The following is a 139,350-nucleotide window of genomic DNA, read 5'->3' as shown; positions in this document are numbered from 1 at the left end:
TTCCCCCTTCCTTACTGCCCCCAAAGACAAACACATGTTATTTTTAAAGCTTTTAGTATTTTACTGCTACTGATTTACCAATTTACTGCTAGTCACCATGGAAACAGACATGGAAAATATAAAGAACACAATTGAGGGAGCCACACATAGTCAAGAATCTTTCAGGTGACAAAGGTTTGGTCCCAGGGCCTGGCTCCTGACACCTTTCTAATATGATTATTGGAAACCCTCACTAGATGCTCCCTCCCTTTTCCCTCTTTCAGTCTCTCTCTTAAAGAGTCCCCCCCCCCCCGCCCCTTTTTTTTTTCTCTCTCTCTCCTTGGGTGGCCAACTATTCATCAGACAAGACCTGTCCTGAGTTGTCATCAGCTTTCCCTTAGGGAAGGGCCCTTTCATGGCAGAGTGGTTCTGTTCTCCCTTACATCCCTTTCATGGGGTTTGTCTCTGGGTAGCACACCAGCAGATAGGCCAGACAGGTATGCTGTGGGTCTCCAAGCCAAGGATTAGCTAAAGCCCAGTAAATCCTGGTTGGCCCCAACAGCCTTTGTCTTCAGTCAACTCCAGCCCCTTATGAATTCTCTACCCAGAGATGCCAGTCAGAGTCCCCCCAACACCTGATCCCCACCTCCCAAACACCCAGTCTCCTCAGGCCAGCTGGCCACCTTTGTCTTGCTCCAGGGGGTTAGCCTTCATTCCTAGACTGTAAAGAAACATGAGCAACTTCCACCCTGGAAAGGTTAGCTTTTGCCATCTCACTTTAAACACTGTTTTTTGAAAACTCTCTGTGCTCAGTATCCTTAATTGATCACATATGAATTTTACATTTATCTAGCTTCCCTGAACATTTACATAAAGTACTGAACCTCACAGAAAATGGCCAGAAGGCCAGTTTACATAGGAAACTAGGGAGGTCATTTCAATTCCAGGAGTTCAGAGAAAAACAGTATTTAGAATCTTTTTTTTTTTTTTTTTAGTTGGGTGGGGTTTTTCTATGTTGACCAGGCTGGCCTCAAACTCCTCAGTTTCCCAAGTAGCTAGGTGTAAGGAGCATCAGCCACAGGCATGCTTAGCAATGTCTACAAACAGAACAATGCTTGAGCATGATAAAACACCACCCAAGGACATAACCAATGAACACCAACTTGGAACTATATTTAAACCGCTTGTCCTGCCACATCAGAGAGCTTCACTCCGAGGATATCAGTGAGACTGGCCACCTTACTGTCTGTCCCTAGATCAACTCCACTGTTCCCTGAAGTCCAACTATTGGCTGGAGAGAATCACTGGACAATGACAACGTTTGCTCTTTGTTTTTTTTTTTTTGTTTTGTTTTGTTTTTTAAATTTTTAATATTTATTTTTTAGTTCTTGGCGGACACAACATCTTTGTTGGTATGTGGTGCTGAGGATCGAACCCGGGCTGCACGCATGCCAGGCGAGCGCGCTACCGCTTGCGCCACATCCCCAGCCCCAACGTTTGCTCTTTGGCTAAGAGAAGTCACATAGTATCAGAGGTACTTTGGGACTTACGGTTGCCCAGGGATTGTGTGATGTGCTTGCTGTGTTTAATTATCGTGAATTGAGTTAACTTTTAATTTTAATTAGTTTTGAGATAAATATTTGTATTTGATTTAACTGTTTGTATTTGATGATTGGTGTGGTTGAATATTCGCTGCATTCAAAGACAATCTGCCTCCGAGTAATTATTAAAGCATCACTCATGACACTAGAACTACAGGTGCATACACCAGGCTCAGAGTTTGGAATTTTAATTGTCAGATGAATACCTGCTGAGCCTGTCTGGATAAGAGGGACAGATAGAGGGTGACCAGAAGTCAGAGGTAGTAGCAGAAGAGCACAGAGACTGCTGTGAATCAAAAGCAAGCATTCAGACTGGTCTTGTAGGAAGGATTTCATCCCTGCATTTGGCAGCAATATCTCAGTAGCCTAAAACAGAGGTGAGAGCACACAGCCTCACCACTGGAGTGATACTCTAGGACCAGGCCTAACTGCCCACAGCCTTTATGTTTTCTTTTTGTTTGTTCGTTTGTTATGTTTTGTTTTTACCAGGGATTGTACTCAGGGGCACATAACCACTGAGCCACATCCCCAGTCCTATTTTGTATTTTAAGAGAGAGAGAGAGAGAGAGAGAGAGAGAGAGAGAGAGAGAGAGAGAGAGAGAGAGAGAGGAGAGAATTTTTAATATTTATTTTTTAGTTCTCAGCGGATACAACATCTTTGTTGGTATGTGGTGCTGAGGATCAAACCCGGGCCGCACGTATGCCAGGCGAGCGCGCTACCGCTTGAGCCACATCCCCAGCCCCCCTATTTTGTATTTTATTTAGAGACAGGGTCTCACTGAGTTGCTTAGTGCCTTACCATTGCTGAGGTGATAGCTTTGAACTTGCTATCCTCCTGTCTCTGCCTCCTCAGCTGCTGGGATTACAGGGGTGCACCACTGCTTCTGGCTTGCCTTTACATTCTGTCCTGATTTTATTCATGCCTGTTTTCCTGATTAAAAATAACTTCCACCCATTGTAAACATGTCAAAAAAGTTACAAAAATATGCAAAGTGGGAATTAAAATCCTCTCCCACTTTTAAGTTGAGGTTTATTTATGCAGACTGCTTTTTCTGCAGATGTGAACATTTAATATATATGTACATGTATAAAAAGTTTTACAGGGAGTGGGATTGTGGCTCAGCAGTAGAGTGCTCGCCTAGCACAGGCAGGACCCAGGTTCGATCCTCAGTACACATAAAAATAAAGGCATTGTGTTGTGTCCATCTAAACCTAAAAATAAATATTAAAAAAAAGTTTTACAAAATTAGTATCATAAAATCATGGTCACTTAGAACTTAAGCACCTTAAACTTTAAAATAGGTACTACTCCCTCTCCCCTTACTAATGTATAGTTTAAAACAGAAATACTAAGCAATAAAACAAAAAGTTGAAATTTTGATTCTTCCTTTAATAATTATTTCAGTGTTACATACACACACACACACACACACACACACACACATTTCTTTTTTCTTTTTTTCCCCCAGCAATGCGGAAATTGAACACAGAGCCTTGGACGTGGTAACCAAGTGCTTGATTCGCTGAGCTACATTCCAGTCTAATATATATATATATATATATATATATATATATATATATATATATATATATATATATGTTCTTTCAAAAATTTTTTTTCTTTTTTCTTTCTTGATGCCACAAGCATATGCCTGGTTTGCAAATTAGATAATCTAACAATGAATGCAATGCACAATGTCTTGAAACTTGGGGTTCCCCCCCCCAACCACATAACATAACTTAGGCATCTGTCCATGTCAATATCTAAGCATTATTGTAACTGACAGGTGTGGGCTCCTCTCCAGAGGAAAACAGGGTTCTTCAAATGCCAGTGCCTGTAGCCAAGGGTTAGGATCTTGGAGGAATTTTCATGGCTTTAATAAATTAGCATTACAACCACTTGGCAAGGAGGATTTTTCCATATTCAGAACTGAGTTCACAAGCAACTGAACTGCTTCAAATCTTTATGGAAAGAGGTGAGATACGAATTAACTCATTCATTTATTCACAGGTACTTCAAACCAGGAGTAGTGAATGTTCTTTCTCACAATTAGTAAAGGTAAAAGAAAATTCATGAAGTTTTTTTCTTTGTTATGTCTGTTAAATAATTTAGAATTGGATTGTGTCTTAAGTTGGTTATTTAACTATTACTTTAATGTAGTACATTTGCCACTGTTGTTAATTTTATTCCACTGTTGACAGAGAACATTGTCTGTATGCTATTGGTTTTTGGCATTGTGTTGACTCCTGCTATGGCTTAGAATACGGTCATTCCTTGTAAATGTTTTGCATGAGCATGAAAAGATTGTAAATTAATATGGCAATTCTGTCCATCATGTTCAGCAAAAAAAGAAGTCAGTAGATTAATGTCCATATCCTTATTTAAAACTAACACTCAGAGACAAGCTTTCAAGTGTAGGGCTTCTCTTGGAATTCATGGGGAATTAGCTCAAAGACCCCCTTGAATGCCAAAATTTGAAGATGCTCAAGTCTACACACATTCTCCTTATACTTTAAATCATCTTTAGATTGCTTATAATGCTAATGCTAATATAATACAAATGCTGTGTAAATAGTTTTATTGTTTAGAGAATGACACACAAAAAAAATCTGTACATACGCAGTTTTTTTACCAAATATTTTCAATCCACAGTTGGTTGAATTCACTGATATAGATGGCTGACTGTATTGTAAATCCTGAAATTCACCTTCCAGAAATCCTGAAAAGCTTTTACAAAATAATAATAATAATTTTTAAAACTACAAGCAGGGAGGCTGGGGTTGTGGCTTAGCGGTAGAGCACTCGCCTAGCATATGCAGGGCCCTGGGTTCAATCCTCAGCACCACATAAGAATAATAAAATAAAGATATTGTGTCCAACTACAACTAAAAAAATAAATATTAAAAAAAACTACAAGTAGATTCTAAGACTTTCAAATCAAATAAAATATTAAAAATATGGGGGCTGGAGTTTTGGCTCAGTGGTATAGCATTTGCCTAGCATGTGTGAGGCACTGAGTACAATTCTCAGCACTGCATATAAGTAAATTAATAAAATGAAAGTCCATCAACATCTAAAAAATATATTTTAAAAAAGTTGAAAGTATCCAGGTGCAGAGGTGCACACCTGTAATCTCAGCAACTTGGGAGGCTGAGGGAGAAAGAAACATCATAAATTCAAACCAAGCCTCAGCAACTTAGCTAGGCCCTAGACCCTGTCTCAATAAAAAATTTAAAAAGGGCTAGAGATGGGGCTCAGTGGTTAAGCGACCCCTGAGTTCAATCAAAAAAAATTGAAAGTAATAATTTCCTGATACCCACCTCACTCCTAATCCTGGAGGGCTGGGTTGAATAAAGTTCTGTTAACAGTTTTTGTGTGCAAATCGTCCCTGACTTATGATGGTTCTACCTAACAATTTTTTACTTTATGATAGTTTGAAAACAATAGAAATTCAATAGAATATTACTTTTAATTTTGTTGTCCTGGACTAGCAGCAATGTGAGTGAGCCATAGTTCCCAATCAGCCATGAGGGAGACAACTGAGAATCTCCAGTGTACTGTGTTGCTGAACATCTGCAGGTTTTTTTAAAAAATATATTTACTTTTTAGTTTGTTTTTTTAGGTGGACACAATATCTTCATTTTTTATTTTTATGTGGTGTTGAGGATCGAACCCAGCCAGTGCCCTGCGCATGCCAGGTGAACACGCTACCACTTGAGCCACATCCCCAGCTCCTTGAATGCAGGTTTCACATACAATGTTTTCAATTTACAATGAGTTTATCAGGATATAAACCCATATTAAGTCAAGGAGCATTTGTATTTCCTTCAAGACATTATGTACGTGCAAGACTATGTAAGTAAATATTATGAGAAACTCCATATATGAATGGGTTTTTCAAACTTTTGTGCACTTTGCTTTTTTCATTTAATATTATCTCAGGTATCTTTTCAATATCAGCTCATTATATCTCCAATCCTTTTATGGTTATGTGGTATTCCATGGAAAAACTGTTCTGTAATTTTTTTAACCATCCCCTTTTGATGGACACATAGGTTGTTTCCAGTTTGGTTATTACAGAAAATGCTGCTATGAGCAAGCTTCATGCAAAGTTTGTGTTAACCTTTGCTGCTATTGCTTAATCCTTTGTGAGGACCAACTGCTATCTCCCACTGTGTACCTCATCCAAAGCTCTCCTATTCTTTTTTTCCTGTAAATGAAGGTACTCTACCTGCTTCATCTCGTTTGAAGTTTGTCATTCATCCTTGGGGTCCTCTGCCTGTAAGCCTAGCTAAGGAGCGTCCTGTGGCTCCTAAGCTCTCTGCTTTATTAATGCTCCTGACAATCAGCACTTGGGACATTTTGATTTTAAGAGCTCTTTGCCATCACTCCATGATGCAAACAGGGAACAGCAATAAGAACAATGTGATATGGTACAAAACTTACAGTTGGTTTGTTTGTTTGTTTTTAAAGAGAGAGAGAATTTTTTTTTAAATTTAATATCCAATAATTCCACTTGGGGAATGGAATTACTTTTTTTTTTAAGAGAGAGTGAGAGAGAGAGAGAGAGAGAGAGTTTTAATATTTATTTTTTAGTTTTCGGCGGACACAACATCTTTGTTTGTATGTGGTGCTGAGGATCGAACCCAGGCCGCACGCATGCCAGGCGAGCGTGCTACTGCTTGAGCCACATCCCCAGCCCCGAGAGAGAGAATTTTTAATATTTATTTTTTAGTTTTCAGCGGACACAACATCTTTATTTGTATATGGTGTTTAGGATTGAACCTGGGCCGAACGCATGCCAGGCTAACACGCTATAGCTTGAGCCACATCCCTAGCCCCTGTTAGTTTGTTTTTACTTTCATTGTACCTGGCTCGGTTTTCTGTCAGGCTTATTGAATTGTAAATGAAATGCCTACTTTCCAAAATTCACAAGTCCCATTTCTAATTCAATGTTAGGGAAAGTCAGATGGATTCTTTCTTCCTTAAAATATCTTCTTCCCTAAGCTGAAAGTGTTTTCTTATTTTAAGAGAGCACTTTATGACTCTCAGGACCCTAGACTGGAATCCTCATTCAACCACTGGTCCAGTCAGTCTGGTTTAAGGATTTGCTTAAACCAACACAAACTTTTAATTATTATGCAAGTAGGTAGGCCACAACAGTCTTTGACTAACAAACAACTTGCAAATGTCAGAACTTCCCGTCTTAAAGCCAGCTAATCCTGGGTGAGTCACATTTAACCTCCTGCTACCTGTAACAAAAGGCCAACGGAATGCATAATTTTCTGAGCCCTGCAGAGAGTGGGTGGTGGGGGCCACACAAAGAGAGGGGGCAAATTTCATGAGAGAATTCAATCCTGAAGCAAGCTTTGGGTATGAGTGCCTCATGGGTCGGTACATCTGTGGACACCTGTTGTTTTGCCATTTGTTCTGCTGAATTGGAGACACCCAGAATCCCTGAGGCTGATCTTTCACACCTGTCCACATCTGAATTTTTCATTTGTGATCTAAGCCAGCAGCACTCTAAGTGTCTCTAGAAAAGCAGGCATGGCATTTCTAGGCTATGCACTACAAAACAAAAACAAAGCACTTTTTTTTTTTTTTTTTTGCCCCTGACTACCCAGGAAAGGCTGGTTCCTGTTCTGGTCCTAAGAACACAAAGTGAGAATTTTGTGCTTGGAAGAGTTCAGAAAGAGAACATATAGTAAGGTGCATGTGAGGCCCCAACATAGGAAACTGTGGATTCTGGGCAAATCTTTACATGGATAGCTTGGGTTTACCACATGTTGAGACCTCAGACTGAAACCTCAAGATTGAAGAGAAGAGAGAAAAGGCAGATTTTTGGGTGTGTGTGTGTTGTGTGTGTGTGTGTGTGTGTGTGTGTGTGTGTGTGTGGTGCTAGGGATTGAACCCAGGGACTTCCTTGTGCATGTGAGCAATCACTGTACCAACTGAGCTATATCTCCACCCTGAAAAGGCAGATTTGGTGAGTGACCTGGAAAGGACTGGGGTGAAGATATCCAAAGTGGCTGGCCAGAACCTTTAAAATGCAAAGAATGTTCTCAGGTTTATTTGATGTGATTAATTTTTCTATGCCTTCAGTTGTTTTTGGTAAGGACTCTAAGTGCTTGGGATGGAGGAGCTGGGGAAAGAAGGAAGGAAGAAAAAGGACACTTACTGACCAAGATCCAACCTGGGAGTAAGTGATCAGTGGGGTAACTCCTGAAACTTTAGCTGGGGGTGCACCCAGGCAGTGTGATGGCTTCAGAGTCCATATTCCTAACCACTCTGCTTGAGTCAAGCTAGTGCTGCTTCTGCACCATGTATATCCTCTTGGCCTAGGGATCAGTGTAGGTGTGTGGGGGGTGGGGGGTGCTGGGGCATGCTAGGCAAGCGCTTTATTATTGAGTTATGCCCCCATCCCATAGGAATCTCCATTTGAGGAATGCTCCTTATGTCAAGAAATCAGAAGAAGTCAGCTTGGGCAGCAGACAGGCTGGGGATATTAACTCAGCTATAGGAGTTGGCCCTTATGAAGATGTACCACTCCAAGGATAGTGGACAGATATTTCAACAACCTTAGATGTTTCCTAATTCTGCAAATAACCATAAGACATCCAGGGCAAGTAAACTAGGTATTTGTACAAATATGCCAAGTGCCTATTATGACATGAATAAATGACAGTTATTATTAACAGGTTAAAAAATAGGGATCATCAGAATAAACTGTTTTTGAGCATTTTGATGCTAGACACAATAATAAGCACTTATGTATATATTAACTGATTTAATATAAACCAGTGAAATTAGTACAATTATTATCTTCATTTTATAAATGAGGAATCTGAGGCACAGAGTGATTAACTTCCTGAAGAGTAACAAAGCTAAAATTCTAATCCAGGCAGTGAAGAATATGGACTTCAGAGTCCATATTCTTAATCACTCTGCTTGAGATAAGCAATCAGAGCCCTATCCATCTGAAGTTTTTAATTCTAGAAAAAAAACATATATATATATATATATATATATATATATATATATATACAATAAATCAATTCAACATAAGGCCATACGTATTATAGTGGACTCATGGTGTATGTAGGGTTGAGCAAGGAACAACCAGGTCTCCTTAATGATGTCAGGGAAATTTTTACTAGGACAAGTAACCCTACAAATGGCTTGTATAAAGGCCCAGAAGCATGAATGAGGCTGATGTGTTCAAAGAATGACTATTGTTCTGAGTGGTTTCATATAAGGTACACAAGGAGGAAGTGTGTGGCCACACAGCACAGGCAGAGAAGAATCAGATCATGGTTCACCTAGTAAGACAAATTTTAAAATGTGTTTGATGCTTTTTGTGATTTTTTTTCTTGATATTTTTGTTTTATTCCATTTCCCTGTGGTTGATGAGTCTGGGAACAGCATGCTGAGATTTGCTTATTAGAAAGATAGTTCAAGCTATGATTTAGAAGATGGAATGAAGAGCAATGAAGGTTAGGAGACCAGTTTGGAAACTCTAGCAAAAAACTTTGCAAGGACTGTAGAGAACGTATATCAGGGTGCAGCCAAGGGTTGGAAAGAATTTGTGAGTATTCAAAACATGTATTGTTCAAAATTCTATAAACCAATAAGAAAATATAAACAAGTTAGAAGAAAATGGGTGAAATATAGAAATAGACAATTCACAAAAGAATCCAAATAGGCCCCCCAAAATATATAAACAGATATTCATCTTTTTTTTTCTTCTTTTTTTTCCAGGGCTGAGGCCTGTAGATATTCATCTTAATAGTTAAGGGAATACAAAACATTACAAGCATATGTCTGTAATCTCAGTGACTCCAGAGGCTGAAGCAGGAGGGTGGCAAGTTCAAGGACAGCCTTAGCAACTTAGTGAGATAGTATCTCAAAAATGAGAGCTGGGGATGTGGCTCAGTGTTGGAGTGTTTACCTGCCATGTGTTAGGTCCTAGGTTTGATCCTCAGCACAGGAAGGAAAAAAAAAAGTGTACAAAAAAATAAAAGGGCTGGGAATGCAGTTCAGAGGTACAGCACCCTAGTATCAAATAAATAAAATAAAACAACGGGAACCCATTTTTACCCTACAGATTAGCAAAAAAAAACCCAACCAAACAGGGGCTGGGGATGTGGCTCAAGCGGTAGCACGCTCGCCTGGCATGCGTGCGGCCCGGGTTCGATCCTCAGCACCATATACAAACAAAGATGTTGTGTCCGCGAGAATTAAAAGATAAATATTAAAAAAAAAACAACCAAACAAACAAAAACGTCAAATATTGGAAAGGACATGAGGAAAACAATACTTTCTCCATACATTGCTAGTGGAACTGTAAATTAATTCAGCCATTTATGGAAAGCAATTTGGGACTATACAATAAACTTGATAATGCAAATACCTATGACCCAGTAATTTCCCTTCTGATTATATAACTCATAGAAGCTCTTGCACATGGGTACAAAGAAACATGTACAGAGATGTCCATGACAGCATTGTTTGTAATGGGAAAATAAAATCTGGCATATTAACTACATGCATAAATAAAATGCACATGTATGCATGTTTTAAAAAACATACAAAACAATCCTTCTCTATCTCTCTCTTTTTCTCTCTCTCTCTCTCAGCACTGGGGATTGAACCCAGGAGGGATCTACCTCTGAGTTAAAGATCCAGCTCTTTTTTTGAGACAAAATCTCACTAAATTGCCAAGCTTGGCTCTAAACTTGCTTCCTTTTTTTTAAAGAGAGAGTGATAGAGGGAGAGAGAGAGAATTTTTTAATATTTATTTTTTAGTTATTGGCAGACACAACATCTTTGTTTGTATGTGGTGCTGAGGATCGAACCCAGGCCGCACGCATGCAAGACAAGCACGCTACCGCTTGAGCCACATCCCCAGCCCCTAAACTTGCTTCTTGCCTCTGTCTCCTGAGTAGTGGGGATGACAGGCATGTACCACCATGCCTGGTGAAATCCTATATATTCTTGTATAAAAGAATTTTAGAGGACTTGAAAACCACAATAATGAGAAAGAGGGAAATTAAACTGGTGCTGGCAATTAAAAAAAAATCAGTAATGTTATACCATAAAAACAAAAAGACCACAAAAGAAAATAAAAAGGTTAAAGATAAAAGGTTGGGCTGGGGTTGTGGCTCAGTGGTAGAGTGCTTGCCTAGCATGTACAAGGCACCGGGTTCAATCTTAAGCACTACATAAAAATAAAGATATTGTGTCCACCTAAAGCTTAAGAATAAATATTTTAAAAAGAAAAGAAAAAAGGTTAACAGTTGTGAGTTCAAAATGGCGAATATGTGTTTATAATATTATTCTTATAATAACTGTTACATTTTAAAAATATATTTATCTTTTAGTGGGCTAGGGTTATGGTCCAGCAGTAGAGCACTCAACCTAGCATGTGTGAGGCCCTGAGTTCGATCCTCAGCACCACATAAACATAAAATAAAGGTATTGTGTCCAATTACAACTAAAATAAAAAATATATATGTAAAAAAGAAATACAGGTGCTGAAGGTATACCTCAGTGGAAGAGCACTTGCCCAGCATGTACAAGGCCCTGCATTCAATCCCCTGCAATGCAAAAACTATGTCTATAAAATGTGCATTTCCTTTGACTCAGCAATTTTCTTCCTAATGTATTTTAGAAGGAAATACATGTATTTTTATGTTTACAAAAATGTGCAGCAGAAAAGCATTCATTGCAGCTTTATCAGAGGCAAAAACTAAAAAGGAAGTGATTAAATAAACGATAGCACATCCACAACTGTGGAACACTAGGCTGTAGTGAAGAAATCACTAGGAAGACTGCATCCTTCCAGACATAGTCTTGGCATATGCATGCATATAACTCCTTTGGTCTATATGAACAATATAATAGCAGCATACATTGTTCTGACTTAATTTTTTCACTTAATATGTATTAGAGATTACATAATGATAACTAAACCTCATGCTAACTACGTGGCAGGCACTGTTCCTAGTGCTTTATTGTATTAACTCACTTAAAACTCACAACAATTTATGGGGTAGGTACTATCATCATTCCTTTTTACATCTGAGCATAGTAGGGCAGAGGTAAGGCCACAGATCTGCTTAGTGGCAGGGCTGGGATTTGAACCCAGGAAGTAATACACATTTAACTATAATATATCCTGTATATTTAACTCAGAAGTCAGAAATCCTAACTGCCTGGTTTGCTACTATGCAGATGAACCATTATTGATTTAGTACATTCCCTTTTACTGCACTATTTAGGTACAAAGTTCCCTTTCCATTTTTTTTACAACTGCTAATGCTGCAATGAATATTTCTGTGATCATCTTTGTGAACATAAAAGTTTATCTCTAAGATACATTAGAATGGAAATTGCTGGATCAAAGGACATATTTTTATAGGTATTGGGCCACTGGTTCTTTTAAATGCTTATAGGTATTTATCATAGGTAATATATGGCAATTTCTTTAATTAATAAGTGAGAAGCTTGCCTACTCCCTGTAATGTTCTTCTGGGCCCCCAAAGTACTATTTCTTCCTTATTGGGCTCTAAGAGACAATTGCTTTAAGAGAGCATGATCTCATAGTATGATAAAAAAATAAACAAATGTTAGGGTATAGGTCAAAACACTGCATGGCTGCATGTTTTTCCTGTAGGTCTGTCAAGTCTCATTCTACCACTCCCCAGGGTAAATTTTTAGTCATGGAGCAACATTTTAAAATCAAGGGATTTCAGCTGCAGGTCTGTCAAGTCTCATTCTACCACTCCTCAGGGTTTGACATTGAGAGGAGGGGAGACAGACCTGCATTCCCACATGGAAATTATGGTCTGGAGGGACTGCCCCCATTTAGTAAGGAATGTGCCCTCCAATTCTCACTGTCCCACCTCCCTCCACACTGAGGCTGAGTATCAGGTACCATTTATCACTGGACAAAGTCCACCATTTTCTGATTTGTAGGAATGTGGTGATTAAATGGGCCAGTATTCATAAGAACAGTGCCTGACCTATAATAAGATTCAATAATATTTGTCATGAACATCACTGGTGGTGTTGAGAAATGTTCTCTGATTCCAAGTTTCTGTAAGAGGTAGGAAAATTGCTCTGATTCACTTACTTATATTACCTATCTAGCCTCTCTATATAGCTCCAATGTGAGACCAGTTTGCACCACTTGAAGTCAGAAATGTAGAAATTTATGCAGAATCCACACTGATTTTTTAATCATTTATTTATTCAGTTATTTATTGGTATGGGGGATCGAACCCAGGAGTGCTTTACCACTGAGCCACATCCCCAGCCCATTTTATTTTTTGAGACGGGGTCTCATGAAGTTACTTAGGGCCTCAATGAACTGCTGAAAAAGGTCTTGAACTTGCCATCCTCCCGCCTCAGTTTTCCGAGCCATGGGATTACAGATGTGCACCACTGCACTTGGCTGAAATCCCTTGATTTTAAAATGTTGCTCCATGACTCTAAAAATTCACCAGGTGTGGTGGCACACACCTGTAATCCCAGCAGCTCGGGAGGCTGAGGCAGGAAGATTGCAAGTTCAAAGCCAGCCTCAGCAACTTAGCAAGGCCCTAATCAACTCAGCTAGACCCTGTCGCTAAGTAAAATATTTTTAAAAATGGCTGAGGATGTGGCTCCATGGTTGAGAACTCTTGAGTTCAATCACTGGTACCAAAAAAAAAAAAATTATTTGGGGCTGGGCACAGTGGTATACCACTGAAATCCCAACTTCAATTCAGGAGACTGAGGCAGGAGGATTGCAAGCTCAATCGTAGTGAGACTTGTTTCAAAAAAATTTAAAAGGCTAGGGATGTAGCTCAGTGGTAAAGTGCCATTGGATTAAAGCCTCAATACCACCAAAAAATAAAAATAAAAATAAAAAACCTCTTTGGAGGCTAAAGACACACACATCTTCAGGAGACCATCTTATCATGATTGACATAAAGATTCAGAATTTTGGTGCTGTTGAGAGCTCAAAACTTGAGAGTAGAGATAATAGGGAATGACCCTTAAAAGGCCACTCAATGCCTAATAAAGACAGGCCTTTTGGTTGAGGGTGTAGTTCACTGGTTCAGTGCTTGTGTCACATGTACGAGACTCTGAGTTCCATCCCAAGCAACACACACACACACACACACACACACACACACACACAAAGACCATCACGCCTGGCACAGTGGCGCACGTCTGTAATACCAGTAGCTCACGGGGCTGAGACAGAATTGCGAGTTCAAAGCCAAACTCAGCAACGATGAGATGCTAAGCAACTTAGTAGACGTCTCTTAAATAAAATACGAAATAGGGCTGGGGATGTGGCTCAGTGGTTGAGTGTCCCGAGGTTCAATCCCCAGTACCAAAAATAAAAGAAAAAAAAAAGAAAGATAGAAAAAAAAAGATATATCACTATAGGTGTGTTGAATTCTGGGAATATCATGGTGAAGGTATGAGATCAAATGTATTATTCCCCAAAAGATTCTCTCCAGTTCCAGGTAGCAGAGTTTTCTGTGAGGGGCAGGTTGAACAGGAAATATAAAGTCTTTCTTTCAGGCTATTTTGCATCATTGTCCCCTCTATCCCATTTCTCTCCCACTGTGCCTAGATTACTGAGGACAGGGTGAGATATGAGAGGGTCTCAATCACTTCTCTCCACCTAAAAGTTATTACAGCATGAGAAGCAAAAAGGCAAGTTAGTAGAGAAAAACAAACTATACTCTCCTACTTTACACTCACAACACAGATTGCAAATGTGTGGGGATTTCTTCCCACCAGTAAGCAAGAAATTGATTCTGCATCAGACACTGATTCTACAGTGGACACTAGTTGGGTCCCCATATTAAAATCAATTCTGACATTAAAGTGTCAGATCCCACAGGCTCAAGATTGTCCCCCACTTCAGAAGCCAGTCACCAGTCCCACCCTCCAGAACCTCTGACTAATCAGCTACAAATCAAGGTTCCTATGATCTCTTCCTTAAATTAATTTGCTAAAACAGTTCCCAGAACACAGGGAAACAAGTTTACTAGTTTGCTTCTTTATTTATTTATTGCAGTACTGGGTATTGAACTCAGGAATGCTCTACCACTGAGCTATATCCTCAACCCTTTTATTGTTTGAGATAAGTTTCACTAAATTTCCGAAGCTGTAACTTGCAATCCTCCTGCCTCAGACTCCCAAATTGCTGGGATTACAGGTGTGCACCACTATGCCCAGCTCTATGGGATATTTCAAGGGACACAAATAAGCCAGATGACTAGATAATTTGGGTGAGGTCTGGAAGAAAATAGAGTACAGGAGCTTTTATCTCTGTGAAGTTGACTCCCAATATCCAAGGGAGATTGGTTCCAGGACCCCCACAGATACGCAAATCCACAGATTCACAAATTCCTTATATAAGAGGCTGAGACAGGAGGATCATAAGTTGCTATTCTCAGCAACTTACCAAGAAACTTAGTGAGACTCTTTCTCAAAGTTAAAAATAAAAAGGGCTGGAGGTGTGGCTTGGAAGTTAAGCACCCTTGGGTTCAATCCCCTGTAAAAATAAATAATAATAATAATAAATTAATAAAATTTCTTAAATAAAATGGCATTGTCTTTGCATATAATCAACACATACCAACCATTCTATTTTAAATCACATCTAGATTACTTATAATACCTAATACAAGATAGATGCTATGTAAATAAGCCATTCTGTATTGTTTCGGGAACAATGACATGAAAAAAGTCTATATCTGTTTGGTATAGATACAGCTGTCACAGGACTAACTACCTCATGTATGAAAGAGATGAGAGGCAAACAATGATCAATGATTGCCCAGGGAGAATCTGTAACATGGAGAGAAGCCATAGGGTATGGCACACTTTACTTCATTTACACAAATTCAGTATAGTGCTTGCTATGTTTTTTGGAACTTTGTGGAATTTTTATTTTTAATCCATGGTTGGTAGATGTGGGTTCAAAGTAGATAAGGAGATATGGATTAACTATATAGTATAATATCATAGCAAGCTTCCTTGGAAAGTCAGTTTGAGTTTTCAGAATACTCCCTCAAGTCACCCCATTCCTGGAGGGTGTGGCCATAGAGAAGAAAAGCCCAAGTGATGTCCCCCATTGCCCTGCCAGCTGCAGTGAGTAAAGGAAGACCAGTAGTCTTCCCAAACAACTTCTGCTGTTCAGTGTCAACCATACCAGAAGTATAAAACATCAATACAAATTACAGCAATGACTTTCAAACACTTTTTTTTTTGTATGTATGTGTGTTGCTAGGAATCAAATGAAGGGCTTTATGCTCTACCTTTGAGTATTTCTCCAGCCCTAACTTTCAAACATTTTGACCACAACCTATAGCAGAAGAGACAGAAATATCTTCTAAATCAGTGTTGGAAAACTGAAGAAATAAAAATTTTGCAAAACATGAGCCCATATACTATGTGTAGTATACCAATATATTCCATTGTTTTTGTTGTTATTTTGATGTGGTTGGTGACCCATTATATCAATTTCAAAATCCTCTAATGGCTTGCTGATGTGAGAGAAACATCTAAGTCTGTAGAATTCCTAAAAACAACATTTCCCAAAGAATTTCTTTAGTATGTGTATGTAGTACTGGGGATTGAATCCAGGGCGCTCAACCCTGAGTCACATCCCCAGCCCTTTTTATTTTTCATTTTGGGACAGGATCTTGCTTAGTTGCCCAGGCCAGCCTTTAATTTATAATCCTGCCTTAGCCTCCTAAAACCTGGGATTACAGTCATGCACCACCACACCTGGCTCCCAAAGAATTTCTTATATTTTAAATATACAAGTAATATCTATGTCTACTACCACTGCTAAACAAGATGGCTCTAGAAGAAACCTGTATATCTATATCTATCTCTAATGAAAGAGAATATTTTTGCTAGACATAATTTATTATTTATTTTTTTACAGTCATCTTCAATTTTAGGATTTATATTCATTTTCCATTATGAAAATGCCTTAAAGATTTTTACACATATATTTTAAATTTAAAAAGTGACTTAAAGAAAATTTCCAGATATGTCAAAAATCACAAATGTTTCTCATGTGTGTAAGTGTGGGAAACTGTCTTATTTCATTTCAAAATGAAATAACAAGGAACTGCCTTTCCTTAACATCAGACCTGCTTTTGCAGAGTTTTACTAATTATTCTCAGGAAGTTTGGGTTACATGTCACTACATTAAATTACATTTGGCATTTCCCCTGCTGCCCTGAAACCAAGCCAGTGCTTTTTCTAAGCATTTGTCCTGCAATTTTGAGTTCAGCATCTGTTAGCAGTTTTCTGTGTGGACCTTGAGCCACTGTGAGCTCACCTTCCCTTCTTGAAACCCTCATGTAGTCTTTCATTCTCTGTCAGGCTTTCAAGTTAATTATTTCCTGTGTTCTCTGAGTCTGTTCCTTATCCCCCTTCAGACCACCCTCTACTTTCTTTCACCTCTGCACACACTCTTGGGCTACCCCCACCCCCAACCTGCAGGTCCACAGCAAATGAGTCTTTGTCTCTTGGCCTGCATCTTCCAACCTTGGAGTTAATTCCTGTGGTGTAGCAATTTCAGAGCAAAAATTTGCCACATCTGTAGAATCAGAAGTTACTTTCCAAGTTCCCAACTTTTTAGAAACATTCTTTGTAACTTACTGACCTTTTGTTCTCTCAGTTCCTGTAGGCTAAGGTACTATGTGAGCCAGTCCACCCAAGATGTTTTCCCTCTGATTGCCAAGGATCTCTGGTATCAGTTATGCTGTCCCTCCTCTCAGGACTCCCACCTTGAGCTTGACTCTTCTCAGCAAACTTGATCTGTTGTTCATGTAACTTTGTTTCAATGGTTGTCCCATCCCTTCCCATCAAGGCCAGAGCCTCTATCCTCTATCTTTCAAAACTCAAGGGTGCTAAACTGAGTTGAGTTATATCCTATAAAAGCTTCATGTACAGAAGCCACTTTGGTCCTGTGGTATTTGCTTCCTTATCCCCATGCTCAGAAACCTACCCAAACTAGCCATTTCTGGTTTTCCAGTCTTAATCTCTCTATTATTTTTCCAGTCCTGGTTGAGGTTTGTTTTAGGTCTATAACTCAGTCTTGCTTCCATTATTCATCATCCTTTCCCCCCCAACTTCAGATTTTCTCTCCCCTCATCTCCACGTGAACACATGAGTTCTTTCACATTCCTTACTTAGTGTACAGTTTCCAGGCCATCTATTTCCAGTCTACCACAAAAAATTTTTTTTAAAAAGAGAGAGAGAGAGAGAGAGAGAGAGAGAGAATTTTTATATTTTAGTTTTCGGCGGACACAACATCTTTGTATGTGGTGTTGAGGATCGAACCCGGGCCGCACACATGCCAGGCAAGCGCGCTACCACTTGAGCCACATCCCCAGCCCAGTCTACCACAAATTAAAGCATAAAAAGTACTTACAGGACTGGGATGAGACTCAATGGTAAAGCACTTGCCTAGCATGCAGAGGCCCCGGTTTCAAGCCCTCATGCCGGAAAATAAAAAGCTCTAATAATTAGTTCATGTGTGTGTTTGAGTGTGGTGTATATGTACACATTTAAAGTGGAAAAAGGAATATAAGTAGAAAATAGAGGTCCAACCTTGTTGGGGGGAGCAGGGAGAAGAGCATTAGAAACTCCCAGCTATTCTTGTTAATATGTTGAAAGTATCTCACCCTGTAAACCATATCTGCCTCATTTTCCGACACAGCTTAAACAAAGAAGAGCCTTGATGTTTATTGAGGATTTAGATAACTACTTCCCTGTTAAGAAGAGATTTTTAAAATTGTGTTTTCATTATGACTCCATCTCCATTTATTGATCAAGGGATTTCTTGCCTCACTTAACTCTATAATCTGTTGCTCAGATTAAGAAAATGTGAAAACTATTGTTTGGTAGCATGAGTAGATTTTAAAGTAATACTTGGAGTCTGGATGATTCAAATAATATAATGCAAGAAAAGCAACAAATTGATCATGCAGAACATGTTTTTATGTTTTATCCTTTTCATAGACTGAACATCCAGTGAAATAATTCAGATTAAATGTTTTGTAGATGTGCTCTGTTTTAAAAGAAGGGACTTCCTAGTGCAGTCACATCCAACAGAAAGCACTAAATCAAGAGATAGGAAACCATATATGTAAAAAGCCCTTAATAAACAAATGTATAAGCCATTGTTCATTTCAACACATTTTCAGCACCTATTATGTTCATTTTTTAATGTTAGAACAATGCTTATATCAAAACAGGATAATAAGTTCTCAGTTATTTGGAGCAGAAAAGTGCCTTTATTTTGGTTTTTCCTTTCTTACAACTACCACTACCTCATATAGAGCTCTGCACATAAATTTTTTGGATGAAAGACCTGTATGTTCACTGTTTATCTTCTACTCTCTACTTTGCAGCCTGTTGGCCACTTGATTCCTTGTTAATTCTTTCTCCTGAGAATTACTAGGGAAGAGAAAGAAGGTGAACCTCAGGTCAGTCAGGCATGCTTAGCCATAGAAGCAGTTCAATCTCAGTACAATAAACTTGAAAGACCTGTTCAAATTCTTTTGTTATTTCCGTTCTATCCAATTGGTTGAACAGCCCTGTCGATTAAAGCATGGCCATCCTCAAGGATGATATTTTGGTTCTTAATAGTAACCGAAACATAATTGCCCTGTCTCTAGATTTTATGGGAAATTAAATTCACTGCAAGAATCTAACTGGAGGACAAAGAGAACCATAACTTACTCAATTTTTGATTACATGAAAGAATCTGAACTGTGCACTTTACATTGCTTATTTCTTATGATTTATAGCTGCGCAGAAAAAAACATACCCACTGTATAGATGTTGAAACTGAGGCTTAGGTATTCTGATCAGTCTCTCAATTTGTAAGGAAAACCCTAGCTAACAGCCTCCAAAGCACAAAACCTATCACAAAGTAGGATTTGGAGACTGTTGGCAGTTTTTACTATTCTATGCTGTCCATAACTACTGGGAGTAATTTGAAAGCCGACCCCATGTTCCTTTCAAAAATCTTTTAAGAAGTTTGCTGCAGGATAATTCGAGAAACAAAATTTTTTGTGTGTGGAATAAAAACTGTATTTCAATTTTTTTTTCTTTGCTTAACAAGAACCCTGATAGAACGGACATGTCTTCAGATTGGCCTATGCAGACTACTGAGGAAATCGTGACAACATTATAACATTTTGGCCTAAGATGTTTAAGATGTAATAAGCAACTCAGGATTTGTGAGGCACAATGTGTGACACTGAAGTCCAACTGCTGGCCATTTTAACTTAAGGGCAGCTAAGGGCTCCCCGCTTTGCTTCTGCAAACCTCACCCCTCGCCCTCCACCAGGCGGGCGTCACCAGCTGCAGACGCCCGCACTCCCGGTGCGAGGCAGCCCGCGCCTTTCCGCCCCCGCTCTGGGGGCCAAGGCCGACGCAGCCCCGACGCCTGGGCGCGCGCCCTAGGCACACGTGACGGTGTGGGGAGGGCAGTTTTCTTCCTCCCCTCCCCCTTCTGAAGTCCCGCCTCCTCCTGAGAGGTTACAGCTTTTTATTGCGCCACCAACAGAATGAACCCCGTCCAAGCCAATCAGAAATCCAGTCCTCAAGTAAGACCCGCCCCCAATTGGTCCTCAGGTTCCTTCCCGCTCACACCGGAGTCACTTCCGAAGAGAGAGAACCGCCATGAAGAGAGAAGGGGGTGCCGCCCACCTCTGTTCCGACAGCCTCCCCGAGTCCCAGCAACAAGACGGCAACCACACACCCAACTTCTCCAGCCACAGCTCATGCCGCCGTCGCCAGCGGCGCCGACATGACAAGGCGCTGCATGCCCGCTAGGCCAGGTTTCCCCTCATCCCCAGCCCCGGGGTCGTCGCCCCCGCGCTGCCATCTGAGACCCGGTAGTACCGCCCCTGCTGCAGCGGGAAAGAGAACAGAGAGTCCTGGGGACAGGTACCGTGCAGAGGGCTTGAGAAGGGGCCGGGTCGCGGGGGCAAGGGTATGAGGGTAGGACTACAGACGGCCGCTCTTCAGTTCCCGCCATCCTCCGCGAGCTCCGGCCTTAGAGTTCCGGGGCCTGGCAAACCCTCGCCCCGCCTCCGCGCGGGGGCTTCTGGGAGTTGGAGTTTTCTTTTCTGTGGTTGGGGAGCTGCTCTTGGTCTAGTGACCACCAGCCTGGATGGCTACGGAGAGCCCGCCTTTGGTAGAACGCTAGTTTTGTCCTTTCGGAGAGCTTGGCTGGGGCCCTAACACCTTGATGCATATTTAGGTCGTTTTCTGTACGTTCGCAGTTCTGTTCCTGTTGGTTTAGTATGAACCTTTTTCTATATTGTGGGTGAAATTATGTAAGATGTGACGAAAAAAACCCACGAATTACTTTATAGTCCAGTGTATACGACAATTCATACTTTTAAAAAAGAGCATGCAGATTTGGAATGTGATTGTTTTCTCTTTCAGTTACTTTGAGCCTCTCCAAGAGGCCAATTTTGTAAAGATTGTGTGGGAGCTATGTAATGAGATGGGGAGTTTTTATCAAATGACATCCTCTGACAATAAAACATACTTAAATTCTCTTCGAACTTGGTACTGTCTTTTATTTTAAGTTTAAAAGCTTGTAACGATTTTAACAGTAAATTCATGGTCTGATATTGTGGAACAGATCCACAATCCCTTGTCTTAATCTGAAAGCCAGCAAGTTAAGAAAATGAAACGTTTTCGTTAAGTTTTGACACCACAACTTATTTGGCAATCAACCTTACCAAACTAATGTAAGGTTATTTATGGACTTTATTCCATTAAGTGTGAATATTAATAAGTTTTGCTGGAGAAATATTAATGTGCTTGATTACAGGTTGCAGCACTGGAAGCCACTGGGGACTTTGTATAATACATCAAATTATGTCCTTTCTAAAATGCAATAAAACACCCATTTGGCTCCAAAAGTTTCAGATAAGGGTTTGTGAAGCTGTTTAAAAAATTTTTTTAACCAGTTATAAATAAGTAGTGGACACTTATGTGCGGATGAGCTAAGGGTACTATTATCTCTTGAAAGTTATATTCATGGCATTTTTACAGGTTATTCATATTTTATCCAAAGTCACTTTTGTCTTATGTATTCATTGAAAAGGAGCCTGAGATCTAATACTTTAGGGGAAAGATACAATGTTATGTTTAGTAATTAAGATAAAACATTTAATATATCTTGTTTTGAATTAGCTGCTTCTGCGTTTTTTTGCATCTCTCCTCCACCAGTAACAAGGAATCATGTTTCTCCCCTTTTAGACCCTCTATCTTTTCTTTCTTTATTCTGTGGTAAAATTTACCTAATACATTTTATTTTCTGTAAATAAATGCATATATTCCTCCTTAACCTGTCACTCATATTCATCTCATAACCACTTAGGTTTTCCACCAGTACCTCAAAATAAATATGGTGGACCTTCTCAGTAAACCAGCAAAGGTGTACTTTTTGTTCTAACGTGACCAATAAAGTGTACAAGGTTAACCTGGGGTTTGAATTGTTCAGGTTTTCACAGAGTAGTCCATCTTCATAATGTATAAGTGTTTAGAGAAACTGGTAGTCTGTGCTTATTTTCTTTCAGCAAAATGAATACATTTTAGCAAAATTTGCCAGAAGTTTTTGTTGTTCTGGTATGGGGAATTGAAACCTGGAGTGCTTCATTATGAGCTGCATATCCAAACTTTTTAAACCAGAGGCACTCTACCACTGAGCTACTTCCCCAGACCTTTTCCTTTTTTGAGACAGCGTCTCTCTAAGTTGCCTAGGCTGATTTGAACTTGTGATCCTCCTGCTTTAGCTTTCTGAGTATCTAAAATTACAGGCATGTGCCACCATACCTGACCAGAAACTTAATTTTTTTGCTCTGCATATACCATCTCCCTGCCCACCACCCCCCCTCCCGTTTTTTGGGTTTTTTTTTTTGTGGTGCTGGGGATTGAACTTGTGCATGCTGGGCAAGCACTCTACCAAATGAGCCACATCCCCAGTCCCAACATCCTCCTTTTTGTATCTCTAAATATGTGAATAAATCAGAACACAAATTCTGGCAATATAGTCCTATTTCATTTTGTGCCTAATTTAAGATACAGAAGTTACTGAAAATTAGGCAATTTGTTTTTATTATTTTTTTACCTATTAACTTTCATTTATTCTTGTTTTGTTTTTTTCTTGGTGTTATTTTTGAGAATATCCTAAGGATTCTTAGATGATAAAATAAAAAAATTTGAAACACTAGTTGTAAAGTCTACAATTTTTGCTATTGACGCCTTACTGTAGTGTATAAAGAGAGTAGTATGAGCTTAGTACTTGATTCTTTCTGCCTTTGCCTAGCACATTCCTCTTCAATTCTAAATACCAAAAAAGTTGAAATAAACAACTGCCTCCCCAGATCAACCAGATCACTCATACTACCATCCTACCATTTGCTTTCTTCTCTCATTGTGAGATTCTGTTTAGGTTTTAGTTCATTTTTACAATCTACATTTTTCATTTGGATTTTTGAGTGCTATTTTGTATGAATCACTAGAGAATACCAATAAACAGAATAAGATGCCTATCCCTATGATCTTCCATTGATATTGAGTATCAATCAGTACTAAGAAGCACTCTACACCAATTCTCTGGACTTACACTCCAATCTTACTACTTTAATAATACCATAGATTATATAGATCTTAGTTTTAAGCTCATGTAGAGTCATGAATTTTCAATAATTTTTCAGCTTAGCAAAGCTTGATTGCCATATTTAAACCAGATAGTGAAATCTAGCTAATATTCTGTAAATCTAACATTTTTCATTTAATCTGAATTTTTGAGATTTTAATATTTGCTTATGTGATACAATATTAGTTATGCTTTTATTTTCAGGAAGCAGTCAATTATAGATTTCTTCAAACAAGCTTCAAAACAAGGTATGTATACTGTTAATACTTTTGGGGGGGCTATTTTGGAGGTTAAGAGAGAGATGGGTTCAATTTTAAACCTACTCTAAACTTTGATTAAACATAGTGTTCAAAATTGAAAATAATAATGTTTTAATGAGATAGTTTTTTTTAAACAAAGATAAACAAGTTCTAAACAGTCTTTTTGCTTTTATACGTTCTTGCATTATACCATAAAATGTGTATTTTTACCCATATATTATTTGTTTGATAATTTTATGATAACTAATGCATTTAAGTATTTTTAACTTTGATAATTAAGATAAATATAAAGCATCAGTTGTGTTATTTTTAATGTGTTTTAATTGGCTATTCAGATAGACATATGTTGGATTCTCCACAAAAATCAAACATCAAATATGGAGGAAGTGGATTGTCCATCACTGGGACAGAGCAATTTGAAAGGAAACCATCCTCACCAAAAAAATCTAAACCCAAAAGGGTGTCATCAGAGAAAAGTCCTATTTTAGAAGCTCTCATGAAAGGTGTTAATAAAGAGCATCATAAAGATCGTGATGTACATGAGTCACGTCGACCTTGTGTGTCACTAGGCTCCAAATATTTATCCAAAGGAACAAATATCTATGTTCCTTCTTCATATCGCTTGTCAAAAGAGATGAAGTCACTAAAGAAAAAACATCGGTCTCCAGAGAGAAGGAAATCACTGTTCACTCATGAAAATAGCAGGGAGAAGAATGATAGAGATCGAGGCAAGGCGAATTCAGACTCTAAAAAGCAGGCCATGGTGAGAGAAGCCGAAATCTTCAAGAATGGCTCCAGAAGTCTTAGTAGCCGGAGCAGCCTATCCAGACACCACCCAGGAGAAAGCCCATTAGGAGCTAAGTTCCAGTTGTCACTAGCTTCTTACTGCAGAGAACGGGAGCTGAAGAGGTTGAGAAAGGAGCAAATGGAGCAAAAAATCAACTCAGAAAATTCTTTCTCTGAAGCAAGCAGTCTTTCCTTAAAATCTTCTAGCATGGGAAGAAAATGTACACCGAGGCAGGAACAAAGTAAACATAATGATGTCATACCTGGAAAGAGTAATCTTTCAAATCTGGTATGTGCTATAATTACTGAACTAGTTTTCCCACTACTGTATCAAAGTATTTAATAATTGTGATGTGTTAATTTTTTTTCTTTAAATATTTGTTTTTAGTTACAGGTGGATACAATATCTTTACGTGGTGCTGAGGATCAAACCCAGTGTGCCTCACGCATGCTAGGCAATCGCTCTACCTTTAAGCCACAATCCTAGCCCTATATATGTTGATATTTTTAAGGAGATACTGATACACAGTTTGTGTAGAAGCTGTTTTCATTAGGTTTCTTCCAACGGTCCTTCATTAAATTCTTCCCTTAATTTTTTCAGACCAGGAACAAAGATCTTTTTAAGGAAAGTAGCATTTTTTGAACTTTTAGGCAAGTAAAACTGTTTTTTAAGTTAGGATATGCTGAAGGGAGTTATTCAAGGAATGGCAAATCAAAGACAACAGAAAATGGTTTAGAGCACTGATTCTCAGAATGTCCCCTGGAGCAGGTCAGGTGCAGCATTACCTAGGAACTTGTAGGAATGCAGTCTCGGATCCTACCCCAGGCCCACTAAAATCAAAAACTGTGGAGATAAAAGCCCAGCAGTCTTCAATTAATGAGCCTTCCAGATGCACCTTAAAGTTTAAGAAGCAGTGGTTTAGATTATATATTGTGTATGGGTCTTGGAAAACGGATGATGAGGATGATTTGAAAATTGTCCACATTCATCTTATCTCAGATTTTTCTTTTCTACATAGAGTGAATTAAGATTAGCATAAAAGCTATACCTTTCTCCAGAAAAAGTCAAGTTGTTAATTTCAGAGTGCTTCTCACAGAGCAAATAAAGAAAAGTCAGATGTCAAAATGGAATATTGATAAGTTGAACTTTTAAAACCAGACAGGCCACAAGTAAACTATGACATTCCAGGAATAAATAGAGATTGGTGCTTTGTGCATTACTGTTTGCAAGAAGTTTGTTGTCTTTATCAGTGAGATTTGTTAATGGTCAACAAAAGTAAGATTTGGGCCATTTTTAAAGATTTCAGTGTTTGGTGGTACTTTAGACCTTAAACAGAAGTATTAAAGAGTATATTATATTTTTGTAATATAAATGCCCTACTTTTTATTTACTTAACTCTCAGTTGTAGAGCTCTTGCCTGCTATGCTGAAACCCTAGGTAAAGCAAAAGCTCTACCTTGAGCTACATCCCCAACATATACCTTCATTTTAAATCTTAAGATCTTTAAACATTTTATTTAGAACTTAGGTGTTACCTCCAAATACAGATATTTCCTTTATTTAGACTAGAAATCTATGTTTTAAATGTTAGAAAGAAAAGTTCATATTTATCTCCCAATTTCCTAATTATTTTTTCTTCATTTTCCAAATAGGAAAATGGACATCTCTCAAGAAAAAGATCCTCTTCTGATTCATGGGAACCTAATTCAGGTAGAATCAAATTTAAATTTGCAAATTATTAGATAAATTTGCAGCTTAGTGGTACTGATTTTTAAACAAATCTGCCTAAATATTCAGTTCCCTTCCTAGAAATCAACTAAGTGTTTCCGGTTAATTAAGATTTTGGTAAAATTATATTTGAAAAAAGAATAGTCCTTGAATTTAGCATGCATGTCCTCTTGACAGTTCTGTCTCTCCACAGTCAGTTCTAACAATGTGTATCTCATTAGTATTCAGTGTTCTATTTCTGAATCCCTGGATACATCAAGAAGCTTAATCCTATATTCTTGGAATTGTGTGTGGGGGGGGTCTTGGTGTTACGTTGAAGATACTTTATATAGGGTTGAAACTACTAATCATGATTCAAAATAGTGTTTCTTAATTTTTCAAATACGAACATGCCTTTTAAACATCAATTTTCAAGGACATTTTTAAGATAAGTGTTCTGTATCTAAAAGTACTAAAAGTATCTACTGACTGAGAAAACACATGGTTACTGTTAATTCAGTAATTTTTAAAGTATCTTTTTTTGACTAGAAAATAGAACATTAGAATTCAAACCTGCAGAAATATATGACACAGAAAATGAAAGTCTACCAGAAATAATAACTGATAATAAAACTTGGTATATCAAGTTTTTTCCCTACTGTAAGTGCAAACTTTGAAAACTGAACTTTAGATTCTATTCAGTAAAATACAATGGATATGATGATAATAGTTAACATTTATTGAGCACTGACTATGTGCCAGACCTTATTCTTTGTGAAATTAAAAATACAAATGTACTGGTGGCGTTGGAGGCTAAAGTAGGAGGATCATGAGTTCAAAGCCAGCCTTGCAAAAGCGAGGCTAAGCAACTCAGTGAGCCCCTTTCTCTAAATAAAATACAAAATAGGGCTGGGGGTGTGGCTCAATGGCTTAGTGCCCCTGAGTTTAATCCCCCATACCCCAAAAAAATTTCAAATGGAGCCTGGCATGTTGGCACACACCTGTAAATTACAGTGGCTCAAGAGGCTCAGGCAGGAAGATTGCAAGTCAGTCTGAGCAATTTAGTGAGACCATGTCTCAAAATGAAAAATAAAAAGGTCTGGGTATGTGGCTCAGTGGGTAAGCACCCCTGGGCTCAATCCCCTGGTACCAAACACCCCCACCCAAAAAACAAACAAAAAAACCAAACAAATGGTATGTCTTGTCTATCTTACTGGTATTCCATTTATCATATGTGATGACATACAAAATCACATGATTATTATACTCACACAAGTATAAGAATTTTAGAAATGTTGGTAGAGTAGGCATTTAGCTTTTTGGTTCTCCAGGGCCTTGTCCTTTGGTTGCATTCTTGAGGTCAAATTTAATCCATCCCTAGTATCTTTGATAATTTATTAATAACCAATCTCCTATTAGTGAACATTGAATATTTTATGAACTCAATCCCAAATCCCTTATTAAAGTGAATTGGAACCAGGTCCAGCGATTTGGGAAGCTGAGGCAGGAGGATCACAAGTTCAAGGCCAGCCATAGCAACTTAGTGAGACCCTGTCTCCAAAAGGGCTGGAAATGTAGCTCAGTGGCAGAACACTCTTGGATTTGATTCAATACTACAGAGAAAAGAAAAAAAATTGGCTTTTTCCTTTTCTTAAAAACTCAATCTCTCTTTGAATATTTTATATATTACTGGACACTGAAAAAAGTGTAAAACAGTCTATAGCACTACAAGGAGTGTCAAAAAAAAATGGAAATTTTGCAATTAATCTGCCCTTGAAATCTTACAAAAGGGGAGCCTACCTGTAGTACCAGTTTATTTCCATCTAATTCTAGATTTTTTAAAAAAACTGACTTGCCCTAAACATTTTCTTAAAATATTTTTTTGATCGTCAGTGGATATTTATTTATATGTGCTGAGGATCAAACCCAGGGCCTCACACATGCCAAGCAAGCGCTGTACCACTGAGCCACAATTCCAGCCCCTAAGTATTTTCCATAAACAGTTTGCATATCCTCTTGGATAAGTCCTCATTTTAATTCATTTTTGCCTGTAAAGATCATATTTTCAAGATCACATTCTGTGGTGCTGGGCATCAGATAATATGTTATTTTGTGGGGACACAATGCAACCTATAACATGGCTGAAGACTAAAGGGATATATGGGGAAGAATAAATACTAATTAACTTCTGAGGGGGAACATGGGTAAATTTATTTTTAAATGAGAAATTTAAATCTATAAGTGTGCCTTGGTGGATAGTGTCACATACCTTTAATCCAATGGCTCAGGAGGCTGAGGCAGGAAGATTGCAATTTCAAGGCCAGCCTCAGCAATCTAGTGAGGTTGTAAGCAACTTAGCAAGACCCCGTAAATAAAACAATATATTATTTTTATTTTAAAAATAAAAAGCACTGGGAATGTGGCCCAAGGGTTAAGCATCCTAGGTTCAATCCCTGGTACCAAAAATTAATAACAACATAATAATCTATCTGCAACTACTTATCCTTTATGTGTCTGAAGGTACTATACTTTTATTTTATTAATTTATTTTTGTAGTATTGGGGATTGCAAGTGCTCTACCACTGAGCCACATTCCCAGGCTGGTGCAATACTTTTAAATATAGAAGTGTTATTCTGTAACAAGGTAGTCTTGTAATTGAAAGAATATCCAAAGTGCTTTTAAAACCCTTTCATGGGTATAAATATGGGTTTTTTATGTTTTAGGGAGTGGTGACTTTAATTCTACTAAGTTAGTGAATGTTTAATAGCCTTGGAATGAAAGTGAATGTTTGTTATGAGCTCTAAATTTCTTGGATACCAGTATCTATCAATTGACAAATAAATGGCTCTTTGCTCATTCCATATATGATGAATAATCTCAGCCTATGGTATTAAAACTTAAACATTTTTTCAATATATTCTAGATACTTAGTGAATAAGCTGAACTCAGGACAGTATACTTTTCACTAATCTGAAAAAAAAATTACTTTTAGCAGGTTCTAAGAATAAATTCCCTGACAAGAGAAAAAGGAACTCTGTGGACTCAGATCTGAAAAGCACAAGAGAATCTGTAATACCGAAAGCAAAAGAGTCCGTCCTTGAGAAGCGTCCTGATGGACCACATCAGAAAGAAAAATTTATAAGACATATTGCACTGAAGACACCTGGTGGTGTGCTGCGCTTGGAAGATATATCCAAGGAACCAAATGATGAAACTGATCACTCCTCCACAAGCTTAGCACCTTCAAATTCTGGCTACCATTCTTCCAGGAATAGTGACCAAATCCGTGTGGCAAGTACCAAAGAGACTAAGATACAGAAACCCCACTTATCTTTACCTCAGGAAAAATCTACAATTAAAAAGGCTAGCAACCTTCAGAAAAATAAAACTGCTAGCTCTGTGACATCAAAAGAGACAAAACTTCTACCTTTGCTCTCCCATGTTCCAAGTGCTGGTTCTTCTCGGGTACCATTAAATGCTAAAAATTGCACTCTTCCAGTTCCTAAAAAAGATAAAGAGCGTTCCTCATCTAAAGAATGTTCTGGGCATTCTACAGAATCCTCCAAACACAAGGAACACAAAGCAAAGACTAATAAGGCTGATTCTAATGTATCTTCAGGGAAAATTACTGGGGGATCTTTACGTTCAGAATGTGGCACTTCTACAAAGTCTCCCCCAGCTGTTTTGGAAGTTGTGCCATGTATCCCAAGCCCTACAGAACCTTCAGATAAAGCCCCTTCAGATAAAGAGAGTTCAGGAAATTCCAATGCAGGTAGCAGTGCACTGAAAAGAAAATTAAGGGGTGATTTTGATAGTGATGAAGAAAGTTTAGGTTATAACCTAGACAGTGATGAGGAAGAGGAAACCTTAAAATCACTGGAAGAAATAATGGCTTTGAACTTCAGTCAGACTCCTGCAACTTCAGGAAAGCCTCCTGCTCTTTCTAAGGGGCTTAGATCTCAGTCATCAGACTATACAGTAAGTAGTTCTGTAACATTTATATTTACTTGAAAAGATGGATTAGTGAAGGAAGATAGGTTGTTAAAACTTACTTTAAAATTCACTATTTATTATAACTCCTAGTTAGACCAAAACTAGTATAATTCTTATTTAGTAATTGAGTTTCCCATATCTTTAGTTTTATTACTGTTAATCAGTGGTCTCCAAGCTTCTTTGATCACACTTTTTTAGTAAAAAAAATTTTAAGCATGTACCCCAACATATATATGTATACTGATAGATTATATACATGTACCACTATAATAATATTGTATACTTTCTAAAGCATATGCAAAAACAGAAAGAAAAAAAAAGTATTTTCCTATTAAAGTTATATAGAAGTTACTATAGAGTAAGTTCTATTGGAGTTTCTATAGAAGTTCCATATAAATAGAAGTTCTATTATTTTCTTCCTGCACCCCAATGGATCACCTTGCACACCCCCTGCTTTGGAGACCACTGCTGTAAATGAAGGTAGAGTGTAGAAATGTTGTTAATTGTGGTGTGCAATTTTATTTATAAATTGCTTCATTCTATCTTGGGAGTAAGCTGAATTCTAATTGTCTGTAAAATTTGGTGGGGAAGGTGTTTATATTCCATGGTAACACCTAAAGATTAGTTTGGTTTCACTAAAATAAAACTTAGAAGTAAAGATAGGGTAACTATAGAGCCTTTGGATGTTTACAATCAGATCCTAAGGCTATCAGGGTTTTATAAGCCATGCCTTTCCTACTAGATGATAAAAGCAAATTGCCTGCAGTATAAAATACTAGATTTAAAGCATGAAAATTCTCCTTTAAGAAAGGTCTCACCCTGGCCTTTGTTATTGAAATAGAAAGTAATCTTTAGTACTCAGAATAGCTTAAAACACCTCAGATCTTCTATGAAAATATGTTGTAAAGGATTTCTGAATTTTCTTCTTGTTTTAGGAGTATGTTCATAGTGGAACTTATACAAATACTTTAGACCGTCTAGTGAAAGAGATGGAAGACACACAAAGGTTAGTTAGCATCATGATTAATTTACTAAATGTAACATACTATTGTTTGTGCGACCACCTTTTAATTTTTGCCTTTTAAGAAAAAATAGCATACATGCTGTGTTAGTACCTTTATAACAACAGTTCTATGTGAGCTGTGTTAGAAATAAGATGGGTTCTCTTTTTCATAGGCTGGATCAAAAGTTCCAGGTTTTGCAGGGCTGGGGATGTAACTCAGTGGTAGAGCATGTGCCTAGCATGCCCTGGCCCTGCATTCGATCCCCAGCACCACCAAAAAAAAATCCAGATTTTTATAGTTTATTGTATATTACATTAACTAATAGATCCCATTCAGCTTATCAGTAGTATCTGATAATGGAAATCCTTAATCAAAAGAATGGATAGAATTTATTTTGAAGTGTACAGTAGTTAAGTTCATTTAAGTACATTGACATTGTTTTGCAAACATTGGCGCCATCCAGCTCCAAACTTTTTCATCTTCCCAAACTGAAACTATACCCAGGAAACTAATTGTCCATACTTCCCTCTGCCCTTGGCAACTACCATCCTATTTTCTATTTTTATGAAATGGACTGTCTAGCTAGGTATTTCATAAAAGGAGGATCATACAGTGTTTGTCCTTTTATGACTGATTTATTTCACTTGGTGTAATACCTTCATTGTTCATTGATGGTGAAGAATGTGTCCAAATTTCCTTCTTTTTAAGGTCAGTTATTCTGTTGTATTATGTATAGATCATATTTTGTTTGTTTATCTATTCATTTGTCAATGGCCACATGTTATATCCACTTTTTGGCTATTGTGAGTAATGTTGCTGTGAACATGAATGTACATATATCTTATGTTCCTGCTTTTAGTTCTTTCATGTATATATCCTAAGTTGACTTGCTGAATCATAAGGTAATTGTTTCATTAGGGGGGAACTGCCACACTGCTTTCCACCTGCAATGCATAAAGCTTTCCTATTTCCACATAGTCTAATTATTTTTTCATTTTGGATAACAGCCATACTAATGGGTATGAAATGGTTGTAACCCCTTATGATTTTGGTTTGTGCTTCTCTGATGACTAAAGATGTTAAATACCTTTTCATGTGCTATTGAGCCTTTGCATAGTTTCTTTGGAGAAATACCTGTTCAGATCCTTTGCCTATTTTTAATTAGATTATTTCATGTTTTTGTGATTCACACAGGAAAAATGAACATTAGTATGTTCACCAACTCCAAGCTTTGAGGTTAATAACCAAACATGGTATTTCTACATCAAAGTTACTCTTGAATAGCTGCAGCATTATGATGAACATCCCTCCTCTCCACTGCCTACCTCCCACAAAGCAGAAAGTTGAGGATCATAATTTTTTCTAATGAAGTTTATGTGACTAGATAGAGACCTGATGTTGCTAATGAGAGGGGGGAAATACATTCCTTATTAATTTCAAGGAATATCCGTGAATCCAGAGCACTTCACTTAAAAGTTCAGCTGACTTGCCAGACATGGTGGGGCATATCTAAAATCCCAATTTCTCAAGAAGCTGGGGCAGCTGAGGCAAGAGGATCACAAGTTCAAAGCCAGCCTTAGCAACTTAGTGATGCCCTGTCTCAAAATAAAAAGGGCTGGGGATATGGCTCAGTGGTTAAATGCCCCTGGGTTCAGTCCCCAGTACCAAAAATAAATAAATAAGCAAGCTGACTTGATAACATAGAAGTTGGTATATATGTATCTCAAATTTGATAACCAAATAGCTAATTAAAGGAATTACAAATAATTAGCAGGTCAAAAGTTTTTCTCTCTCTGAATTTAACTAGAGAAATTGTCTCTTATAAAGTTCTTTAAATGTTTTGTGAACTCATAGGATGAATCTAAAGTTGTTTGGTTGGGTTTTGGTGTCAGGGGTTGAACCCAGGGTACTTAATCACTGAGTGACATTCCCAGCCCTTATTATTTTTTATTTTGAGTCAGGATCTCACTAAGGGGATGGCTTAGGAAGGCTAAGTTGCTGAAGCTGTCTTTGAATTTGCAATCCTTCTGCTTCAGTCTCCCAAGTGCTGGTTTATCATCACAACACCTAACCCTTACTAAACACTTAGTACATTACGGTAGTAAGATGTATTAAAACTTTCTTTCTTTCTTTTTTTTTTTTGTTTTTTGTTTTTGGTACTAGGGATTGAAGCCAGGATGTTTTACTATGGCGCTACATCCCTACTCCTTTTTATATTTTGTGACAATTTTTTGTTAAATAGCTGAAGCTGGCCTTGAACTTGCAATCATCCTGCCCCAGATTACAGGCATGTACACCAATAACTGGCTGAAGTCACTTATTAAAACTTGAGCATTGCTCATAAGAGAGGTAGATATAGTCAATCTGATTTGACTTTTAAGTGGTTGGGATTTTTTTTCTCTAAAATGGATAATAAGAAAACTACTATATGGGGTTGTTGTGAGGATTAAGGGTTAATACAGCTGGGCATGGTGGCACACACCTATAATTCCAGCAATTTAGGCATTTGGGGCAGGATGATTGCAAGTTCAAGGCCAGCTTCAGCTATTTAACAAGAATTTGTCTTGAAATGTAAAAGGAGTAGGGATGTAGCTCCATGGTAAAACACTCCTGGCTTCAATCCCGTACCCAAAAAAAAGAAAGTAAGTTTTCATATATCTTACTAATCGTAATGTAGTAAGTGCTTATTAAGGATTAGGTATTGTGATGACAACAAAAACGGCCCTCAAAAAATTATTAACATTATCTGGGGTTACTCAGGTTTGTAATTCCAGCTACTCAGGGTCCTGAGATAGGATTGCAAGTGCTAGGCTAGCTTGGGCAATTTAGCAAGATCTTGTTTCAAAATTTAAAAAAGTAGGGCTGGGGATGTGGCTCAAGCGGTAGCGCGCTCGCCTGGCATGCGTGCGGCCCGGGTTCGATCCTCAGCACCACATACAAACAAAGATGTTGTGTCCGCTGAGAACTAAGAAAAAATAAATAAATATTAAAATTCTCTCTCTCTCTCCCTGTCCCCCTCTCTCTCTTACTCTCTCTTTAAAAAAAAAAAAAAATTTAAAAAAGTAAAATTGGCTGAGTGTGTAGCTTAGTGTTAGAGCATATCGGGTTTAAATCCCTAATGCCACACAAACAGTTGTCTACTGGGCATCAAATGAGTATTAAAAGATTAGAGAAGATAACCAAATTAACAATGTTCATTCTTTGCCATTTTTTAAAATTTTTTAGTTTTAGGTGGACACACCATCTTTATTTTATTTTTATGTGGTGCTGAGGATCGAACCCAGCGCCCTGCACATGCCAGGCAAGCATGCTACTGCTTGAGCCACATCCCCAGCCCTCCTTGCCATTTTTCTTTTCCCAATCTCCAAAATAATTTGGACAGGTCATTCTTAAAAGTCCTTTGCTATAAAGAAATATTGAAGTCTTTTTTGTAGTGACTGGGGTTGTAGCTTGCCTAGCACGCGTGAGGCACTGGATTCTATCCTCAGCACCACATAAAAATAAAATAGTTTTTTAAAAAATCTTTTTTGTAATGGAACACTGTTCTGATAATTTTGCCAATTGTTGCATAAAAGCTTAATACCTAAGTAGACTTTCTTTGTCTTAGGAAAAATGGTGTACTGTTTTAAATATCATAATATATTTGGGAGACATGATTTAATCTATAGTATAACAGGATAAGGTAATAGGGTACTTAATAACATTTGTCCTTGATACTACTTTTAGATTGATATCAGGTAAAGTTTTCAGGGGCTTTTTGTTTTTTTTAGAGTAATCTATTTATCAGAGCATTGTTTTAATTATCAGGCTAGATGAACTGCAGAAGCAACTACAAGAAGACATAAGGCAGGGCCGAGGCATTAAATCACCAATCAGAATCGGAGATCAAGACAGTACAGATGATGAGGATGGCCTCTTGGAAGAGCACAGGTACATTTCTCATTATATGTGCCCTATTAAGTTTTTAGATTTTTTTTTTAATTTAATTTTTTTGGTATCAGGGATTAAACCTAGGGGTGCTTAACCACTGAGCCACATCCCCACCACTCTTTTATTTTTTTATTTTGAAACAGTCTCACTAAAAGTTGCTTAGAGTCTCACTAAGTTGCTGAGGCTGGCTTTGTACTTGAGATCTTCCTGCCTCAGCCTCCAAGCCAGTGGGATTACACACCATGCCAAGCCTTACATTTTTTAATTTTGTTTTTGTTAAAAACATATAGAATAAAGTATGTTGGATTTCAAATTCATCTCTGATGATGCTGAAAGGCAAATGTTAGAGCCCAGGCACCTTTTGTTTTTTCTTTGGGTTATGGTTCCTTTTCATACAGATTTATTCAATGACTTTTGAGTAGTATGGACAGTGAGGGGGAGGAGCAAAACAACTTTTCCTTATGCTAGTGTTCTAATCTGGGATTAACATTGATTCTAACAATGTTTTAAGTACCAAACCATATGCAGTATAACTATTTGGTATTCAATGACTTTTTTTATTTCAGGGAATTTCTTAAGAAATTTTCAGTTACAATTGATGCTATTCCTGATCATCATCCAGGTGAAGAAATATTTAATTTTCTCAACTCTGGGAAAATTTTCAATCAGTATACCTTGGATTTAAGAGACTCTGGTTTTATTGGACAAAGTGCTGTAGAAAAGCTTATTCTCAAGTAAGTAGAAAGTAGGCTTGCTTTTGGGAGACTGGGCAGGGGGCAAAAATTATCCTAAAAGACTTGACCAATGTAATTTTCTAAAAGGTTAATTTCTATTATGATCTATCTAGTTTCCTAATCTTTTTATTGTTCTTTGTGTTTTTCTTAATAGTTTTTTGGCATATCACGTGCTCTTGTTAGTTGGGCTTATGATCAGTGCATAATATTAGACTGTTAAAATAGCAGGGACTTAATAAACATACTACTTTCTTATGTGAAAGAAGTAAAGAAACAGGTTAGCCAGATGTGGTGGTGCTGGCCTGTAATCCCAACATCACTGGAGGCTGAAGCGAGGATTACAAGATCAAGGCCAACTTCAGCAACTTAGTGAAACTCTGTTCAAAATAAAAAGGGCTGGGCTGGGGCTGTAGCTCAGTGGTAAATAGCCCCTGGGTTAAGTTCCCAGTACCAAAAAAATAGTAGTACAGAAATAGGAAGTTCAGGGCTGGTATGTTGTTTTCACTATATTTGTTCTTCACCATTCTTTGCACCTCATTGCTTCAGGTATTATTGGAGCTCAGCTTTTATGTTCTAATTTCCCAAAATCCCATACAACATTAGAATTATTTTGTCCATCAGATAATTATAGAGTTAGGCCAACAGATTGAATCAGCTTTACGCCATGAATTGATTTTTTTTTTTTCTTGAGTAACCAATCAATATTGGTGTATAGTCCACTTCCGTAGACTAGGGATAATTTTCTCATTTTCCTGATTTTATCAGATGTGGTGATGGTGGAAGTGTTTTGCCATGAAAACACTCACATTTGTTTTACTTTATTTTTTCAGATCGGGAAAAACAGATCAGATTTTTTTGACAACACAAGGTTTCCTCACCTCTGCTTACCATTATGTTCAGTGTCCTATACCTGTATTAAAGTGGCTGTTTCGGGTAAGAAATGTTTGGTAGTTCTCTTCCTCAGCCAAAAATAAACTATTTAAATATAATTTTTTTGTATGCTTCTAGAAAAAAATATTAGCTCATCAAACCTTGGTTTCAATGACCTAGAATGAGGGAGGAAAGGTCAGTGTGATGAGCTGGATACAGTAGTGCATGCCTATAATCCCAGAGACTCAGGAGGCTGAGGCAGGAGGATCCCAGGCCAATCACAGCAACATAGTGAGGCCCTGTGTCAAAATCTAAAAAAAAATGTCAAATCAGTATAAAGAAATTCTAAAGAAAATTATAATGAGCTGGGCATAGTGGCACACACATATAATTCCACTAACTCAGGAGGCTAAGGCAGGAGGATTGCCAAGCTCAAGGCCAGCCTAGGCAATTTACCAAGATCCTATCTCAAAATTAAAAAAAGGTCTTGGGATGTACCTCAGTGGTACAGCACCCTTCGGTTCAATCCCTAGTACTGCAAAATAAATGGAAGAATATGATAATGAGCTGGGTACAATGGCACATGCCTGTAATACCAGAAACTCAGGTGGCTGAGGCAAGAGCATTACAAGTTTGAGGCCTGCCTGGGCTTCAAACCTTGACTCAAAATTTTAAAAAATTTAAAGGGTTAGAGTCATACAGTGGTAGCAGTACCCCCCTGCCTCACCGCCCCCCCCCACACTCATGTACACATACATAAAATGATAATGTAGATCATGTTCAGGTCAGGATAAAAATAATGTTTCACACAATTAGATGCTTTTGTCACACTGGTATACTGGAAAAATCAGTATTGCAGGCACATAGACTTAGGAAGGTCCTTTAATTTCTTTTGAACTTTTTTCATGTTTATGGTAAATATTCTTTATTCATGTGTATATTTTAATGCAAATACAACTTTTCTTTTCTCCATGCATATGTAATACTTAAATTCACATAAATACTTATTTTTATTGTATATAAATTATAATTTTATAATGGTATTATTGATTTTATATATAGAAACCTGTTGTTACTATAATTTGGACTTTCAGATCGAAAACTTCAAATTAGAATTTACTATTCTTGACATTTCTATCATCCAGAAAATACCTATTCAGGAGTAAAATATGTTTGTTGGCAGAGCTGAGAGGCTGTGTAAGGGCTTTTTACACTACACTAGGTTCTATATTGACAAGTAATATAGTTATGCCCAGGTGGGTTGCAATTGTCATTCTTTTAGAAACTAAAACTATGAACGATACAAATATTTTTATCAGGTTGCTGGGATGTTCCATTTTAATAAAATCCTGAATATGTGTTAGAGTTAACAAGTATGTGTTAGGGTAAAATAACAGTATGTAAAAGTTGCGTATCAGAGAACCATAATTATGCGCAAACTGAGAAGTGGAAAAAACATGAAGTTTCTACATTGGGCTTTAATACAGCATTTCAAGTTATATTTGGCAAGAACTAGAGACTACATTGTATGGATTTTGATTCTTTTTTTTTTTTTCAGTTTTGAGTGTCACCTGTGCCAGGCACTGGAGAAAACAGCAGTGAAAAAAAAATCAGGCTCTCTGATCTCAAGAAGCTCACATTCTAGTATTGAGAATACAGACAATAAACAAATGTGTGCTTGAACCATTTATAAATATGTTAGATGTTAAGTATTAGGAAGAAAATTAGTAGGTTAAGTTTTCCCAGTGGGAGATAGTCTTGCAGTTATTTTTAATAGTTATCACTACCCTCATCCTTCCCCACTCTAAATATTCTCTCATCCCTTTACTATCTTGATCATCTTTCTGAGTGATCTTTACCTTGTCAATGTTACTCCTAAGTTGTTCCACCTCCCACCACAAATGATATGTTCCAGATAAAGTCTTGTCTTCCAGCAGTTTCCAGTGACACACTTCCATCTATCTCAACCATGTATTTCAAAACTTCATTTGCTATCATGCCAGGGCTTCTTTATCTCCAATTATATATATCTTTTCTTAAACTTACAAGTATGACTTTGTATTTATCTATGCTAATTTTCATCTTGTTGATGTGGGTCTATTAATGTAGACTTTATTTATTTTTTTTAATATTTATTTTTTTTAAGTTGTAGTTGGACTCAATATCTTTATTTATTTTTATGTGGTGCTGAGGAACGAACCCAGGGCCTCGCACGTGCTAGGCGTGCGCTCTACTGCTGAGCCACAACCTCATCCCCTCAGTGTAGACTTTAAAGTTGCTATTATGACATAACAAGCATATCTTCTTGTTATTTTTTTATACTCATTTCATTCTTTGAAAACCAAATTAATAATCAGTCACTAAGTATTTTCTCTATATATGACACATTGTCTCCTTTTTCCTTTTCTATTGTAAATCCATTTCATGGTAGAAAGGCTTTACCAACTTATGATTATTTTTTAGAAAATATGTCCAAATTCGGGCTGGGGATGTGGCTCAAGTGGTAGTGCACTCGCCTGGCATGCGTGCGGCCTGGGTTCGATCCTCAGCACCACATACAAAGATGTTATGTCCACCGAGAACTAAAAAATAAATAAATAAATATTAAAAATTCTCTCTCTCTCTCTCTGTCTTTAAAAAAAAAAAAGAAAAAGAAAATATGTCCAAATTCATCTTACTATTTTGTAACAACTATTTTGTAAATTTGTTTAAAATCTAATAAAAATATTCACATTTTTGTGACTTTTTTTATCATGTGTGTTTAAATGTAGTAGACCAGACCATAAAGTTTACTACTTAAAAAAAATTTTTTTAGCCATTTTCAAAAGAAAATAATTTTATTGTGAAAAATTCAAGTGAAATGGAGAGAGAAAAAAAATTTTTTTTTTAAAGCTGTCTGAATGTATGTCAAATCTTAATTTTCAGGATCTGTTAACATTTTGGTCAATGTTTTCTAGGTTGCTCTCTACGTACAAAAATTACTGGATATCTAGGCACAAATGATGTATGCCTATAATCCCAGTGGAGGCAGGAGGATCACAAGTTTGAGGCCAGCCTCAGCAACTTAATAAGATGCTCTCTTAAAATAAAAAATGGGGGAAAAGAGGCCTGGGGATGTGGCTCAGTGTAAAGGGCCCCTGGATTCAATCCCCACTACAAAAACAACAACAACAAAATTTACTGTGTAAATAAGTATAAACAATACATGAATATGTTTTATAACTTGTTTATTTCAGATAACAAACTATGATCGTAGTGTAAAACATTTTTCTTTTTATCGTTTTTAATGACCTTATAGTATTCCTTTGTCAGGCTGCTTAACATTTATTTAAACCAGTCTTAATTTGATAGACATTAGATTTGTTGTATAGCATATTACACGTTTATATAATTTTCTGAAATTATTGTATTGCTCATCCTAGAATTCCTCACCCATCATTAAAAGATTGTTATCCAAGCCAGGCATGGTGGCACATGCCTGTAATCCCAGTGGCTTGGGAGGCTGAGGCAGGAGGATCACAAGTTCAAAGCTAGTCTCAGCAATTTAGTGAGGCCCTAAGAAAGTCAGGGAGATTCTGTCTCTAAATAAAACACAAAAAAGGGTTGGGGACATGGCTCAGTGGTTAAGCATCTCTGGGTTCAATCCCTAGTACAAAAAACAAAAGCAAAAAACTGTTATCCGAACTTTGTCCTTTGTGCAGCATGTCTTTTTTAGTAAGTTCCTGGTAGCAGAACTTAACAGCACAAACAAGATAAAGACATTTTTTTTCACATAGATTGTTTTTGAAATCTTATAGTCATACACCTAATTGAGATCAGAATTTGGGTTTTTCCCCCTTACATTTTAAATTTACTATAAACTTAATCTTTGACAAAAGAAAAAGATAATAATTAAGTCAGGCATACGTGCCTGTAATTCCAGCAGCTTGGGAGGCTGAGGCAGGAGGATCATGAGTTCAAAGCCAGCCTTAGCAGAAGCAAGACACTAAGTAACTCAGACCCTGTCTCTAAATAAAATACAAGATAGGGCTAGGAATGTGGCTCAGTGGTTGAGTGTCCCTGAGTTCAATCCATGGTACCCAAAAAGAAAAAAAAAGTTGGCAAGCTCAGCAAGCACTCTACACTGAGCTACATGCCCCGCCTAACAGCTTTTAAACATGAGGTTTTGGTGGTCTTCTGAGAGTTATTTCTCTGCATCTAAATTCCTATATGTAAAAAGACTGACTAGATCAAAGTGCAAATACAATGATTTGACTTAAGTATTACTAAATTACTTAAAAATTTTTACAGAATTGCACTCAACAGTAGGCATAGACTTCTTATCTCTTTTCTGGTACTCTTGTGAACACAGTATTATCAACATTCTGATCTTTGCTAAATTTGAGGTCAAATAATAATATCTTGTCATTGTTTTCCATTGCATCTCTTTGTTTGCTAGTAACATTGAGCATCTTTTAAAAAGTGCATTGGTAAGCCAGCACAGTGGTACATCCCTGAAGTCCCAACTCTTTAGGAAGCTGTACCAGGAGAATTGCTTAAGCCCAGAAATATGAGCCTGGGCAACATAATAAGACCTCATATCAAAATAAATAAATAATTTAAAAAACAAAAGTATATTAGTAGGGCTGGGATTGTGGCTTAGTGGTAGAGCACTTGCCTAGCGTGTGTGAGGCACTGGGTTCAAGTCTCAGCACCCCATATAAATAAATAAAGATCCATCAACAGGGGGCTGGGTTTGTGGCTCAGCAGTAGAACACTCACCTAGCATGTGTGAGGCACTTGTTGGATACTTGGCACCACATAAAAATAAATAAAGTTATGGTGTCTTACTACTACTAAAAAAAGTATTTAAAAAAAAGATCCATCAACAACTATAAGAAGAATTTTTTTTAAAAGTATATTAGTATATTAGGTTGTATATTTGTGTCTTTTCAAATATTTTACTAGTTTGTGGTTTGATTTTTGCCTATTATGTAATGTTAAACCTGGCAGACTTATGTGGGTCTTGGTTTCATGTCATCATGTATCCAGGAGAGGCATTTTTTGATGGTTTCAAATGTTATAGTTGTCTAATTATAAATGAAAGTTGTTTTAAAAAAAAAAGGGTAACAGAATAGAAAGAGCCCTGACTTTGGAATGAGACCTGAATTTAAATTCCACGTCTTCCATGTATCACATGTGTTACATTGGGCAAGGTATTTAATCTATATTTTCTCATACATGTAATGAGGACTACCTCACAACATTACTATAAGTATTAACTATAAACATCTTTATATGTGCCTGGGAAGTATAAATGCTCATGTTTTAATACTCTTGCCATTTATTTTGAACAGATGATGTCAGTTCATACAGACTGTATTGTGTCCGTGCAAATTTTAAGTACGTTGATGGAAATAACAATTAGAAATGGTAAGTATATAAATTTTGCTGTGATTTATAGCATGTATATTGGTTATTTCTCGATCTTTCATATTCTAAATGTTAGTGTATTTGGAGATGTTGAATTAAAAAATTGTTTTGTAACCAAATATCTTTAATGATGAAATGAACTCCAATAAAAAGTGAGTATATGTGTGGGGTATGGTGGGGCATGCTTATAATCCTAGCTACTTCAGTTCCTTAGTATTGCAAGTTGAGGCCAGCCTGGGCAATTTAGCAAGACCCTGTCTCAAAATAAAAAAGGCCAGCGATATAGCTCAATGGTAGAGCATTACTGGGTTCAATCCAGTCTGCTACTGCAAAAAAAATGTACTGGTATCTATATTTTTTTAGTTGCATTCATAAAAGGCAGTGTAAGATTTTGCAAGTGGCAACCTTTTCTTAATATTTAGCAAATCATGGCCTATTTTGGAGCAATAAATGGAAATAATTAAGATTTATTTTAAAAATTAATTAAAAATTTTTTTTAATTGTAGATGGATACAATACCTTTATTTTATTTATTTTTTTTATGTGGTGCTGAGGCTCAAACCCAGTGCCTCACACATGCTAGGCAAGTGCTCTACCACTGAGCCACAGTCCCAGCCCCTCAACCAATTAACTTTAATTGGCTTTTTGGTGAGCAACAATATTGTATTGATATTGCACTAATGCATATTGAAAGCATCTATTGCAAAAGTGTGATAGTTGCTTTTTCACCTTTGAGAACCCTTATATTAAATAAAAGAAGCATTATGGTTTACTTGATTACTAGTTTGGGAGAGTTAAGACTTATAAACATAATAGAATCTTCCTATGTGGATGGTGGTTGGGATTTTACCATTGTTATATCCGTTCATTTCAAAATATATTACTTCAAGCTGGATATGACTGAGGCTGGAGAGAGGCAGCAGGATCACTTGAGCTAACCAGTTCAAGGCCAGCCTAGGCAACATAGTGAGACCCTGTATCCAAAAAACAACAACAGCAACAACAAAACAAAATGATTACTTCCTTCTGAGTTACACTCATCTATCACTCTCAGGTAGTTTCTTCATTAAAGTCATTTCCTTCATACTTGTTTGAAAATCTATAATTCCTTTGATCATTCTGTAACTTAAACTATATTATTAACATTATTAGCAGATGATATTTTATAAAATCATTTTAATAATCTATGTTTTACAAGCAGGCTATCATTTTGCAAATATGGGGTTTGTAGACCAATGATTTGGAATAAAATATTTTCTTCTGTTAACCAGATACTTTCAGTGACTCACCAATTTGGCCTTGGATCCCATCATTGTCTGATATAGCAGCTGTGTTTTTCAATATGGGGATTGATTTTAGATCTTTGTTTCCTCTGGAGAATCTTCAACCAGACTTTAATGAAGACAATCTAGTGTAAGTTTCCTTTTCTTAATTAACTCCCCAAACAACATTTTAAAATAAGTTACATAAAATAACAGTTGATATTGGTTTAATGAGTTCAGTATTGTTCTTTATTATTTTAAAGGAATCTCTTGGAGTTGAGATCAATCTTAAAATAGATACATTTTTAACATCTGTCTTAATCTAAAAGCCATTATCATGTTTAACAGGGAAATGATAGAAACATCTCCATAAAATGTTGTGGTTTTTCTGTTTTTTGTTTTGTTTTGTTTTTGTTTTTTGATACTAGGAATTGAACCCAGGGGTGCTTAACCACTGAGCCACATTCTCAGCTCTTCCTATTTTTTTGTTTTGAAACAGGGTCTCACTGAGTTGCTGAGGCTGGCTTCAAACTTGTAATCTTCTTGCCTCAGCCTCCCAAGTCACTGGGATTACAGGTGCATGCCACCACACTCGGCTCCCATAAAAAGGTTTTTTAAATCCAGGTGTGGTGTGGTGGCACGTATCTATAATCCCAGTGACTGGGTATGCTGAGGTAAAAGGATCACTAGTTCAAGGCCAGCCTTGGGAACTTAGTGAGACCCTGACTCAAAATAAAATGAAAAGGTCTGGGGATATAGTTCAGTGATAAAGAACCCCTGTGTTCAACCCCCAGCAGCCCCACCCCCCCAAAAAGTAAGATTACTCATTGTTTTGTAGATATTGACCAAAGTCATTGGCAAGAGGAAAGAAATAGCATATAAAAATCAGAAAGAAGTTGATGATAAATCATTTATTTGATAAGTGATTTAATCCATACGTAGAATTGTATAATCAGTTGAAAAACGATGAAAAATAGAATTTGATATCGGTGCCAGCATACAGAATTTATGAAAAACCAATAACCCTTACATAGCTGATCTGCAGCTAATTTAAATGATAACACTGAAAGATAAGACAGTAAATTTTTTAATTAAAATTTTCATTGACAGTAATTTTTTCTTAAAGAAATACCTAGGAATAAACTCAACTGGAAGAGAGAGAGAGAGAGAGAGAGAGAGTGTGTGTGTGTGTGTGTGTGTGTGTGTGTGTGTGTGTGTGTGTGTGTGTGTATGTAGGTAAAACATTACTAAAGGACAAAAAGGACTTTAGGGGAAAGCCTGTCATAGTTCTAATATGAAAATTACACATTATTTATAATGAGATCCTGAAGATGGCGGAGTAGCAATGCAAAGCGGTCAGTATTAAGTCTTTGGGCCGACTTCGGTTCTGGTCTCTGCAGCAGCAGTGATCGATGAGCGATGAGTGTCTAGGATAATTGCCCAAGATGCTGAATATCAAAATCTTCAGTGGCAGCTCTCATCAGGACTTACCCAGAAAATTGCTGACCACTTGGGCCTGGAGCTAGGCAAGGTGGTGACTAAGAAATTCAGCAACCAGGAGACCTCTATGGAAATTGGTGAAAGTGTACATGGAGAAGATGTCTACATCATTCAAAGTGGTTGTGGTGAAATCAATGACAATCAAATGGAGCTTTTGATCATGATTAATGCCTGCAAAATTGCTTCAGCCAGCCGGGTTACTGCAGACATCCCATGTTTCCCTTACACCCGGCAGAATAAGAAGGAAAAGAGCTGAGCACCAATCTCAGCTAAGCTTGTTGCAAATATGCTGTCTGTAGCTAGTGCAGATCATATCATCACCATGGATCTGCATGCTTCTCAAATTCAGGGCTTTTTTGATATCGCAGTGGACAATCTGTATGCAGAGCCAGCTGTCCTGAAGTGGATTAGGGAGAATATCTTTGAATGGAGGAATTGCACTGTTGTGTCACCTGTTGCTGGTGGAGCCAAGGGAGTGACCTCCATTGCAGACAGGTTGATCGTGGACTTTGCCTTGATTCACAAATAACGGAAGAAGAAGTGGACCGCATGGTGCTAGTGGGAGATGTGAAGGATTGAGTGGCTGTCCTTGTGGATGACATGGCTGACATATGTGGCACAACTTGCCATGAAGCTGACAAACTTCTCTCAGCTGGAGCGACCAGAGTTTATGCTGTCTTGACTCATGGAATCTTTTCTGGCCCAGCCATTTCTCGAATCAATAATGCATGTTTTGAAGCAGTAGTGGTTACCAATACCATACCTCAGGAGGACAAGATGAAGCATTGCTCTAAATTACAGGTGATAGACATCTCTATGATCCTTGCAGAAGCCATCAGGAGAACTCATAATGGGGAATCTGTTTCCTACCTATTCACCATGTTCCTTTGTAATAGAATAACTTGAGGCTTTTTTAAAAATGAAATCAATTCTACCCCTTGTTTCCCTTGGTATTTGATAGCAAATTCAGCATAAGACCCAGCTTGCTCTAGTATAGCTTTCTATATCCCACATCATGTAAATAAGAGTTTATTGTAAACCAGGGGAAGATAGATTGAGATTAACTGCTGGGATTTCTTTAACTGCATTGTCTCATTCTGGTTTCCGTAATGATTTTGTGAACTTTGCAGCTTTAACTAGAGTTCAGCTGCTGCAAGATCTCAGACTTATGAGGGTGTTGAATAAGGCTGTTTGAATGATTGGGGAAGCTCAGACTTTGCATGTGAATGCTTTGGGGATTTTTCTTTGTCAGAACAACTAGCAACAAAGCAGCCCATGTGTGACAAGTTCTCCAAGATCTATGATAAATTAAGAACAAGAGCCCTGGGCAACCCCCAAACCTATTCTCCTGAGCAAGCACCCTGTTAAGGCAGGAGCAGGCAACTCAGCCTGAAAAATCTGTTGGGTGGGATCCTGAGGGAGGAGGGGGTAGCACAGTGCAGCAAATGTTTTTTGGGAGGAAGAAGCCTGATTCATTGTCATCTGCTTGACCATGTAGCTTGTATTTCCTTTGTACCTATTCCTTTCTATGACTTTACAACTTCAGCCATTTTGACCTTTTCCTGGCCAGATATCCTCTTGGGCCCAAACAATCATTGTACCATAGTTTTCTAGAACACAAATTTGCTTCCTGCTTTGTAATTGCTAATATTCACATTAGATATTTTGCTGTAGCTTAACTTTCTTCTTTCTTCCTGGAATCTGTTTGGCCTCTCCAATGACCTGACATTTCTGTTAAAAATTATGAGGCAGGACTGGCCCAAGAAGATCATAAAGCAGTATATTACAATTGGGAGGATACAAAAGTTCCATCAGTGGAACAAAATAGAGAAGTCCAAAAAGAGTGAGCTCTTCAATATCCAGTATTATCCTATATCTGGAAAACCTACTAGCTGCCTGGAAGAAAATTTAGATTTATAACTCAAAGTTACAGATCAAAGATTTTAAATGTGTACAATGAAAACATAAAAGTAATAGAAGAAACTGGCAGGATTTTTTTTTATAATCTTTGAAGAGAGGAAGATGGTTTTATATAATACCTTCCATAAAAAGAAATATTAACTTATTTGACCACATTTGAAAAAAATCTGCATGCAAAATCATTATAAACAATATGAAAGAAAAACTGCAAAATGGAGAGGGAGGGTAAAAAGTGTGTGTGTGTATGAGAAGCTGTGTATATGAAACTTAATGTCAAATCAGCAAGAAAAAGATAAATAACCTATTAGGAAAGTGGCAAAGGAAATGAAAAACGTATAGAAAAGGATATAAGAGCAATTCTTAAATATTATGAAAATATATTCATGCAAAGGCCTGGGTTCGATCCTCAGCACCACATAAAAATGAATAAAATAATAAAGATATTGTGTCCAACTACAACTAAAAAATAATTTTAAAAAGAAAGAAAGAAAAAGAAAATATATTCAGCTTCACTTAAGAGAAAAATGCATACTATTATAATTTGGCATGTCCAAAAAATTCTTCATTTCTCAGGTTCTTTTTTCATCTTGCATCTTCAGATGTCATTTATATCTGAATATATGATGGATAGCAAATTTTTAAATGGAGGTTATACTCCACTTTTACCCCCCTTTGTGATGCTAGGGATTGAACCCAGGGTCTCACACATGCTAGGCAAGTGTTCTACTACTGAACTACACCCCCAGCCCCTGTTTCATCACTTTAAATAAAAAACTTAATGCCTTTGCAGCCCATGCAAAAACCCCACATTTCTCCCACATATAACTAGAATACTCTTAAACATCTATGATAAAAAATTTACCTTGTATTTCTGCATAATATAAACATTTAAAATACCAACTACTTTATTAGTTAACATTTTAATGAACTCTGTGGTAATTTTTTATGTTGTATGCAATAGATTTGAGTTTTTCTTAACTGTTGAAAGTATATACAGTAGTTGAAATAAACAACAAATTAAAGATACATAGTGATTCCTTCAATACATAATAATGCAAATAATATTTGGCAAAATCAAACAATGTTTTATTAGTATTTAAAATTGAAAAGTTGCATCATTTAGGTTTAATGATTGGACAGGGAAGTTGTGGCTGTAGCACTGTTGCTTCACTGAGTAAAGATTGGGAACAGGTCAGTAAAAGAGTGGCATAGAAATGACAGCAATGTAATGAAATGTCTGTTTAATAACATAAGAATGAGTCTGAATCCTGTTGATATATGATCATAGCTCACTCTTCTTTTTAATCAGAACTCACACAAAACATAGTTTTGCTTGTGTATAAGTATTCATTATAGGAAGTTCTAAAAATGTTTGTAGATTGTTAGATACTCTGGGATATATCAGGGATACTGGTACATTTCTTTTCTTGACCATCATTGTCATCTGCTTGACCATGTAGCTTGTATTTCCTTTGTATTCCTATACACAGACTTTGAGTACTAAGTACATCCAAATTTGTTTCAGTTCAATTCTCACATTCCTGTGTTCCTCCTCCTCCTCCTTATCTCATAACTATTTCTTCCTTTTTATTCCCAGTATCAGTTTTCTAATTCAGATTTTCTTTTTCATGCCTAGCCTGGTGAAATTTCTTATTCTCTACCATCTTTCTACCTCCAAGATATTAGTTTCACTGTAAGAAACAATTTTCTCTCCCTTTCGCATCCCATATTTAAGATTTTGCAATTTTACTCTGATCTGTTTTCTGTTTTGCTCTCAGACTTTCGTTCTAAGCTAATTGGTCTACTCCTTTTCCCTCCACATCATAGTTTTTAGCCCTTACGTGGTTTTTGCTATATGCCATATGTTATTCTAAGATCTGAACATAATATCTCACTTAATAGTAACTGCAAATATTTATAGTATTTCATTCCCATTTTGAGTAAGTGGGGCACAGAAAGGTTAATATTAAGGTACAGAAAGGTTAATATTAAGGTTAAGGTTAACTTGCCCCCGGTTTATACAGCTAGGAAGGGGCACAAGGGACTTCAAAGTAGGGTTTTGCTCTGTTTCCTTTTGTTTTGTAAAGGGAATTGAACCCAGGAGCACTTTGTCACTGAACTGTATTCCCCAATCATTTTTATTTTTTTTTTATTTGAGATAAAAAAAATCTAAGTTACTGAGGGTCTAGCTAAGTTGCTGACACTAATATCGTACGAATTTGCAATCCTCCTGCCTCAGCCACCTGAGTCACTGGGATTATATATAAGTGCCACCACATTAGCCTAAATTGCTATTTTTAAGAATAAGAAAATTGGGCCTGGAGTTGTGGCTCAATGGTAGAGTGCTCGCCTAGCATGCACGAGGCACTAGGTTTGATCCTCAGCACCAAATAAGAAATGTAAAATACAGATATTGTGTCCACTTAAAACTTTTTTTAAAAAAAGAATAAGAAAGTTATTGCCAGGTGCAGTGGTATACTTCTGTAATTCCATCACTGGCTGAAGCAGGAGGATTGCAAATTCAAGGCTAGCCTCAGCATCTTAGCAAGACTAAGCAATTTAGTGAGACCCTGCCTCAAAATAAAAAATAAAAAGGGCTACAGATGTGGTTCAGTGGTTAAGTGCCCTAGGTTTAATCCTAGTACCAAAAAAAAGAGAGAGAGAAAGAAAGTTTTTTTCCCGGTGTGGTGGTACATGTCTATAGTCACAGTTACTGGGGAGGCTGAAGCAGGAGAATTGCAAATTTGAGGCCAGCCTCAGCAACTTAAGGAAACCCTTTCTCAAAATAAAAAGAGATGGAAATATAGCTTAATGGTAGAGTGCCCCTGGATTAAATCCCTAAAACCACAAAAAATGAATAAATAAAGTGAAAAGGACTAGGGATGTAGCTCAGTGGTAATGCATCCCTGATTCAATACTCAGTACCAGAAAACATTTCTGACACTAGTTGTATGGGTTTTCCACACATTGTAATTCTCCAGTTTTCTATAGACCCCAACCAGGTGTCCTATGGTTTAATTTGATTCTGGAGCAGAGTTAGTGTGGACTCCAGTGAAAGGCTCAGGCCCACAAGACTGTCCCCACTTATGCCAGTCACAAATCTGGATCTCCCATACTTCTGACCAGTGAGCTATAAATTGGGAAGTCCTATAGTCCCCACTTTAGGTTCAATAAAATTATTGAATAGCTCACAGAACTTGGGAAAACAGTTTATTTACTATTACCAATTTATTGTAAATGATACAACTCAGGAACAGCCAAATGGAAGAGAAGCCTAGGACAAGGCTTGAGGAGAGTATGCCTGGAACATCCCATGCTGTCCAAGTCTACCACCCCTCCCATCATCTGTCAGTGTTAACTAATCCAGAAGATTTCCAAACTTTAGGGGTTTTATGGAGTTTCTATTACATAAAGATGATTGACTAAAGCAGTGGCCACTTGATAATTAACCTGATCTCTGGCCCCTCTGGGTGGGCTCAAAGTTTTAACCCTCTCATCACAGGTTGGCAGTAGACCCCATCCTATAGTAGTCACCTCATTAGCATGAACTCAGTTATGGTTGAAGGAGATTTAACAAAAGAGGTTCTTTTTACTCCTGTCAGAAATTCTGAGGGTTTTAGGAGTTCTGTGCCTGGGTTCAAAGACCAGATGTATTTCTTACACTGCAAGAGGATATATATTCTTATTTGTGTGTGTGTGTGTGTGTGTGTGTGTGTGTGTGTGTGTGCGCAGTTGTGGGGATTGAACCCAGAGCCTCAGGCTTGCTAGGGAAGTGCCATACCATGGAACTACACATCTAGCCCTTTTCCTTTTGAGACAAGGTCTCCCTAAATTATTCATTCTGGCCTTAAGTTTACAGTTCTTCTGCCTCAGCTGCCTGAGTATTAACTGGCATGCCCACTCCTGCCTAACTCATTCTTGTTAATAAAAAATGCTTCTGGAAGGAAGGGACTAACACTAATAGTAATTGAGCAAATGGGTGGTGAAAGGGAGCTAGGTTGGGAGAACATTTTTCACAGAGTTCTGTGCCTTGATATGTTTTGATTTTTTTTAAACATGAATACATATTTTTTCAAAAAATTAAAAATATCTTTCAAAAACCAAGTTCATGCATCTCCTCTTCCATGAACCTTTACTGACAACTTCAACCCAAATTGGAAAGCGTTAAGAATTATTTCTTCATACACTGTGGCAGTTTCTTTAGGCATTTAAAATTTTGTCATCAAAGCCACCTCCTTACATAGCTTTCTGACACCAAGAGCATTAATGATAGTACCTAGTAAAAAGTAACTGGTTCAAAGGAAAACTAATGCAGAGATGGAACTCAGATTAGTGTTTGCTACCAGTGGGGAATAGCAGATTGACTTGTTTCTGGCATGAAGGGACCTTGGGGAATCATAGAAATGTTCTATTTCTTGATTTGAATGATGATTATATTAGTATACACACTCATCAAAACTTTAAATAGGTACGTTCCTTTTACTGTATGTGAATTATTTCTCACTAGAGTGTAATTTTAAGAAAAAAGAAAAAAAAGTTAAACTGGGCATCTTGAACAACTTTTTTTTTTTAAGTAGTGTTCAGTATTTCTTAAAATGAGTAATCATTTTTCTGCCTAATTTCACATTACTTTATTCACTTCTCAACAGTTCTGAAACACAGACAACATTGGGGGAGAAAGGAAGTGAAGATTCATCTTATAAGCCAATTTTTTCAACTCTTCCTGAAACCAACATTTTAAATGTGGTTAAGGTAGGAAAAAAGAGTTTGTGTGTGTATGTGTCCTTAGCAGACAGAGCTAGATGGTTAATAGTAACCAAAAGAAAAGAGAAAGGAAAAAAATAGTTTCTTACCTAATAAAATTTCTTAGCAATAATTAATCTTTTATTGAAGGTGCGTTTTTGCTGTTTTTATTTTTGTTTAAATATTAAGAGCAGAAGGGAACTTTAGGTCAGTGTTACATCATTAAAGTAGTTTTGAGACCAATTCCTTTTTGGAATTGGGGTATGTAAAGACAAAAGTATCTCAGTATAATTTAGTGATCAAGAATAATAACTGTTAGCTGGGCATGGTGGCATATACTTATAATCCCAGTGGCTTGGGAGACTAAGGCAAGAGGATTGCAAGTTCAAAGCCAGCCTTAGCAAAAGCGAGGTGCTGAGCAACTCAGTGAGACCCTGTCTCTAAATAAAATACAAAACGGGCTGGGGAGGTGATGGCTCAGTGGTCAAGTGCCCCTGAGTTCAATCCCCAGCACCAAAAAATAATAATAATAATAATAACTGTAAAACATTTTCATGGCTGAATCAAATGTCAAATAAGTAATACTGAACCATTAACAGAATCTTTAAAATCTTGAGCCACATCCCCAGCCCCCATTAACAGAATCTTGAAAGAAAAAATATTTATCATTTAATTCAGCTTATTAGCAAGAAGAGCATTTCTGGGCCCCCTTTTCTGGATATCTGATACTTGTTTTATGTAGATTTCTCTTTTGCTAAAAAGATTTTACAATTAAAATTCATCAAGTAAAATAAACCTTCTTAAGTTGCTTTGTCTGCATTTGTGTCAAAAAGTTTCTAGGCTTGTGTACATCCATACATCCAGAAGGTTACCAAGACCGTGAAATAATGTTGCTGATTTTGATGTTGTTTAAAATGAGTTTGGAAAAACAGCTGAAACAGATTCCTCTAGTTGACTTTCAGAGCCTCCTGATAAACCTGATGAAGAATATCAGAGATTGGAACACAAAGGTAACATTACTTAAAACTTGAGTATTGGTCTTTTGAATAGCATCACAATTTGACTTTCATAGTGCATACAGAATTAAAATTGTTCCTAAGCTCAGTTAAAATCTTTAACAAGTGGAAAAGAGACTGTGGAAGGGGCTATGTTTCCTGGAACCTGTATTATATAAATTTAAAATATTTATTTTCTAAAACTGCAGCTATTCATTCAACAGAGATGTATTTATTGAGGATTTACTATGGGCAGGTATTCATGTGATAGGTGCTAGAAACCCAGCTGTGGAAAAGACAATGCCCTTGCCTTCATGAAGTTTTTATCCTACTCAGAGTTAAATGATAAGATAGATTGAAATAACATATCAGGTTGTAATTAAGTGTTGCAAATTAAAAGCAGGACGTGGGTAGAGAGAGTAGAAAGATATGGATGCCAGGTTATTTCATATGAGGCAGTCAGGGGAAGACCTTTCTGAAGTGACTTTTGAGCAAAGAGACCTAAGTAAAATTAGGGAATAATTCATACTTAAGGCTAGAATTGAAGTTGAACTTGAGTAGCCATGTGGAGTAGCCATGTACAATTTTTATATAGAACTTTTAAATTTTTCCACCACTTTTTATGGAAAATTAAAAACACAATAGTAGGGAGAGTGTAATAAACTCTTAAGTAGCTACTAGCCAGCTTCAAAAATTATCAAAACAAAATCAGTCTTGTTTACTGTTACTCCCACCCCACAATTCCCCTACTTATAAGATTATTCTGAACCAACTATTAGGTTTTTTTCTTCCCCTTTGGTACCTGGGATTGAACCCAGGGGTGCTTCACCACGGAGCCATATCCCCAGCTCTTTTCTTTTTCTTTCTTTCTTTCTTTTTTTTTTTTTTTTGAGGCAGGGTCCTGCTAAGTTGCTTAGGGCCTGGCTGGCTTTGAACTTGCAGTCCTCCTGCCTCAGCCTCCCAAGCTGTGTATGCCACTGTACCTGGCAACTGTTAGGCTTTCAAAAATACTTGAAGCTGGACATGGTGGTGCATGCCTATAATCCTAGTGACTTGGGAGGTTGAGATTAGAGGATTGCAAGTTCAAGGCCAGCCACAGCAACTCAGCGAGGTCCTAAACAATTTAGCAAGAACCTGTCTCAAGAAATAAAAAGGGCTGGGGATGTAACTCAGTGGTAATGCCCCTGTGTTCAATTTTCTGTTAAGCCCCCACCTCACCCTACCACCACCAAACAAATAGATAAAATGAAATGCTGGAGTAGGATCCCTAAAGTGCAAGAAATTCCAGGTCAAAAGCATATATGATTTTGTGCAGTTCTCATTATACACATCTGGAAACTGGCATTTGTGTTTAGATTGCTTTATTCTTCCAATAAGGATTGTTTAAAGATATGTTATGACAAAATATGAAAGCCAAGTGAATTTCTGATGAATACATTTGGTTTATGATAGTACAGAATCTGTGTTGTATGCCTTTCAGCAGGTTCTAGATTCCGTGCATTTTCAAAAATTGAGCATTCTATTTTGTTAATGCTTCCATTAGAATAGGAAGGGATGTAGATTTGATTATCTGCTGTTCTGTTGGGGAAAAAATCTTGCACATTTCTTTTTTCTCAGGTACCTGAACTCTGTCTGGGCATAAATGAACTCTCCAGCCATCCTCATAATCTTCTGTGGTTGGTACAGCTAGTCCCTAACTGGACATCACGTGGAAGGTATTGAAAAGTGAGAATGAAACATTAAGAAATTTTATGTTTATAATGATAAATACTTTTGGGTCCTTTATTTTCAATCACCATTCTTTGAATGTTACATAAGAGCCAATTGTTAATCATATTCAGTTGAGGGTAAAAGCATTTATAACCTGATTTTGATTGTTTTTTTTTTTAATTGGGTATTAAACCCAGGAGTACTTGAGCTACATCTCCAGCCCTTTGTATTTTTTATTTTGAGATAGAGTCTTGATAAGTTGCGTAGGGTCTTGGTAAATTGCCAAGGCTGGCCTCAAATTTGTGATCTTCCTGCCTCAGCCTCCCATGTTGCTGGAATTACTAGTATACACCACACATCCAACTGATTCTCATTTTTAATTCAAGTCATTCTGTAATCCTCCTCCTACATACCCCTCTCCTACCACCATTACCACTGTGCTACATCTCCAGCCACTTTTTTGTTGCCTAGGCTGGCCTCACACTTGTGATCCTCCTGCCTTAGCCTTCTGAGTAGCTGGGATTATAGGAATGCAGCACTGAACCTTACTGTGATACTTTTGAGTTTTAGTTTAGCTGATAATAGATGACGAATACTGTAAAAATGAATGAATTAGGGCTGGGGCTGTGGCTCAGTAGTAGAGCACTTGCCTTACATATGTGAGGCACTGGGTTCCATCTTCAGCACCACATAAAAACAAAGATATTGTGTCCAACTACAACTAAGAATTTTTTTTTTTTACAAAATGAATGAATTATATAGCCTTCTCTTGAGACATTGCTTATATTTACAGTTAGAACTAGAACAACTTTTGGCCCATTCATTTGTTTCTCAAGTGATATTGATTAAAATGTTATTGTTATTGTTTTTGTGGTGCTGGGGATTGAACTGGGGCCTTGTACATATGAGGCAAGTACTCCACCAACTGAGCTGTTTCGCCAGCCCAGCTTTCTAAATACTTAAAAATTCTAATTTCAGGCAACTCAGACAGTGCCTCAGTCTAGTGATAATTTCAAAGCTTTTGGATGAGAAACATGAAGATGTCCCAAATGCCAATAATCTGCAGGTATAAGTACTACTTTTTTCTTTTTTAATGTGGTGATGGTAGTGAAGTGTAGAAATATTGACTCCTAAGTCAAAAACCCTTAGTCATGTTACTATTCATATAATCTTTAGCATGGTACTTGCCTAACAAGATCCAGTTTCTTAACAGGAGACTAATAGAGCAAAGGAATGGTATCAAGAGGGAAGGAGGAAGGAATGCAAGAGGTACTGGAGAATAAAATTGACCAAATTATGTTATGTCCATGTACAGATATAGCAGTAGGGAATCCCACTTTTATGTATGTTTATAATGCACTCGTTAAAATAATAATAGAAGGGAGACTATTAGACTAGAAGAAGGAATTTGGGGGGTGGGGGATGAGAGGAAGGAAAGGGGAGGCACCAGGGAATGAGATTGATCAAATTAATTTGCAAGTAGAATTATGTCGCAATAAATCCCACTGTTATGTGTAATTATAGTGCACCAATTTAAAAAAAAACATAAAAGAGAACCTATTATTGGCACATAGTGCTACTATTAAAAAAAAAAGATAAATTAAAAATAAAGGGTTCTTGTTTGAATGCAGTTAGTATAAGATACTCTATCAGGTTCTTAATTTTTTTTTTTTTTTTTTTTTTTTAAAGAGAGAGTGAGAGGGGGAGAGAGAGAGGAGAGAGAGAGAATTTTAATATTTATTTTTCAGTTATTGGCGGACACAACATCTTTGTTTGTATGTGGTGCTGAGGATCGAACCCGGGCTGCAGGCATGCCAGGCGAGCGCGCTACCGCTTGAGCCACATCCCCAGCCCAGGTTCTTAATTTTGTTTGTTGCAACTTTTTCCTTTATCACCCATGTAAAAAAGAACATAAAAATAAGTCCTGGGGCTGGGGTTATGGCCCAGTGGCAGAGCACTCACCTAACATGTGCAAGGTACTTGGGTTCGATCCTCAGCACCACATAAAATAAATAAATAAAATAAAGATATAAAAAAAATTCTGAATTTAAAAGTAATACTAATAGTAAATCCTGAGATTCACTAATTCATATTTGAATTACACCGTCTAGATTTTTTTTAACTCTTTATAATGATTCTTTTCAGAATTTAGTGATTTCTATCCACTAAGAAATTGAACTTCACTGTTTTTCAAATAATTTCACAAAGAAATTTGTTATTTCTGTTATTGGGCCTTCTAAACATTTATCCTATTTATAAGTACTAAATCTTTAACTTAAAATCTCATTTTAAGTATTTGAGGACTTTTAAGTAAAGAGGAAATGAGTATCACTGGACTATTAAAAAAAAAAAAAGCTAAAGAGGACCAATTAGAGAAGGCAAAATGAACAGTGGGGAACACTAGGGAAAAGTAGCCTAAACAACTGTATTGCTTAGCATTATTCATTCTCTCCTTTTTCTTTTGATAGATATCCGTCCTGCATCGATATCTTGTGCAAATGAAGCCTTCTGATTTGTTGAAGAAAATGGTCTTAAAGAAAAGGGCTGAACAACCAAATGGCACTATTGATGACAGTCTTCATTTAGAACTTGAAAAGCAGGTATCTAGAATCTTAAAGAGTACATAAGTGCATAAAGTGATTTTTTTTTTCTTTTAATTACTGTCGTGACATAACTCAGTAAAATTGAGAGCTAAGAATTTAGGTAAAAAGGATGGTTGTTGATAATGTAAAACTGGAAGGAATTTTTGTAGCTCTGTACTAGGGTAGTTGTGAAGGATGCACTTGAGTTAGAAATCTTTAAAAGGCCTAATTTAAATGCATGTCTTTCTCTTTCTTACTAGCTGGATTAAATTCTTTATCCTCCCAAACCACTTTCTTAATGGGTAAATTATGAGTGACATCAGTGCTAGCTAATTCCTAGGTATTAATTTTATTTATTTCTCTAACAGGCATATTACCTGACCTACATTCTTCTTCATTTAGTTGGTGAAGTTAGTTGTTCTCATTCTTTTTCTTCTGGACAACGGGTAGGTAATGTTTAATGGTTGTGTTTTAAAAGGTGTAACTATTGCTAGAATGAATGAGCATGCTTTAGTTAGGAGAATACTTAATAAAGGTTAACTGAAAAGAGGGGAGTGATAGTAACCTGCAAACATATCATATCAACAAGAATTATTTGTCAACAAATGTTAGTTCAGTTGGTTGGAGTACAGTTTACCCATCATAACTTGGCAACAGTATAATATATTCATAACCAAGGTCACCAGATATCATTTGGGCAGCTTTTAGCTGATTTCTTCTCATCTCTTTTCACATTTCTTTTTTCTTTCTATTCTTTTTAAAGAAATAACATTTGGCTGGGCATGTTGATGCATGCCTATAATACCAGCAGATCAGGAGGCTGAAGCAGGAGGATTGTTGAGTTCAAAGCCACCTTCAGCAACTCAGTGAGACCCTGTCTCTCAATACAACAAAAAAGGGCTGGGGATGTGGCTCAGTGGTTAAGCACCCCTAGGTTTAGTTGCCAGTACCTAAAAAATAAAAAAAAAGAGAAATAATATTTGCCTTCAACACTAAACTGATGTTAAGCCATGCCACTTTAGGAGTGGGTTTAATTTCCAAATTATATCCACATGTTACAGTTTTGATACTGGGGATTGAACCTGAGGTGCTTTACCACTGAGCTACATTCCCAGTCCTCCTTTTAATTTAAGTTGATTAGGCTGGCCTCAAATTCATGATCCTCCTACCTCAGTCTCCCAAGTAACTGGATTACAAGTGTGCACCATCAGTCGTGGATTATGTATATTTTTACATTTAACAAGCAATAGACCACAACCATCCTGTTATCATGGAAGTAACACTGATAGGACTGATATTATGTTGGATGATTAACATCAGAAATTGCTAACTGGAGAATGATAGATTTTTTTTTTTAAATTACTTAATTGTTCTAATTACCTAATTCTTTATTAATTTGTAATGCTTAAGAATTGTTTTCATCCCTTGCATTTGTTTTGTCTTTTACAGAAGCACTTCGTGCTACTCTGTGGGGCTTTGGAAAAGCATGTTAAATGTGATATTAGGGAAGATGCAAGACTTTTTTACAGAACTAAGGTAAGTGTGGTTTTTTTTAAATTAGTTTTTGTGTTAAGTCTTGGTTACATTAATATTTAAAAGCAGAAGCCAAGCATGGTGACACACACCTGTAATTCCCAGGAATTTGGGAGCCTAAAGCAGAAGGATTGCAAGTTTGAGGCCAGCCTCAGCAATTTAGTAAGGCCCTATCTCAAAATAAAAAAATGAAAAGGACTGGGGATGTGTAGCTCAGTGGTAAAGTTCCCCTGGGTTCAATCCAAACAAAGATTTTTATAAATTTAAGGCCCTAGATTCCCAACACTGCAAAATAAATAAATAAAAGATTCTTCTCTTTTTAAAAAAAATTATATTTTTAGATTTTTTTTTTTTTTTTTAATTTTAGTTGTAGATGGACACAATACCTTTATTTTTGTGTGGTGCTAAGGATCAAAAAAAGAAAGAAAATTTAAGGAAGAAAACCACGTAAGCTTCTCTTTTAGAAAAAAAAAGAGTAATAAGTGCTGGGCATGGTGGTGCACACCTGTAATCCCAGTCATTCAGGAGGCTGAGGCAGGAGGATCACAAGTTTGAGGTTAGCCTTGGCAACTTAGTAAGGCCCTGCCTCAATAAAAAGGGCAGGGGATTTATTTAATGCTCTGGTAGAGCACTTGCCTAGCATGCCAAGGCTCTAGATTCCCAACACTTCAAAATAAATAAATAAAAGATTCTTCTCTTTTTTTAAAAAAAAAAAAATATTTTTTTAGATTTTTTTTTTTTTTTTTAGCTGTAGATGGTCACAATACCTTTATTTTTGTGTGGTGCTAAGGATCAAACCCAGTGTCTCACACATTCAAGGCAAGCACTCTACCACTGAGCTACAACCCTAGGCCAAGACTTTCTTAATAACAAATCATCTTCTGCTAAGTACTTTTCTAGCTAGATTGACAGAGAAAAAAAATCTCAAAAGCAAATACATTTTGTTTTTTATTCTGAAACTCCAGATACCAAAAGAGAAAAAATTCTTTCTAGTGGAATTTCTTAGTTTTTTTTCCCATAGTACATATTAAAGCCCTTATGCTTAAGATAGTGTCAAAGTATCAAGGATTGAACCATTGTTTAAATAAAGATATAACTAAAAAATAGTAGCTATAAAATTTTATAATGCCCCATTTGATTTAAATATGTCAAGATCATTGTACTGTCATGTGTAACTATTAAAACAAATTTTAAAAAAAAGAAAATCTAAAAATTTTTATAATGGTTGAAAACTTGTTTAAAGAAGAAATAAGGTTAGCTGAGTTTTTTTGTTGTTGTTTTTGGTATTAGGGATTGAACCCAGGGGCACTTAACCACTGAGCCACATCCCCAGCCCATTTTATTTTTTGAGACAGGGTCTCACTAAGTTGCTTAGGGCCTTGCTAAATTGCTGAGACTGGCTTTGAACTTGCATTCCTCCTGCCTCGGCCTCCCAAGTCATGGGATTACAGGCATTACACCCAACCAGGCAACTATTATTCTTTGAATATTTCATTTGACCCTTCAAATCTCTGGGTCACCTATTCTGAGCTGTAGAATGGAAATGATTCAAGCCTGCTAGTTTTTTTGTTTTGTTTCTTCAAAGGTTTTTGTATACTTAAAAGATAGTAGAAAAACCAAATTTATGAACCATAGGGTAGGAAAGCAACTTTAGTATTAATTATGTGAGTTTTTCCTGAAACAAAATTAAATAATGCTTTTTTAAAACTCAAAAGGATTTTTTAGTTTCCAAATCATCTTTTAGTTTTTGTAATGTAAAGTGAATTCTTTTGTTCCTCTGGTGTTTGGCTTGTCATTGTCTCTCAGCATTGTAACTTTTATCTCTCACATTAATTAGCTGTAAAGGCTAGTCATTTGGTTAATACGCATTTGGATATAGTATATATTTACTTTAGTGCATTGAAGTTAAGTACAGAAATATAATTGTAGAAATTAGAACACATTTCAGATTTCCAGATACACATATAGGATAACTCTTTGCCTTAGAAGGGAAGCCCTACATCTCAAAGCACATTCTGAACTTGGTGGTTGTGACCACTACTGACAGACATGCTTACCATGGACCACCTCCTGCCTCAGCCTCCCAAATCACTGAGATTACACACATTCTTTATGTTTCTTAAAACCAAGGGCCTAGCATAGATTAGTACCAAGGCTTCTCTTATTTACAGTGGAATTGACAACAGTGGTTTGTGGAAATTGTTTCAGAAGGTGGTCCTACTGAAATTGGTGAGTTGCAAGCCTCTCCAAAAGCCTCTACTAGAAAACTTATTTTGGCGACGCTTAATTTGCTGAACTATAGATAGGGAACAAAGCAGAAGTTGTAATTTACTTCAGGCAGTGTAAAATTCCTTGTTTAAAACATTTTTCTCAAGCAGTTATGGCAAGAGCTAATCAAGAATCTCTAGTGGGGCAGAATTTTGCTAAACCTCTAAACATAGGAATATACCAGGTATTTGAAGGGGATTCATAGCACTTTGTAAAAACATGGAGAAGAATAGTGGTGAATTTTGGATCTTCTGATAATGTGGAAAGGAACAAATGACAAATGTTTTTTGTGGTCTTGAGTCTTTCAAATAGAAGGTGGTAAGATAGAGAACAACTAAAGCCTTGAGCCCTATAACACAGTCCACCCTTAGTTTCTCTATTTAGTTGTTATAAAGCCAGCAAATCAAAAATGTAAGTTCCTTTGAAGGCAGGGTTTATGTTTTTCTGGATTATCTTTAATAACTAATAGGAAAATTGAACTCTAAGCATTCAATATTTTTATTAATGATGATAAAGGAAAATTTTGTTGATCACTATAATTTGAAAGCCCCTCTAAAAGATAAGGAACTTGTTTTCTCTTAACAAAAATCAAACCAAGTGTGGGTCTGTCAAAGCTCTAAGATCTTTTGTATCAAGTTGTAAATGGATTGTAGGTCAGGATGTTTTGATCTGATACATTTTCCTCTTTGATATTTTTAAGGTGAAAGACTTGGTTGCCAGGATACATGGAAAATGGCAGGAAATAATTCAGAACTGTCGGCCTACTCAGGTGTCATTTTATTAAACAATTTATTAATAGTTTTACTAAGTGGTACTTTTCATACTTTTGAAACAAAATTCAACAGAAGACTTGCTTCTAATTGTCTATAAATTAAAAATGCCAGTATAATATAGATTGTTTGTGTATGAATGGTTTTTGTTTGCTTTATTATGTTCATTAATTTATTTTCAGAGGTGGCCAAACCCATTTCAGAATACATCAAATGGAGGTTATTTCATAAGAAGTATTACTCCCTACCCCCATTTATTTCCCTTGTTATTAATTGAACCCAGGAGTGCTCTACCACTGAACTATAACCCCAACCCTTTTTACTTTTTTTTTTTTTTTTTAAAGAGAGAGTGAGAGAGGGGGACAGAGAGAGAGAGAGAGAATTTTAACATTTATTTATTTTTTCTTAGTTCTCGGCGGACACAACATCTTTGTTGGTATGTGGTGCTGCTGAGGATCGAACCCAGGCCGCACGCATGCTAGGCGAGCACGCTACCGCTTGAGCCACATCCCCAGCCCCCTCTTTTTACTTTTTTTAATTTTTAATTTTGAGATAGACTCTCACTAAATTGCCCAGGCTGGCCTTGAACTTGCAATAATCCTGCCTTGGCCTCCTTTTAGCTGGGATTACAGGCTTGCATCACCATGCCCAGCTAGGGAACATTTTTTTCTTACTAGTTCTATAAAGATATAATACACAAAATATATATTTCACCTACTTAAAAGTATATAATGCTTTTTAATATATCCAGAGTTGTGAAGTGAATGCCATTACAATCATAGCCTAACTTTAGAACATTTTTGTCATCTGAAAAGAAATTCCATACCCATTCGCAGTCACTCACCATTCCCCCACTACTCTCATTCCCCTCCTCACTCCCTTAAGATCTAGACATGTCTGTATAGATTTGCCTGTTCTGAACATTTCCTATACATGAAATACACTGTGGTCTTTGACTAGTTTTTTTCACCTAACATAATGATAAGTGAATCCATGTTGTGGTATGCATGTTCTTTCTATTGATGGACAGTTTTCGACTATATGGATATATCACGTGTCCATTTTATGAAATGGACATTTGAATTGTATCTATTTTCTGTTATGGATAATGTTTCCATGAACATTTGTATATATGTTTTTGTGTGAATATGCTTACAGATGAAAACATCTTAAGCAAATAACTGAGAGTAGAATTGCTGATCATTTGGTAATTCTATGTTCAACTTTTTTTGTTTTTGTGAGCTTTTTGATTTTTCATATGTGGGTTTTGTTTTGTTTTGTCTTGCAGCACTGAGAATTGAGCCCTTCTTTACCACTGAGCTATTTTTTACTTTGAGATAGGAACTAAGTTGCTGAGGCTGGCCTTGAATTTGTAATCCTCCTGCCTCCGCCTTCTAAAATGCTGGGATTATAGGCACATGCTACCAAACTCAGTTTCTATGATCAGTGTTTTAAGTAACTGCCAGAGTGCTGCATGATTTTACATTCCCACCAGAGTATTTGAAGATTCTAGTTTCTCCACATTCTTCCCAATTATTATCTGTCCTTTTTATTAAAACTATATAGTCAAGGAGTGGGAAGTGAAATATTGTGGTTTTAATTGCATTTTCCTGACAACTAATGGTGTTGAGCATCTTTTAATATGCCTTTTGGCCATGTATACAGCTTCCTTGGAGAAATGTCTATTCAGATTTGTTGCTCTTTTTTTTTTTTCCCCTTTGGTACTTAGGAATAGAACCCTGGAGTACTTTACCACTAAACTCCATTCCCAGTTCTTTTTATTTTTAATTTTGACACAGGGTCTTGCAAAGTTGCTAAGGCTGGCCTCAAACTTGCAATCTTCCTGCCTCAGTTTTTAAAATCACTGAGATTACAGCCTGTGCCACTGTGCCAGGTTCACTTTCTTTTTTTTTTTTTTTTTTTTTTTTTTTTGCAGTTATAGCTGGACAGGGTGCCTTTATTTTGTTTATTTTTTATGTGGTGCTGAGGATCCAACCCTCACACTTGCCAGGCAAGTGCTCTGCCACTGAGCTACAGCCTCAGCCACTCACTGCCTGTTTTTTAATGGTTTATAGTTTATTTATCTTTATTGTTGAATAGTAAGAATTCTCCATGTGTTCTAGATAGAAGTTCTTTATTAGATATATAATTTACAAGTATTTTGTTTCCTCTGTTGTCTTCATTGTCTAGGTAGTATCATTTAGAACACAAACATTTTTACTTGTAGAATCCAGTTTATATCTTTTTTTTTTCCCCCCCTTTTGTCATTCATGCTTTTGGCCTCATCTAAAGAGGTTTTTGGGGGCTGAGGATGTGGCTCAAGCAGTAGCGTGCTCGCCTGGCATGCGTGCGGCCTGGGTTCAATCCTCAGCACCACATACAAAGAAAGATGTTGTGCCGAAAACTAAAAAATAAATATTAAAAAATTCTCTCTCTCTCTCTCTCTCTCTCTCTCTCTCTCTCTCTCTCTCTCTCTCTCTCAAAAGAAAAAAAAAGAGGTTTTTGCCTAGTTTGGCATTTTTCTTCACATCTGCTCAACAGTTCGCCATCTGTATTGTTTATAAACTAACTAATACAGGATTGTCTAAAATGATAATTCTAAGAGTTGGGGCTGGGGCTCAGCAGTAGAGCACTAGCCCAGAACGAACAAGGCACTGGGTTTGCTCCTCAGCACCACTTAAAAATAAATAAATAAAATAAAATGTTTAAAAAAATAAAGAAATCATAATAAAAAATTTTAAAAATAAATAAAATGATAACTTCTAAAGTTTTAATATAGGAATCAACTTGGAACTTGGTGAAATGTAGATTCCGATTCATTAGGTCTGAGGGACCTGAGATAGTCTATTCATTAGGGATCTGTGATAGTCTACAATTCCAGTAAATTCTCAGATTGATACTAATGCTGCTGGTTCAGAGACTATACTCTGAGTAGCCAGGGCCTAAACATTGTTTATAGTTCACTTCATGTGCTAGCAGAAGTAAATCTGACTTTTTTTTTTTTACTAAGGATTGAACCTCAGGGGTGCTCAATACTGAGCCACATTCCCAGACCTTTGTATTTTTTGTTTTGTTTTGTTTTATTTGGGCTTTGGGGGGGAGGGGGCAGTTACTGGGGATTAAACTCGGGGGTACTTGACCACTGAGCCACATCCCCAGCCCTATTTTGTATTTTTTTTTTTAGAGACACAGTCTCACTAAGTTGCTTAGCGCCTTGCTTTTGCTGAGGTTGGCTTTGAACTTGCAATTCTCCTGCCTCAGCCTCCCAAGCTGCTGAGTTTACAGGAGTGTACTACTACGCCTGGCAAATTTATACTGCTTTGTTGTTTCAGTTTCTAACCCTCAGTAGACTTTTTTCAGTCTGGCCATCTGTGCTGATGTGTTATTAAAATAGAAAATAATAACAAAACCTTATATTAATCAGTTTAACATAATAATCTCCTAAAATATGACCCTTCATGAGTACAATGGTGAGAAAAAATATCCTGTTTACATTATACTTCTTTTGATTATTAGATCACAAAATGTGGCATTTGAACCTGATTATCTGAAATTTTTAGAAAAAATGTATAATATAAAGATTTTATTACTTTTGTTATTAAAACCCATGATTTTTATCACAACCCATGATGATTAGTAGTTTTATATAAGGGTTAATTCATAATTTGATTAAATTTTCCTTCTGCATTTTTTTTTCTTTCCTTTTCTAGGGGCAGCTTCATGACTTCTGGGTACCAGATTCTTAACAGAAGTTATAGCAGCACAAATATGAACCAAGAGAAATTCATTAAGAGCCTTTCCAAGAAGAGTAAAAAGAATCACTATGGATTCCAGTGCTACAGAATGCTAAGAAAACACACAGCAAATGTGCCACTTGAATATCTAGTATAAAGCTGGTAATGAAAAAATTGCCATTTCTGAAGCAGATATGAAATGTGATCTGCTTAGGTTTTAAGGCAACTGACCTTTTAAAAGAGCAGAGTCTTACAAAAGGAGGGAAAGGATAGAAGCACCTCATAATCTAAACCTGCCCTTATTAATTCCTCCTGTTAAATTAAAAGCCAATATCTTTTTGTAGGGAGTATTTGTAGCACTTGGATAAATCATGGGAAATATGGAAGAAAAGAGTTTGGACCAACTTGAGGAGTTGGACATAGAAACCAGGACCAAGTTCCAGTTGGGTTTAATTTTCCCTCTTTGTTATTTTAGTATGCAAAGGGATTGCTTAGAACAGAGTTTAGTAACAAAGGCATTGATCTTTTCTGTAACTTCTATAAACTGCAGTAGGTTTCAATCCCTGCATTTTCCTTCACTATTAAGATTTTTAAAAACACATTTAAACAATTAATCAGAAGTTTGATATGTCATCAGATCCCTATAAGAGGAAGAGGTTAAGCTGTAGTGACTCTGTTTTTAAAATGCCAAAATAGTCATATGCAGCTTGTTTTGAATTGCTTTTAAATGCACATATATATACATATATATATATATATATATATACACACACTTTTTTTTTTTTTTCAATACTGGTTAAACCTTAGAAGTCTGGCCCTTGGTAGCCATATTACTGAAGTCTATTATAAAAACTTAAATATCTGGAAAAGTTTCCAAAAACCTTGTTTCCATGAGTATATTACTTTGGCAGAGACCTGGATGGTGTTTATTCTTTGGGATAGTGTGTGTGTGTGTGTGTGTGTGTGTGTGTGTGTGTGTATCTGTGTGTACATACACACACACTCATGCATGTGTGTGCTCCTGTGCTTGTATTTTGAAGTTGTTGCACTTGAAAATCACAGCTGCTCTAAATTCTTAAACACTGGACAGCCATCTTTTGGTTTTAAATGGTGGAGGGTTAGTAGAAGCGTACAATGCTGGTTTTAGCCCAAGGGCCCTTTAAAGCCATTGGATAGTAACAGGTTCTTACTAGCCAACTCAAAAATTCTTTTGTTGACTGAATGTCTCTTTTAGTAGGGTTTGTTCCTGAAAGAGAATACTATTTTTTTTGTTCTTTCAACATTGGCTTGGGTGACTTGCTCTCTCCTGAGCACTCTCATGTCTTTAGTTGTAGGGGAAAAGATGATGGAAGTGAAGGGAACTGGACTTGATGTTTATGGTTTGAGAGGAGAAATTAAGTTTTAATTAAGAACTAACTTTCTACCTCTAAACTGAGGCTTAGGAGTAAAGAAAAAAAATTATCTTAAATTTATCATTTCATTTCAAATAGCATCAGTAACTTTTGAGCTCATGTCAAGCATTGGGCAGTTAGAGATTTTTATAGACAGGACTAAATAAATCCAGTTGCTAAGAACCCAGGCTGAATGAGGCTCCAAGAGTCAGACCAACATGTTTTATTCTGTGTTGAGTTTACTGGTAAGAATATTATTATCTTGATACTACCTCTCAAAGGTATTGTTACAAAATGCCACTTATGAACTGAACGTTAAAGAGATAGATACAAAGAGTTATATTTGAAAGAAGCTTGGTGAAACTCTGGCATCTATCTGCCCAACAATGGGGGCTTTCACTCTGTAATTTAATATTTTGTAGATACATTATTTGTGTGTAATTTTATAAGTGTTCATATTTTTCTCATTTTGCATTGTGTAAAGTGTACAAAATCTCAAAGTATAAAATACTGCTTATATTGCTTGTAATTATAGTGTGTAAATATTTTCTAATCGTGTACATTGACGGGGTGGGGGACAAGTGGGTTATTCAGGTTTTTTTTTAAGTGACCCTTTTGTATTGCAGTTTCAACAGATAACTGCCCATCAAATTTAAAACCACTTTGATACATTTTTATTTAGCAGTTCCAATAAGAAAAAATCTCTATTTTTAATTGTCTTTCTCCATTAAAAGAAAAATATTTCATCTGTCCCTTTAAAATAAATGGCCAGACATCAGTTTAGGCCCTTTTATTTATGACTCTGGTAGACATCTTCAGTCTCCGGGTTATAGTCCAGTCAGCATTTGCATTTGGGTTCTCAGAAATTTTGTGATTCTGTTTTAGCACAAGTAGCCCATGGTTTTTCTCCCAAATAAAGTATTTTCCTTCACCCTCTTGAGTCCCCATGCTTTGTCTCCCTCCTCTTGTTGCCCAGTGAATGGGATGTTAGAGAGGGAGAAAATGTTCATTGCACAGAGAATGTCAGGCTGCTTTTGGGACTTGGCAAACAAAGCTTGCACTGAGTGGTGGTGTGTTTGGCAATATTACTGTGCCAAAAATCACCTTGTTTAATTATCTGGATATATATGTCAAACTTATTACCCTTATTGCAAGCTGAAAATTAAGATACTTGTGTTTATGCTTTTGTGTGTAACCATTTGCCTTTTCTAACATGCTTTTCTTGTTAGCTGAAAATATAGTTCTGTTAGTTAAGTGAAGAGGCTCATGCAAAAAACACATCTACGTAGCAGTAAAGTAACAGCATTTGTACATTTGCTGTCTGTCTCCTGATGGCAGTGGTGCCTTTGTCACCTTTGGAAGGTTGGCGCTTTGTTTTCGTTTTGAAATGCAAGTAGTAGCTTGCTTTTTACTTCACAAAATCTCCCCAGATGTAAAAGATAGGTAATGGCATGTTATCATCCAGACTTATTTGGAGCATTTGCATTTTTATTTTTATCAAAACAGATTATAGTTGGTGAGGACTGGCCACTAATAATGTGTAGGGTCTTTAAGAATAATTTTTAAATTAAAGAAATAATAAAATTTTTGAGAAGTGACCCATTAACAAGTGACTTGAGTTGGAGAATTAGAAGTTGACTCTTCTGGTTTGTCTCTGAGGGGGCAAGAATAGGTACAGGTGGCTGGCCATGTAGAGCAGTTAAGCATGATCTTGGTTGTTATTTCTCACTCATCAGCAGTGTTGGTGCACCTCATTATCTGTGCATTTGTTTTCTTAAGAGTTGTGTCAGCCAGTGAGTCCACCAGTTCTTAGGTAGTAAATGCAGATTTCCCTCTTCGTTCATTTTTTTTTCTTTTTAAGATTTTATACTACATCTTGTTTAAAGTCCTATGAATGTATGTGTGTGTTATTAAAACTGCTTTTTCTCAGTTTGAACATGTGTTTGGTAATATTTGTTTGGGGTTGGTATCTGGAATTCCCTGTTGATTCCCTTGCTCATCCCCTGGTTTTTAAACTTATTCCTTTCTCTTTGGTTTCTCCAGTTTTCTAGCTCATTAGCTCCTGTTTCTGGAAAACACAAAAGCTTTTATATAACCAGTTAATAACTTTCTGTATATTTTACAGTCAAGAATTCAGTAATCTCATTTTTACCTCATTTGCCGTGTTCATTTAACAACTATTGAGAACCTACTACATGTTAGACACTTTTTAGGAGCCAGTAAGAATTTCATAACAAACAACACAGATAGCTCTTAGGAATCTTACCTGCTGGTATCTAGGTTAAAATACTTTAAGCTATTGGGCAAAGAGGGCTAGAAAAAATTCCCTTGACCTAGATGCCATTTTGTATAGCGCAGGACCAAAAAGGGGGACACCCTACAGTGCAGAGGCAGGGCTCAGGATTACCTTTGACCAACCAGGTAGATAAGGCTCTGGGTATGCCAACTGTGGGGAGACATAGGTTAATACCCCTTACAGGAGAAGCTATTCTAACAAACTCAGAAGGCGTAGGCATTGTTCTCAGGAGACCTCAAGTTCCAGAACAATGCCAGTATTTTCATTATCCTTTCTGATAGATGAATTGGAGGATGCTGCATTTTTCTTTTGACAGTGGGTTAAAGGGATAGGGGTTGACAACCAGGCAGAAGCAGAAACACTCCTATGAGTACTTAATGGCAGACAGCACAGCCTTATTCAATATAAGAGAAGGGCCTTGACCTTGCCCCTAGGCTTAGCCCTAGATCCCAATCTTACCACACTAGCCATTTGATATTGGGCAAGTTCTATTTATTCATCTAGTAGGAGGAATAACATTGGTACCTACTTCAGAGTGTATAAGGATTAAGTGAGTTAATGCATGAAAAGTGCTCAGTACAGTGCCTGGCATATGGGAAGAACTCAATCATTCCTATTTCTTACTGTTTTGCTTAAGAGACTCTTCTCCAGTGCCTGGCATATGGGAAGAACTCAATCATTCCTATTTCTCACTGTTTTGCTTAAGAGACTCTTCTCGGATGACAATTAAAATTGCTCCTAAGCAGATATCCTGGAGTGTGCTGATGATTGAATTTTATCCCCAGAAAGTATAGTTGTATGCTCTGTTCCTTTAACTTCAGGGAGCTCCAGACGGTTCTCTGTCTAGCCCTGTCTGCTGGTAAAAATTTAATAATAAAGCCATGTGTCATGGTGTATACTTGTAATCCTAGCCACTCAGGAGGCTGAGGCAGGAGGATCACAAGTTTGAGGCCTGCCTGGGCAAGTTAGCAAGACATTTTGTCAAGGAAAAAAACGTTGTTTTTTAAGGGCTAAGAATGTAGTGTAAAGCACACCCAGAGCCAGGTAGGTGACACACACCTGTCATCCCAGCAACTTGGGAGGCTGAGGCAGGAGGATCACAAATTCAAAGCCAGCTTTAGCAATTTAGCAAGGCTCTAAGCAACTGACAAGACCTTGACTCAAAAAATAAAAAGCTGGGGGTGTTGCTTAGTGGTTAGAGCACCCCTGGGTTCAATCTCAAGTACTAAGTAAATAAGTAATTTCTTAAAAAGCACCCCCAGATTCAATCACCAGTACCAAAAAATAAAGTTTCTGACTTTCCTTATGCCAAGTAGCTGAGAAAGAGGTGGTGGGTGGTGGTTTTCCAGCATTCATGGACATGTCCTGATACTCCCTTTTCCTTGCTAACCATTCCCTAGGCTGGAGTCAAGAGAGGGCAAACCAGAATGCCCAGCTTTGGGTCTGACTCCAAGAAGACTGGCTTGGAGGAAAACTTAGCAGGCAAAACAGGCTTCTGAGGCACAGAACAGTGAGACTACAGCATTGTTGAACTGGTGACAGTCCCTGCTGAAGAAACACCTCAGCTGTGTATATGGCCAAAATAAAGATCACACCTCCTAAAGGGAAAATGCTGGGCAGACCAGAGATGGAGATGGCAAAGCAGGAACAGAAATGCTGCCACAGTGAACAGGAAGCAGGACAACCTGACTAGGCCAGAGTTCTCTGCCTCAGGGAGCCTCAAGTTTCAGGAGTTCTTACCCACCCCCTTCACCTAGGATCCCCGCTACAGTGAGTAACTGAGCCTGGACCCAAAACAATCCTGATGTGCAGGTGGCTGAGAATCTGGTGAAGGCAAGAAGCACTCTTATCAGCCACTTTCTTTCAGCAGAGTAGTGAAAAGTAGCCTAGCAAAAACAAAATTCATGTTTGTATTGTGTATATGTAAAGTACTTCAGAGTTTCCAAATGGGATCTTCTCACAGCCACCCTATCAAGTAGCAAGATTGGTGATTTCAAGGATGAGTAATAGAATAATGTGCCTTGTTTCCCAGGGCACAGAGTTAAGGCTTGGTTAGGATTCATTTCTTGAATGTTTGATTTCAAGTTTTTTATACTGTCAATATTTCCCTCAGTCATATTTTATCATCTTGATTTGCATGGAAGAATCAAGTCAAAAGATACTTCCTATAGAAAGCACCATTAACTGCCTTCAGATATAATACTTTTATTAGGTTCACAGTTTTAAGTTGGAAAAAAGAAATGGATTATAGTCTGAATCCACATTTTTAAATGTGTTGAAGTAGCCATATAAGGTGACACACACCTGCAATCCCAGCAATTTGGGAGGCTGTCTTAAAAAGTTAAAAAAGGACTGGGAATGTAGCTCAGTGGTAAAGTGCCCCTGGGATCAATCCCTAGTACCAACAATAAAAATAACTAAAATTAACTGCCCAATGACAGTTTAGCAAGTGCCATACTAAAATCACATTTTGCTCATTTTAGAAATGTGGGAGGTTAGCCAGATATGGTGGCGTGTACCTATAATCCCAGCAACTACACAGGCTGAGGCAGGATTATAAATTTGAGGCCAGTCTTCACAACATAGACTCTTTCTCCAAATTTTTTAAATAAATAGGGCCGGGGTATAGCTCAGTGGTAAAGCACTCCTGGGTTCAAACATCAGGAAGCACACACAACTACCACCCCCACCTCCTCTCCCATCACGCACCCACCAAAAAGTATCTTATCTAGGTACAGTGGTGCCTGCCTGTAATTTCAGCTAGTTGGGAGCCTGGAGCAGAAGGATCTCAAGTTTGAGGCCAATCTGAGCTACTTAGCAAGAAGACCTGTATCAAAATAAAAAGATCTGAGGGGCTGGGGATATATATATAGCTCAGCAGGTAGAGTGCTTGCCTTTATGCACAAGACCCTGGGTTCTAATCCCCAGCACCATTAAATAAATAAATAAAAAGATCTGGGGGTATAGTTAAATGGTAAAACACCTCTCTCTGGGTTTAATCCCCAGTAGCATGCAAAAAGCAAAAACAAGAAAAAAAATGTAGTTTTGAGTCTGCATTAGGAACACCTGAGAAGAGAGAATAGTTTGCTTCAGTGAAGCTGAGACTCAGAACCTACCATTTGGCCTATTTGCCACTCCTGAGGTATATGAAGTTAGCACTGAATCTGAGAACTTGGGAGCCATGCTACCAATCCCCTTGGCCCCTGAGTTTACTTTCTCTCCTGCCCAAGTACTTTGTGGGGGGCAGTCTTCCTGTCCCACCCCATTGTTCCCTCCAACCCAGTTCCCCATAAGGACTATAGATTTATCCTTCTTAACCGTGATTTACTGACTTCCTCACTTGCTCCATCAGCTCTTTCAGGATGTTCTGTGGTCTTTTCCAAGCTGTGATCTGACTTTTCCCTTTTATTTCCCTCTAGATACCTTCCTGTTTCATCAAATCAAACTCACTGGCCTCTTACATGCCCCTTCCCTTCTTCCTACTCTCCCCAAACAGTCTGCACCAATTTGTACATTTTTGCCTTTGCCTAGTGATAATTATTCCCAGGCTTCCTATGCATACCCTTTCTCAGACTTTTCCAGTCTTCATTGAGAACTTTCTATAAGCAGAATGAATTCCAATGCCAGTTCCTTAACTTCTTAGAGCCTGTTTCCCATCTATAAAATGGGACTACTAATTCCTCAGGATGAGATGAGGGTACAATGAAAGAAATGAGCCAAGAGCAGTGGTGCACGCCTATAATCCAGGCTACAGAGGCTGAAGTAAGAGATTTGCAAATTCAAGTCCAGCCTCGGCAATTTAGTGAGACCTCCTTAAATATAAAAAAGTCTGGGGTTGCAGCTCAGTGGTAGAATGCCCCTGGGTTCAATCTTCAGTACTACCAAAAAAAAATTTAGCTGGGCACCCTGTAAAGTGTGTGTGCATTTTTTAATATGAGTGTTTCTCCAAGCCACCCCCCCGCCACACACACACACACCCTGTTTTCATAGTGCTGGTAGACAAGTTTAAGGGGTGGGGGTGGAAGTGTGATATGAATCCTGCTGTCTAGCAGTCTGCAGTCACACTGCACTCCAAGCAATGAGATTTTATAGGATTAAGTACCGAACTCTGAGCTTTAAGGATTCCAGAAAGAAGGATGAAGTGTCTTTCTCAGGGTCCCTTCAGTTAAATATGCAACCTCGATCCTGTTCAAACTCCTGGACACATGCAAGAGTCCATTCCTGTGGCCCTTTACTTGATCCTTCTCTTGGGCCTAGATCAATGTTGTCATGGATTTTTGTGGGGGAGGGGATTGGTCAGGGTCATGTCCAGAGTTCAGGTTTTATTGAGGCAATAGAAAGGAGGCAGGGCCTATGTTTGCAGAAAAACATCCTAGTTAAAGGAGTTGAGGAATTGATTCTGAGGGGATTTTCTGAATTGCTGCTGGAAAGGGATTAAACATGGCAAGGAAAAGATATTTGCTTGGGAACATGCACTGGAAACTTTGGAGTAAGAATAATGTTCAAGAGAAGCTAGAAGGGAAGGCAGGTGTCTGAGTGACCCAGTCTCTGAGGGGAAACTGCGTTAGGGCTAAGATTTGGTGAGTGAATCAGTGCAAAAGATTGTGACTTCACATGCCTGTAATCCCAGCGACTCAGGAGGTTGAGGCAGGAAGATCCCAAGTTCAAAGCCAGCTTTAGCAATTTAGCTAGGCCCTAGTACTGGGAATGTGGTTCAGTGGTTAAGTGCTCCTGATTTCAATCCCAGGTACTCACCCCACCCCCCAAAAAAGGTTGTGATTTATTTATTCAGAAAAGAGCATTTTTCTGGGAGCACTTCAGGTCAAACTGTCACTTCATCCCCTCCACCTACTCAGACCTCAAGCTGAACAGTCAGGCAGAGGGAGGCCCTTGTGTTCAGAGCTGCCCGGATGCCTGGTCCCCACCTACTGTAGCCCCAACTCCCAACCCACACTCACCCTGTTATTGTACCCTAAGCTGAGAGCCGGGACACGCGGCGGGGTGGGACAAAACCCAAGAAGTAAGATCGAAGTTAGAAACAGACAGAGGGCTCTCGGAGTGGGAAAACCTCAAAGGACAAAATTTCCTGGTCACCTGCAGTAGACAAATGGGAGAGATCCTAGGGTTAAAGGGAATAGGCGGGCGGGCGCCAAACCTGTGGAAGGCCAACGCGTTGGGCAACACCTCCCAGTAGGGGGCAGTATCCAGGTCGCTTGGCCTAGAAGAGCTGGGACGCCAGATGCACTAAGGTTGTTTGTGAGCCTTGCCTTCAAGCCATCTCCATTGTGCTAGGGTGGGGGGCGAGAAAGAAGAAAGCGGCCTTCCCCGCACCCCGCCCGTGGGCCCGCCTCCAGGCCCCCGCCCCACCCCCGGCTCCGCCTCCACCCCCGCCCCGCCTCTGGCCGCGGCCCCTTCCTCCCGCAGCTGGTGCTTTGGGGCCGAACCGCGCGTCGCTGTCTCTGTGGCCCCGGATCCCAACGCGCAAAGGTGAGGAAGGCGGAGAGTGCGGGCAGCCGACGGGGCCAGGCCCGGGCCGGGGGTCGGGAGCCGGGCAAAGCCTTCCCCACGTCCACTCCACCCTATGAACTGGGCCTGGCCTTTCTCACTGCCAAGACCCCCAGTCCTGCATAAAGGCTTTAGAGGGGCACCGGCCAGGCCTCAGGTCGCGCAGGGCGCAGACCGGCCGCCGCGGAGTCTGGGACCGGAGCGGGGCGGGGACCCGCGTGGTGAACAGTGTTCCTCTGGATCTGGGTCACGTCTCTCGGCGTCCAGCGCGATCGAAGGAGAGCTTGTCCTCGAGCTGCAGCAGTAGAGACTGAGGTTAGATCTGACGAAAGGAGAGAACCACGGACTGTCCAGAATGGTGGAGGGAGGGGGTGGCAAGGGAGGGGCTCTCTCTAGCCAGGAGAGACCGCCATCCTACTAGGCAGAGGGAGATACCGCCTACAGGCAGGTGGACATCTGGGATGAAGGTCGAGAGCCGGCTGATCCTCCATTGATCCTGTTGGGGGCGGGGGGCATCCTTCCCCACTCCTCTCCACCTTAGTACCTAATAGTGAGAAGGTGATCGGAGTTCAGGGGACCGGCAGCCTGAACTGTAGAACTCAGGGTGAAGTATGGGGTGTGAACTGGAGACCTTGAACCCGCTTAGCCACTGGGGGAGGGGTATGAATGCTCCGCCTAGTCTGGTTAGCCCCGCCTGTCCTCCCTCCCAGCAGGTTAAGTGGGGGCTATGAGCTCCCACTTACTTCTATCCTTAATTCCCCAAATCTAGAACTGCAGTATACATGGAGATAGAAGACTGCTATGTTTTGCACTTCATTCCATCCCTCTTTGATAAAACTAAGGACCTCCTCCTGATTGGGTTAGTTACCTCCTCCCTCCCTTGCAGAGTAGCCTTGACCTATGCACTCATCCCATGTCAGAAGCCCAGAAGCCTCCCCTCAACATCCCCATGTCCCCCATCCCCACACAGAACCACAATACACACTTGGAATCTGGCCTTTGAATTGGGACTTTGGGAAAGGAAGGTACAGTTCTGCTCTGCACCTCAGCCCGATGAACACTGTTAGCCACCAAGCCTGCAGCAAGAATCAGACCCCTGTATGCATGTGTGCTTGTCCCTACATGGTTGTAATTGTGTTTGAGTATTGTGTGAACACAACATGTAGCTGGCCCTTCTGTGAACATTAGTATGCCTGACTCAATGGGTTTGTGTGCATGTAATCAATGGATTTGTATGCATGTCCCTACACACCTGTGTATACCTATACAGGACTCTCCTGTTGAAGAGGTATACAGCCCTTTTTATATAAGCCCACATATGTAGGTTTAGAACCCTGATCATCTGCTGGGTGCACTTTTGCATGCCTGTAATCCCAGCAGCTCAGGAGGCTGAGGCAGGAGGATCACAAGTTCAAAGCCAGCCTCAGCAAAAGCAAGGTGCTAAGCAACTCAATGAACCCTGTCTCTAAATAAAGTGCAAAATAGGGCTGGGGATGTGGCTCAATGGTCTAGTGCCTCTGAGTTCAATCCCTGGTATACCCCCCAAAAAAATAGATGGGCATATGAATGCAACCTTACATGTGAAATGTATCACTACACATGGCCATGACTCTCCATGTGAACATAAGTGTGCACAAACCTCCCTGTGAGTGTGAGTGTGTGAATGACTCTCCTGTGAATACATGTGTTCATAGCCCTCCCTGTGAATGTATACTCACACCTGTGCATGTACATCACCTTCCTTTGGACCCATGTGATTCAGGATAAACCTGTATAAATGTGCCATGTACTGCACTCTGAGTGGTTCCTTTAACCTGGGGTGTGTTTGTTCTGCCCAATCCTAGGGACTGATCCCTCCTGGCTATAGGGCTCCCCGCTTCTGTGCTAAGCAAATAGGAGGCCCCAAAGGTAAACAGGTGTGCCTCCACAGTGAGGGGTGGAGCATGAGAAGCTTGCCTGAAACTTCCTGATGCCCCAGCCCCCAAATCAGGAACTAGTGCCCTTTCTGTGATCTGCAGGCCCTCTCCTCTCCCTCTCATATTCACTCTCCCCTCCCATGCTGACCTTTAACTCTTTGAATAAACCCTCCAAATTCCTGTTATCCTCTAGCCAGCTCTTGATCCCTCCCCTCTCTTCAAGGCCAGATAGTTAATATTTGACCTGGAAGAAAGAGGAGAGGCCAGTGGCACCTTCTGACCCTGCTTCTGGGTATCTGATGAGATGAGGTGAGTTGAACGGCCTCCACACCAAGCCCAGGCCAGGAAAATGAAGGACCCCCCTCAGAGATCAGGAGACCTGTAAAAGGTGCCAGGGAAAGCCTGTCCCCCAATCCCGATTGTTGACTTGAGGGAGGATCCAGGTATGGGAATAATCTCCAAGATGTGCCAGGGAAGGTGGCCAAGAACTCAGAGATCTCACCATCCACCTTATCCACATTACTTGTGTCTCCATTAACTGGCCTTGCACACTACAGTCTCCTGCACAGATGTTATACCTGTGCAGCTAGGGATACCCATATACTCATACCTGGTTCTGACCCCCTTGTGCCTGTGGAATGCCTGCTAGCAGGTAGGGACACGTGTGGAGGCCTAGCCAGAGGGTACAGTACAGACTCGCATGGGCAGGGCAGAGATGTGCACCCCCCAGAGAAGAATGCTGAGGAGGAGAAGTGTCTAATTAAAGAAAAATTCCAGAGGGAGCTCTCAGGCCAAGGAAAAGAAAAAACAAAGGGAAAACAGGACAAAATTAACAAAGGCCCATTAAAGATCTCTGTTCAGGCCTTCCTGCATAAGGCACCCCCGCAGGCAGCAGGGGCAGCAGCTTCCCATTGTTGAAGAAGCATTCTCTTTTGAGAACACAAATTCCACCTCAAAGGGGACCTAGAAGAGCTTCTGACTTGGCCAGAGAAGGGGTGTTACTTGGAGTTTGAGTTGGAGGGAGTCCAGGATCAGATAAAGAGGGCAAGTTCCCATCCTAGCCTCCTGCATCAGAACAGAGATGAACAGGAATGAGTCAATTCTGTCCTAGGAGTTCTATGGAAGCTGGACCTCCACCCTTTGGTGTCCCTGAAGACTGGGTAATTCCAACAATCTTCCACCTGCCCACAGATCAAAGAGATTTTTATCCTCTTTTGTTTTTTTTCCCCCCTCCTTCAGAAAACGGACCTCAGAGAACCAGGAATAGCCCTGCTATCATGGGCAAGGTGACCCATCAGTAACCTACGAACCCTCTATGACTCCGCAACTTCCGATTACCATGAAGTTTGCATTTGATGCAGAAAGGCATGTGATCCATCCTTCCCTCTGATCCCATAGCTGAGATTCCATGGCCACACAACCCTGTGGCTCCATGTCCCCCCCATTCCAGGATCCTCCCTGGCCCCATGACTTCTTGACTCCAAGGCCTCATGTCCCCTGACCTTCTATGTGACCTTCTTGGACTTTGACCCCTGTGACTGTGTTTCCCATCTCCTCCTGTGACTGGCCCTGGCTCCCCTTGGGGGTCTTGTTGGTCTTGGCCTCCCCAAGAAGATGTTGGGGAGGCTTTGGCCCCTCTTCCTGAGCCTCCTCACAGCAACAGCTGTCCCTGGACCCTCCTTGCGGCGACCTTCCCGAGAACTAGATGCCACCCCACGGATGACCATTTCCTATGAAGGTTAGACCCTCAATCTTCAAAGGCCACAGCAGCCAGGGCTGGGAGCAGGGGGTAGCCCCCAAACTGGGCTCACTGCCTCTGCTCTCCCTAGAGCTCTCCGGGACCAGGCACTTCAAGGGCCAAGCCCAGAACTATTCAACATTGCTGTTGGAGGAGGCCTCTGCAAGGCTGCTGGTGGGAGCTCGAGGCGCCCTATTCTCTCTCAGTGCCCATGACATAGGAGATGGGGCTCACAAAGAGGTCAGCCCTTGAAACTTGGACCACTCTCAGTGCCTATAGCCTTATCCTGTTCACAGGGACCTCAGCTTCCCAGAACCCTGCCAGACTTCCATAGCCCTTTGGACAGCACTTCCCTTCCCAGCCCAGGTCTCCCTTGCATCCAGTGTTCCTCCTGCTATTCACCCCATCCCAGTTTTTCCAGCTCCCTTGAACCCTCTGGGTAATGGGTATTGTCAATGCATCTATCCATTCCCTTTACCCCTGCTAGATCCAGTGGGAGGCCTCCCCAGAGATGCAAAGCAAATGTCATCAAAAAGGGAAAAACAACCAGGTATGTGGTGGTCTGCCCTGTCTCCAGCTTCTTCCTTCTCCTCAGTTGGGGATGCCGGGGTTGATAGGGACACAGATGAGGTGGTCACAGACTCCCAAGTCAACTTTTCAACCACAAAAAAAAAAAACAAAACTGAGTGCTGCTGGAGTGGCAGACCTGGGATGTAGCCCTTCTAATCCAAACATCTGGTGGCTTATTAGCTTGTCCTATCAGGGCATCTTAATCCCCTCTGAACTCCCAAATTATAATCATGATAATAAGAAGTAACCTCTAGTAAGTGCTCACTTAGCTATTATCTTCCTCAAGTTCTAAAATAACTATGAAGTAATATTTCCCCATTTTACAGATGATAGAAATGAGGTTTTGGTGGGGGACTAGCTCTAGTACCCACTATTCCATGGAGGGGCATTATGGAAATGTCAGCCCTATCTGGCTAAAGAACATGGTGTCTGCAAGGGACCTGCATCTAACTATGTAACAGAATCTATCTGGAAAGCTTTTTTAAAAATACACATTCCCAAGTTTCACTGGCCTGGAGACTCTTGATTCTGGGGTGATGCTGGGACAGCTGAATTTAAAGAGGAGATTCTATAAAAGGCTGCCTCTTGGTGCCGTGTGGGTAGATAACAGGGTTAGTGAGATAAGTAGAACCCTAGTCATGGAAGGCCATAATGCCCAGCAGAGGTTTTGTTTTTTATTCTATGACAATGGGCACCCTCACATTTAATACCTTATTTCAGGGCTCTCAAACTTTACATGTGATTCACCTGTGTATATTACAAATACAGATGCTAAATCAGTAGGTCTGGAAAGGGCCTAGGATTCTATAGACAAGCTCCCAGGTGAGGCTGAGGCAGTAGTTCCCATACAACACTTTGAATGGGAAGGCTTCTGAGACCGTTTCTCATTGTGCTGAGGGATATTAATTTTCAAAAGAGGGGTTTAATGATCCAGTTTGTTTGGAAAGTGTTGCATGTTCAGTTCCACAATGCATAGCAATATCTTTAAGGTTCTAAGATAGGTTTTATACCTGTTGTTTTTCAAACTTATTTGACCACAGAATTCCTCCTCAGAATTGAAAGCAGTGTGTGTCCTGGGACAGAGCAGGGATGGCTTTTAAAATGTAAACATCTTAGGGTAAGCTCACTGTAGGAAAGTTTATCTGGCCCAGACACCAGAAGGACTCAAATAGGCTGAATCTAGAGACAGGAAAAGCATTGGTGAGGCTGGAGTAGTATCCTATGGGTCAGAGGAAAGAGGACTGAGAAGGCTAACAGAGAAGGGACAGATGCCAGGGGCTACAACAGGTGAGAGAGTGGGAGGAGATAGAGAAGACTGTGTAGACTCAAACCCTGGGCAACAGACAGGAGGAAGAATCATTAACAAGGCAGAGAAGTAAAGAGAGTGGTAGCTTAGGGCATTTGAAAGACAGAGAAGGCCAGTGTGGCTAGAATTGAGTGAGTGAGGCCAAGACAAGGGTAAGGGGCAGGGCCCAGTGATGCAGGGCCAGGGGCTTGAGGGACTCTGTTCAGGGCACTGATGAGCCACTGCAATGATATGATCTAGTTTACATTTGTGAAATGTGCTTTGAGAATTGGGTTGAAGAGGAGCAAGAGTATGTTGATTGGTGGAACATCTCTAGAAGGAAGCTCCAGACAGTGATAGTAGCAGTCCCCAGTCACAGACTACCTGGGAGACAGGAATAAATGGGAGACTGATTACAACACATCCCCTTATACCTTTTCAAATTTCATACTACATGCAAGTATTCCTCATTCACTGAACAAAAAGAGTGGCAGAGGGTAGTCAGGAGGCTGCTGAAGTTGTCCAAGAAAGGAATGATGGTAGTAATTTGAATTGGGCAGTGGTGATAAGGTAAATTGGACCAAGTTCAAGAGCAATTTAGGACAAAGAATGAATCATGAAGAGGGACTGAATGTGGGGGCGAGGGAGTGAGAAGCAGTGAAGATGACTCCTGCCTCCTGGCTCCATCCTTGAGAACAGGATGGAGGCAGTGAGTGAGGTGGGAAAGACTGGATGAGCAGGTTTAGGAGGGAAGATGCAGGTTAGGGAGGAGATGAGTTTGCCTCCTGACAAGGTGAGTTTGATATATCTAAGGGATGGCAGGTGGAGAGAGAGAGGCAGGGTGTGGGTATTCCTGGACAAGGAACATGCCTGAGAAGGAGTTCAGTGGGGGAAAAGCATCTCAGGGTGGTAGGAGCCCTGGAAGCTCCAGAACTGGGGGTGGAGGGAGCTCCAGGAGACATAGGAGAAGCTGTGGTGTTAGGTGATCCAAGAGCTTTGTCACTGGTAGGTTAAGGACAGAGGGTGCCAGGGAATATTTTGTAATCTGGGCAATGCAAAGGCCCATGAGCATCTTAGAACTGTTTGTCCTGCAAGTGGGGGAAAGAGACAGACTCTAAAATAGATTAAGGGAGGAGGCCTCTAGCTAAGCAGGGCACTCACACTTCTCCACTACCTCATCCCACAGACCGAGTGTTTCAACCATGTCCGGTTTCTACAGAGGCTCAATGCCACCCACCTTTATGCATGTGGGACTCATGCCTTCCAGCCCCTCTGTGCAGCCATTGTGAGTATGACTGACTTGAGCCCTGACTGCTGACCCTAGACTGGTCTAACCTTGGGCTGCAGCCCACGCCTGTCCTGTGACTGACTGTTGGTACCTCATTCTCTAGGATGCTGAGGCTTTCACCCTTCCAACCAGCTTCGAGGAGGGGAAGGAGAAGTGTCCTTATGACCCAGCCCGCGGCTTCACGGGCCTCATCATTGGTAAGCAGGCATTCCTCCCTGCCCAGCCCCTCATTCACAAGGATGGCATTTAGTGGATCTTGTCAATAGGATTTGCCACCTACGTGTGTTGTGTGCCCTGATGTATATGACATGTCTCATTCCTGGCATGTCCTTGCCTCAGATGGAGGCCTCTACACAGCCACACGGTATGAATTCCGGAGCATTCCTGACATTCGCCGGAGCCGCCACCCACATTCTCTGAGAACTGAGGAGGCACCAATGCACTGGCTCAATGGTTAGGAGGATGAGGCACAGGATGAAGGGGGGTAGGGGTCTATTTCTTCATTTTTACTCCCTTGGGCAGCTGACCATCCCATCCCCAAGTCCCCAGGTGAGCCTATTCATTCCACTCCTGTGCTTTGTCAAGGGAGGGATAGGGTGGGGCAGAGGTCCCCAGCCTGTCTCAGAAGACACTTAACTGCTCAACCCACAGATGCTGAATTTGTGTTCTCTGTGCTGGTACGGGAGAGCAAGGCCAGTGCAGTGGGTGACGATGACAAGGTTTACTACTTCTTCACGGAGCGTGCTGCCGAGGAAGGCTCCAGCAGCTTCACTCAGAGCCGCAGCAGCCACCGTGTGGCCCGTGTGGCCCGTGTGTGCAAGGTAGATAGGGCTGAAATCAGGACATAGGGTAGAGGCTTGATCTCTGACCCTGGTCCTTGAACCTCTGCCCCCTACCTCCCCAGGGAGATTTGGGAGGAAAGAAGATCCTGCAGAAGAAGTGGACATCCTTCCTCAAGGCTCGTCTCATATGTCACATTCCACAGTATGAGACACTGCGTGCAGTCTGCAGCCTGGATGCTGACACCTCCGCCCGCACACACTTCTATGCTACTTTCACACTGACCACACAGTGGTAAGTGCAAGGACAGTGGCGAGGCATTGACTGGGAACAACTTGGGCTGGAGCAGAGGTCAGTGAGGATGAGTTAGGTCCATTGTGGGGAATACTGGCTGCAAAATGAGAACATCAGGCACCAAGCTAGCCTAGGGCCAGAGGCCACAGCAGCCACTCTCCCATGGAATAGGCCCTGAGTGTCTATAGTCAGGCCTAGACAAAGAAACAGTGGCTCCAGGCTAGCTAAACATGGGTTGGGGAAGGCTACACTCAGTGTGACTCAGTCTCTTCCCCTACGTCCCATTCCTAGGAAGACCTTGGAGGCCTCAGCCATCTGCCGCTATGACCTGGCTGAGGTGCAGGCTGTCTTCGCTGGGCCCTACATGGAATACCAGGATGGTGTCCGGCGCTGGGGCCGCTATGAGGGTGGGGTGCCTGAGCCCCGGCCTGGCTCGGTGAGCACCCAGACATAGGGCCAGAGCCCTGGGAGGGAGAGGAGGGTCTGGCCTTATGGAAGGCAGGTGGAAGAGTCCTGAGATTCACCATCCCCATTCCCCACCCCAGTGCATCACAGATTCATTGCGTAGCCGAGGCTATAACTCATCCCAAGACTTGCCATCCCTGGTCCTGGACTTTGTGAAGTTGCACCCACTGATGGCTCGGCCTGTGGTACCCACACGTGGACGCCCCTTGCTGCTCAAACGCAACGTGCGCTACACACACCTCACAGGGACACCCGTCACCACACCTTCTGGAGCCATCTATGACCTGCTCTTTCTGGGCACAGGTGCTTCTAACCCAAATCCCTGGTCCCTGTTAGCTTTGATCATTAATATTTCTAAACATCCCAGACATTCCTGCCATGACTATTGGGAGTTCCCAGTGTTCTACTGAGTTCCCACTGCTACTGCTGAATCGTTGTTCCCCACATCATGATTCCTAAGCTGTTCCCATCAGGCCTCCTGTGGGGTGCTGAGGGAAGATCACATTGTTTGGGTTTGACTTTCATCCCTTTCCACGGCAGCTGATGGCTGGATCCACAAGGCCATTGTCCTGGGCTCTGGGATGCACATTATCGAAGAGACACAAGTGTTCAGGGAGCCCCAGTCTGTGGACAATCTAGTCATCTCTCCAATGCAGGTACCTCTGATTTCTGACCTCCAAAAAGTCCTTGCTGAAACAAGGGGAGTGGGAGGCTGGGCGAGACTGAGTATGTTTTGTAAATGAGGTGGAGGATGTTGCCAACCAGCTCTCCTCTCTGGCTTCCAGCATAGCCTCTATGTGGGGGCCCCTAGTGGAGTCATCCAGCTTCCACTGTCCAGCTGCTCCCGCTACCGTTCCTGCTATGACTGCATCCTAGCACGGGACCCCTACTGTGGCTGGAACCCCAGCACCCATGCCTGCATGGCAGCCACCACCGCAGCCAACAGGTCCCAGAGTAGCAGGTGAAGTGGAGAGGGTTGCATGTGGCCCAAGTGGAGGAGAAAGGCCTGCAGTCATAGGGGATGTGGGAGCTAGTTATTTGTTCACAGCCCCATCAACCCTTTCACTGGGGAAACTAAAGCCCAGTTGGCCTTGTTCATGAACCCTGACCTTCTGTCCCCAGGACAGCACTGATACAAGACATAGAGAGAGGAAACAGAGGCTGTGAAGGCAGCAGGGATACAGGTAAGTGACACTCTTGGATCTGTGTGGGTCTGGCTGCAGAGCCTGTCCTCTTGGCCATTTACCATCACTTGTATGGCCATGTTTGTGCATGAGTGGCTGCATCTATGTGCCTTCAGTGAGGATGATCCAGCACACAGCCTGGCACAGAATAAGAGCTCAATAGCTCAAACAAATTATAAACAAGGAAACAGGTTCAAGTATCAGGCTAGGGATGTAGCTCAGTAGTAGAGCAATATGTATGAGATCCTGGGATGGATCTCCAGCATGGGATTAAAAGAAAGTGTCAAGTGTCTTGTCTGAAGCTTATAGCCAAGTGGTGGTGGTGGGGGGGCAAGCACTCAAATGATCACAAAAATAACCAACGATAATTATTAATAATTATAGCTATGATAAGATTCAGAAGGGTAGTGGATATTTCCCCAAGGAAGATGAAGTGACATGTGAAGGAAGAACAGATGTGAATGATCATAGCTAACATGTACTGAGTACTCAGCATGTGCCAGGCACTGATCTAAACACATATCATTATGTACACTTATTCTCACAGCACCTATGACAGAAGTGCCATTATTATCCCCTTCAGGGACAACCCCTCAGGCACAAGAAATATAAGTAAACTGCTTAAAGGTACTCAGCTATTAAGCAGCAAGGCCAGAATTTAAACCTAACCCCTAGCATCTGATTCAGTTTGTACTTTAGATTATTATGCTGTGCTGTCTCCCACAAATTAACCAGGTAGGTGAAGGTCCTGGGGTAAGGCAATGACACCTAAGCAGAGGGAGCTATGCATGTTAGAGCATCAGAAGAAGGTGGTCCAATACCATGCTGAGGATCTGGGTTTTACCTGAAAAGCAACAGGACACTCTGAAGAGTTGTAGGCAGGGGAGTGGCATGATTCTTTCTAATCACCCAACTACTGCTTAGAGAATGGGTTCTATGGGGACCTGAATGGGTTGGCAGTTGTGGAAAGAGAGAAGTGAACAGATCAGAGAGATTCTGATGAGAGCTGGATATAAAGGTGGGAAAGAAAGACAGGCAAAGGAAACTGAGCAGCTGGTGGCACCATTTATTGTGGTAGCAATACAAAGCAAGAACCTGGTTTAGTTTGGAAGTGAAGCTTTGGCCTTAGTTAGGTGCCCAAGAGACTTCATGTGGAGATGCCTAGCATATGGTAGTCAAGTCTGGCACTCAGGAGAGAGAGGTCTGTGCAGGAGGTAGAGATTAGGAGTCACTGGCAGATGGCAGAGACTGAAATCACAAGAGAGCATGGGAGCATGAAGAGAAGGCAAATGGGCCCAGGTACCACCTGCATCCTGAGAAGGGTCACAGGAACCCGTGTGGGAGTGTAAGCACACAGGCTTGGTAAGCTGTCACTGGTTCTAGACTCTATGCTTAGTACCAGTGTCTCATCCTGGCACCAGAATGGCTACCATATGGGCGTGGATGGGCTGCTAGTGACAGACACACAGCCTGAGCACAGTGGAAACTATGGCTGCTATGCAGAAGAGAATGGCCTCCGTACCCTGCTGGCTTCCTACAGCTTCACAGTCCGGCCTGCCATTTCCAATGCCCTCCTGGGATGAGTAGGTAATGACTTTTCCACCCTCCTTCCCAGGGCCACCACCACCACTGAAGACCCGTTCTGTGCTCCGGGGTGATGATGTCCTTCTGCCTTGTGACCAGCCATCCAACCTGGCCCGTGCTTTGTGGCTACTCAATGGGAGCAAAGGCCTAAGTGATGGGCAGGATGGCTACCGTGTGGGCGTGGATGGGCTGCTAGTAACAGACACACAGCCTGAGCACAGTGGAAACTATAGCTGCTATGCAGAGGAGAATGACCTCCGTACCCTGCTGGCTTCCTACAGCCTCACAGTCCGGCCTGCCACTCCTGCCCCAGCTCCACAAGCCCCTGCCATGCCTGGGGCACAGCTGGCACCAGATGTGAGGCTGCTCTATGTGCTAGCCATTGCTGCACTTGGTGGCCTCTGCCTCATCCTGGCCTCCTCCCTCCTCTATGTTGCTTGTCTTCGGGGAGGCAGACGAGGACGCAAACGGAAATACTCACTGGGTCGGGCTGGTCGGGTAGGGGGCTCTGCTGTGCAGTTGCAGACAGTCTCAGGCCAGTGTCCTGGAGAGGAAGATGAGGGTGATGATGGGGAGGGGGCTGGGGGCCTGGAGGGCAGCTGCCTCCAGATCATCCCTGGGGAGGGTGCCCCAGCTCCACCGCCCCCACCACCTCCACCACCACCGACTGAGCTGACCAATGGGCTGGTGGCACTACCCAGCCGGCTGCGGAGGATGAATGGCAACAGTTATGTGCTCTTGAGGCAGAGCAACAATGGAGTGCCAGCAGGGCCCTGCTCCTTTGCTGAGGAACTCAGCCGCATCTTGGAGAAGAGGAAGCACACGCAGCTCGTGGAACAGCTAGATGAGAGCTCTGTTTGAGCCCAGCCTCCAGAACAAATTCTCTTCCAAGCCAGCCTGTGTGCCCCAGGCTGGGCTGCTGCCTCCCCAACATAGCCACCCTCCTTCACACCCCCTACTCCATGCCCTTCTCCCACCTTTTTGATGTCTCTGTAGGGCTGGCCAGTCAGGCCCAGCCTAAGCCCCTTTCTCAGTCTCCAAGACCTATGTGTGAGCAGCCCAGGCCAACCGGTGCTCCTCAGAGGTAGGTACTCCCTGGGGACCAGGTGCTCTGCTGATCCAGACACAGTTCCTATTCCCTTAACCTAAATGCTTGGGAGGAGAGTACTTACTCCATCCTCTGCTTCCATTATCTGCCCAACCTTTTCTTTCTCCCAGGTAGGGCTCTGCAGATCCAGATGGCCTCAATGTCACCACCCTCTGCATGGCCCTGTTTGGTAGATCATCCTGAAGCCAGATAAGACCTCTGCTAGCCACCTGAGCCCTGCATACATTCACATGTGCTCATGGAAGAATGTTCATCAGCTGGGCTGCAGTGCCCCACCCCACCCTACCCTCTCCTGCTACATTCTTGTGTTTCATCTCTTCTTCTGGATTTGGGGTACCCTTCCAATTGTCACATCCCTGTCTAGTTATCTTCCCCCAGTCCCCCCTCCCCGCCCCCACAAGTGTTGATGCCATTGGCAAGAGCTTGGGATCAGGCCAGCCTGGGAGGTAAGACTGCATCATTCCCCTCTTCTGCCTTCCTGTGCAGCCCTTGTGAGTCTGCCTCCCCACTCCCCTTGGTCACACCGAAGAGCAACAGAGCTCTAGGCAATGTCCTTTCCCTATGCATATGTGATAACACACCCACATCACATGTGCTTACATTTCCACCCACGTACACCTCTGAGCCTCCCCTTGCTGCCTTGGACCTGTGTCTGTCAGGTTTGGTCCATGGACATTTCAAAGGGAGATCCCCCTCCCATTTAGCTGTCTTTGCAGACTCTTCCCTAGGACGAGTGACCAACACTGCACTCAATGAGCCAGCTTCCCTTTTGGGGACCAAGCATTTTCTCCCCCTCAGCCACAGCAGGGAGAGAAGAGGACTGATGTCTCACCTGGCACACTAAGCCCGTTCTTGGAACTATGCAAAGGGCAGAGGCTGGGAGTTCCGATGCTTGGCTCCCACCCCTGTCCTACCTCACCGGGACACTTTCAGAGTCCAGGGGCCTCTGAAGTCTTCAGGCCCATATGGGACAATCAATTCTGAGCTCCCCCATTCCCATTGGGTGAGGATGACTGTTATTTTTGTAGCTGAGAACGTGGAATCCCACGGGTTTTTACTGCCCTTCACCCAACCTCTCCCACCTCCACCCCACAATGAATGTATTTATTATGAGAACGGCTGCAGTTCTTTAGGAATGTCCCCACTCATCCCCAGGTGGGTGGAATAGGCATGTGAGAGTGGGGAGCCTGGGCTCAGCTCCTCCCCCAATGTTGGTTAATAAATATCCTTTTCCCCCACATCTCTGAGAAGTCTGATTGGTCTAGATTGACTTGCCCTGGTCCTCAGGATACAGGCTCTGAGCCCATGGAGAGAGTGCTACAGTGGTTCTTGCATCCAGGCTTGGCCTTGCTTTCCATACAATTATTTGCAAAGGAAACTGAAATCCTTAGCTTCCATCATGGCTGTGCTGGGTGGGCACACAGTCCCTTTTATTAAGGCTCATATTATTCATTGACTGTGGTTTAAGGTCATGACAAACAAGAAAATCACAGCAGTTGAAGAATTCACACAAGGGTTTTCAGACTTTTTACTTTCTGTACATGTCCCCATGCCTGATTCCCTGCCTTTTTGTTTTGCAGTTCTGGGATTGAACCCAGAGGAACTTTACCACTGAGCTACATCCCCAGCTATTTTTATTTTTGAGACAGTAGTAACTAAGTTGCTTAGGGCCTCACTAAGTCCTGAGGCCAGCCTCGAACTTGTGATCCTCCTGCCTCAGCCTCCCAAGCCACTAGGATTATAGGCATGCACCACCACACACATCTTCCCTGACTTTTAAAAATTAAGCTGGGGGAAGGGGGGGTTGGGGTTGTAGCTCAGAAGAGCGCTTGCCTAGCATGTGTGAGGCACTGGGTTGAATTCTCAGTACCACATATAACTAAATAAAATAAAGGTCTGTCAACAACTAAAAAAAAAATTTTTTTTTAAAGAAAAAAAAATTAAGCTCAGGGGATGCTCCTTATTTATCAGTCTTCCTGCTCTTCTAAACAGCTTTCTAGCACCTCCCATCCACTGGTCCAAAGGATGACATGGATTCATAGCTGCACAAAGAGGGGTCTTGGGGATGGGGGTGGGGATGGAGCTGGGACTAGGGAAAGCTTGTTATGAGGAACCTTGTATGAGAATCACCCAGGACTCTCTCCAGGAATCAGGCCTAGATAATTGCCTAGAACAATTATCTAGATAATTGCCTAGAACATTGCCTTTGATCCTAATGATACAGGGTTATATGTTCTGCTTCTGGATTTAGGATAATGAAATCTCCAGCTTATGCTTTAAAATGCACACATTTTGAAGAACTCAAGTATGATGATAAGTTTAATGACCTCAGTTTTCTAATCTGTACATAATCACACAAGAAGTTTCTTGCCCAATGTCTGGTCACAATGGAAAACAGCTCAAAGGTTGTGGCAATAGGACATCAAGGATTCTTCAGAAGCCAGCCCTGAATCCCCTGTGTTTTGAGATTACTATAATCAATTTGAATTTCGGAAAACAAAGACCCTGTACAACTCTTCAAAGTTCTATCATCTCAGGTTTTGGGGATGCCAACTGGATTAGAATTTAGAGAGTTCAAAAGGTCACTGACCCCTAACTGTGGAAAAAAAGAAAAAAAAACCACTTTTCTAGGGCAACAGTCTCAGGTCTAGGGTTGGAGTTGGTAGGGCAACTCTTCTTCACTGCGCTTGCACCTGGGCTGGGACAGGATCCCGGAGCTCCCTGGGTCGCAGCCCCAGGAAGGTTGTCGGTTTGTTGGTGAAGGGGTGCCACTGGCCCTGTATACTAGGACTGTCGGTGTGGAAGGGCTTGCGGATGCGGATCACGTCCAAGCCCGACTGGTCTGCCAGCTTTTGCACCAGAGTCGTGATCTCTTCGACCGACTTGCAGTGGATGCTTTCCTCTCGTACAGCTCCGTTAACTGGCAGGGCGGAGACGGAAGCAAACAGGTCAGATGTCAAGCATGGGGAGGTTAGAGAACCGAGCTCGGACCCCGCCATCCAGCCCTAACCCGGCGCAACTCACGGTATTCAGCCACTACTCTGGGCACGCAGCACGGCTTCGAGTTCACATATATTACGACCCCTGGGTTCCGTCGGGCGAAGTCGGTCACTTCGCGTTCCACGAACTCCCTGAGAGACCCGGGAAGAGTGAGCTCGGTGACCCCTGACCCGGCGCGACCTCTGCCGGGAATCCTTACTCTCTCTCCACCCCCGTGCGCTTTCCCGCACTCACCTGGCGCCGCGGGACGAGGGCGCGTCTCGGCTGAGGCTAAAACTGAGACGCTGTAGCTGCTGCACGTAGCGACCCAGCCCGTTGTGGAGAACACTGGTCAGAAAGCGACTCGGAGTCCCGCGCGCAGTCATTGCTACTGCTCGGAGGTAGCGGAGCCCAGTTGCGGGAAATGGGGGCGGGACTGAAAACGAACTTCCGGTTCCGGGGACCTTAGCGCTCCAGAGAGTTTTGCTTCCGAGGTTACCGCGAGTGGCGCGTGCAAACGACCCACGTTGTGGGCCTAAGGAGAGAGATGAGGGGCCAGGGGCCGGAGCCTTGGAACTCCTAGAAACAGCAGAGGAAAGATACGGGGAGAGAGGAGCGGGGCGCGTTCTTGGGGTTCAGACTGGCGGGAGTCGTAGAGTAGCGCCCTAGCCGTGTGGAAGGTCCCAGTGAAGGGGAAGGAATGCGAAGAGGGTCTCCATCTGGGTCCTAAAACATAGGGACCACAAAAAGGATGCGGAAGGCTGTAACTGTAGAGATGAGTACTACGAGAAGAGTGCGTGGAGGGGTGGTAGAGGTGAGGAAATGATACGGATAGGTAGCGACGAGGACTGCAGAGGGTCACAGAGGTGAGAGAAACCACAAAGGACTGACGATAGAGGTAAGGGAGCCTTTATAGAGGGACATATAGATGTGAAAGGGTCATGTAGATGGGCAGAGATGTGAAGTGGCAATGTAAAAACGCAGAGGAAGATTCAGGGGGATGTTATGACAAGTTTTAGGGGAGATAAGGAAGCTAAAAGTGAACTCTGTGGAGTGTTCCCTAGTGTTTGACCTAATGAAGGCACCCAAACCAGGCATTTAAGGCTTTTCAAGTAGTGACTTACTACTGCACTAGAAATGTGGGTCCTCCTCCGGGGTGCATACCCACTCCGGATCTTGCTGCCCCTACGTGGGGTGTGGATGGGTCGGAGGGGTCTGCCCCGAAGCTTGGTCCCAGGCTCTTCTCGTCGCAGGTACAGGAAGGAGGCTCTTCCAGCCTTGGAGATACCAGTATTGCCTCTAACTACAACTGAAATTCGGCAGTATTTACGGGCACATGGAATCCCCTTTCAGGATGGCTACAGCTGCCTTCGAGCACCTAGCCCTTTTGTGGGGTCCTCAGAGCCCAAGGATCAGACTAGTGCTGCCACTTCCTTCAGTCTCTTCATTGACAAGACCACAGGCCGCTTTCTCTGCATGACTAGCCTAGCAGAGGGGAGCTGGGAAGACTTCCAAGCAAGCGTGGAGGGACGAGGGGATGGGGCCAGAGAGGGGGCCCTGCTTACTGAGGCTCCAGAAGCTAAGGACATTGAGGAGATCCGGAGGATCTGGGACCGAGCAATACCGCTCTGGGAGCTGCCTGACCCAGAGGAAGCCCAGTTGGCTCGTATGATGTTTGGCCTTACCAAAGTGACAGATGAAACACTCAGGCGTTTCAGTGTTCGATACCTACGACCTGCTCGAAGTCTGGTCTTTCCCTGGTTTTCCCCTCGGGATTTAGGATTACGAGGTCTGAAGCTATTAGGGGCTGAAGGCCAGGGAGATGGAGTACACTACGTGGAGACCACTATTCCCCGGCCTGGTGCCTACCACAACCTGTTTGGATTACCACTGATCAACCGTCGAGATGTTGAGGTGGTTCTGACCAGTCGTGAGCTGGACAGCCTGGCCTTGAACCAGTCTACAGGGCTGCCCACCCTTGCCCTACCCCGAGGAACCATCTGCTTACCCCCTGCCTTACTCCCTTACCTCGAACAGTTCCGAAGGATTGTGTTCTGGCTAGGGGATGATCTTCGGTCCTGGGAAGCTGCCAAGTTGTTTGCCCGAAAACTGAACCCCAAGCGATGCTCTTTGGTGCGTCCTGGAGACCAACAGCCCCGTCCCCTTGAGGCCATGAACCAAGGCTTAAATCTTTCTCGTATTCTTCGTACTGCCCTGCCTGCCTGGCACAAATCTATTGTGTCCTTCCAGCAGCTTCGGGAAGAGGTGCTAGGAGAAATATCAAACGTGGAGCAAGCAGCCGGTGTCCCCTGGAGCCGCTTTCCAGACCTCAATCGTCTCTTGAAGGGGCACCGGAAAGGCGAGCTGACAGTCTTCACAGGTAACCCTCTGAGAAATCACTGGGTTAAAGGGACAGAGAATCAGGTGTCAAAAACCTGGGTTTAGGCCGTTGAAAATGTTGAGAAGGGGCTTCCCCTCCTAGCTTTATAGCTCTAATCTGTGTTTTGATTTAAGGGACTTTTCTCCTTACCCAGGACTGTGTTCATCTCTACTACAGGGCCAACAGGCAGTGGAAAGACAACATTCATCAGTGAGTATGCCCTGGATTTGTGTACCCAGGGGGTGAACACACTATGGGGTAGCTTTGAGATCAGCAATGTGAGACTAGCCCGAGTCATGCTGACGCAGTTTGCCATGGGGCGTCTAGAAGAACAACTGGATAAATATGAAGAGTGGGCCGACCGCTTTGAGGACCTGCCTCTCTATTTCATGACTTTCCATGGACAGCAGAGCATCAGGTGAGATCCTTATAGCCCAGCCACTTTGCTTTTCCAGACAAATCTCAGCACTTAGCACCTTTGGTTCCCTTTCCAACTCTAGTGGGAACTACTTCCAGGTCTCCTTAGATAGGTTTAGGGTTTTCAAAGAATAGAAAGGAAGAACAAATTGCCCGCAGACCAGCTGTTTTGCCTGAGGTGTCTGGAGGCTATTTGTAATTGACTCTTGAGTTCATTGCCTCTTCTTCTTCCCAGGTCTGTAATAGACACAATGCAACATGCAGTCTATGTCTATGATGTTTGTCATGTGGTCATCGACAACTTGCAGTTCATGATGGGTCACGAGCAGCTGTCTACAGACAGGTGATGCCCTCTTCTTGTCTAACTTGGATATGTCTTCGGAGGCAGCTGGCCTCTAGGTACACACTCTCTACTCTCTTGTATTCTGAGAGGTGTACAGGTACATACCACCCTGTATGTATTATTTAGATTTGGGGGGCGTGGCAGCAGGAAGTATGGATGAGGGCCTGATTGTGAGTTCTTGGGTAGAGGAAGTGGAGAGTAGAGTTGGGGTGCTTTGTGGAAGGATGTGGGTGGATTAAGGGTATGTGTCTGTTCTTGAGTCAGGCGCAGTGGCGTATACCTATAATCCCAGCAACTCAGGAGGCTGAGGCAGGAAGATGGAAGATTCAAAGCGAGTCTCAGCAACTTAACAAGGCCCAAAGACCCTGTCTTAAAAAAATAGGGCTGAGAATGTGGTTCAGTGGTTAAGTGCCCCTGAGTTCAATACTCAGTACCAAAACAGAACAAAAAAAGTTCTTGACTTTCTGACTGTTCATCATCCTCTTTGGAACAGGATTGCAGCTCAAGACTACATCGTTGGGGCCTTTCGGAAGTTTGCAACAGACAACAGCTGCCATGTGACACTGGTCATTCACCCCCGGAAGGAGGATGATGACAAGGAATTGCAGACAGCATCCATTTTTGGCTCAGCCAAAGTGAGTGGACTTTAAAAGGGCTCAGGCTTTGGAGAGTATAGGGGACAGATGTAGCCAGAGAAAGGTCTCAGTCAGCCTTAGATTATCTTGACTGTAGTAGGAGAGGCAGGAGGCAGTGCTTCTGGGCCCTTGACATGAAGAATACATGCACCAGAAATACAAAGGCTGGTAATAGTTAGTTCTTTGCCCTCTGAGAGCTCACATCCTCTAGTGAGGGAAACAGTGAGATAGTGATTGTGGCTCAGTGTGATGAGAGCTACGATAGGAAGCATAGGTATTTGGGGAACAAAGAGAAGAGATCTGAGTCAGCCTGAGGAGACTTCCCAAAGGAAGTGTTAACAAACATTGTGCTGTAGTTCGGCAGACTAGGTATTAGACAGTCAAGTACATGGGAGTGCCTGCTGGGCATCAGGACCAGCCCAATCCTAAAGATTCCAGTAGTACACTGGGTACCTATTACATGCCAGGCCTGGGCTGGGCACCTGGGAATTCAGGGTGAGGAGCATAAACTGTGCCACGATGGAATAGACAAGGGTCTTGGAAAGAGAACAATGCAGCAGAAGTGCAGAAATGATGGTGTTTTCTTCAGGAAATAAGAATGTTCTCTCTGAAGTTTAGACTGAGACCTGAATGATGAGAAGCTGGGTTGAGTAGGGTGGCCCACTGTAGAGGAGAGGTGTTGCAAGTCAAGGGAGCAGCACAAAGTCTGAGATAGTAGCAAGCTTACTGTGAAGGAAATGGGAGACTGAAGTGGCCCCAGCATCACTTGTTGAAAGAGCTTTAGTAATGGGGGAGTACTTTTCCATTTCCAGTTCTTACCACTATTCCCTAAACCTTTAGCCTTCTTTTCTGTTTCACTCACATGTCTTTTTAACTCCGGCTTTCGTCTTTCTGCTCCCTGTCTCCTAGGCAAGCCAAGAAGCAGACAACGTTCTGATCCTGCAGGACAGGAAACTGGTAACTGGGCCAGGAAAACGATATCTGCAGGTTTCCAAGAACCGCTTTGATGGAGATGTGGGTGTCTTCCCACTTGAGTTCAACAAGAACTCTCTCACCTTCTCCATCCCTCCAAAGAGCAAAGCCCGGCTCAAGAAGATTAAGGACGACAATGGACTAGTGGCCAAAAAGCCCTCTTCTGGCAAAAAAGGGGCTATGCCCCAAAACTCTGAGACTTAACTCAGGCCAAGGCCCCAATCCCTACCAATCAGAAACCTCTAAGCCTTCAAGTGAAGGCAACCCAGAGCAGTTACTGAAATGAGCTGACGGGACAGGCTGGGCCATAGACACTTTCTTGGCCTTCTGCTAGGACTTCTCTGTCCTATAGTCCTGAGCTATAGGCCCTTTTCAGGCTAGGGCAGGGTTTCATAGTGAGGCAATTCAATTTAGCTACTGTTTCCAAGAACTATCGTGTGCTGGGCTCTCCTCAAGGTCCTGAATATACATCACTGAAAAGAAAAATAAGGTCTCTGTTTCCACAGAACCAGTGTTTTAGTTGAAGAAACAAGCAATGAACAAGTAAACAAAAAGTTTTAGTTAGTAAAAATACTATAAAGAAAATAGTAATGTGATGGGGTGCTCATGGGCTAGCATAGATGAAATGGCCTACAAATGTTGGCAGCATGTATGTAGTTAGGACTTCAAGAATTAGAAGGATTGGATCATATGAGTATCTAGGGAGAGGGATCCAGGCAGAGAAAAGCACAGAGTCCTGAGATGGGAATAAGCAAATCAAATTCAAGATAGTGAGGTCAGGCCCCCTGAACCTAGAGTGGGATAGGAAACTCCTTCCTGAAACTGCATCCTTTTAGGCTTTTGGAGCCAAAAGGTGACATGATGGTAGCAAGTCCCTCTGCTCCCTGCTTTGTTGAGTCAGGCATGAGGTGGCACCTTCTAAAATTAAAATTGATCCTAGGTGCTTAGCTCTGTAATATCAGGGCCTCAAATTGAGAAGGGAGCTTCCTCCTGCTTGATTACTTGGCCATGCAGCCATAAGAGGAAGCTATGAGCCTAGAATGCCTGGGCACTGTTTCCGTTATATGTAACTTCAGATGAACAGCTGGAGTTAGAACTTTTTATAAAGAGACTTTTTCTTGTTTTACTGAAAAAAAAAAATAATAATAATTCTTTCCATTACCTTTGTTTCTGTGCTTTTTCCTATTTGTCCACCAGGTGTCTCCCCAGTCTAACTGGACTTGACTCTGAATTGGGAGTGGGTGGGTCCCCTCCCCACTTGGAGATTTTGAGCTGTGGGCTCCTGTGGAAGGGGGGGAGGGCATTAAAAGGTCTTCACATCCACCTCCCCTTTATATCTCTTCTTGCCCTGGGGCTGGGAGGGTAGGGTACTGTGTTAACTTCCCTGAGAATCTCCATGAGATTCTTGGCAAAGGTGTGGGTCAGTGGGCCATATGTCCAGGCCCTATCTGACCAGCTGTCCCTCTTCCCTCTGTGATGTGAGCCACTCATCTCTGAATGTGGACTCAAGACCCAAAATATTCTAATCTCTACCCCTCCCCTATCCATTTCCCTCCTCCTGTACCCTCTCTCAGGTTAATATGTGCCAAAACTCCTGGGGACTTTTTAAAAATATAGAACCTAAGCCCTGCTCTCCCCACCCCTCCTGCCCCTGCCCATTATGCACACATTCTGGAGTCTGAGGAAGGGTACAGAAGTCTTCATTTTAACAAGCTCTGCAGGAGATTATAAAATAGATGATTCATAGACCCTCTCAGAAATATTCCTAAATGATGCTACATTGTCATCTCACTTCCTCAGGTATTTTGAATTTCCAGTTTCCCTTTGAATTTGCCTGAAAAGGTGGTAAGGAAACAAGAATCCCTTTTTATGAGTAGGGGGAAGGTTTTTGCTCCATGGAAGCAGAGCTTCCTTTTCAAGGTCTTCCAGTTAACCCAAGAGGGAGCTTCTGGGACCCTGTGGAAGGGTCTGGAGTCTGAGAACTGTGGCCACAAACATCTCCAAAAACAGACCTTGGAGCAAAGCTGCTGCTGGCTGTTCTCTTTGGGGAAGATCCTAGGGGTGGGAGTAGTTTCTCCAGAGTATGCTTTCTTGGGGGTCTCTCCCAGACTGGCTGGAGCCATGCCTCCCTAATCCCACAGTAATCATTTCCAGCCGTTGGCTGGTCTAGGCCTCATCCAGGGTCTATAACACTGAATGTCAGCCATGCTTTCCAGATGTACAGTACCAGACCAGTCGTACCTACAAGAACATGAATTCCACATTTAGTCTTCCACAAATGTCTGATATGTTGGAAAATCATTTAGGGGGTTCCAGAAGGGGATCTTTGTGAAGGCTATGAATTGAGGATTTGGGGATAGAGGGATAGATATACACTTGTTTGTCTTGCTCCACCCTCCTGGAAGACACCCCTACACAGTGCAAACCAGAATGATGAGGGGGAGGGGAAGCTAACACTGCAGCCTCCATCCCCTATACAAATATTCCCCTCCATACCTGCCTTAAACTCCCCACATTAAGATGTAGCCCAGAGTATTTTCAGAAGTTCCTGGAGCCAAGAAAGCAAAGGGTGGGGGAGATGCTTGAAGCAAGTTTTCTGGGATAAGGCTGGGAATCCGCCAGTGTTCAACAACTTAACAATTTCTCTGAGAGCTCAGTAAGGGGCTGTCCAAGCAGTGACCAGTTGGATCTGCAGGTTTATCCTCAGGTTGACTGTCTATTTGTCACATGTAGCTGTGAAGGGCAGCTTCCATACTTTAGACGTGTTTGAGAAGAGACTAAACTCACCCTGAGTCCTGCAGCCCCAGTACTCTTGGCTGCAAACAAGGCCCAGAAACCTGTAGACTGAGCCTTTCCACAGGCTGCCTTGAGTACCACGGAGGGAGGGAGGGAGCTCTTGGTGCCTCCCTGCAATACAGGCCAACTTCCTGTTTGTGCCTGTGGGTGGGACTTTATGAGTCTAAGGGAAACATAGCCAGGCCTTGTGGGGGGCCAGGACTGACAACTGGCTCACCTGGGAAGGCACCTACCCCAGGGAAAGGGGCGGTGTTGATTCTGCTTCGGCAGCCCCAAGCAAAGGTGTATGTGTTGCCAAAAGGTCGGGGGAGCTGTTTTGATTAAACCCAAGCCTTCTGTGTCTGCCTTACAGGGGTTTTCCTTGATTGAGGAGTAGGTTGAGAATGGATCGGGTTGGGCTCTCTCCCGAGCATGGGAGGGTGACAGAGTCAAGCCCATATACCTTTAGGGTAGCCAGGTAATTTAGCTCTGGGTCACGTGCTGCCTTTCCCTTCTCCAGGTGGAAAGCCATGAAGTCAGTCCACAGGGGCAACCTCCGGCCACTATGGAGCTCTTTTTGGATTGAGTATTGAGTGGGTTGTTGAGGGGGTGTGGGGAAGACCACTCCCCTCCCCGGGTGGGGGGCGCGGCCTCAGCCGCCCCGCCCCGCCCCGCTCCACCAGGTCGGGCCAGGCTGGTGCCGGGAGCCCGGAGCCCGGAGCCCGGAGCCCGGAGCCCGGAGCGGGCTGGGGATCGGCGTTCTCGCCCTTAGGAAGTGGGCGCGCTGGAGCAGGAGCTTGGCGGGGAGCTGGAGCGGCGGTGCAGGTGGTGTTAGGTGAGTGGCAGGGCGGTGGGGGTGCAGGAACCCCCATCTCCCGCACATCTTCACTCCGGAACGAACTTTCTGAGTCTGGGCAAGCTGAAGGTTAGTGTTGAGAAGGAGTGGGGGTCCCTGCTCCGTGGGACGCAGGCGAAGAGTCCGAACAGCAAAGCGACATAGAAACCGACGGACCTAAACACACGCGTGTACACAGACCCACGCATGCACTTGGGACACATGTACACACGTGCGTTCGGAAAGGACGCACCCTGTTGGATACCCTAGCAGTCCGAGCGATCCGCGCCGACCCCAGTCCACAGGGTGATGCTAATTTAGTCGTGAGTGGGGGAAAGGGGACTCCCCGTGACCGCCAGCGGGAGCGGGCAGGGTGGGACCCATCCGGAGGTTCCTGCTTCCCAGCCGCCTCCCTGCAGGTGATAACCGAGACGTAAACAGGCGCTGAGCACGTGATTGCTCCGCAGATTGGTGGGCTGTGCTCCCCTAACCCCACTACAGGACTGCGACCAGGCCAGGGAGTTTGCTTGGTCAGGTGCGGGGCTGATTCCATTATCTGCCTGGAGCGGTGATAAACCCTCTTCTAGAAATAGGAGCACAACGCCCCCTGGAGCCAGGGTGGATGGGAGGCCTAGAGACTATTAGGCTGGAAGGCGTTATTTACTTGGACTTCTCACCTTACAGGTCCGAAACACTTTGCTGAAGTCCGCATCCCTGAGGGTATCGGAGGGGGCCTTTGATGGTAGTGGACAGCTGCCCCCGTCCCTTACCCCCAGCCCAAGGGGCAGCTGCCTGTGGGTCCCTTTCTACCACCACGTCCACCTTTTGCAGATCTGGGAGCTCCTCCTGGAAGAGTAGATACCGAGAGCCCACCCGTGCAAGAGTGGGAGCCTCTTATCTCCACAGGGAATGCTAGAGAGTAAATGACCCCTCAATACCCAAGGGGCCTACCCCTTCTAGTAAGAAGGAAGAGCCCCCACCCCCGCCCCCAGGGAATGAAGGAGGGGGCTGCAATCCTGCCTTCCTCCCCGCCCCACCCCCACCCCTCCACACGCTGAGCCCAGCTGCTGCCTAAGCTTCTGGGCCGGCTGCCAGAAAGGGGAGGAGGCTCTTAGTGCCCCTGGAGGCAGGGATGGGGCAAGGCCAGAGGAGGGGGTCTTTACTGGGGAGCGGGATTCATTCTGTTCTTGTGAGGCTGAGGGTCTGGGGTGAGCCTCAGGGTGGTTGGGCTGTTTCCCTTTCCAGGGAAAAAGAAAGAAAAACAACCCTTTCCATAGAGCTAAAAATAGAGCTGAGAGCGGGCCAGGCTGTGGCCTGGAAGGGGGGGGATGCTCCTTCCTGGGGCCCAGCCGGCTCTGGCAGGCTGGGGATGGGGGGTGGGGGCATGTGTAGAAGGAGAAAGGTTGGATTTGCTTAGGGGTATGGCATCAGCTGACCTGACCAGGTCACCGAGACCCCTTAGGGAAAGTCCGGGGTAGTTTCTGAGGGGTGTGTATGTGTGTGTTTAAGAAGTTGTCAGAGTGTCTGAATAAGACTTGTCAATGAGTGAATAATGGTTAGGAGATCCAAGTCTATTTAAGTTTATGACGGGGTGCAAAGGACTGTGAGTTGGGAGAGACGGTGCACAATAGGCGTATGGCATCCAGGGTCTCCGTGTGTGAGTTGGCCTGGAAGATTGTGGAAAGGAGAAACACGCAACCACGTGATGGATGAGACCGTGTGATGTGGCTGCCTGATACTGAATGTGGGAAAGGTCGTGTGGGTGTTAAGATTGTGTTGTTTTCGAGAGGGTGAAAATATTTGTGACCCTGAGAAACACAGTGGATTGTTGTCTGCTTTGAGGCTGGTGTAGGTTTAGACTGTAGGTTTGGATCGCTTATCCCAGCGATTGGTGGGGCCAGAGGCCGCCCCCCTCCGAGCAATGACCTCTTCTAGCAAATGACTCGGAGGGCAAGTTGTGGAGCACAGATCCGCGCCAGCGGCAGGCCTGGGCTTGCGGGCCAGGGCCATGAGTGAAGTGTGACCCCCACAGTGGGGAGCGACTGGTGTGTGATCAGAACTGGCCGCCAGGTGGCGTCGCCTCTGCAAATCCAAGTGTGCCGCCTCCAACCCGTTGGGGGTGGGGCAGGCAGCGACCGGGCCTCGGCCCCGACTTGTGCCCAGGCTCCGGGCGCTGGTAGTTGAAGGCGGGCAACTAGCCCTCGGCCTCTTGTCTGGACTAAGAAGCTGGAGAGTGTCTGGGGCGGGGGGAGGCTTCTCCTAGAGAAGCGGAGGGGGAGGGGCGGCCGCTAGCGCGCCTTGGCCCTTTGTGCTTGAACAATGACCAGCTGCCACTGGCCCTGGGGGCCAGGCTAGGGTAGAGGGTGACCCGCCCGCCAAGTTCCGAGCCCCAAAACACATGTCCACCCGGCTTCGCAGGGAGGGATCCTGAACGCTGCTGTGCAGCTCCTGCGTGCGCCCTGGCGGACACGCGTGACGTGGGGTGCTTGCGCGTGTCTGCGCCCCAGGGCGGGGACGCCCCTTGGACCCTCCTCCGCACCGCACCGCCCACTCGGGCCGGGCGGGGGCTGGCCCGGGCTGGGGGCACCACCGTGGCGGAGGCGGAGGCGGGGCCCGGTCAGCCCGGCTGCTCCAAGTGGCCGTGCGCGGGCCGGAGCGGGCGACGCGCTTGTGGAGCGCTTGGGGCGGCCCGGGGCTGAGCATGGAGCAACGCAGCGGAGGTGAGGGGGCCAGGGCTGGGTCGCCCCAACTTCTCGTGGTGCAGTCTGGTAGGGAGGTGACATTCCACCGCCGCCCCCCCTTCATGAAAGCGGGGGTGGGGGTGGGGGGTGGACTAAAGGGTGGGTTGGGGGCTCCCTGCTTCTTGTCGCGAAATGGGAACTCAGACTTGTTCCTGCTTGACTGGTCCTTGGAGTTTGGGAGGGGGAGAGACTTTCCCCAACTCTGCAGTCCTTCAAACTGAGGTCTGTGAGAGCTGGGATCTTGGCCAGATGCCTCTCTGCCCCTGGCTGAACCTCAATCCCCCCAGCCCTCTAAACTGGGAGGCATCCCTATGCCAGAGTGATTGTTCAGGGAGTGCTGGGGAGAACGAGGGGTTCCCTTTTCCCACAGCCACAAACGCGTTTCTCAAAATGGAGCCTCGCTTGCCCCTCCTTCTCTCTTGGGCTCCAAGAGCAGGAGCCCGGCTGGCTGGGCCTGGTTTTCCAGACGCCTGGCTCTCAAGACCCACTCCATGTCCCTCTGGATTTAGGGACCCTTGGCTCTGTGGCTTAAGTGACTCTGGTTCCCACTAGGTCTGCTTCTGTCTCCTCGTGTCTTAGCCTCTCTGCCTCTGAGTCTTTGTCTCTTGTCTTTGGGTCTGTCTTTCTGAGTCTGTCTACAGCCACCCTTTGCTCTGGTCACTCTGTGCTGTCTGAAGTGAGAAGTGCACACACAGTGCCTGCCGTTTCCCTACTGTTCTTCCATGCCCCGGAATGGTGCCTGAGAGTGGGGAGGACAAGAGGGGGAACTTTATCAGCTTTGCTCAGGGATGGGACTTATGGGTAGTCTCAGCCCCCACCCTTGCCCTGCCCTGCAGAGGGGCCTATGATTGCACCCTGCACCCAGCTCACCTCCTGCCTGGCTCCCAGCAACTCCTCCCTCATTCTGGTCTTCTTCGTGGTGGTTCTCAGTGTTGTAGTGCCTATCCACTTGGGTGGGGGTAAAGAGGATAGACTCAATGGAGCACAGGCAAGAAAAGGGGAACAGATTGGGCAAAGGAGTCAGATATTGTGAGTCTTACCTCTCCCCACCCCTCAAGAGGGTAAAAAAAAAATCAGGCTCCCACCCACCCAGGGACCCTACATGCTACTCAAGTCTCTACCTGTTCCTGCACTTGCTCACACTCCTACAGACTCCTTTTTACATACTTGTACACGCTCACCTTCCTGTTCACATAATCATGTAAGGTACACATAGCAGTTTACACCTAAACTTGCATATAATAAAGGCACTGATACGTCTATCCAAACATTTTCTCTGATGTAATCGCATTCAGACCCAAGTTCACTGTCATGTGCATTTGCATTTACCTACACTATAATATTGACCTCTTATTCACTCACACACACACTCTTATAAGACACACTTAAGAATTCACACATACATTCATGTATGTATAGAATGTTCTGGTACATCTGCCCAAACACATATATTCATACCTCGTCGTGATGTACTCACACATTTTCATATACATGGACAGTGTTCATTTTCATGCTCCTGTACATATAGTCATGCACACAAATAAATAAATATGCACACTCCTACTCCCGTGAAGTTCTCTGTCCACTTCTTGGCCCTTGCTCTGCATGATGACTTCAGCAGATGCCTAAGTCCTGGTCATCAACAGTCTCAGTACTGGGAGGGAGTTCCGGGTGGAGGTTTTGCTATCCCCTTCCAGGAAGGAGCAGGGCCTGGGGAGGTGGAGCCCTCTTGCTTGAGATTCTGGCAAGGGAATCTGGGAGCAGCTGCTAGAGGTGGTGGTGGGCTTCTGCATGTATCCCCTGGGGCTTACTTTGGAGACTAGCTAAAGCTGGAAGGTTTCATAGAGGTTAGCTGCAGGGCAGAGACTGTCCAGCCTCTTTGGATCCTAACTATGGACTGTGGAGAAGCTAGGAGTTGTCATAGAAGTAAGCATGAGCTTGCCTCTACCTCTGAGAGGCAGGGGACCCCAGAGGGCTCCTTAAAAGCTGTGGGGTTCCTGTTTATCCAGCTCCACCTTTGCCGCCTCTCTGTCTGAGAGAAACTGAGGCCCAGCAGGGGAAGGTTGCGCACTACCTGGCCTCAGCTGTTTGTTCCCTAATTACCATCTGAGTTGCTGATTGCATCCCTGATGTTGCAGCCTAAACTGCCCTGTAATGAGGTCACTTGTCCCAGGAGAGCAGGGACCTACCTACCTGTGTTTGGAACTGGTGGAGATGGCTCCACACCTCACCTGAGCCCTGACCTCTTATAGGTTTGAGCTTGGGCCTGGATCTCCATTGCCAAATGGCCCTATGTAACCTCCCAGACCTCCCATCCCTTCATCTCTGCTTGGTGAAATCAGTCTACCTGTTCAGACCAGAGTTGGGCAGTGGTCTGGCACCTAGAGAGGATTGAGGTTCATGCCAGTGTTCGGAGGAGGAGGCTTGCGAGGGATTGGGACTTTTTATTGGTGCTGGGGTGGAGGGAGGTTTTACCTGGATCACAGGATCAGGAGAAGACCTTGTATGGGGATGGGGCTAATGGTGGAGGGACTCTGACACCATCGCCCTGCTTACACAGGTTGCCCTCGAGGCCCTTGGCCAGGCCTGAGCCTCTGCTGCCATGGCCATTGTGCACACTCTGCCAGTGCCACTGGAGCCAGCTCCTGAGGCCACAGCTGCCCCACAAGCTCCCACCATGGGCAGCGTGAGCAGTCTCATCTCTGGCCGGCCCTGCCCTGGGGGGCCAGCTCCTTCTCGCCACCACGGCCCCCCTGGGCCCACCTTCTTCCGCCAGCAGGATGGGCTGCTACGGGGTGGCTATGAGACACAGGAACCACTGTGCCCAGCTGTGCCCCCCAGGAAAAATGTCCCCGGCACCAGCTTCACCTACATCAATGAGGATTTCCGAACAGAAACACCCCCCAGCCCAAGCAGTGACATTGAGGATACACGAGAGCAGCGGGCACGCAGTGCCCACCTCCGTGGTCCCCCACCAAAGCTCATCCCTGTCTCTGGAAAGCTGGAGAAGGTAAGGACCAGCCCCTCTTTTGGAGTCTGGGTAGAATCAAAACCCCCCTCCCTGGGGAAGCTGGAATTTGTAAGCCTTTTTACAGGGTAGAATGTGAGCTCGAAAGTCACCAGCCCTGGTTTCTAATCCCACCTGTCACATTCTGGCTGTGTGACCTTAGGGAAATCACTTTGTCTGAGCCCATTTTCTGTTATCAGTCTAGTCAAGGTAGACTTTCATTAGCTGTCATGAGAATTAAATCAAATAATGCTTAGCATGGTATTGAGGACCTACCTAGCAAGTACTCAGTAAATCTTAGTTTCTTCAGTTATCAGTGTCCAACAACTGTGAGTTTGACTTGGACAAGGCCTATGGCCTTGCTCAACCTCCATTTCCTCATCAGTAATATGGGGATGGTGATAATGTTTTACTCGTCTGTCATAATTGACTAGAAATGAACCTTTTGAATCACTTGACATAAAGCTGACACCCAGGAAGCCCTCTGCCAGTGGTAGCAATTGTTATTAATGTACGGGGGTTGGAGGTGGGAGGGCAGGGAGCATGACAAGGGCTTTGAAGGATCAGGCAGCACATCCTCAGTGTTATGTGGTACCTTGTTTCAGAACATGGAGAAAATCCTGATCCGCCCAACAGCCTTCAAGCCAGTGCTGCCCAAACCTCGAGGGGCGCCCTCCCTACCTAGCTTCCTGGGTCCTCGAGCCACAGGGTTGTCTGGGAGCCAAGGCAGCCTGACACAGCTGTTTGGGGGCCCTGCCTCCTCCTCCTCCTCTTCCTCCTCTTCCTCTGCTGCCGACAAGCCCCTGGCATTGAGTGGCTGGGCCAGTGGCTGCCCCTCAGGGACTCTATCTGACTCTGGCAGAAATTCTTTGTCCAGCCTGCCTACCTACAGCACCGGGGGTGCTGAACCAGTCACCACCTCCCCAGGCGGGCACCTACCCTCCCATGGTTCTGGGCGGGGGGCATTGCCTGGGCCAGCCCGAGGGGCCCCTACTGGGCCCTCCCACTCAGACAGTGGCCGGTCCTCCTCCAGCAAGAGCACAGGCTCTCTGGGGGGACGTGTGGCTGGGGGGCTCTTGGGTAGTGGTCCCAGGGCCTCCCCTGACAGTTCCTGTGGGGACCGCTCCCCGCCACCCCCACCCCCACCTCCCCCTTCGGATGAGGCCCTGCTGCACTGTGTCCTAGAAGAAAAGCTCCGAGACCGAGACCGTGACCGTGAGGCGGATCTGCAGCAACTGCGGGACAGTCTGGATGAGAGCGAGGCCACCATGTGCCAGGTGTGGTCAGTGGTGGTATTGGGGGTGGTGTGGCAGAACATCCAAAGATACTGGGAGTGCAAGGAACATTTCCATTGGTGGGGAGACGGGATGGGCAGTTAGATTAACACCCCCCTGGTGTCACATGCAGAGTGATAAGGAGTCAGAGCACTGCCTGCCATGTGCCAATTTTTAAAAGTTGAGCAAGTTACTTAACCTTACAGAGTTTTAGTTTCTCCATCTATAGATGGAGATATTTCTGGCTCCATAGGGTCATCATGAGAAATAAGGCCAAGGATATAAAGTGCTAGCCTGGCACCTCAGAAGTGCAGTGTAAATGCTTGGTGTTACTATGGTGGTTGTTTCTATTATTATCATAAAAGCCATTCATACTACTATTGTAATAATTATTACTGGTTTCACGGACTCTGCCCTCTTAGAACCCAAACTGTAGGCCACCTGGGCAGTGAGCAGGAGAGGGTGGCAGGGCTCAGTCTGGGGAACCTGAGCAGGACAGACCTGCCTTCTCGCCCACAGGCATTCGGGGAGCGACAGCGACACTGGCCTCGAGAACGTGAGGCCCTGCGTGAGGACTGTACAGCCCAGGCACAGCAGGCCGCACAGCGAGCCCAGCGCACCCAACAGCTGCTGCAGCTGCAGGTGTTCCAGCTGCAGCAAGAGAAGCGCCAGCTGCAGGATGACTTTGCACAGCTGCTGCAGGAGCGTGAGCAGCTGGAGAGGCGCTGTGCCACCTTTGAGCGGGAGCAGCGGGAACTTGGACCACGGCTGGAGGAGACCAAGTGGGAGGTTTGCAAGACCAGGAGGGACAGGCAGGAGGGTGACACCAGGACACATTCTGGAAACACAGGCCCAGCTATACACTCCCTCAGCCAGCCGCCCCAGAGTGCCTGCCCTTTCTCACCTCTGAGATAAGGACCCTCAGATCTCCCTTTTTGGGTGGGGTTCTCCTCCTGCTTCTATGTTGGGTCTCCTTGTTGGTCTGGCCTGGTGCCCACATAGCCAGTGGCACTGCTGTCTCACTGCCTCCCCTACAAGGTGGGTATTATTAATATCCCTATTTTAGATACAAAGAAACTGAGGCCCAGAAAAGCTGGAGCTGAGACTCACTCACACAACAGAGGCAGAAGTAAGATTTGAACCCAGGCTCTGATGTCGGTTCTCACACCCAAGACCTGGACACGTGCTCTGCCCATGGTTGCTCCCACTCCCACACCACAACCACCTTGTTCCCGTGGCTAGGCAGTGCTTCCAGAGTATCTTCTGATGTTTTGATAAAACCACCTTTGAAGGAAAAAGATCTGGTCTGTGTTCCCCTTTAGCCACTTACAAGGTGTGTGACATTGGATATGTGGCTAGGCTCACCTCAGTGTCTCTATCTGTAAAATGGAGGTAATAATTGAGCTTCCTGAATGCCCAGCATGATGCCCAGGGCCTGATCCCCTGAGAGAACCCTTCTCACCATCCTTCCTGACCATCTCCCACCCTCAGGTGTGCCAGAAGTCAGGCGAGATCTCCCTGCTGAAGCAGCAACTGAAGGAGTCTCAGGCAGAGTTGGTACAGAAGGGCAGCGAGCTGGTGGCACTGCGGGTGGCACTGCGGGAGGCCCGGGCTGCTCTGCGGGTCAGTGAGGGCCGAGCCCGGGGCCTGCAGGAGGCAGCCCGAGCCCGGGAGTTGGAGCTGGAGACCTGCTCCCAGGAGCTACAGCGCCACCGCCAAGAGGCTGAGCGGCTCCGAGAGAAGGCCGGACAGTTGGACGCTGAGGCAGCTGGACTCCGGGAGCCCCCTGTACCACCTGCCACGACTGATCCATTCCTCCTGGCAGAGAGTGACGAGGCCAAGGTGCAGCGGGCAGCAGCTGGGGCAGGAGGCAGCCTGCGGGCCCAAGTGGAGCGGCTGCGGGTGGAGCTACAGCGAGAACGACGGCGAGGCGAAGAGCAGAGGGACAGCTTTGAGGGGGAGCGACTGGCCTGGCAGGCCGAGAAGGAGCAGGTGATCCGCTACCAGAAGCAGCTGCAACACAACTACATCCAGATGTACCGGCGCAACCGGCAGCTGGAGCAGGAGCTGCAGCAGCTCAGCCTGGAGCTGGAGGCCCGGGAGCTCGCTGACCTGGGCCTGGCTGAGCCAGCACCTTGCATCTGCCTGGAGGAGATCACTGCCACCGAAATCTAGGACTCCAGCTCCACAGTGAGCTTCACTGAAGGGGCCAGGAGCCACAGGTCCACTCAGACCCCAGGACCCAGTGAGCATCCCCAAGTCTTAGGGTCTCAGAGCCGCTTGTCTTCCAGGGTACAGGCCTCTAGGCCTCTGCTAAGAACTTGGGTGTCCCTGACTTGGAGGAGCAAGATCAGACCCCTTGAACGTCCCCCATGTTCACTTTATCCAGAGGCTCCTACTATTCTGCCCATCTCACTCCCCAGCTGCTGCCAGTGCCACCCCACCAGTTCTGTTTGTCCCAGATGCTTGACAGCCCTTTCCAGCCATTGGAGCTGGGAAGAGGAGGGGCTTCCTCATCTCCACATTCTCCCCACCCCAAAGCCAGAGAGAGCCAGATGGCACCAGCTGCTCCAGATGTGCCTGCCCCCACCTTGGCCATGTTGGGGGACAGGGCTGGAACTGGGGTCTGATCCCCATGTCCCAGCTCTGCAGCCTCCCTCCTGGGCTGAGGGGGCTGAAGTCAGACCAAAGGAAGAACTCAGAAATGTCTTGTTTATTTGTGTTTGTGACCAAGCAGCCCTTCCCAACACCCAGGTTTATGGCCTTGTTTTCACTTGTATATTTTTCACACTGTAAATTTCTTGTACAAACCCAAAGAAAAAATTAAAAAAATTTTTTTTTGGTTTTTAAAAAACATGAATATGCTGGATAAACCAGTGCTGGAGGAACTTGTTTGACTTCCATCCCTTCATTGTTTGCTGGCAACTCCCACACCTCTCATAGCTCTAACTAAGGAGAGGAAGGGCCATGGGGGAAGGACAAGTTCAGAAAGTGAGGTCCTAGTGTACCACAGCATGAAAGTGTCTCTGTTAGGAATTGGAAAAGCTTTCTATCTTGTCCCTTGCACTGAATGCTACTTGGAACTGGGGGGTGGATGCATTGACCCCTTGAGGACTCATCAGTTTTTGTCCCTTGATTCTTTAGGGAATTGGGGGTGGGGGAGAGGGGACATGAGAAGATGCCCACCAATCCTAGGCTCCAGACCTTGAGTTTTTTACTCCCCTCCTTGTCTTAGGAGTTTGGAGGGGCAGTGAGTGCAGGTGACAGGCTGCCTGTTAGCACCTTGTCCATGGTGGACACCAGGTTTATCTGGAAAGGGCAGAGTGTAATTGACAGCTGGGAGGGGAGCAGAGCTAGCAGTGTGGAGCTCTAGGAGACAGGGCAAGCAGGACCAAGATGTTCCTGAGTCCCCAGGAGCTTCACAAGAGAGGTCCCAGAGATAAAAGGAAGACTTGGATTCAGTGGTGGGAGGGCGGGTGGATCTGAGGCCAGTGGAAAGAATCCTTGGGAATCTGGGGAGGAGGGGTCAGGGGTTAGTCTCAGGAGTCTGGAGGGTTGGGGAAGGTACTGGGCTAGGAGTCCTCTGGAGAAGTCTGGCCTCCTCTGTAGAATGGGTCCTGGCACTCATGGAAGATTTTGGGAGCCAGTGGGAGGGAACTGGAGTAGCATCAGCAGGTGGGTGGGCAGAGGGAGGATCAGGAGGAGGGTGCTGACTAGTAAGAACTGACAGGTCAGGGGGTAAGGGGAGCTGACCAGGCCCAGGGACCCTGACCACAAGCTCCATGGGTTCCCGAGCCTTGTTTCTATAAGCCCTGCGGATGGTGTCCACTGCTCCCTGGTGGGTCACCTGCTCCAGGCTCTCTCCATCCACTGCCACAAGCTCGAAACCAGCCTGGGATCAGGATGGGAGAGTCACAGCACTCCCTGGGTCACTCCCACCCTACCACCTAACCTGAAGGCAGTGTCCTCTCACCTCCACTGGCTAGGGTACTCCTCCCCCAACTGGGTTCAGGAGATGGACAATGGGACTTTTGTGCCTGGAGCTGTTGGGGGCAGGGTGGGGCATAGACAATGGTCTTTTGTCCCTTGAGGCCCAGGGTGGAACAGGATGGGCCGTCCCTCAGGCCTAGGCTAGCATCAGGGGACAGATTTTCCCCTTAGGCCTGTTCTCTTGACCCCGGTGCTCCCAAGCTTCTTCCCACAACCTGGTCTGAACATGTCTGGATGAAGCAGCCCCACACCTTGCCAGACTTCAGCTCTGGGCCTAGGGAGTGGGCTTCACCTACCTGCAGGGCCCCACTGAGAAAGGCCGCACCCCCTGGGAAGATCTTCTCTATCTTCACCATGGGCTGCACCCTGGACTCGATGCCCCCTGAAATGCTGATGCCTAGAGAGGGTCAAAGGCTCTGTTGAGAATATAGCCATACCCCCAAATCCCAGGAGGAACCTAGGACCTCATCCCCAAATCCAGGGCCCCCAACTTCTCCCAAACCCCAGGTACTGTTATTGCTCAAGTCTCAACTCCCAAATCCTTCAAATTCCAAGTCTCCCAAATCTAGATTTCCCTTTACCTCAGGTTCTTTTCCTATGCCCAGGCAGATCTTGAAATTCAAGTTCACCAACTACCCAAACCCAGGAGTCTACCCCACCAGTGCAGTCCACCCTGCACTCACCCAAGGACTGCTTCATTTTAGACAGTGTGATTGTCCTCAGCTCCCCACTGGGGGCCTTCATGGCTGCCTCCTCAGCTCCCCTGCCGGATCCATTCTCTGAAGGACCTTGCCTGGCCCCCACCTTAGCCACCTGCCCATCCAGGGGTCGTGGCAGAGGGGGCCTGGCCTTCCGAGGCCTGTGGTAGCGCCCATTGGCTGCATTGGAGGTGGGGATGGGCGCTGGGGAAGGGGAGCGCCTGCGCCCAGGGGACTTGCCTCGACCCCTGCTGTGGCTTCTGCTTCGACCCTGGGCTGGGCCCTGGCTCTGGCTCTGGCTCTGCTGAGGATCTTCTCGTCTTGGGGGTTCTGTCAGCAGCCAGTTAGGCCGCGGTGGCCGGGGAGCGACAGGGGGTGGTGGGAGAGAGGGTGTACATGTGCTTCTGCATGGTGTGAAGGCGTCTACTGGCACATCTTGGAGAGGGGGGATCCCTTGATGAGGGTGGTGGGGAGCCGAGGGACTCAGGGAGACCTTGAGGCCCCCCAGCTGCTCCCTCAGCTCCCCATCCTCTTCTTCAGAGAAACCGTTCATAGGCAGCAGGTAGAAACCTCCACGGCTATCTGGGGAAGAGGCCAAGGTCAGGCCGTTGCCTCCTGGCCTCCCACCTCAGACCACCTTTCCAGCCACCAGGTGTGTGTGTGGCCTATGAGAACCAGACCTGCATTTGCTCAGGCCCACTGCCCACTGGGACAGACAAATATGATCTATTATAGTCACATTTTAATACATTCTATTATAATACATTTCTTTCTTTCTCTTTCCTTTTTTTTTTTTTTGGTACTGGTGATTGAACTCAGGGGTGCTTAACCACTAGGCAACATCCCCCCAGACCTTTTTATTTTATATTTTGAGAGTCTTGCTGAGTTGCTTAGGGCCTTGCTGACTTGCTTAGGGCCTCGCTAAGTTGCTGAAGCTGACTTTGAACTTGCAATCCTCCTGCCTCAGCCTCTCAAGTTATGGGATACAGGTGTGTGCCACCCTGAACAGCTTGAACTGATAATTTCTCAAATATTATCACATAGAATGAGACTGGATTTAAAAAGCCAGCAGGTTTAAAAGCAGCTGTGAAGTGAGTAACAGTGCAGGTGGAAAGTGGATGGGATGAAAATGGAGAAGGGCTTTCCTTCAATGGGCCTCTGAAGCCATGAGGACCCCATTTGGGGGCAGGGATGGAAGGCCCCTCCTTTTTTCCTAACGTTACCCGGGTTGTGCCCCCCTCCTTGGGTTTTGAGATTCCAACTGACCAGGCACAGGGGTGATGAGGTGACGTTTGGGTGGCATGTCCTGCCGGGCTGGTCTCAAAGCAGGAGGCCGTACTGGTTGGAGAGAACAAGTCAGAAGTAAGGCAGGTTAGCAACTTCTGCTGGCCCCACCCCCACCTGGGCTCAGGATCCTGTAGTCCTGGCCCCCAGCTGCTGACCTGCCCTGCTCTTGAGGGCCTCAAAAGCCTCTAGCTCCACGGGCATCACCATACTGTCAAAGCGGCCCAGGTCCGTGGGGGCCACCACACTCCTAGAAGAAGCAAGAGATGTGGGTGAGCAGAGTTCAGTTGCTGAGGTAACTGGAGGAGCTTCCTCCCTGGGGATGTTGAGGTATCAGGGATCCCCTCCTGCCCCCACTCCTCAAGCCCCTCCCCACCTGATGTCCCGCAGAAGCAGGAGCTTCTCAGGCTTGTCCAGAATAGCCAGCAGGGGCCTCACCAGGTCCTCCACGCCACCCTCATGCACATACTGCAGATAGAGGCACCACAGGTCAGACAAAGCAGGGACTTCACAGGTGGGCCAGGGGAAACCAGAGCACACAGGGGCCTGGGGACCCATTCGACCCTCCATGTTTTGGGAAATGTTCACTCCACCCCAGGGTCTAGAGGATGGTCTTATCTTGGTGACCTTGTGGAAGCCTGAAGTAGTAACAGATCCATAATAAATGGCAGGAACAATAATAGCTTTGGGACAGACACTTTTCTAAGCCTTTTACATATGGCTTCTCACTTAACCACCCTGAGAGATGACATTAACTATTTCTATTTTATGAATGAGTAAACTGAGGCTCAGAGGGGAGTTTGCTCAAAGCAACACAGATAAGGAAATGTGAGGAAGGACTGCAACCGGAGATGTCTGGCTCTTCTCTGCTCTGGTGGCATTAAAGGATGAGCAGGGAGCCCACTCTCCTCCCCACCCCCACCTCCTGACAGAAGGAAGGAATTTGAGCCCAACACTAAGCTGTGGGCCTGACCCTTTGTTTGGAGCTGGAATGGGGACCTTGGGGAAGGGGTGGCTCCTCAAAAAGCTTCTCCAGTCAGTACCCTTCTGCCTGGCACTGCCTGGATGCCACCAACGCGGATGCCACACCCCACAGACTGGAGAACTGAACACTGGGAGCCACCCTACTTGGGCAGAACACTGCCCCCTGGTGGCGAGAGGGAAACAGATTCAGGGACATGCACACAGAGAACCTCTTTTATGGGCATAGACAGAGAGAGCGCATCCTCTGGTGGTCAGAGTGAGTCATTTCCATTCATAAATAGCTGGAAATAAATAAAAACTTCGTGTGTGGCCCTAAACCTCACGCAGTCACAGGGATTCATACATACACAAACCACAATACACTCCTTGTTGTCTGAAGAAAGACATGCAAATGACCCAGAAACAGCCACATGTGTGTACATACATCAAGTCCACAAATCATGCAGCATCCAGGCCCTGTACTGGGCAGTGGAGACAAAATAATGAAGACCCCTGTCCCCAATCCTCGGAAACTCAGTCTAGTGGGAACAAAGGGCAAATGAACCATAAATCCCTGGCAGTAGGGCAACGGTGGTTTCAGAAGTGGAGGTTCTGAGTGGGCTTCCCGGAGATGGTGGCCTTTACTCAGACTCTGAAAGAAAAGATCAGGGAGGCAAGTGCTCCAAAGGCGAAGAGGAACAATGAGTAAACAGGTTTAGTGTGGCTATCGGGTCCACAAGGAGCCTCCACGTAGGGCTGCACAGTGGTGAGCGCTGTGACTTGTCCTCCCTGAAGTTGCTTAGTTCGTAACCTGTTCAGGCCAAAGTGGTGGCCATGGAAGACAATGGGAAAGGTGTTGAGAGGTGACCTCAGAGAGGGCCTTAAATGTAATATAAGCAACTTATATTCTATTCTGCCAAATATAAGTGGTCAAGAGGTGGCTTGGGCACCATGGAGTGAGCACAGAGGTATTTTGGTCTCATGGCTGTGTAGCAATGGCTCAGAGGGGAGAGAAAAGGGAGGCCTGAGGTTCAGGGCTTTATAGCCCAGGCATCAGAGGAACTTTATCGATCCCTGAGGGCTGGATTCATCCCAGAGGGTGGTGGAGGGGACTGGGTCAGGCAGTATGTAGAGCCTGCAGGTGATATGGGGACAAAGTGAGTACATGTCCTGACTTGAGGGCTGCAGAGTGGAGGAATGAGGGGGAAAGGCATTGGCCAAAGAAACAGACACAGAACCCCACCTAGTGGCCATATCCCAGAGGTACAAGATCCCTGGAGGTTGGTGAATAACAGCTGTACTTAGCACTCAGAGCTGTGTGACACCTACTGAGTTTAATTCTGAGTCCAGTAGCTGCCTCCCAACATGCACCCCCACCTGCAGCTCTACTGTGAACCAGGCCTTAGTAAAGGGATACATGAATGACCACATCTTAGGGTCCAGGTGACAATACCTGGACACACACATGCACTAGCCAGATACATACAAGCCCATACATAGATAAAATCATGCAGTCATGTTGACATAAACCAGGTAGCCCCCGGACATGCCAATGCAGATATTACACTGATATACAACATCACTCTGAGCAAGGTGGGTTGGAGGAATCTGCACATGACTCTCTGAAACCCCTCAGCCTGCACAAGCTGTGCAGAACCCACAGAACTCCAGGGATTCCTGAGACAAGGGATAGGACAGAATCTTCCAGTTCTCTTAGAGGGGGCGAGCTGCACCACACAGCCTCCCCAACATTCAGGCTTTAGGGACTCCTCAAAAGCTGACACCCACCCTGCCCTAGGGTCCTTGGGTTCTGTTTCAAGTAGAAGAGAACAGAATAATGGTGTAAGATGGCTTACATGGGTAAGTAAGTAACTTAGTTACTTGGGTAACGGAAGGGGACTTTGTTTTTCTTTTGTTAAAAAAAAAAAAAAAAGAAAAAGGGGACTTTGCATAGGGCTGGATCTACTGACTGTCCCAGGAATAAAAGATGACAAGGGGGATAAGGCTGGGTGGGGGCTTAGAGGGAGTCTAAGGGACTCACTTCCACCCCCTCATCACCTGTTCATCCTCGGTTTAAATGTCACCTCCTCGAGGAGACCTTCCTAGACCATGCCACCTAATGTGTACCTCTCCGGGGTTATCTTTTATGTTTTTCTCCTTCACAGCATCTTGAGTGATTTTTTACTAGGGGTGTTTAGGATCTAGTTATCATATAGCTCCCTTTCCTGTGAGATTGCTCTGTGTGTGTGTGTGTGTGTGTGTGTGTGTGTGTGAGAGAGAGAGAGAGAGAGAGAGAGAGAGAGAGAGAGAGAGAGAGAGAGAGAGGTGTATTTTTCTTTTACTGACTGTTGGCCTCTCAGAATCAAGCCCAGGTTCTGCTCAATGGACAGTAGCCTGAATGTATAAGGGGCTAGGTGAGTGAGCCACTGTGGGCCACAGCTATAGGAGGGCTGGGGGCTTACCCGTGAGCAGTGACGGGTGACTGCCAGCACCTCATCATCTGTCAGCAGCCGCCGGGCCAGGTCCTGAATGAGTGGCCGCCGGCTCTCCCAGGCCTGCACCTGCTCATTGGGCAGCTGGCTAGAGGGGCTCCCGGACCTGGCAGAGATCAGGGCCTGGCTCCTCTCCCGGTCTGCAGGGCAGGGAGGGGCAAAAGGATGTGATGGAGGAGCAGGAACTGTCAGGGTGGGTGGGCAGGGCTTCCCTACCAGGGGTCAGGCCTGAAGAAACAGGCCAGCTGAGAGGCCCAAGTACCTAGCATGAAATTCTAGCCTAGTCCATATATTCCCCAGTATGGCCTTCCACAGCAACCTGCCCTCCAGTGGAGTACCCACACCCGCCTTTAGTCCCCAAACCCACCCCTATACCAGTCTACTCCTTAATAGAGTCTTGGCCCAGTGATCTCTGTGTCCCCTAAAAATACAATGTCATACTAGTCTGTTCCTCATTGGAAGCCCTATCACAGACTTTCTCATTGACCCCAGATATCTCTCTGGGAGACTCCACACAAACCCTCAAAATGTATCCCCCTATCTGTGTGCAACCCTATCTTTTCTAGTTGGGAATGGTAAGCTTAGTCCAATTCTTTGAACTGCCCCCAATATGTACCTCTTTGCCTGATGGTTCTTGCTCGAGCCCAACAGATTTTAGTCCAAAGCCATCAAACTGGCCCCAACATGCACCCTTATCTGCCACCCTACTGTTGACCAGGCCTTGGGAAAGACATGCATGAATTACCACGTCTCAATCTCCAGGTGACAAACTTCTGTACAGGCCCAACTCCCCCTGCTGTGAAGAAGAAAAAGGCTCAGGCAGGCTCTGGAAATAAGGGTTGGGAGGGACTCAGTACTGACTGAAATGAAGCATTCAGGATGTAAGTATGTTGGATCCGGAGACAAGAGAACTGGACCCCAGGGGCTTGAAGGTCATGCTCAGCTAGGGATTTCACTCTTCGGCAACAGAGAGTCAATGAAGATTTTGGATCAAGAGAGGAGTCAGTGTGAGCGCTGCTCAGGGAGATTCATTTGAAAGAAGGAGGAAAGAACCCCAAGGACAGAGCCTGGGGTACCTACCTTCAAGGGTCAGAGGAGAAAAGAGGAACCTTCAAAAGATAGATAAGAGTGACCAGAGAGGTGAGCTGAGAACCAGGAGACAGCAGTGTCCTGGGAGCTGTGGGAAGAGAGAGGTGAAGGAGTAGGGGGTTGGCCCTAATTTGGAGGGCTGTCTCTCCTATGGGACTGTCACCTTGATGCCCCAGAACATCCAAATCCGGATTGGGGCAGCATCCAGCTCCTCTTTCTCTGATTGTTTTCACCTACCCAACATCCACTCCCCTTTTCTGGAAACCTCACCCTAATGGTCTCCTGGGGACCAATGTCCCCATTCTCAGCCCATGTACTCTGGGGTAGGCATGTGACCCAGGCTGGCCAGCAAAAGCACTTTGTCTCCCACATCACAGTGGTTTGTTCAGCATGGTTTGTGACCCCAGTGGGGATGAGAGAGGTTCATGAGACTTAGCTGGAACTACTTCAGGAGAAACTCCTTTTCCCTGGGGATTGCAAAATAATAGTGGCCATCTTACCAAGTCAGTAAAGCCCGCATGATGGCAAATCAACTCACCAGAAAATGGAACCAAAAGACCAATGGACACATGTAGTGATATTTTTCAGACTTTTAGACCTGCCTAAGTCAGTACGTGAGCTAAGAGGTTTTTTTTTTTTTTTTTTTTTTTTTTGGTACCAGGCATTGAACCCAGAGGTGGTTAACCACTGAGCAACATCCTCAGCTCTTTTTTAAATAAAAAATCTCCTTAAGTCCTTGTTAAATAGCTGAGACTGGCCTCAAACTTGTGATCCTCCTGCCTCAACTTCCTGAGTCACTGGCCCAGCAAGAGGTGACTTTTTAAAAAAAAAATATTTTTTAGCTATTGATAGACTTTTATTTATTTATTTTATATGTGGTACTGAGACTCGAACCCAGTGCCTGACACCTGCCTTGTAAGTGTGCTACCTCTGAGCCATGGCCACAGCCCCAAGAGGTGATTTTTAAAGTTAGTTTGGATGAATTTCTGTCAAATGCAGCTCTAAGAGTCTTAACTCATCCACTCTTGGCCTGGAAGCTGAGCTTTACCAGGGAGGACAGCCATCTCGTGAGTGGGAAGCCTCATGTGAGTACAGCCTGGGCAGGCCCTCTTCCTGGGCCTTGATCTAGAAATGGTCTTGCTCAATGATTCTAGAATTTGATTGGGCCTGAGAAGCTAGATGGCTGGCAAAAGCAAGCCCCACTACTGCCACCACCAAGGGCACTGGGCTCTGAGCCAAGGTCTTCTACTTCCTTGCTGTGTTGCAACTCTGTCACTTTCCCTTTCTGTACAAAGGAGGTAAGGCGAGATGACAATGACCACCACATTTTCCGAGCACCTTCTGTGTGCCAGACAATGTGATTTACATTTGCTAACTCACTTATTCCCTAGTATTCTAAAGAAACAGGCATTATTACTCCCATTGAATCTATGAGGAAACCGAGGCTCTCCAGGCTGAGTGGTGTGGCCGTGTGCCAGAGACCCCAGCTGGCGGACTTTGCCCCATCTTCCCTGCCCGGTCAATCCAGCACCTACCTTTCTCCAGGTCCAGGCGAGGGCGGGCTTTGGCTGGGCTCCTGCTGTCCAGTGTCCAGGCCTCTCTGCGCCCATCCCCTGCAAGCCGCCCCTGCCGCCCTCCCTTGAAGAAGAGGTTCATCAGAGTCTTGGAGCGCTGCAGGGCCCCCTTCTCCCCAGGGGACCCCGACTTCTCCTTCTTCCGCTGTTTCTTCTCCTCTGCAGACACGAGGGAGCACCCGGGGGGCTGGAGGGTGGGCAGAAGGGAAGGACGAGGGGCAGGGGTGTGGGAAGGGGCAGAGAAAAGGGAGAGTGGGGGTGGCAGACAGGATCTCACTCGTGCAGGGTGGGGAAGGGTGTGGGGGGTTCCTCCTCCAGTTTCCACCTCTCCCAGAATCACACAAGTGCAGCCGTGTAAGGAAGCTGGGGCTGGGGAGAACAGGCCTGGGCACTTGAGATTGAAAGGACAGGGGTGAGGGCGGATTTGGGGATCAAAGTTGGGGTTAGGACTAAGAATGGGTTTGCGGCCCAGGTCTGGCTTAAATGGAGCCCAGAGTAAAAAGAGGTCTGGGGCTTGGGACAGAATGAGCAGTTTTGGACCAGGGACTATAGAGAAAGCAGTAGCCTCCCATTCCCCACGTACCCCATAGGGTCAGGTGGCTCTGGGAACGTGTGATGGGGGGCCGGGGTCGGCTAAGGGCCAGCAGCAAAGCAGTCTTGGGGGACTCTGAGAGGGCGGAGTCAAGGCGGCGGGCAGGAGGGGGTCCTTCAGAACGGATGGCTGTGTCTCTGAGGATGACTGTGGGCCGCACGCTACACCAAGTCTCCACACGGCCCCCCACATCAGGCTCCGTCTGCATGGCTGTGTCCGCCCGCCCCCAACCTGGTCCTTGGCTGCCCAGGTCATCAGGCCCCAGGCAGACATCCATGCGGTCCGAGGGCAGGGAGCCTGAGCTATAGGGGGCGCTGGAGGCATATGAGGAGACACTGGAGCTGCTCTCAGAGGCAGGTGACAGCTGCTGCAGCACCCCATTGCTCACTGCAGGGAGAGGGGAAGGCAGGGGCATCTGCAGCACCTGGGCATATGACGGGTTTGCCTCAGCACCTTGTGAGGCTTGCAGATCACCCCGGGGCTTGGCTTGCGGGTAGAGGAACGAAGGCCAGGAAGCCACTGAGGTTAAAGCCACAAGCTGCTACGCAATCGTGCCTCTGTCTTATGAGAAACCTCAGACAGAGCACTTCTCTGTTCACTCTCTGGGCCTCAAGGCCCTAGAAGAACCTGAAATTGAATCTGCAAGACATCAGGGGGGTCCTAGAAGCCGCTCTGGGTTATGTGAGGGTCTTGAGTAGATCTTGGTCCCTGTCCTTTCTTTTTTCAGAGACCCTGGCCCCACTCTTGGGTCTTAGCCCCTTTCCCTCCAAATTTGAGGACTTAAGCCACTTACATCGGTCCAGCCAACAGTACTCAGAAACCATCTCCTTGTAGGCAGGGTACCGGCCTGTCTCCTGGGGAGGTCATGGTGGGTATAGGAGGAACAGGTGAGAAGGGAGGGTAAGAAATAGGACAGGAGTAAACCTTACTTTCCGTTTCTCCCTTCTGAATCCACTGTGCTCTAGCAACATTGGCCACTTTATTTCTAATCATGCCAAGTTCCTTTATACCACAGGATCTCTGCACCTGCCCTCCCTTCTGCCTGTTTTCTCTTCCTTCAGCTCATTATGTGGCTAGCTCATTCTTGCTCTTTGTCACTTCCTCAGAGAGACCTGCCCTGATGTCCCCTGGCTATAAGGATCTTCCCAAATTACTCCATTTCACCTCTCTGTTAATTTCCTGGTGGCATTTGTCACAGTCTACAAGTATCTGGTTTGTCCTTTTTCCCCCAGGAGCAGAGACCTTGTCTGTCCTGTCATTGATGCAGCCTCAGTACCTGGCATAGCATCCAGCACAGAGGAGGTACTCAAAATATTGTAGTTTTGTTTTGTTTATATGGAGTTGGAAATTGCACCCAGGGCCTCAAGCCTGCTGGGCAAAAACTCTACCACTGAGGTACACCCCCAGGCCTCAAAAATATTGTTGAATGAATGAATAAGAGGCAGAGCAGGAGTGAGGAGGGGGTCTGGGATAATTTGAGGAAGGAAAGGGAGAAATGGGATGCGGGAGAGGTGGGAAATAGTGGGGGTGGAGGAGGCATTAAATGGTGAGATGGGCAAAGGCCTGCTGACGAAGGAGAAGGCAGAGCAGGGCCCACCAGTTGGCACCAAGGAAGAGTGAGGCATCACCTCCTGCAGAAGCTGGAGTGAGAAGGACCTGATCCTCAGGCAAGCGTGAGACCTACATGAATAATGAATACAGCTGCCTCCCCTGAAATCTGATCTCTGGCCCTAGCCTAGGGCTCCTTGCCCTGTTGCCTAAGGGTGCCCACCACCAGGTCTTTGCCCAAAGCCACAGATATCACTCCACCCTTGTGGGCAGGACATTTATTCCTTCAACCCTAGGTCTCCACCATTCAGAAGAAAGGGTGCTGCCTCAGGAATCTGGGGAGAGGACTGAAGCCAGGTTAGGCTACTGAGCAGCAGAATCACTGGCCTCTCTGAACCTCAGTTGCAATGCCTCTCTGAACCTCAGTTTCTTCTTTTGCAAAAGGGGAATTCGAACTCCTTTCCACTTGGCTATGGAAATGTCACATAGGGGAGACCAAGGAGCTCAATAAAGAACTAGGGTGGTCTGGGAAATACTTCTTCTAGTCTGGCCTCTCCATGACTCCCAGAGTCCTGCCCACCTTGATGGTCAACATGATGTGTGTTTGGCCTTTCAGCACCTCCACGGCTTGGCTGTGGCTGATGTCGTCGAATCTGACACCGTTGGCCGCCAAGACTTGGTCCCCCACCTTGATGCCATTCTCCTCTGCTAGCCCACCATGGTCCACTCTGGGTCAGACAGGTGTCAGTTGATAAGACTCTGGCCTGTCTCCCTCACCCCTATTTAGTTCCCTTTCACTTGGATATGGGAATGGCCTAGTCATGCTCCTTGACCCCCCTCCTGATGACCACATCCCTTATCAGGTCCACCCCTGACCTGGGCCCTCATTTGGACTTGTAGTTGGCCAGGCCTCACTTGCTAGTCATCCCCAGGCCCCAGTCCCAGCCCCATTCCCAGCCCAAGCTCTAGATACTCCATTTCCACCCTGTCCCTGCCCTTACTTGGACACATAGATGCCCAGGCCAAACTCCTTGCCCCCTCGGATGTTGAAGCCCAAGCAGAAGTCATCAGAGGTCGTGTACAGGTGGACAATGCGCCGCACGCCATCCTCCGAGCTGCTGTTGGATGGAGTGGAACTGCACTTCTCCACCACCAGCCGCCGGTTCACCACATCCACCCTGGAACAGCAGCAAGGGACCCTCAGGTGGGGTCCCCAGCCACCACCACCCATCTCCCCTCCCAGTAGTCTTGTAGCTGCATGGGAAAGGGAGGTTGCCTCCAGGGGACATCCCAGGCCTAGGATCCTCAGTGGGACATAAGTTGTATTCAATCTGGGAAATCATCCTACTCACATTTTTATGGAACAGCTGCAATATGCAGTGCCCCATTTTTTAAAAATCTTTTTTTTTTCTTTCGGTGCTGGAGATGGAACCCAGGGCCTGAGGCACAGGGAGCATGCACTGTATACTGAACCACCCCCAGCCCTAGGGCCCCATTTCTACTCCTTATAATGCCCCCATGAGGGAGGTGCTGATGCTGTGCCCTAGTTTCACAGCAGCAGCAATGAGGGAAGAGGGCCCTGGTGTTGGACAGCTAGTGCCATTGAAGTATAGCAAGGAGGGAGACTCAGGCCCATTTTATTTCCTGGCTTCTCCTGTTCAGGGGTGGTTGGGGGATGGGAGGGCTGGGGCTGCTCACCACGTGGTTTTCTCCTTAGAGAATTTGATGCCTGGCACCCGGCCCATGCGCCGTACCATCATGTGCAGGCGGCTGCTGCCCGTCAGCACCTTCACTGCGCTGCCCATGGTGGTGCTCTCCAGGCTCAGTCCGTTCACCTCTGTGATCTTGTCCCCCACACATAGGCCAGCCCGCTCTGCGCCAGAGAGTGGGGAGGAGGCTGACCTCCCCACTGGACAGAGCTCCCTGGGGTACCAAGCTTCCTCCCTCAAGGTGCAGATCTCAGAGTAGGCTCTGAGTATTGCCTGTTAAGGAATCTCTGTCCCTTGATCCACTCTGCCCAACGGTGGGCTCCATCTTCCATGAGATCAGCCTTCCAGAGCTGAGGATTTTTCCTCTTGCTGCCCACAGCATCCCCTGCCTCCCCTGAGATGGGGGTAACATCCTAAACCAGCAATTTCCCCCCAGGATCACTCACCTGCACTGCTCCCCTCCTCTACTTTGCTGACAAAGATGCCCAGGCCATGCTCAGAGCCTCCCCGCACGCTGAAACCCAGCCTCCCTGCTGGGCTCTTCTCCACCCGGACTGCGTGGATGATGTCACTTTCATCACTGTTGGCTGCAGGAATGGGGACACAGGCATGATCCCCATGTTCATTCTGGGCACAGAGGGCCCCTAGGTTCCCAAAATTGGGGCTTGCAAAAGCTGGATTACTGGTCAGAGCCACATGTACTGAGGACCCTAAATGGGGAGGGAATCAATTTCCAAGTTCCCTTTAGGGTGATTTTGACCCTGGGCCATGGAGTGTGTGGAAGCAGGTGAGGATATCAGGACAGGAGTCCTGCTCCTTGGCTGTGTGTGTGTGTGTGTGTGTGTGTGCGTGTGTGTGTGTGTGTGTGTGTAATGTTTACTGAGCGTTCTGTGCCCATATTTCTAAAACGGCTGCTACTCAGAGGCCCAGAAAGATGGCAAAGAAGATTCAAATTCCATTCTTTGGGACACAGCAAAGGGAGCCTGGCCTCTTCTGCTTGCAACAGAAATGGTAGATTAGCTCTAATTTCAAATAGCTGTAGAGCGAGGCTCTGGAAGGCATTAGATATTTTTGTCAGTGGAACCCAGAGGGCAGAATCAAGCCCATGTGGTGGAGTTAGACGGAGGCATGATTTGTAAGGAAAAACTTTCTGAAATATGCAGCTGCCAGAAATGGAATGGGTTTCCTGGGACAGCTAGTGAGCAGCATGCAAACTCAGACCTGGTAAATCCCTAACTGGGATGTTTAGGAAAGAGTGTTGAGGCCTCCATCTCTTAGACTCTGTGATTCTGGGAGTAAGCATGCAGGGGCTACCTGGCTACCTGGGAAAAGAAACCCCAAACATCACCATGCTGCATGGTGTGCCCAGAGCTAACTTCTCCATCCAGTGCTGGGGTAAGTCCGAAGGTACGGGAGTGTCCTGGGTCCCAAGTTATCAGGAAAGGCTTCTTAGAAGAATGATGGATGGGATTTGAATGGATGGAAGGAAAAGGAGACACTGAGGAGGGGATGGAGTGAGCCAGGCTCAGAGGCAGGCCTTGAGGAGAACTTCCGGGAAGAGAAAAGCAAGAAAACTTAAGGATAAGATGGGTCCCAGATGAGTTGGGTCCCTTTCTGAGATTTCTTCTCAGAAAGGCTTACCCTAGAGGTATTTGAGAGGGAGAAATCACACACACACACACACACACACACACACACACACACACACACACTTCAATTTGATCTAGCTGAAATCAGGTTACAGTGCATGGCCAGCTCAGACAGAAGTCCCTAAGGGCAGCCTGAGGAGGGACAGTGCAGGACAGAGACTTGGGAGCTTGTGGGGTTTCCCAGCAGACTGTAGTCACAGGACACTTCAGCCTCAGCCCAGGAGTCTTTTGCTCCCAGCCCCAGCCCTCGTTCTCCTCAGTTCCTCCTGGGGGGGCGGGCCTAGGGCCCTGCGCCAAGGTGATACCTATTCTGAGGTTTGAGCTCAGAAGCCTGAGTCCTCTAAGGATGAGACCTTCTCTCCCTCCACTGCCCTGGCCCTGGCCACCCACCCATCCTCCAGGAGCTCTATAGCAGTTGCCCATATGCCCCCTTCTGCTCTTGCCCTCTCCATCTTCTTCATGGCCAGTCTGTGTTTATAACAAGGCATGCCTCTCCCCTGATGAAAAATGTCAACTCCTGCCCATTTGCCAGCTTCTAGAGGAACTCCAACTCCTCCCTGGACTCAGTGAGGCCACCCACAGGCTTCCTCTGCCCACTTCCCTCCCCTCCCTCCCTGGGCTTTGGTCACACTGACCTCCTTCCTGTTACTCTTGGAAACCAACCCTTTCCCTTTGTCCCCTTTGCCTGCAACACCTTTGCTTTGACCTGCATAGGCCAGTTCCTTTCCTCATTCCCTCTCTGCAGCCTTCCTGGACTTCTGGCCCTCTTGCCAGTTAGTCCCTGTCACAGTAGTTCCTGAGACGAGCAGCATCAACATCACCAGTAAAGATGTTAAAAAAAAAAAAGTGAATTCTTGGGATTCACCACAGATCTAGAACCAGAAACTCAGGAGTAAGGCCAAGTGATTTGTCTTTGGGTTTTTTTGTTGTTGTTGTTGTTGTTTTGTTTTGGTGCTGGGCATTGAACCCAGGGCGTCAAGCATGCTAGGTAAGGCTGTACCACTGAGCTACTTTGAGACAGGGTCTCAAAATATAAACTAAGTCACCAGACTGGACTCTTGTGATCCTCCTGCCTCAACCTCTGGAATAGCTGGGATTTCAGGCTTTTGCCACCTGCTGGCTACATAGTTCTTTCAGCAGAGGGAAACCCATGAGGGCAGTGCCTCCCCACTCCCTTCCACACACACCTCCTAGCTCCTCTGAGGACTTCTGCTACATGACCAGACTGACAATGGTGACCCTCAGCAATGCCCTGCTGCTCACCTAAAGGTGAGGCACACTGTGGTAGGTGATGGCATGAATGTTCTGGGGACAGGGACAGAGACACCCAGCTGGGTCAGAGGGGAGGAGCAAGGCCTGAAAAGTCCAATCTGAGATCCAGTCGGGGGAGTGCTGCTGGCTAAGAAAGAGGAGAGGAGCTGGAGATATTTATCTGGTCCTGCCCACAGAAAGCCCAGGCCCAGAGGGCCCTGCTCCCTGCCTGGCAGTCAGGGTGCTGTCTTGTTCACCAGATCTTTGCCGCCTCACATCTGTCGCTGCAACCAGGCTATCTCCTAGGTGCCTGCCTCACATGCTCCATGCTTTTCACTCTAACCTCTGTGGGGGATAGCTGAACCCCAAAACCAGCTGTTTTTGTTGCTGTGTCTCTAAGTCCTGCTACAATGTATGTTTCTGGAGGTGAGGCTCATTTCTCTAGGTCCTCTGCAGGACCTAATCAGGGCAGGTATAGAATTGGTGTACAATAACTGCAGCATCAGGTAACTACACCAGCTTAGGTCATACCCTCTTTGAGGGCCCAGACCTAGGCTTCCTTCAATGAGCTCTTCTCTCTTCTCTTCTGACTGAACATTTGCTGCTCTACCTTCAGGCCCTTGCTTTGATCCCTGAAACCTGGGCACTGACTCCTCATAGTTAGGTACAGAGCTGGTCATACAATTGGCTGGTTGCTGGAAGATGTCCTTTTCCATCCTGCTCCATCCCACAAAGCACACATAAATGGATCTGGAGAAAAGCAGAGTTCATGGGAGGAATGGGCCTGTTCAACACTTAATCTTGCTCACTCCAGGGCTAACATACTATACACACAGCTTTCCCTGCTGTCCTATCCCTAGCTTCTAACTCTGGTCTACAATCTTAGAGCCCTAAAATCTTGGCCTGGAGGAGAGGCAAGGGTAAGCAAGGAAGATGTGTGTTCCCAGAGCCCTCACTTCCCTAAGACTCTTGAGTTCCCCCCAATCATTGGCTTTACCACCTCCTACTTAGTTCCTGCTGTCCTCTATCCCAGCCTTCCCCAGCCCAAGCTAGTGACTGGGCCCCACACCCACCTTCGATGGGGGAGTTGATGAGAATGACACGGCCCATGGGTGATGAGGCTCGGATTCCACGGGGGGGCCCATTCAGCAGTCGCTGCTGCTTCCGCAACAGGTATCGCGTTGCGGTGGAGCCGAAGTCGCTGCCCAGGTGGCCTCTGGAGGAGAGGGAGCTCAGAGAGCTAGAGCTGACTTCTCCTAGACCCGGTGGGTCGAAGCCCACTGTGAAGCCATGTGCCATGGTGGCTGGACTGGAGTGGCACCCTATAGGTCCAGAAGGAATCTGCCAACCCTCCAGAGGCCAGCTCCCAGTGCTCTGAGCTCCATGAGCCTTCCGTGCAGGGTGAGGTCTCAGAAAGGTGGAAACCCTAACTTCTCAGATGTGTAGGCTCCAGACCTGGACAGGGAGAGCATAGATTGGGTGAGGGGGTGTGAACATTGCCCTACTGTCCCCAGAACTGCCACTTCTCCCCCTGGTTTGAGCATCCTGCTCTCCCATATCTTAGACCCTCAGCCCCCCACCTCTCCCACCCTGGGCCAGGGGTTGACCAGGGCCAGGCACCATTTTGGACCTTTGGAGCCATTTATATAAAAGGTGTATGGGGAGCTCTCCTCATTTCTGCTCTCAGCTGAGTCATTTACCCCATCCCCAGTCCTCAGTAGAGGTTGAGAGAGTGGATATGGGATTATTCAGCCCCTGGCCTTCCAGCAATGTGGGAAAAATGAAGGGTCAGGACAATTCATTGCCATACCTCTTCTGTGTATGCGGATAGGGGCCAACCTTCAGCGTAGGGCTTCAGGACCTGGGACAGCTGCGGCCCAGGCCCAAGAAATCCCCTGGCCGCAGGCAGCTGCTCAGGGTTCAAAACTGCTGCGTGACTCCTTCCCACGCTTGGGCGGAGAATCTGCCGGTCAGAGCCTCACAATACCCAGCGAAAAACCCAGGGCCAAGTCTCCCAGAGCAGATCTGGCACCCAGAACACAACCCCTACTCCAGGCCTAGCCCTCCTGGGCCCCATTTCTCTGACTTGGCCCCCTCACCTGCTCCGGTGTGTGATCGCAGCGGGTTTTGTGCACCCTCAGGTGCCAGCCAGTACAGCAGCCAGCGACCCCGCCCACGCCCGGCGGGCTGCGGGAATGGGGCTGGTCTGTGAAGCTCTGGGCTCCCATTGGCTAGTGGGGCCACCAGTTATTCTCTCCCAGCACCTCCCTTGGTCGCCGGGGGTCTGCCGCTGGTCACCTGGTCCTGGGGCCACAGGGCTCTGCCCCAACCCGTTACGCGAACCTAGGGCTTGACTCTCGGCTCGTCCCATCCTTCTGGAACCTTGTCTTCTCCGGGCCACGCTGTCCCGGGCTCTTGGAAATGCCACCCCTTCGTGGTCACTCCTGAGGCCTCCATGGGGGGGATTCACCAGAAAAGAGCAGGGTGTGAGCCCGCGATGAGCTACAGCGCCGAGTGGCGCCTGGGCATTTACAGGTGTGCTGTGTGGTGACTGGGTAAGCTGTGTGTGTGTGTGTGTGTGTGTGTGTGTGTGTGTGTGTGCGCGCGCGCGCGCGCATGAGGGCTGCCTTTGTCACCTGCCTCCTTCTATGTCAGAAGGTGTCTGCCAGGCCACCCTGTTCTGGAAAGGTCGCAGGGCAGGGCAATTGTCCCAGAACACTAGGGGAAGGAATAATACTTCTGATGTTTTTCCTCAGATGCAGATGGAGGTTAGCCTTCTGGCCATTCACATCTGGGGCTAAGATCAGTGGTGCAGGGCTGAGGGTTGGAGGTATAAAGATACTGGGGAAACAGTGGAGTAAGGGGTCTGAGAGGGAGAGCCTAAGAGGGCGGCACGACAGGAACTCTGCTGCGAAGGGATGCTGAACACTGAGGCGCTGACAGAGGAGCTTATGGGTACCTGGGTAGGAGCCCAGGGGGCCCAGGAAGCAGGGGCCATCACAGACAGCCCTCAAGTAAACAATCAGTAACCTGAGTCCCTCCGGGCGGGCTCTGCATCAGAGGACCGCCCCTTCACACCACGCACCTGCGCCAAGTGCACCTATACCCCTGCAGCAGAGACAGGGTGCCTCTGGAGGCCCGCCAGGGCATTGCAAGAGAAGCGAAGCGGGCAGTGTGCAGCTCCTCCCTTCCTTTCTTTGGATAAGGAGTGGGGCCAGAACAGATCTCTGCGGTAAGACTCGTTCTGGGAGGCCTCACGGGACCTAGTCCTGGCGGCTCGGGCTGCAGGCGTATCCCCAAATGACATCTACCGCCCCCAGGGCCTTCCAGGTTTGAGGCTGGCTAAGCGAACAAGCCAGAGGGAGCCACCTTCCCTCCCTGCTGCTCAGCGTCATGCGTGACGTCCGGCTTGATGACTGGGAGGGCCACAGTCGCGCGGAAAGGAAGGCGGGTCTGAGATCTGCAGAGGCAGGCAATCCCGGAAAGCGTGAGTGCTCCCTGTCCAGGAAGGGAATGGGAGTTAGGGGAGTGGAGGATAGGGGGTGGGGGTTGGAGAAGGATGCTTGCCTTGAAACGTGCTCTTTATCCTGGGGATTCAGTATCTTGGCCTCTGTGGAGGTCTATGGTGTACAAGGGGAGGCTGGCGCGGGGTGGGGGTGTGTGTGGGAGTGTCATTTAGCATCTGCAACTGATGGATGTGAGCTCTCTCTGTGTGTAACGGTCTTTATGGTTGGTGTATTGTGTCCACCCTGTTTGTATGTCTGGGTCGGGCGTGCATATCTTTGTGTGTGGGTATGTGAGAGTGAGAGAGTTGGGTGTGCCTGCCTTAGGGAGGAAGTAGGGTTGGAGGGGATTAGTCATTCTGCAGGATTTTGCCTAGCACGGCCAGATGGCTGCTCCCGGCTTTCCTCTCTGCTGGGTAGCGGGGTATCCACTGAATCCTGCTCTTTCTGGAGGTAGTTGGTTCAGAGAGAAGCAGATGGGTGTTTGTGGCAGTCCTGCCTTGCCAGGGAACAGGAAGAGCTTTGGGTCACCCAGTGCGGCTTGGGGAAAATGGGTTTGAACATAGGACATGTGCATGCCCACATGAATGCATATGGCTTACAGAGTGTCCTGTTTGAGATCTGGGATAAGCCCAAAGAGCTCTGGTTGTCCTCCAATCAGGGGCTGGAACATAGGATGTCTTTTGCCATCTTCTCAAATAGGCAAGGGGGTTTATATCTACGTATCAGAGCAGCTGGGGCCTGAAGCTGACATGGGCATGGTTGTGTCATGTACATATTACACCTTTCTGTGCAAGCAGAGCTCATAAGTAGCTGCACAGGATTAGTTGTTGCTCATGCATCAATCACACACATGTAAATCTTTACTCATGAAAATCTGCACCAGGCCAGAGTCCAGGGTAACCTATTTTCTAGTTCTTCTCTTCCCCTCCCCCTCTTCCAGTGCTTGTAGGTCCCTGGCTAGGACATTGCCTAGGAAACAACTCCTCCTCTACCATTGCTTACCTATCTGGAGTCACCTTGAGCTCTTGAAGAGACAGGTGATAGGCTCAGAAACTAGGGCAGGGCCATCAAAGCTTCCCCCAGGTGAAGCTGTTGGACTCCCTCCTTGAAGCCCTCTGACCCTTGTCCCTGCCTTGCAGAAAATGGGTGAATTGCCCTTAGATATCAACATCCAGGAACCTCGCTGGGACCAGAGCACTTTCCTGGGCAGAGCCCGGCACTTCTTCACTGTTACTGATCCTCGAAATCTGCTGTTGTCTGGGGCTCAGCTGGAAGCTTCTCGGAACATTGTGCAAAACTACAGGTGACCCTCATCTGACACTGTGTCTTAGGATGTCATTCACTGTCATTAATCTAGTACATTTTGTACCTGCCTTCCTAAACTTACAAGTCTCATTCCACAACCTCCTCACTCCCTGACCCCATTTGCTGGCACCTCTCCATGGCACAGGGCTTTAATCTAAAGAACTTTTGGGTATTTGGGTTGAGGAAGTAACATTGATATTTATGAGTGGAAGGCTGCTCTATGTTTCACAAACCACCATAGGAACTTTTTCCACTGTTGGTCTACTGTTGGTCTACTCCTACCAAGGAGGTAGGAAGGCATCCCTTTTGTCTTCAGAATCAAAAGTTCTTGTGATGCTTCCCACCTTTTTTTTTTTTTTTTTTTTTTGGTATTGGGGATTGAACTCAGGGGCACTCAATCACTGAGTCCAATCCCCAATCCTATTTTGTATTTTATTTAGAGACAGGGTCTCACTGAGTTGCTCAGCACCTCACTTTTGCTGAAGCTGGCTTTGAACACATGATCCTCCTTTCTCAGTTTCCCAAGCCACTGGAATTATAGGCGTGTGCCACTGTGCCTGGCCCAGCCATTTTTGACTTGTCACACCACCATCAGGGTTGGGGATATTGCACAATTGGTAAAGTGCTTGCCTTGCATGCACACAGCCCTGGGTTCAATCCCCAGCATGCATACACATACACACACACACACACACACACACACACACACACACACACACACCCCACCACTATCTATGACTTAACAGAAAATTTGTGGCTAGAAGGGAAATTGAACTAGGAACCTCCACTTCTGGGACCCTTTGATTCTCTCAAAGAGTTAAGGAACTCTTTTATCCTGAGATGGGGGGCCAAAGTTCCTAGTCCTCTGCCCAGAGTTTTCTGAGCAGGGTAAACAGAACCTTAGATTGTCCTCTTAGAACAATTTGGTTCCTTGTCATCTTCTGCAGGGCTGGGGTAGTGACCCCAGGGCTCACCGAGGACCAGCTGTGGAGGGCCAAGTATGTGTACGACTCTGCCTTCCATCCAGACACAGGGGAGAAGGTGGTCCTGATTGGCCGCATGTCAGCCCAGGTGCCCATGAACATGATGATCACTGGCTGCATGCTTACATTCTACAGGCAGGTCTTATCCCATGTTTCCTTCCTGAGTGATCCAAGTTAGAGTATAGCTAGGTGTCTCCTCTTTGGGCCAATTGGGGTAGAGAATAGTGGGTGGGCAGAAGCTTGTATTAGAATCCCTCCCATTCCTCAGAACGCAGCCTTGGGGGTCCCTCACCCCAGAGTCAGTGGGTCTACTTGTATGAGGGGGGCATATAAGGGTTATCAGAGCAGGTTCTAGGGTCATCAACTGGATTCTCCTGAGGGTTTGTGAGTAACCGTTGGGATTTAACTATAGGGGTTCAAAGATGAGAGACATGTAGAGGGAGAAATAAAACTGATTTTGTTCCCTCAGGAAGACCCCAACTGTGGTGTTCTGGCAGTGGGTGAACCAGTCCTTCAATGCTGTTGTTAACTATTCCAACCGCAGCGGCGATGCTCCCATCACTGTGCAGTGAGTGCCGGTCCCTGGGAAAAACTGTGGTGCCTTTTCCCAGCCCACACTCTGTGCTTTCCTTGTCACTCCTGATCCCTGTGGGCCCTGCAGGCAGTGGCTCAGCTCTCCTCCCAGCCTAGCCTTTCCTCACTCTCCCTGCCTGAGGGTGAGGCCCTCTTGTGTATGTTTTTGGGGACCTACTCCCATTTGAAGGGACGGAGTAGGGTTTCCAGGCAAGTTTACACTGGAGCTGGGGGGAGGGTTTCTCTGCAATGAGCCTACCCTCCTAGCCTCATGCACTGAGGATCTGGCATCTTCCTAAAGGTAAGAGCCACACGCTGGACTCTTCCTCTGTCCCTTGTCAATTGGTTCTTTAATCCACAGGCAGCTGGGAACAGCCTATGTGAGTGCCACCACTGGGGCTGTGGCCACAGCTCTGGGACTCAAATCCCTCACCAAGGTAAAGGCTCTCCCTCCATTGACCCTCCATTCATCCTTTACCCTCCTTCTTCTTCCCCATTACTATTAGATCCCATTACCTGTAGATCCATTCCTGATCGACAGGCTCCCATCTCCCCCCCAAGAGTCCCTTCCCACTCCATGGGCCACTAAAAGACGCCTTTCCTCCCCCAGCACCTACCTCCCTTGGTTGGCAGATTTGTGCCCTTTGCAGCTGTGGCTGCTGCCAACTGTATCAACATCCCCTTGATGAGGCAAAGGTGAGTAGACCTAACTCCTGTCACATGCATGCCCAGTGTGCTTGTGATGTACCACCCAGTGTGAAGACCAGCCCAGCATGGGGACAACCCTCTCTCCTTCACTGGACAAAAGGTGCTGGGCCCTACCTCGGACTGACCCTGTGTTCCAGAACAACCCAGTCCCAGTGTAGGAGAACTGGTCCCAAACTGCTGAGGACTGAGGAAGGAGGCAGGCAGATCCAGGATTACACGGAGTGCAATTTATTGGGGACTTACTGACAGAAGCACTGTCCCAGGCAGCAGCAAGATTAGGGTTTCCCATGATTTGGATCAGGAGGAGGCATATATAATAGGATGAAAGTGATTTACTTCAAGCCAAAATATACCTGATTTATCTTAAGCCATCAGCAAGGACATCAACAAGATTCTGGCACTGGCAGCAACAGGGTCCAGATAGTAAACCTCCACATACTACTCTATGGTTTTGTTTGTTTATAGTATTCTGAGAAACTGGGGGAAAAATCAATCAGGGTTACTCAGTGGTAATCATGGTGGTTATGATTCAAGATGGCTACATTCATGCTGAGCTGAATCCCTATACCCTGGGATCCTTGGGTAGGAGAACCAGCCTTTTTCTCTTTCTCTGAGACAGTGTCTTTCTAAGTTGCACAGGCTGGCTTCAAATTCGTGATCCTCCTGCCTCAGCTTGTCAAGTTGCTGGGATTATAGGCATATAATATTGTACCCAGCAGGGAACCAGCCTTTAAGACTATAATATGTGAGGGACTCTAGGGAGTAGCTTCACATTCAGGTGGGACTTGGGCCCTGAATCTGACTGAAGCCACTTCTCTTCCTAGGGAGCTGCAGGTGGGCATTCCTGTGACTGATGAGGCAGGTCAGAGGCTTGGCCACTCCGTGACTGCAGCCAAGCAGGGCATTTTCCAGGTGGTGGTATCAAGAATCTGCATGGCGATTCCTGCCATGGGTAAGAAAGGGGTGGCTGGGTGGGGCATGGGAAGGTCTGATAGAAGGCAGGGGCTGAGGTTCTCAGGGGGCTTTTGGAACTCAGGGGCAATAAGACTCTGGGGAGAATGAGGAGCTGTAAATAGGATCTCCTTCCTTAGGGTTCCCAACTTTTACTGACTAACTCCCTCTCTCCCTACCCTGCTTCCCCTCAGCCATTCCCCCAGTGATCATGAACACTCTGGAGAAGAAAGATTTCCTGAAGGTAGGTGGCTTACTCCTCTCATTCTGGAAGTGGTGGTTCTGGGAGAAGTGACCAGTTCCCTCTCTCCAGGCTGGCCTGAGACTAAGATTTGCCACCATTTCTCCTGGCTCTGAACCTTCATCCATTCAGCAAGAATGAACTGGGCTGTAGTGAAGGAAAACTGAGGAAGCAGAAGGAGACTGGGGAAGGAAGGAAATCATTTCTCTACTGAGGGAAACTGGTGTCATTCTGGAGGCATCCCTGTTACAGACCAGGATGGACTATGTGTGACATGACTCAATCATGCTTGAAAGAGTCATGTTGTTACCCACTATGTCACCAACACACTCTCTCTCTCTCTCTCACACACACACACACACACACACACACACGACAGGGAAGCAAGGCACAGGAATATAAAATATGCCTCTTTCCTTGAATTGTTTATTCACATATATTTATTGAGTACATTTAGAGCTATGAAGCTGGCATGGAACAAGATGGTCATAATCCCTGTCCTCATGAAGTTTATAGTCTAGTGCAGAAACCAATAAACAAAGAAGCAACCAATAACTATATTATTATAAATTCTGATATGTGCTTTGTAGGAAATGTCAGAGAAGGGGCCTCTACAGACCCAAAGAATGAGAAGGAGACAACCATGCAAAGAGCTCAGAGAAGGGTGTTTCATGTAGAGAAAAGAGCCAGAGCAAAGGCTCTGAAGCAGGAATATGATTGCACATTTGAGGAACAGAACGGTGGGCTCTGTGGCTGAAGTGAGTGAAGGAGTGTATGCCTAGCAGGTGTTTGGGGGAAGGGAGAGATTCATACCACTGGGATCAGAGGAAGTGAGTGGAGGTTCAGAGGAGGCTTTCTGATAGCAGCTCCTGGAGGAAGGGAGGAAAGAACAAATGTATGAAGTAAAGGCATCACTCAGACATCCAGCTGGTATGTATCTTGGGCACACATAGGGTATACTGTGTGTTAGGGGGTGGAACCTGTTCTGAGGATCAAGTGGTTGAGGGATTCCATGAGAATTGGTTCTAAGAGATGAGAATGTGTAAGGGGATGGCAGGAAACGGGAATGGCTGGAAAGGTTGCCAGCTGGAGGCCCCAATCCTGTCATGGGCTTGGAAGAAAGAAAAGGGGCATGTGTCCATAGGTTCAAAGGCAGAGCTGATGAGATAGAGCCTTGGGGGGTAAAATGGGATGGAGGTTAGGGAGTAAGGGATACAAGCCATTCCATTGTTTGTCTCCCACAGCACCGCCCCTGGCTGGGGGCACCCCTGCAGGTGGGACTGGTGGGTTTCTGGTAAGTGTGCAAGGAGTTAGCTGAGGGCACATGGGAGTGCCTTTCACTTGTGGATGTGGGTAGGTATTTATTGCCTTTAAGACATTTACATACATCATCCATTCTGGTGTTGGTCCTGGACACCTGCTGGGCATACTGTGTGTGTTAGGGGATGGCCCCTGTCCTTGAAGGTCGAGTTCAGTTGAAGGGTTCATCTTTATCCACCAGGGGAAACCATGGAAATATACTCTCTGGTACCACCCAGGAGGGATTCCATGAGAATTGGTTCTAAGAGATGAGAATGACCATTTAATTTCTGATCTGCCACTTTTCAGCCTCAGGGCTTTGAATCAGTGCTTAGGAGTCTCTTTACCCAGCCAGAACCTAATGTCAGGACTGGGTTTAATGTTTCTAAAAGATTCTTTGACCTTTAATCAATATCTACTCTGTGGGCTGGAGGTGTAGTTCACTGGTTGAGGGCCAGCTTAGCAAGCATAAGACCCTGGATTTGATCCCCAATATTGAAAAAAAAATCAATCTCCACCTCTAGGGGTATAGTATCTCCATAGGGTAGGGTGCAGGAAGGGAGCACTATGAGACCAAAGTTTCACAAACCTTTCCACCGCTCTTCTCTCCTAGCCTGATATTTGCCACTCCCCTGTGCTGTGCCCTGTTCCCCCAAAGAAGGTAAGTGGTGCCCACTGGCCTTGGCTAGGAACTCTGAACAGGTCCCCATATCTCTGTGTGTGTTAGGGGATGGCCCCTGTCCTTGAAGGTCGAGTTCACAGCACCGCCTGGGCCTCCCTGGAACACACCTGGGGCTCCGTGGTGTGTTCTAAGGAGGCCTGGCAAACACTCAATTGATTTGGGGGGTGGGGTAATGACAGTGAGCCAGCTCTTCTGGAAGCAAAAGAGGAGGGAGGAGGATGGGATGGTGGGAGGAGGGATGGTGATCCTGGGCCTGAGGGTCTGGGTCCTGTGTTGTTCTGTTGCAGCTCTATACAAGTGAACAGGCTGGAGCCGGAGCTGAGAGCTCAGATCCAGGAGCAAAACCCAGGCACCGAGGTGGTTTACTACAACAAGGGGCTTTGAGGAGGGTCAGCCTTTGTCCCCTACCTCACTTCCCTGAGCTGCTGTTTTAGTGCCTCCCTTCCCTTATATGCCACTGCCCATCAGCCTGGTACTGGGCAGGGGGTGTGGTAGGGGAGCAGTCACTGAGAGCAACAATCCATTAAGCTGGGGGAAGTGCCCTCAAAAAGTCTTTTCTTTCCTCTGATTTCAAAGAGCAGGGTCACATCACTCCTCCCTTCTGTGCTTGTGTGTCTGCACACATACATACATGATACACATATATATTGATACATTTGGTCCTGGAAGCTAAGAGCAGACATGCTGCCTTGGGATATTCTGATATCTGGCTTCCCTCTTCAGCCTCTTGTCTACCTACCAGCAAGCCAGTTACAGGTGAGACTTTCTTCCTTCCCTAAATTGTTCCATGGGTCAAGTCATTTCTGACAGGACCTCACCCTTTCTGGACACAGGAGGAGCCCTGGGATCTCAGGACAGAAACTGAGGGACACTAGCAGGCCAACTGGGATGAATACTTCAGATTTCTGGCACCCAACTGCTATAGCTAGCTTAAGACCTGCACCAGCCAAGGAAGCCATGTCTGAAGCCAGGAGTCAGGGGCTTATGTGTCCCTTAGTACTGTACCCAACCTCTTGGAATAGCTCCATTTCTTCTCCTCTTCTCTACCAGAACAAAGGAGTGTCAGTGTCCTGTATTGCCCTTTTCTCTCCTATGTAGGTATCTTTAGGCACAATTTGAGGATTTGTTGGTCTTCTCTAACATCATAATCTCAAAACACATATCTAACAATCCCAATCCTCCCCCAACCAGAAAACCACATGGGCAGAGTGAGCATTCTTCTCCTTTAAGAGTCACTGAAAAAGAGTCACTGTCATACTTGCTCACAAAGGGACATGTATGGGAATGGTGCTTCAACTCCACAGGCCCAAAGCTTATATTTAAAGACAGGGAATATTCTGATCCATTGACCTGTAAGACATTCACAACCCCCACATTAGCTACTTCCTTCTTTTCTTTTGTGGTGCTGGGGTTCAAGCCCAGGGCCTCACACATGCTAAGCAAATGCTCTATTACTGAGCTACACCCTCAGCCCTTTCTTCTCTTTCTTGAGGCTTGGTCCTTCTCCTCCTTCCACCCTCACCTCCAAGAAGAAGAAGGGCCCAGGTTAAATGTCTGGACCAAATGGAAGATGGGTTTGGGGATGAAATGGGTAGCAAGTGAATCCAGAGAGTAGAGTTAAGCCAGGACTCCAATTCCTGTGACCTCTGGCTGAAGAGTGGGTGAGGTGGATAAAAGGGTCCAATGGGATTTTCTGAGATCACTTTCCTCTCCCTCTAATCCATTGTACCCAGTGATAACAGCTACGATACCATGGTTAGTCAATAAACTGCAAATATGTCTACTTCTTGATTTTCACTTGATTACATGTCCTAAGTGTCCAGGAAGAATTGCCTGCCTGTGGCCTCCCCTTCTGTCCCCAAAGTCTGGGTCCCTACCTGTCTGTAGAGAGCCTCATCTCCCAGTAGAGGGCACTCTGAGCTTTGAAAAAAAAAAAATCAATCCTTTCAATAGCACCTTTATTTTCCCTCTGAATGTGGAGTCTTGCCTTCATTTTCCTCTTCACCAGCAGTGCTGATCACAAACCTACATATCAATTCTTGGTTTCCTTCAAGCATCTGTATGGAATGGCGACCTGTGGTCCCTAAGGAGGCCTCTGGAGAGAAGGCCAAGGTCTGTCTATCTCCATCAGAGAAAAGCTATTAGGGAACCAATACCCCATCAATTCACCATGGAAATAGGCCTGGAAAGACCCCCTTGACAGTTACCCCTTTCTACTACCCTGGGGACCCTTCATACCCTCCCTACTCATGTAATATCTCTCTCACTTCCTCTCTCTCTCTCTCTCTCTCTCTCTCCCTCCCTCCTGGAAAAAATGATGCTGAAAGTTCACATTATGTATAGCCATTAAGAGCTACCATTTAACAGCTTATAGTTGCCACTCTTCTCCCAACTCTTAACTTTAGGAATAAATATAAGTGAGTCTATAATAAAATCTACTCCCCATTCCCTGCAGGGAGATAACTCTCACCTTCCCTTTTCATCTTAGGTGGTAGGGGAATATTTTTAGGACTGACTGGTCCTAGAGCAGATGGAAGTGAACCTTGGCCTGGGGTCACTTACACATCCTGGGGTATTTTCTTGGAGGTGGGGTTGATACTAGCTCCTGTTCCCTGAGTCCTTCTGTGAGGTCCCAGGATCAATGATGCCAAGTACTTTTAAGGATTCTTGATCTTTACAACCATCCCTGCCAAGTGGACATGTTATGCCCATTCTTTCTTTATTTTCTTGCAGTACTGGGGATGAAACACAGGGAGTTCTACCAATGAGCTACATCTCCAGCCCTTTTTATTTTAAGATAATGTCTTGCTACATTGTAGAGGCTGGTTGGGACTTGTAATCCTCCTGCCTCAGCTTCCTGAGTAGCTGGGATTTCAGGTATATGCCACCAAACCTGGTTTGTTATGCCCATTCTTAGCAAAAACACAGGTTTAGAGATATTAAGAAAGTTGCCCAAAGCAAACTGTTATTCATGCTGAGGTCTGTGACTCTGAAAACACTGTCCTGTATTTCTCGCCTGCCAGCCAAACTTCAGGTCACTTTTCTGGTCCTTTTGACATTCCAGGGCACCTCCTTCCTATCTTTTTACAGACCAGCAAAACTGACAGGTCCACAAGTGTACACAAATCTTTCACTAGCTCTGCTTCCTGATGATCATGTCCTGACGGGATTTCCTCCACCACACCCTTCTGCCATTTTGTTCTGCCTCATTCTTGGACCCAGAGCAATGAAGTCAGCTGTCTATGAACTTAGACTTCTAAACTATGAGCCTTAAATCCAAAATAAAACTTTTCCTCCTCTAAAACAAACAAACTTTCACTAACATCACTAAGGTGTTTCCAAATTTTAAGAGTCTTTTTTTTTTTTCTTCCCCTTAGGTGTTTCTGGGGACTGAAACCAGAACCTTGTGCATTCTGAGCAAGAAATCTACCACTGAGTCCTTTTTTAATCTTTAAATTTTGAGGCAGGGTCTTGCTAAGTTGCTCAGGCTGATATTTAACTTGTGATTCTCCTGCCTCAACCTCCTCAGTAGCTGGAATCACAGTATGTACCACCAAACTGGGTCCAAACTTGAGGGTATTATATTCTGCGTGTAAGCAAAAATTCCCTTTCTTGATTGAATATGGGATAACAGATGACCAGTTTCAATTCCATCCCATTCTGCCAGTCAGACCAGCACGTCCCACCAAACCTGCTGGATCCCTGGGTCAACTCTGGAAGGCTCTTTGTATAGTTAAGCTTTGGCCTTAGGGAATTCCCTTGAAAAGTCTTGGACTTTACTGAAGAATTTTATGTAGGATAAACCCATGTGAGGAGTGAAGTGCAGGAATCTCTTACAAATCTGGTAAGAATGTTTTATAACAGAATTATCTGTGCTGTACAGGTAACGCTAAACTGCATCAGAGAGAAAATTAACAGGGCACCAGTGGGTTGGTTAGGAAGGAGTGCTTTCCTGTTGTCTATCCTTCCCAGTTCCACACCAGTTTCTCAAATACAACAAAAGTTAGTGACAGGGCACTTCACAGGCTCTCAAGGGACAAATCCTAGCCAGGTATACTCTCCAAATTGCTTCTATATACTTGGAATTTCCCTCAGAAATCAGCATTTGAGCAGAGACAGCAATTTTTCATTGGAAAGCTACTTAGTTCCAGTCTTAGTTGGGCCTCCCCTCTTTCAGACTTCGAGAATCTTCTCTGGGAAACAGGTGTCCTTGGCCTTCCCTCTCCAGTCTTTCTCCCTTAGTCTAGCTCTGCTTCAAAGCCTCTACCCTGCCTATTATTAAGTCCAGAAAGACCACAACCCTCCCTACCCATGTTCTAAGGGAAAATAATAGCTTGAGTCCTGGAGCCTTGGCCCAGCCTGGCCGTAGGGAGAGGGTCAAGTGAGCACATCCTTACTCTTTCCCTGATCACTGGGACTAACGAGACAGGCCGGCATCCTAAGGACAGGTGGTTAAGGCCAGCTTCAGCTCGGTCCTGTGGGGTTGTGCTAGTCAGACTTCAGCTTAGTCCGGTGCCCTACGTGTGGAACAAAGCCCCTTTCCCCACCAATTAAGTCGGCCAGCTTGGAGCTCCGCCCCCAGGGCAATTCAGTCTCGGTTAAGTCACGCCTCCTGGACGTAGACACGTCCGGACAAGGGCCCGCCTCCAGCTGTGGCTGCTGTCACTCAAAGCTAGGCTCAGTTCCGCTTCCTTTTCGTTTCCTGCGCAACGGCTTTATCCCCACTAGAGGCGAGTCCAGCTCACAATCCCGAGTCTGAGCCTGGAACTTTCGACTCGGGTCTGGTTCCCTGCTGACCTCAGTCCTGGACAGTTAAATCCGCCGAATTCTTCTCTTTCCTTTCCCGTTTCAAAACCCACCATCTTCCCAGTGCTCGCCCTTTGACTTCCTGCAGTGACACCCGAGGGGTTTTCGAGGAGTCACGCGAGGCCTCTCCTGCCCAAACCCGGATTTTTTTTCCCCCCGCCGCGTTCCAGGCTATTGGCTCTAACTCCCGCGCCAGCCTCTCGCTCCTCCTCTTCACCTTTGCTCCCAGCAGTCAGGAAACGTCTACTGAATCCTGTTCACCGTGGCTCTGTGCCTGCACTGTGAAATGGGACGCTGGGTGAACAGAGTGGCTGCCTTCTCACCCGTAGAGACGCAGCCGGTGCCTGGCGAGTATTGGGGCGCTTCTTCCAGTTCTTGTTCGTTAATATGCACGTTGCCATGATCTCTGGGCCTGATGTGGGGACGACCTTTTGCTATAAATTATGGAGAAATCTTGGCCTGGCCGGATCATTCTGTTCCTGGAGTGCCCCCTTCTCTTTTTCCTTTATTCACATCATTTTCCTCTTTGGGGGTCCTCTGAGCTCCAGTACCCACCTAGACTGCAGAGGACAGTGGCAGAACCGGCTCCAGGCCTGGGTGCTGCTAGCTTGTCTTCCAATCTTCTCAGACTAGCTAGATTTTGCAGCTGTTAAAACTACTGGGCAACATGGGAGGAACCGTT

General features: G+C 44.4%; 7 protein-coding genes and 1 pseudogene across 29 annotated transcripts; 6 read left to right on the top strand and 2 right to left on the bottom strand.

Moving 5' to 3' along the window:
• Positions 1–20,245: 20,245 nt before the first annotated feature.
• On the top strand, positions 20,246–70,310 carry Slf2 (SMC5/6 complex localization factor 2). Of its 5 annotated transcripts, none has more exons than XM_005333674.5 (21): positions 20,246–20,568; positions 23,504–23,547; positions 23,895–24,634; positions 25,998–26,055; positions 29,049–30,031; positions 30,982–31,052; positions 34,858–34,980; positions 35,547–35,714; positions 36,545–36,647; positions 41,921–41,996; positions 43,268–43,409; positions 51,328–51,430; positions 52,255–52,431; positions 54,034–54,131; positions 55,105–55,192; positions 56,595–56,726; positions 57,077–57,154; positions 58,158–58,244; positions 61,210–61,278; positions 64,990–65,175; positions 70,101–70,310. In XM_005333674.5, exons 1-20 carry the CDS (start codon positions 20,429–20,431, stop codon positions 65,023–65,025), a joined length of 3,516 nt encoding a protein of 1,171 aa, XP_005333731.1. In that variant the 5' UTR covers positions 20,246–20,428; the 3' UTR covers positions 65,026–65,175; positions 70,101–70,310. The 5 variants fall into 5 exon arrangements, with proteins under 5 accessions (XP_005333731.1, XP_077880958.1, XP_005333730.1 ...); XM_078024832.1 differs by having other exon boundaries at positions 29,046–30,031; XM_005333673.5 differs by lacking the exon at positions 70,101–70,310 and having other exon boundaries at positions 29,046–30,031; positions 64,990–68,340.
• On the top strand, positions 43,416–47,704 carry LOC101967596 (ribose-phosphate pyrophosphokinase 1 pseudogene; annotated as a pseudogene).
• Positions 70,311–74,036: 3,726 nt separating the features above from the next.
• Positions 74,037–87,655, top strand: Sema4g (semaphorin 4G). Of its 3 annotated transcripts, XM_078024938.1 has the most exons (17): positions 74,654–75,064; positions 76,345–76,430; positions 77,361–77,859; positions 77,951–78,099; positions 78,347–78,409; positions 80,901–80,999; positions 81,106–81,199; positions 81,342–81,455; positions 81,654–81,823; positions 81,907–82,076; positions 82,368–82,512; positions 82,622–82,844; positions 83,082–83,197; positions 83,327–83,502; positions 83,664–83,725; positions 85,341–86,397; positions 86,532–87,655. In XM_078024938.1, the coding sequence occupies exons 3-16, from the start codon at positions 77,736–77,738 to the stop codon at positions 86,168–86,170; spliced, it is 2,535 nt and encodes an 844-aa protein (XP_077881064.1). In that variant the 5' UTR covers positions 74,654–75,064; positions 76,345–76,430; positions 77,361–77,735; the 3' UTR covers positions 86,171–86,397; positions 86,532–87,655. The 3 variants fall into 3 exon arrangements, with proteins under 3 accessions (XP_077881042.1, XP_077881064.1, XP_077881086.1); XM_078024916.1 differs by lacking the exons at positions 74,654–75,064; positions 76,345–76,430 and adding an exon at positions 74,037–74,187; XM_078024960.1 differs by lacking the exon at positions 76,345–76,430.
• Positions 87,656–88,718: 1,063 nt separating this feature from the next.
• Mrpl43 (mitochondrial ribosomal protein L43) lies at positions 88,719–89,849 on the bottom strand. Its single transcript, XM_005333672.4, has 3 exons — positions 89,652–89,849; positions 89,442–89,548; positions 88,719–89,337 (listed from the first exon to the last, which is right to left on the bottom strand). Exons 1-3 carry the CDS (start codon positions 89,780–89,782, stop codon positions 89,096–89,098), a joined length of 480 nt encoding a protein of 159 aa, XP_005333729.1. The 5' UTR covers positions 89,783–89,849; the 3' UTR covers positions 88,719–89,095.
• A 3-nt stretch (positions 89,850–89,852) lies between these two features.
• Twnk (twinkle mtDNA helicase) lies at positions 89,853–95,304 on the top strand. Of its 3 annotated transcripts, XM_040272764.2 has the most exons (6): positions 89,858–90,294; positions 91,650–91,776; positions 91,954–92,194; positions 92,429–92,536; positions 93,030–93,171; positions 94,081–95,304. In XM_040272764.2, exons 3-6 carry the CDS (start codon positions 92,073–92,075, stop codon positions 94,345–94,347), a joined length of 639 nt encoding a protein of 212 aa, XP_040128698.1. In that variant the 5' UTR covers positions 89,858–90,294; positions 91,650–91,776; positions 91,954–92,072; the 3' UTR covers positions 94,348–95,304. The 3 variants fall into 3 exon arrangements, with proteins under 3 accessions (XP_040128696.1, XP_013217564.1, XP_040128698.1); XM_013362110.4 differs by having other exon boundaries at positions 89,854–91,776; XM_040272762.2 differs by lacking the exon at positions 92,429–92,536 and having other exon boundaries at positions 89,853–91,776.
• Positions 95,305–97,574: 2,270 nt separating this feature from the next.
• On the top strand, positions 97,575–107,629 carry Lzts2 (leucine zipper tumor suppressor 2). Of its 2 annotated transcripts, none has more exons than XM_005333670.4 (5): positions 97,575–97,753; positions 103,055–103,504; positions 104,107–104,778; positions 105,295–105,564; positions 106,267–107,629. In XM_005333670.4, the coding sequence occupies exons 2-5, from the start codon at positions 103,097–103,099 to the stop codon at positions 106,948–106,950; spliced, it is 2,034 nt and encodes a 677-aa protein (XP_005333727.2). In that variant the 5' UTR covers positions 97,575–97,753; positions 103,055–103,096; the 3' UTR covers positions 106,951–107,629. The 2 variants fall into 2 exon arrangements, with proteins under 2 accessions (XP_005333727.2, XP_005333726.2); XM_005333669.5 differs by lacking the exon at positions 97,575–97,753 and adding an exon at positions 100,026–100,473.
• Pdzd7 (PDZ domain containing 7) lies at positions 107,470–126,802 on the bottom strand. Of its 12 annotated transcripts, none has more exons than XM_040273096.2 (17): positions 125,425–126,802; positions 124,688–125,069; positions 121,161–121,301; positions 120,704–120,878; positions 120,007–120,183; positions 119,586–119,733; positions 118,251–118,311; positions 117,449–117,844; positions 116,827–117,024; positions 114,948–114,998; positions 114,173–114,342; positions 111,124–111,215; positions 110,906–110,997; positions 110,730–110,801; positions 109,449–110,045; positions 109,062–109,162; positions 107,470–108,667 (listed from the first exon to the last, which is right to left on the bottom strand). In XM_040273096.2, exons 2-17 carry the CDS (start codon positions 124,911–124,913, stop codon positions 108,302–108,304), a joined length of 3,063 nt encoding a protein of 1,020 aa, XP_040129030.2. In that variant the 5' UTR covers positions 124,914–125,069; positions 125,425–126,802; the 3' UTR covers positions 107,470–108,301. The 12 variants fall into 12 exon arrangements, 9 of the variants coding, with proteins under 9 accessions (XP_040129030.2, XP_077880304.1, XP_077880251.1 ...); XM_078024178.1 differs by having other exon boundaries at positions 107,470–108,287; XM_078024125.1 differs by having other exon boundaries at positions 125,714–126,802.
• A 159-nt stretch (positions 126,803–126,961) lies between these two features.
• Positions 126,962–135,645, top strand: Sfxn3 (sideroflexin 3). Of its 3 annotated transcripts, XM_078024682.1 has the most exons (11): positions 126,962–127,101; positions 128,260–128,423; positions 129,373–129,549; positions 129,884–129,976; positions 130,343–130,418; positions 130,592–130,677; positions 131,514–131,641; positions 131,835–131,884; positions 133,126–133,175; positions 133,794–133,841; positions 134,150–135,645. In XM_078024682.1, the coding sequence occupies exons 2-11, from the start codon at positions 128,263–128,265 to the stop codon at positions 134,244–134,246; spliced, it is 966 nt and encodes a 321-aa protein (XP_077880808.1). In that variant the 5' UTR covers positions 126,962–127,101; positions 128,260–128,262; the 3' UTR covers positions 134,247–135,645. The 3 variants fall into 3 exon arrangements, with proteins under 3 accessions (XP_077880808.1, XP_077880837.1, XP_077880891.1); XM_078024711.1 differs by lacking the exon at positions 133,126–133,175 and having other exon boundaries at positions 129,373–129,547; positions 129,882–129,976; XM_078024765.1 differs by lacking the exons at positions 133,126–133,175; positions 133,794–133,841; positions 134,150–135,645 and adding an exon at positions 131,954–132,441 and having other exon boundaries at positions 129,373–129,547; positions 129,882–129,976.
• The last annotated feature ends 3,705 nt before the right edge of the window (positions 135,646–139,350 follow it).

The sequence above is a fragment of the Ictidomys tridecemlineatus genome, chromosome 1, assembly GCF_052094955.1.
Source record: "Ictidomys tridecemlineatus isolate mIctTri1 chromosome 1, mIctTri1.hap1, whole genome shotgun sequence".
In the NCBI taxonomy this organism is placed as follows: Eukaryota; Metazoa; Chordata; class Mammalia; order Rodentia; family Sciuridae; genus Ictidomys; species Ictidomys tridecemlineatus.
The sequence above is the reverse complement of the archived record's forward strand: the minus strand, read 5'-3'. Positions and strand labels throughout refer to the sequence as shown.

Bases quoted from the DNA above. Each gene is read 5' to 3' on its own strand.
- Slf2 (XM_078024832.1), top strand. From the start codon at position 20,429: ATGACAAGGCGCTGCATGCCCGCTAGGCCAGGTTTCCCCTCATCCCCA. The intron at 34,981-35,546 runs GTACATTTCTCA...TTTTTATTTCAG, and splicing joins GGCCTCTTGGAAGAGCACAG to GGAATTTCTTAAGAAATTTT. The intron at 56,727-57,076 runs GTATCTAGAATC...TTTCTCTAACAG, and splicing joins ATTTAGAACTTGAAAAGCAG to GCATATTACCTGACCTACAT.
- Sema4g (XM_078024916.1), top strand. From the start codon at position 77,736: ATGTTGGGGAGGCTTTGGCCCCTCTTCCTGAGCCTCCTCACAGCAACA. The intron at 81,200-81,341 runs GTAAGCAGGCAT...TCCTTGCCTCAG, and splicing joins CTTCACGGGCCTCATCATTG to ATGGAGGCCTCTACACAGCC. The intron at 82,513-82,621 runs GTGAGCACCCAG...TCCCCACCCCAG, and splicing joins CTGAGCCCCGGCCTGGCTCG to TGCATCACAGATTCATTGCG.
- Mrpl43 (XM_005333672.4), bottom strand. From the start codon at position 89,782: ATGACTGCGCGCGGGACTCCGAGTCGCTTTCTGACCAGTGTTCTCCAC. The intron at 89,549-89,651 runs GTGAGTGCGGGA...CGGGTCTCTCAG, and splicing joins CCCTCGTCCCGCGGCGCCAG to GGAGTTCGTGGAACGCGAAG. The intron at 89,338-89,441 runs GTGAGTTGCGCC...CCGCCCTGCCAG, and splicing joins CAGAGTAGTGGCTGAATACC to TTAACGGAGCTGTACGAGAG.
- Twnk (XM_013362110.4), top strand. From the start codon at position 90,534: ATGTGGGTCCTCCTCCGGGGTGCATACCCACTCCGGATCTTGCTGCCC. The intron at 91,777-91,953 runs GTAACCCTCTGA...TCTCTACTACAG, and splicing joins CGAGCTGACAGTCTTCACAG to GGCCAACAGGCAGTGGAAAG. The intron at 93,172-94,080 runs GTGAGTGGACTT...CCTGTCTCCTAG, and splicing joins CCATTTTTGGCTCAGCCAAA to GCAAGCCAAGAAGCAGACAA.
- Lzts2 (XM_005333670.4), top strand. From the start codon at position 103,097: ATGGCCATTGTGCACACTCTGCCAGTGCCACTGGAGCCAGCTCCTGAG. The intron at 104,779-105,294 runs GTGTGGTCAGTG...TCTCGCCCACAG, and splicing joins GCGAGGCCACCATGTGCCAG to GCATTCGGGGAGCGACAGCG. The intron at 105,565-106,266 runs GTTTGCAAGACC...TCCCACCCTCAG, and splicing joins TGGAGGAGACCAAGTGGGAG to GTGTGCCAGAAGTCAGGCGA.
- Pdzd7 (XM_040273096.2), bottom strand. From the start codon at position 124,913: ATGGCACATGGCTTCACAGTGGGCTTCGACCCACCGGGTCTAGGAGAA. The intron at 121,302-124,687 runs GTGGGTGTGGGG...CCATTCCTGCAG, and splicing joins CATCAACTCCCCCATCGAAG to CCAACAGTGATGAAAGTGAC. The intron at 108,668-109,061 runs GTAGGTGAAGCC...TCCTGATCCCAG, and splicing joins TTCTCAGTGGGGCCCTGCAG to GCTGGTTTCGAGCTTGTGGC.
- Sfxn3 (XM_078024711.1), top strand. From the start codon at position 128,263: ATGGGTGAATTGCCCTTAGATATCAACATCCAGGAACCTCGCTGGGAC. The intron at 130,678-131,513 runs GTGAGTAGACCT...TTCTCTTCCTAG, and splicing joins ATCCCCTTGATGAGGCAAAG to GGAGCTGCAGGTGGGCATTC. The intron at 131,885-133,793 runs GTAGGTGGCTTA...CTTCTCTCCTAG, and splicing joins AGAAGAAAGATTTCCTGAAG to CCTGATATTTGCCACTCCCC.